Source organism: Oryza brachyantha, chromosome 3 (assembly GCF_000231095.2).
Source record: "Oryza brachyantha chromosome 3, ObraRS2, whole genome shotgun sequence".
Classification (NCBI taxonomy): domain Eukaryota; kingdom Viridiplantae; phylum Streptophyta; class Magnoliopsida; order Poales; family Poaceae; genus Oryza; species Oryza brachyantha.
The window spans coordinates 11,284,050-11,405,945 of record NC_023165.2 but is presented as its reverse complement, the minus strand read 5'-3'; the positions used below and the strand labels follow the sequence as shown (position 1 = coordinate 11,405,945).

The following is a 121,896-nucleotide window of genomic DNA, read 5'->3' as shown; positions in this document are numbered from 1 at the left end:
TTTGCGTTGTGCATGCCCATAGATAAGAGCAAGTATAACATATGAGTCAATATTAGCTATAAGGTTATATTAGAGCTAATATATTCCATAGTTTAGCTACTTTAATATTTTTCTAGTATTACTTTCTCTCACACATGTATTTAATACATTTATTTTAGAACATGGGTAGAGCGCGTGAGAGCCCACACCCTTCTTTTTTATTGTATCTCTCATCTACCTAGGCTTATATTCTAAGTGATGAACCATACTTTTTTTTTTCTAGATTTGTGCTCTTCACGCACTGCAGATTTGGAGTATTATTTGTTTGCTACTTAGCTCTATATGTATGTGCCGTTTCAAATTTTGGTACAGATAAACTTTGAGAAAGAGCTGATACCACTTACTCTTTATAGGACATTTTTTTTAAATATTTTAATAAATAATTTTATTATAAAATCTCTAAGATAAATATTTTCACAATCTAAATCTTTTGCTCATGCCACCCCGTCCGACGTGACAAGACACCACTGTCTGAGGAGTTGGTATGTCAACGCTTCCTACCACGTCAGTGGAGGCGACGCCACAAGCCTACCCCGTTATCCAGCTTGACGTGTTAGACTTTATGCCATGCCAAGAAGGATGTGTGGTTAAAAATGTTTAAATGTTAAAAATTTACCTAGTAGGTTTAGTAATAAAAATATATTTTTTAAAATATTTAAAAATAAAAAGATCCTTTAGGACAGCCACATTTAATAGAGTAGGGGGACCGATTAGTTCTTATATTATAGGCATGTTTAGTTCTAAAAAGTTTTTCTAAAAACATCACATCGAATCTTTGGACACGTACATAGAGCATTAAACTTAGATGAAAAAAAACTAATTGCTCAGTTATGGGAGAAATCGTGAGACGAATCTTTTGAGCCTAATTAGACCATGATTAGTCATAAGTGTTACATTAACCAATATGTGCTAATAACGAATTAATTAGGCTCAAAAGATCCATCTCGCAGTTTCTTGGTGGAATATGTAATTTGCTTTTTCATTTGTGTCCGAAAACCGCTTCCAATATCTGATCAAACCTCTGACGTCACATTTATTCTAAAAATTTTTGGAATCTAAACGCACCGTATATTTCAATATCCGTGCTACTTGACTACTACTGCCTTTGGAGTGAAAGAAGAGCCTTGGTCGCTATGTTCTTCGTATTATGGCTGATGAACTGACCCTTTATCAAATCTAGAAATCCTTTTTACTTTGTTAGGAATTATTTTAGGCGAATAATGTTCTATAATAAACCTTTTTTTTCATTCATATAAGCCGATGCTTCTATGTTTGATATTCATGCTTTCAGCTATACGGGCTGCAACATATAAGTTCAGTTTTGCAATATAATAAACTAAATTAGCTCCTTTTAAAAGGCATTGAATTTTGCTAGTCATCTTTTGATACATGCTATTAATTTCCCTGTTAGAGCTAAGTACAATGGCAACATGCAAGCTAACTATAAATTTATATAGAGAAGAGAAAATTAAAAATAAAGAGGTCGGCTCTCACGCATGAACTAGCTCTATACATATTTCAAGATAGATATATTAAATATATAGTAAGAGAAAGATATAGGAGAAAAATATTGGAGTCATTTTTAGCTAACCTATCGAAAATGTTAGCTCTGATATTAATTTAGAGCTAGCAGTTAGCTCTACTGTTAGTTAATTCTATTTTGCAAAATTCAGTGGTCACTTTCATTTCACAGTTTTTAAGTGTGACACATCAATGTTCTAGTTTTATTCTGTGAAATGAAAGAGTATCTCTTAGTGGTCTCTTTTATTTCACGGTTTTATAGACTTGATAAACCATTAAATTCTTATATGAGAGTAATTGTTGCATGGGAGAAAAATAGGAATGGGACCTAGATGAAGGAACGTTTTGGCCTCAATGGACTTTCATTCGGCTTTTATTTACTTGGAAACAATGCCATAGGCCTTTCACTAGGATGAAAGGAGGGTTCTATTCTCTTTTTTAATTAAATTCTTGCCATGTCATCATAAAATCTGATGTGAGACTTAATTAATATCAAATGAAAGGAAACTTGACAATGGCATGATAATAACGTAAATGTGAGATCTGTGACTGTCTGTTGGAATGGGGATCTTCAAAACTTAACATTTACTAATATGTATAAACGATGTAGAAATGATGCGGCACTTCTAACTAACCACTTATAGGGTACAAAAAAGCTATCATGAATGCACTTCTAACTAACCACTTATAGGGTACAAAAAAGCTATCATCAATGTCTGATCATCCTTGGATTTGAGTCAAAACGTTGTGTACAACCGTGTAATCAGGAGCGGATCCAATATGAAGGCTTCAGCCCACCCTACACACTAAACCCCCTCATGGAAAATAGGGGAGAGAGGAGAGGAAAAAGAAGACCGAGGGAGGCCTAAAAAAGAAAAGCTAATCATCCTGTCTAGCTTTAGATTCTGATCCGCCACTGCGTGTAATTTATATTTTAGATGTTTGTCTGGTATCATTTGCTCTGGATCGAGTACTCTCTTCCATATTCCAATATACTCATTTAAATGATAAGTGTTTTTTTCGAGCAGTGTTATCCCGCGTGGCATTTGAGACCTCTCAACGCTTGCCTGGAGCGTTACATCAGTAATTTGCATTACACCACTAGCTAAACCTCATCATTAATTTGCATTACATCAGTGCACCACCAACTAAATCTTATCATTGATGTGCACAAGTGAACTCGATTGCGTTCTTCCTTTTTTAATTTAGCTTTAAATAGCTGAAATGTCTGTGCTTTACGAAGGATAAAAACATATTACGTTATTCCTAGAATAAATAGAAAAATATTTTTTATGAAATATGTGACCATTTTTTATATAGAAAATATCTATATCAATTTTATTTTATATGGTTATCCATCTAGATTTGATTGGTTTTTAATATTACAAAGTTAAGATGGTAAATTGTAAAAATACAATAGAAGTAGATAGATGTTTTTATAGTAGTAAAGATAATATGGGCAAAAATACCCCTCCGTACCACAACAGCGTTGGGAAAAGGTACTGGCTTTTACTCGCTCGCTCGAAAAAAAATCAATTCTCTGTTTTCCGTATACAAGGTTTGACAGTCCGTCTTATTTTAAAATAATTTTAGAAAATTAGAAAAAAATAGTCACACGTAAAATACTATTTATAATTTATTATCTAATAAAAATAAAAATATTAATCGTAAAAAAATTTAAATAAAATGAAGAGTCAAAAATTATAGAGAAAAAAATAAAAAATTGGTTTATTTTAGGATAGACGGAGTAGAATTTGGGGTACAAAAGTTGGGTCCAAGTTGCTAAAGCATCCCAAATTCCCAATGCATGAACTGTCGCTGTCCGTACGAAAGTTAACACTTACTAGATTTGATACGTAACCTTAGCGATGAAGTTCTAGCTAATTACTGTTTGTTTTTTTTTAAAAAAATATTCACACGGTTGGTTAAAATCAGGTAAAGCGTTGTTGCATGATCAATACCACAACCATTTTTCGGATTGGCACAATTGCATCAATACATTGCATTTTTTTTATTATACTGTCGGAAACTAGTTTATGAAAACCGAGTTTTGGGCTTGCTATTATACGGAGTTGACTGAAAGTCGTTATTTTTTTTTGTGTCAATTTTTGCTCGGTTTTCTGCGAACCAACAGGAACTGGCCATGTTTAAATATCTAAATGAAGCATTAAACATAGATGAACCAAAAAACTAATTGTACACTTATAGAAAAAATCGTGAGATGAATTTTTTAATACTAATTACTCCATGATTAGCCATAAGTGCTACAATAACCAATATGTACTAATGACGGCTTAATTAGGCTCAAAAGATTCGTCTCGCAGTTTCCAGGCGAGCTGTGAAATTCGTTTTTTTATTCGTGTCCGAAAGCTCCTTCTGACATCTGATCCAATGTTCGATTTGACATGTGCCCCAAAACTTTTTGGCATCTAAACACTACCTTAAGGAGTTAGGACTGTTTAGTTCTCAATTTTTTTTTTCAAAAACATCACATCGAATCTTTGGACATCTAAATAAAACATTAAACATAGATAAGCCAAAAAACTAATTGCACAGTTACGTGAGAAATCGTGAGATGAATTTTTTAAAACTAATTAGTACATGATTAGCCATAAGTGCTACATTAACCAATATATGCTAATGACGGCATAATTAGACTCAAAAGATTCGTCTCGCGGTTTCTAGGCGAGCTGTGAAGTTCGTTTTTTCATTCGTATCCACAAAACCCTATATATCCGATCAAATATTCGATGTGACATTTCTGACAAAAAAAATTTGCCATCTAAACACCATCTTACTCGCATGAACTCACCCTACTAGTGTGGATAATATGTTCGTGGTCTTGATTTTCTCAAACAAAGGTAACAGGAGCGTGGCAGCCTGGCAGGTCACATTTGTTCGTGGAATACTCTCTTCGGTCCCGTGTTTTTTTTTCTTCTGCCTATAGGGCCCGTTTAGCGAATCTTTAGACATTTAATTTAAATAGAACTTTAAAGATAGATGAAATCAAAAACTAATTGCGTAGTTAAGGGGAAATCATGTAATGGATCTTTTTAGCATAATTAATTCATTATTAATCATAAGTGCTACACTAACCCACACGTGCTAATAACGGATTAATTTAGACTTAAAAGATTTGTCTTGCGGTTTCCGAGCGAGCTATGAAATTCGTCTTTTCATTCGCGTCCGAAAACCTCTTCCGACATCCGGTCAAACGTCTAACGTGACACCCAAAAATTTTTCTTTCACGAATGCCAATATTTAATTTTGCAACATTATATTTAGAGTTAATCTTGATGTTTCTTTACTTTTCAGTCTTGGCTTTTAAATCACCAAGAATACACATAAAAAACATTTTACTTATAAATTATTTTTTGTTTATAAATATGTTGCTTAGTATTTTCCAAAAAAAAAACCAAACAATCACCCCAAATTTATTTGAAGTTACCATATGCTTTAATTTTATCTAAATTCAGTTATAAACTAATATATGTTATATATATATTTCAAAGTTATTAGTATAATAGAGGTAATAACCAACAGGAATAACAAATGGTCCCTTTATTTTTTTTGACATCATTGACTTTTAGATCACATTTGACCATTTATCTTTTTCAAAAAATTTATCCAAATATATAAAATTATAAATTATACTTAAAGTTTCTATAATAATAAATTAAATTATTAAAAATAATCAATAATTATATAATTTTAAAATAAAAAGAATGGTTAAACGTGAACCTAAACTTCAACGGCAGCCTATAAAATAATTTGAAGGGAGTGCTACCGTACGAGATCGACTGATGAAACTATGAGAGCCGAGTGCGATGCAACGAAATTTTAGTTTAAGGTATTGCCCTTGTATTTTTTTAACGGTTTAAAGCTGGTAATGCTTAGTACCGAAACTAGCGAAACGATCTTTAAATTAATTTCCCTTAAATTAACTATAAAATTTAAACATATATAGCTTACATATCGTGTCTGTATGAGCTGGCAATGACTGTGCAGCGGCAACCTTTCCAGGAAGATAGCAACACCAATATATACTTTTACTTGGCTCGCTACCTCAGGGGTGTTTATTTCTAGTGACTAAACTTTAGCCTCTAGTCATATCATATGTTTAGATATTTATTATAAATAATAAACATAGACTGTTAATAAAACCCATCCATAATCTTAGACTAATTCACGGGACGAATCTAATGAGCCTAATTAATCCATGATTAGGCTATGTGATGCTACCGTAAAAATTTGCTAATTATGGATTAATTAGGCTCAAAAAATTCGTCTCGCGGATTAGCTCTTATTTATGAGATTAGTTTTTTAATAGTCTATATTTAATACTTTAAATTAATGTCCAAACATCCGACGTGACATGTGGCTAAAAAGTTAGCACCATCTAAACAACCCTAGCCCTAAGCTATAGCCAGCTCAGCATCCAAGTAAGGCATAAAACGGAAAAAATGAAGCATGGAGATCCAAATAACGCATACGGAGAAAAGAAAGCAACACCGATAATAATAATTCTAAAATTCAAATACGGCTTATACATGTTGGAATTTTCTCAATGAAAATTCAGAAAATTTCCAATTTATGTGTTCCTGAATTAATTGGAAAAGAGATGGATGAATGGGGCCTACCTGTCATGGAGGTAAAACCAGCTAGATGGGTGGATGTACAGGGAGAGGTGGAGGCGTGCAGCCGAGTGCATTAGGGACCCTTCTTATTTGGTGCACCGAACAGAAACCCGATTAGCTGAATCTAATCTCCTTCCTAATCACACAAGAGCTGATTTGCAATCCTGCCATCGGAAGAGTGTTCGCCTGGCCAGTCACTGTGCTGCTCCTCCTAGGCCTCCAGTTCGTTGTCTCGGCTTGCCACGAACAGCGAATAGTGGTGTCGTATCTCCGGGACTATACGCTTGGGATCCCGTGGCTAGGCGGGGCGTAATTGTTCTCTGGGACAACGACTTTGTCGTGCTTCACCACGTTTCTCAACGGTTTCGAGTACCGTTGATTTGTGAGAAAATCGATCCCTCTCTCTACATTACATTAATTTTGTAACTTGCTAATTGCTGGTAGTAAATTTAATTATTGCTAGCCATTAGCTTGCTGTTTGTAGAGTAAATTGAGTGCCAAAGCTTAACGTGTTTGACGTGGTCATGTCAAATTACGTTGCATCTTTTGTGATTATGCTGGTGGCATATATTTCCATATGGGAGTATTTAATTCATGTTTCTTGCTTTCCGTTTAGTTTGGGAACTAATCTCATGCTCAAAATAAGTTTTTTTTAGCACTGTGCGTTCAACAATCCAGAGAACAATTATGGCTTATTTTGATGTTTGACGGCAACGAGTGTATGCATAATCGTTTTAATCCTGACAAAACCACCAAATTTAAGAAAAGAAATAAGGGCATACCTGAGGCGAATGTCCTGTTTCTCTTCGTTACATATTTGTTGTGACCAGTCCTGTTTCTCTTCGTTACAAACTGCGAGAGGTAGCACCGTGTTAATGGGAAACGGTTCTATAGCAGCTGTTCGTGGTATGGGAAAGGTGGAATTGAAGCTCACTTCGGGCAAAATTCTCACTTTAACAAATACATTGTTCGTCCCTACCATTCAGAAGAATTTGATTAGTGGTTCTCTGTTGTGTCGTGAGGGATACAAATTGGTGTTTGAGTCCAATAAATTTGTGATGACCAAATTTGGATCGTTTATTGGAAAAGGCTATTTTAAGTGGAGGGATGTTCCGCTTATCTGTTTTGGATTGTGACAGTTTTAGCACATTTGCATACTCTGTATCAAATGGCTGCATGTCACATGTATGGCACTCTCGATTGTGCCATGTGAATTTTAATAGCATATCTCGGATGAGTCGTATGAGTTTAATTCCCAGTGTGAGTTATGAGAAAGGCAAGAAGTGTGAAGTGTGTGTGCAAGCAAAGCTTTGTTTAGTTATATAATATGCTACGATTGATCATCCTTGTCTAATTAGCCTACGGTAGTACTCTAATTTTTGTTTTAATGGATAAAAAACCACTAGGAAAAAAACTTCTCGAATTTATCAAAAAATTTGAAATTTCAAAATGTATAACATCCAAATTTTGGTCAAAGATATTATAATTTGATACTTTGGATTTTGATCCAAATTTTGGAAGTTTTGAATTAGGAGTATTTCGGTCATTATAACAAAAATGTAGAGTACTAATGGATGCTAATTGGATGATGATGATAAATTATAGAAATTAAACAAAAATCAATGGCTTTATATAGAACTGAACAAAGTTAGCGACAAATCGTAATGTTGGGCCAAAGTACGTGACACATAATAGATTTTTCTCTAAGACATTAGGAGAAAAGAAATAGCATTGAAAATTTTCCTCATATTTCCTTTTCTAAATAACCTAACGCTAACTTTTTAAAAACCTTTTTCATACAAAAAATTTATACATATTTTCCAAAGACGTAAACTATTTCACACTCACACAAACAAGCCTTTTTATTGCGATTTTATTAGAAAATAAAGAAAAAAAACCATGCCGAACCGACGAACCCTACCATAAAGGAAGTCATGCTTTACCCAGGCTGTGCCAAAATGCCAGTTTTACCTATGCTCTTCTAGTCTTTCAAACGTGAATTAACATTTTCCTTTAAAAAGAGTGAAGAACTATATTACTCCGTCCGTTTCAAAATAACTTTATTTTTATAAATTTTTTCTCCATAGGTACTTTATTGCACTGAAGTTTAAAAGGCAGAGGACAAATCCATCTAAGTTTGAAAAAGTAGGAGGGCACATTTATTGGAGTATAACAAAGTGAATAGTATTTTAATTTTTTGATGGTATATTGATATATGTGAGATGAAGGAAGATAATTTTTTTTCAGATAAATGTAGCAAGTGCAATTACAATATAGTGATTTTGATGATATTTATATAATTAAATAAGCTACTATATAGAATAAAAATATGATGTAATAAATGAGTAAACGAAGAAAAATAATGATACCTCACCGAGAAAGATAATGAACATGGTTTCTGCACTGCTTCAAAACTTAAATGAAAGAGAGGTACAATTAAATTTAAATATAAATAAATAATTTATACATTAAAAGAGTACTATTTACAGCTGCTAGCGTCATACTTCTTTCGTAAAAAAAATATTTTTACACAGCCTCACGTACCTCACATATAGTATCTATAGAAAGCTATAAAGACTAAAATGCCCTTTACTTCCTCGGACCCCACTACATTTCCCCTCACGGCCTTACCTTTTCAAATCACAATACATTTATCCCATATTTTACTAAACTTGTGATCAAAGTATTGAGTTTTTACAAGGCAAAGAACAATAGTACTGTGAAACGGATACGGGTTGTTTAGCCCCAGGTCACATCAGATGTTTGGACACTAATTTAAAGTATTAAACATAGACTAATAAAAAACTAATTTTTTATAAATGAGAATTTTTAAGCCTAATTAATCCATAATTAAAGAATATTTACTGTAGCATGACATATGCTAATTATGGATTATTTAGACTTAATAGATTTGTCTCAAAAATTAGTCCATAATTATGGACGGATTCTATTAATAATCTAAGTTTATTATTTATAATAAGCCGCAGCAACAGTTGATCTGCACCATCAAACACATGCAGCACATCCAAAGCTCCAAAATCACAAACACAGCACGGGCAACTGACAGGCACAGGCACAGCTAGTAGGAGTAGAGCGAGAGCGTCGGAGAGAGTCAAAGCCGCCTCCTCCTCCTCCACGGGCACCCAGCCAGCCCAGCCAGCTCGGTCCCCCACCTCACTCCCTCCCCCTCGCTTTACTCCACTCCACTCCACACTCGCCTCCGCCCCATGCGCCGCCGGTGACCACATGGGCTGCGTCCACGGCCGCCCCTCCGCGGTCTCCGCCCCCACCCCGGACCACCCCCGCCACCTGCAGCCGCAGGCCGTCGTCGCGGAGGAGGCGGCCGATCGGCCGTGCGCCCCTGCCGCCGCGGCGGAGAAGGCGGGGGAGCCTGCGGCGGCTGTGGCGGCGGCGGAGAAGGAGAAGGAGAAGGAGAAGAGGGAGGAGAGGAAGCAGGCGAGGCGGGAGAGGCGCGCGCGGTCGGGGCCGGGCGTCGGGGGAGGGTTCGTGAACAGGGCGCGCGGGGAGCAGGCGGCGGCCGGCTGGCCCGCGTGGCTCTCCGCCGTCGTCGGCGAGGCCATCGACGGGTGGACCCCGCGCCGCGCCGACTCCTTCGAGAAGATCGACAAGGTACGCCCTCGCGCCCCCGCTCGGCCCGCCGCCATTGTTGGGAAGGGTAACTGAGGGAAGGGGGGGCTCCGGCGTGTGTGTGTGTGGGCAGATCGGGCAGGGGACGTACAGCAACGTGTACAAGGCGCGGGACACGGTGACGGGCAAGATCGTGGCGCTCAAGAAGGTGCGCTTCGACAACCTCGAGCCCGAGAGCGTCCGCTTCATGGCCCGCGAGATCCTCATCCTCCGCCGCCTCGACCACCCCAACGTCGTCAAGCTCGAGGGCCTCGTCACCTCGCGCATGTCCTGCAGCCTCTACCTCGTCTTCGAGTACATGGAGCACGACCTCGCGGGCCTCGCCGCCAGCCCCGACATCAAGTTCACCGAGCCACAGGTCTCCCAAGATCCCCCACCCCCCCTTCCCGCTTTTCCACCTTTGCAAATGCAGCCTCATGTTCTGGTAGCGCAATGTGCGATGAAATTCGCCAATTCAGGGTCTAATTGACATGCTCGCATGCAGGTTAAGTGCTATATGCGTCAGTTGCTGTCCGGGCTGGAGCATTGCCACAATAATGGAGTGCTGCATCGCGACATCAAGGGGTCGAACCTGCTGTTGGATAACAATGGCATGCTGAAGATTGCAGATTTCGGTCTGGCTTCGTTATTTGATCCTAACAAGAATCAGCCGATGACGAGCAGGGTGGTGACACTATGGTATCGCCCGCCCGAGCTGCTTTTGGGTTCGACGGATTATGGAGTGGGGGTGGACCTGTGGAGCGCAGGGTGTATTCTGGCCGAGTTATTGGCCGGGAGGCCTATTATGCCTGGACGTACTGAGGTTAGCAATAGCATGCTGACTTGCCTGATTATCAGTTTGAAATGCCTTGAAACTGCATTAAATTTCCTCGGAGGTCTTGGAGTGTTAAACTAATTTCAATTTATTTAAACATAGATGTTGGTAAAATCAGTAACTTTTCATGTGGAAACTGGAAAATTTGCTCTACCACAAAAATCTAACATGATGTGTAGTGCCACGGATTAGAGTATTTATACACTTATTTTGTGTACTTTTTTTCTTTGTACTCGAGATGATTCTGCTGCCACTGGATGTAATATGGCCTGTTCCACTGTTCATGCACGCAATGTAGTTTGTTCCAGCCAATCCAATGAAAGCCATCTGTTTTTATGTTCCCATGCTTCTTTAAATTAATAATCCTCTGTCTCTTGTAGGTGGAACAGCTGCATAAAATTTTTAAGCTGTGTGGCTCCCCCACAGAAGAATATTGGAAAAAGTCCAAGCTGCCTCATGCAACGATATTTAAGCCTCAGCAACCATACAAAAGGCGAATATCAGAGACATACAAAGATTTTCCACAGTCAGCACTCCGATTGATTGAAACACTCCTTGCTATTGATCCAGCTGATCGTTTAACAGCGACTTCTGCATTGAGAAGTGATGTAAGTTGGCTTTGGTTTCTCACAAAACCGTCTTGAAGTTCTGAAATCTGCGTTTACCTCACAGTCATGGGCAAGCACAATATTCTCTTTTACAAAATCTTAGGCTCAGGCTATCGATATCTGCATGATAATAGCTTAGTTGTTTCCAGGGTTTCAGAATATGGTGCTTTGGCTGGAGTTTGCTTCTGGGTAGCTATCACTGTATATTTAGTCAGTTTCCAATGATGTACTTGCAAGCATAGTATAACCGCTGTGCATTTCCTGCATCCTATTGCATATTCAAAGAAGTATGACGTGAGTAATTCTTTTGTGCAACATAACACTCTATGATGCTTGTCATCTCATCTGGATCATGGTATCTTATTTAGAGGTTGCTGCAATTTAGGCCTTGTATTTGCTTAAAAAATGATTTTCAATTTTTAAAGAGCATGGAAACATCTTTCTACCAGATATTATCAATCTAGGCTAGCACTTTGTAATATGCAATAGCTACAAATATAACTACCCGCCATATAATATACAGTAGATTTATTATTGCATATGACCAGATATTCACATATATAATTGCATATCTCCAGATATTATTTGTTATCATTTATCAATATATGGGAGTATGTGTAGCATTCTATAACCTCAAGTCGGAATTTTGAATTTCAATTGTGTTGCATACATTTGGTTTGAATGACATAGCTCACTGGATAATGTGTAAGGTAGACCTTTTTTTGTCATTTATGTTGACATTATGTAGCATACCTTTACACTTTTAATAAATAATTGCCTATCACAATCTATGCAGTTCTTTACAACTGAACCTTATGCATGTGAACCATCGAGTCTCCCAGAATATCCTCCAAGCAAAGAAATGGATGCAAAACGAAGAGATGAAGAAGCCAGACGGTTTGTCACCTTGATACCCATTAGTTCTATTATTTGTTCATGATGTGCTTTAGTCCTTGGCTGTCTTGTGTGCTCTAGACACTCTGCAGTTGTGGTACTTTCTTTTTTAATTAGAATTTGAGAAATCACATCTTTAAATATATGACCTGTTGCTTTAAATGTGGCAAATTACTTTGCTGGGGAGCTCGGTTGAATACTTCACTACTTAATACTTGCTTGGGTTTAATACCCATAGTATGGAAAATCATGGCTGTTTGGTTGGCTACCACAACTTGTCTAAGCTTGCCACAACTCAAGTTAGCCAAATTTGACCAACTTAGGTGTGTGTTTAGTTTGTGTCACATTTTCCACACTTGTGTCAATATTCCCTCTTCAATATATAGGGTCCACAAGTCAATGACATAACAAAGTGTGACAAAACTTCTCATGTTAGCCAAATGGCGAATGCCCACATAACCTATTATATGTTGATGTGTTCTCTATTCATGCTCTTGTGTGAGTTGAGCGTGTGCAGAAATATTGGATTGCTGGCTGACCTATTCATGTCATGATCAACAGTTTGAGAGCTGCTGGCGGTAGGACTAATGATGGAGCTAAGAAGACGAAGACACGTGATCGACCTAGGGCAGTTCCAGCTCCAGAGGCAAATGCTGAACTTCAAACAAATATCGATGTACGTGAAAAAAAATTGCTTCCTTACTGATTCCAATAGTTTTTTAGTTTTTGTTTCTTTGAGCTGTTTTGCTTAAAGTATAAAGAGGCCACCTATCTAAATTTACGGCTGAGGTGGTGAAACCACTTGCTTGGTCTCATCTCCTTCCCACACTTAATCACCCTGTTTTACTTCCTTGTTGCAACGATACTGATATCATTTTCACCATCATTTCATTTGGTTTATAGTGGCCCAAAATGTAGCCAACACTTTCCTAATGTAAATTGTGCAGTGTCTCTAATTTGTCGCATTTGTTCATATCTTACAGAAAAGAAGATTAATAACTCATGCAAATGCGAAAAGCAAGAGTGAAAAGTTTCCTCCTCCGCATCAGGATGGTGCAGTCTCTTTGGTTTCAAATCACATGGACCCACTATACGAACCCCAAGATCCGTCTTCGTTTAGCACTGTTTTTACTCAAGAGAAAAGCTCTGTTCCCACTTGGTCAGGTCCTTTGGTTGATCTCTCTGCAGTTGGGAAACAAAAGTGGAAGCACAAGTTTGGTCGCTCATCAAAACAACCAGCCACTGCCCGTGCTCGGTAAAGCACTTAAGAGTGATATTTATAGACAAAGGGTCTTCAATTATGGAGGAAAAATACTCTTCAGCAACTACCGTGCGCTGTTTCGCAAATGAGGCATGCGATGATAAATTGATTTCTTCTTGACTTATTGTCATTGGATTATTTTTCGAACATCGGTTGTATAGGCTGTGGAGGGAGCTCAGGTAGTTTACCTGTGTACATTAGGTTCTGTTTTTCAATTCTTATAGCCCCGTGCATTTGGTGTTAGATTCATTTGGGTGGAAGCTTTAGAGATCTCTAGCATTGAAGGACATCCCCTTCCATTGTAACACCTTTCTTCAATTGGTACCTGTGTAATCATTCATCGATCCAAAGCAAATCTTGTGTTTTGACTGATCTGTTGCATGGTTTACCTGAATTTTCCAGTTTTACTCCAGCAAGTATGGTTCACCTCCAATGCTTAATCATTCCAGCATTTATGGAAAGTTTATTGTTATTATTATTATTATTATTATTATTATTATTATTATTATTATTATTATTATTATTATTATTATTATTATTATTATTGCTGCTGCTGCTAGGAATCATTCTTCTTATTTCTCATGGACCTGTACATAGTTTTTCTTTGAGAGGGTAGTTTGATCTATATTACATTTTTATGCGAGGTAAGAGTGTTCCTAAGATCTTATCTAAATTTTTTCATCCATAATACCATTTAGATGACCATTTAAAATAGATTATCTTATTCATATTAGTTATCACTCTAACAAATATCATTCATATATATTTTATTATTATTTTACAACCATATCCTTATGTTATTATTGTTTCTTGGTTCTGTGATTGGATATTGAGATATGTGGGGGGAAAAGAGAACATGTATATTTAAAGTTTTTCTTTTTAATGTGGATGATACTATTTTTTAATGATGGGATAAATGACTTATTGGAAACATTCCCCCCCTCACATTATCTATTTTCAGGATGAGCGATAGGATAGATAATTTGCTAGGGGTTTGCTTTAAGTTAAACAATTGAACTTGAACTGTTCGTTGATGGATAATATGTCTACTATTTAGAAGTGGAGTCGTATGTCTTTTCCTTACGTCATGCAAAAACCACTGCTTTTAGGAAAAAAAAAACTAGAAAAAAACCAAGTCATTTCTTTAAAAAAATGTTTCTTTTATTTATGAACATGTATTGCAGCCATCATCAATTACATGAGCCTGTTGCAATGCACGTGTATATTATACTACCAGTACGGTATAACATACATGATCATTTTAAAAAACAAAATAAAAACAAAAATAAAAAGATGCAAAAGTAGACCGAGGCGTATAATGGGCCGGGCCTGAGTCCATCTGATCTTTCCTGGGCCCAAATTCATACGAGCAGATAGGTCCAGGCCCATGCTACAACCAGATCAAAGCCCAGCCTCCTTCCCCCAATACCAACGAAAAAAAAGGGAAAACCCCAGCAAGGCCGAGCGCCGCGCCGGAATCCGCTCCGCTCCACTCCGCTCCGCCGCACCACGCCCTACGGGTCCAAACCGACGAAACCCTCCTTCTCCGGCGGCGATGGCCGGCGTCGGCGCCAGCTCCAGCGGCAGCGGCGGCGGCGGCGGCGGCGGCGGCGACGTGGAGATGGGCGGGTGGTCGGAGCTCCTCCACTCCTCCTCCAAGCTCCTCGAACAGGCCGCCCCCACCCCGCACTTTCCTCCCCTCCAGGTTCGGCGCCCGCTTCTTCTACCTGTTTCTCCCCCTCCCCCGCGCTCTCCTGGCTCATCCGCCTGACGGGGTTCCGTGCTTGTCCCTCCCCCGCGCGCGCAGAGGAACCTGGACCAGCTGGAGGTGCTCTCCACCAAGCTCAAGGCCAAGACGGTGCGCGCCGAGGCGCCCGTGCAGTCGCTCTCCGCCACAAGGTCGGTCCCCTTAGCCCCCTCCATTGGTGCCAGAGTGAGGCTCACCCGCCGGTCCCCGCGCGGTGTTCCGCGTTCACCGAGGTGGGCGGCGCTTGTGGAGGTTTTACGGGGACTTAGGGTTTTGGGCTTTTGCTTTCTGCAGGTTGCTGGCTCGCGAGGGGATAAATGCGGAGCAGCTCGCCCGGGACCTCAAATCCTTCGAACTCAAGGTGATAGTCAGCGAGGGATTAATGCATCTGTGACTACTCCATTTCAGAGAGTGATGTGACTAATCTCATGTGCTCGCCATCAGATCGAGCAGTTTGTCTGGTTTGAGAATTATACATTTTACAATACCACAGATTAAAACCTAGGATATCAGTTATCACAAATAGATGAAATGGAATTCATTTGGTTCTTTGAACCTAATAAAATTCTGTCATAAACATTGACTTGTTTTACTCCTTGCACCAAATTTTTGGAGAAGAGAATAGTTTGAAATGAAGAAGTGAAGATGATAATTTGGTGTTGTCTATTACCAATTCATCATGTCTTCTCAACATGGAAAAACACTTATTGTAATTTAACTTACTAGTAAATAGTTTCAGATCTATGACCGAGCTGAAATGCGTAAGTTAGTTTCAGTTAGCTCACTTTGGTGAAATAGCTAGCTATGAAGTATGTTGAAACAAGAAAAAACTCTACAGTTTGAGGCGCAACAAGATCTGATTGATCCTATATTTTGATTTCTATCTCTGCGAACTAGTGTGCAAGTCACCTTCAACTGTAGAAGAAACTTAGTAACTTACAGTTATCTACTCGAGTAAGAAACTGATAGCTCATGTTTCATATGCTTTGGTTATGCAATGTTCTCTTTGGGTATTTAAATGCAGAAAATTTTAGTACCCCATGTTCACTAACCATTATAGTAGGAATCAGTCCTTTCCAATCAGGTAATGCTACTAATTTTTGCGGGGATCAGCCGAAAATCCAATGGGAAATCATTACCCAACTAACAGAGGATGAGTTTCCACACTTTACCTTATATATCCATCATAAGCCTTACTGTTCAGCATGCACACAGCATGCTTTGTCCTTTCAAACTTATAATTCATTATCACACCTTAATAAATTTCCGCTCTGTTGCTCTATGTGCATCTGCAGCTTATTATTCTATATTTTCAGTTTTTTACTCTAGATTGCTTGAATATATATCGTAGTGACTAAATCTGAGGTTTTGTAGACCACATTTGAGGATGTTTTTCCATCCGAAGCAACTACTGTCGAGGAGTATCTGCAGCAGGTGAATACTTCATATATCGTTCTTCATGCATTCTCCCAATTTCATTTAATGTATCCTGAAATGTGTCAGCGGTTTTCAGCTTCATGAAATGGCAATTGTCTCGTCCATCCAAGAAGCACAAAAGGACAACTTAAGGAGTTTTAACAATTATATGATGCAAGTTCTCGAGGTTGGTAGCCTTTTCCTTGTACCAACTTCAATTATATATCTGATCTGGTTTAATATGCACAAGCCTGTGCAAAATGCCTTTTATCATCTTGCTATATGTTAAAGTAGCCTGTCAAATTTCTGTACTACCTAGGGTTTTGTATCAGTTATTCACCTATATGTATTATTGCATTGCACCATAGAAAACAAAATCATTCGTCGGTGTTGTGAACTTCTGATTTGATTTAATGTTAAACACCACAGTTATTCCATTCATGTTACTAAGATTTCTACATTCAGCGCTATATTTTTTGTGTACTACTATTAACTACTCAGTGTCGAATGCTTCAAAATACTCTATGGTTTAGTTTTAAACTTGTATAACATGTATGTTGCAGGACGATTGGCAGAAGGAGAAGAGAGACTTCTTGCAGAGTCTAAGCCGACTCTCTACATTGCCAAAAAGAAACACAAATCTCATGGCCACTGGGCTTTCCCGTCCCTCTTTGATGCCATCCTCAGCTTCCAGTCCGCAAGCTTCGTCTGGTCTGCCATCTAAGGAAGTCATGCCCATACCTAACAAGACCATAATCGAAAATAAATCTTCAGTTTATGCTGCAGTTGTGAGAGATCTTAATGATGCTAGAGGGCGCAGCCTACCTTTTGGTGTAAGTGTTAAACTCATATATCATAATCCAGCATGTTACTTAGTCCCTCTGTGGGCATTGTAGATTATATTTTCTTTCTATCCATAGTTCTATGCTCCAAATAATTTAATTTGAGAAATAGATTTGTGTAGCCTCAATGCATTATCATTGGAGCATAGGCAAATTCTATTGATGTATCATTGTAGTTCTGTTGATGCTCATTAAAGTTATCTTTTGGTTAGCCTGCAACAGCTTTCAGGACTGCTTATGAGTCTTTGTCCGTTGATGCTATTGGGACAAAATCTGTGACCATGCATAAAGTGTGGCATTTAATTCAGGTAATAATTTTTTTATTTGGTAACGCTGGTGCTATCATCTGTTGGCCCTTTTACATTCCATGTATATGATGTCTCCTTGTTTCTCTTATTACCTTATAATTTGTTACAATTTGTTTCTTGTTTTTCTAATCCAGGCATTAGTTGGTGAAGGGTCAACTCATCGAAACATTTCAACAAAAATGTCACTAGTGATTGGTGGTAGACGACACCTTGAATGGGGTCATGAAAAATACATACTTGAGACCATCAATAGCCATCCAGCTCTAGTGAGTACTTCCGCATAACTTTTAGTTACTGACATTTCTTTTGAAGTTCCTGAAATTATGAAAATAGAATAACATGTGAAATTCTGACAATAATTTTGGTGTTGACCTAGCAATGCTCTTCCTTCGCTATTTCTCAGTGGTTGTTTGAGAGTTACTTCATTTCCTGTCTTCTTATGATAGGCCTATCTGCTTATGGGTATTCGGTATTCCACTCTTTTTTGTCATGTCACCTTGGTTCAATTTGACTTATCATATTTTCAAATATTGATTTTATTTCTTGAGTTTCATGAATGTGAATTGGGATCTGATATGTGCTTTCTACTGTTGCACATATTTATTGAAGACAATATTTATTGTTGTTGTTAGTGAGGAACTCAAGAATAACTCATTGTTGTTCGATTTTATTATTACATGGCTGTGATCTTCTATTAGTCTTTTAGCAAATGGTGTTTCCTACTCTCACTATAGCATGTGGATTATCCTTTATGAAACCTACTCCTGCAAATGCATCTCCTTGTATCAACAGATCATCAATTAATTAAGCTGTGCATCTTTATGATTGTAGGCTGCTCTTGGTGGATCTGTCGGCAATCTTCAGAAGATTCGGGCATTCCTTCGGGTATGTTTTAAATTTAATGCTGCTCCCTTCTTGCTGTTGCTGTGCAGCAATTCTTTTCCTAGAAAAAAAATGCTTTGGTGCAATCTGGGAGGTTCTATATGTGCTTCAATGCATCTTATGAACTGGCAGGTACGATTACGGGATCATGGTGTGCTGGACTTCGATGCAACCGATCTGCGGAGACAGCCACCTGTGGACACAACATGGCAGCAGGTTCCCCTTTTAGTTCTGAGCATGTAACAGAAAATTGTAGTTGACGCCAGTTTGATCTGTCTAGTAATGGCATATTAAAATTCGTAAAAGACAGTTGGTTATATTTAAATAAAACCGTGCTAAAAAATAAAGCAAGTGCAGTGATCAAGGAATACTGGAGCAAGTCATTTAAATATTTTATGGGTGCATCGAGTTGGATGTAGTGCAACACTGGGACCATGAGTGTTATTTGTCCAATCTAGATTAGGCTTGTCATGATATCATTTGTATGCTAGGTCAATAACTGACTTATTCTATCACCTACTTAATTCAAGTGTAAGCTCTAGTTCAACAGAAGCCATATCTGATCCATAAAAAAATTTCTTTTGTGGTTACATGGGCATTATTCTGATTTACCAATAAAAATTTCTGAATTGCACAGTTATGGAATAGTTTTTCTCTTTGATTTTCATATTACTTTTGAAGGATCAGTGCAAAAAATGAAGTATTATTGTTTGACCTTTTTAGATTTATTTCTGCTTGAGAACTGGATATTATGATGAAGCAAGACAAGTTGCCCAATCATCTCGTGCTGCATTCAACTTTGCTCCACTGGTAAACTATCTATGTGTTGTAAATCATGACTGATTCTTGTTTTTGATACCATTCATACAAATAATATTGTTCTTTGGCAGCTTGTAGAATGGATTGCTACCAATGGTGCTGTATCCCCAGAGACTGCTCTGACAGCCTCTGAAGAGTGTGAGAAAATGCTCAGAATGGGGGATCGACCTGGGCGCCCTGGTTATGATAGGAAGAAGTTGCTCCTATATGCTATGATCTGTGGCTGTCGACGTCAAATTGACAGATTGCTTAAAGATCTGCCAACACTTTTCAATACTATAGAGGATTTCTTGTGGTTCAAGTTGTCAGCTCTGCGGGAGTACACCGGTGCATCTTCTTCTAATGTTTTGAATGAAGGCTTGGTTCCTTATACTCTGGAGGACCTACAAAGTTACTTAAACAAGTTCGAACCATCATATTATACAAAGAATGGAAAAGACCCCTTGGTCTATCCTTATGTTCTGTTGTTAAGCATTCAATTGCTTCCAGCAATTCTTTATTTATCTAAAGAAGTTGGAGAGGAAGGGTACCATGTTGATGCTGTGCATATTTCAATAGCTTTATCTGATCACGGTGTTCTCCCAGATGGTGTTGGGTCAGGCCAGAAGATGGGTATCATGGATGCTTGTGCAGAAGCTGCAAGCATAATACGTCAGTATGGTTCTATTTACCTGCGTAATGGCAACCTTGATTTGGCCTTGGAGTATTATGCACAGGCTGCTGCTGCAATGGGTGGAGGAGAGGTATCATGGATAGGTCAAGGGAATGCTGATCAGCAGCGGCAGCGAAATCTAATGTTGAAGCAACTGCTGACAGAGATATTACTAAGGGATGGTGGCATTCAACTTTTGCTTGGTCCAAGTGGAATGGGGGAAGAAGGAGAACTAAAGAAGTATATGATGGATTGGAGAAGCAGGCAGCAATTCTTACTTGAAGCTGCCCATCAGTGTCACGAGGCAGGCCTCTATGACAAAGTAAGTAAAGTAGAGAATTTTTCTTGTGATAATAGTACTTGAGTGCCACATGTAGGACACAGACGCTTCATAAATTCTGATATATGTGCATGTTTCTGAAACTGTTGACTATAAGTTTTCAAACCATTGATTACAAACTACATTGTACAGCGGTAGATATTTCTTATATAAATTTGAAGATGACCATATTGAATTTTGGTCTTGCTATCTTTGTTGAGTTATTCTATATCCATCTAATATCACTTCTTTGCATGAACTCAGTCAGTGGAAATACATAAAAGAGTCGGAGCTTTTGCGATGGCACTTCAGACAATAAATAAGTGCCTGTCAGATGCTATATGTGCCATGGCACGTAGTATGTTAGATGGTGAAAGTCGTGCAGCTGCTCTAATTCATTCTGGTAACGAAATTTTGGAGACTGCCAGATATTCGGAAGCCAGGTTATTATCCTCTATATTCTGCTTTTACACAAGTTGATCATTGATCCTTTATGCTTAAAGCTGTGATTTGATTGATTTCTTGAAACTTTGTAGTGTTCAAGACAAAGACCTCATATCTGAGCAACAAACTTTACTGAGACAGCTTGAAGCTATTCTCCATATTTATAGGCTTGCTCGAGCTGGACAGACCGTAGATGCTTTGAGGGAAACCATCAAACTCCCATTTCTTCATTTGGATCCTCAGGCTCCAAATGTGACGGTTGATGTATTCAGAAACTTGTCACCCCATGTTCAAGTTTGTGTGCCAGATCTGTTGAAGATTGCTCTAAACTGTATGGATAATGTTAGAGATACTGATGGGACCTTACGTGCTGTCAAGTCAAAGGTATTCAACCTGTTTCTTGCATTTATTGTAGAATTATCACTACAAGCATGTTGGCACTTCATAATGACAGAATACAATGCTTAACTACCTTAGAATTAGATATATAAACTATAAATAATTCGAATCACCTGTTTAGCAACACATCCACCTACCTTAACTAGCAGGCTATATTATTTGCACACAGAAAGTTATCCTGGTGCCTGGTTGCACTTGTCAGCCTTATGCTGACATATATCTTCAGCTGTTATAGTTGTATAGACTGCTGTCCTGGCTGTAAGGCATGCAAGGTAGCCTGTGACTTAAGTACTGAAAAAGTCTTCTGTTAAGTTGGTATACAATTTGCAATTTGGTATACAATGTCCAAACTTGGTACACAATTTGGTCATGACATGTCATGACTCATTGAACTTCTAAATGATAACTAGTGGCTATATACACATCCTTTTGGAGACATCATTGGCAAATGACAAATTTGACAAGCTCCCCTTAAGTTACCACATTTTAAACATGCATAACTTAAACTTCTTTTAGTTACCATTATTTGGGTATTCTGCCTCGCTATAAACGTAAATGCAATCCTTCTGCATTTTTTCATGCCATATTTTTAATGATGGGCAGATCGCAAACCTTGTGGCAAGCAACATGAGTAGGAATTGGCCACAGGATTTGTATCAGAAGGTGGCGCAGTGCATATGATATGATGGGGTCGGTGTTTGATCTTGCCGAAATGTTTTCTACTTGTGCTGGTGATGTGCTGGTCCGAACTGGAATGCTTCAGACTTTGGCAGATGCAAATGTTTTCCCATACAATTATGTCGGCCAGAAGAGCTTTATATATGCCATGTCTGTCGGCTCATCTGATGTGTAATGCTTGTGAAATGTTCAACTTAAAAATGCCCCACCAGCAATTTGTATTAATCCATGGTTGTAGAGCAGCATTTTGAATACCCAATGTTGCTTAGTTCGAGAGGCTATGGCGGCTCTATTATGTACTGTCATCGGAATCACTTAACCTGAATCCCATTTACTATATCCGATCTAACAGCATCAGTATTCAAGTTTTGCAAGGTCTTCCTCCTTTTCATATTACAAGTCATTTTGGGTTTATTCAGAATCAAAACTTTCAAGCGTGATTAAGTTTATAGAAAATTGTCGTAGCATTTTTAACCCAAAATAAATATACTATAAAGCCCATTTAATTGTGGATTTAATGGAACTAAGTTGGTTAAATTTAAAGATATTGGACTTAAAACAAATCTAAAATGACTCGAATATGAAGCAGACTGCGAATTATCCTAAATGGATAAGTCTGAGCATGCTACAATCGTTTGATATATATTTTTTTAAAAAAACATGCAGGAAGAACATCTTCGACTGTGACAGTTTCTACACATGGCTGGCTAACCTGTCATGGACCCAGAAAAAAGATTGGGAGAGTCATCATGGCAGCGAGTGATTGAATGCATGAATGCATCCTGCTACTACATCCTTAAGCAACTCATCTTATCCTCGTGAATACTTTAATCATCCCCCATCCTCTTTGGCTTCCTAGATGTGACCCCATGAGATGAGATGGCACATCAGCTCCAGTAGTGGAAGAAGAAGAAAAATTCAGGGATGGTGCCAGGGTCGACCAGCCGTCCGTCTACCTAGAGTACTTTTGTTTTGATTGATTTATTAGTAACAATCCAGACTCTCGGCCTAATGGCCATTTTGTTTAGCAGATAACCACGACGGTTTGTTTGTCTGGTTAGCAGCAGGTCCACTCTTTCGGTGAAGTTCCGTGGCACCGCACAATCGCACAAACTACTGCGAGTAACTCTTTTCTAAAAGAGACGACCGGATGCAAATTTTTCATCAAACACCACCACACCGGCAGCATTTATGCCTTTGCAACTCTCTCCTATCCTACAATAGTAAAAACAAAACCAAGGGATCTTTGTTTCCGCTTAACTTTTTTTTACCCGTCACATTAAATGTTTAGAAAAAAATATTAAATATAGACTATTAATAAAACTCATCCCATACTCTGGACTATTTCGCGAGACGAATCTATTGAGCCTAATTAGTCCATAATTAGCGAATGTGATGCTACAGTAAATATTTGCTAATTATGGATTAATTAGGCTTAAAAATTTGTCTAATGAAATAGCCTTCATTTATGCAATTAGTTTTGTTATCAGTACATATTTAATATTTCTAATTAACGTCTAAACATCTGATATGACAAGAAACTATGAAAAGTCTCTGAATCCAAACAGCCACTAAAGGTACTGTCTAGGGAAAACTATGTCCTATAGATTTTAAAAAACATATGAATATCTAGGCCTCTTCGACTTAAAGGATTTTTTATAAATTCATTTAAGTAAATTAAAAAATTTTATGTGAAAATTTTGTGTTCTGAAGAGGTCCTCGTGAGCATATAAATAAGTTAAAACTTCCTAAACAGAGTTTAATTCTGTAGCTACTGAATTGGAGACTCTTTGGGAACTAGAGCCCCCTGGCTTGTGATCATATAAATTTTGGCAACTGTGAGTCTGTGACCCGATCTACAAACCTTCGGTTCCCAAATCCCAAATAGTCTCAACTCAGTTGTCAAAATCTCTCTGTAGAGTTTGAAAGAAACAAATTTACTCTTGAGCTAGGGTAGAGAAGTGTGGATGCATGCCAAACCCTTGCAGCGTGTTGGCCGTCGGATCTGCCACTTCCCATGGGGTTGATGAGTGGTTCTCAGAGTTGAACTGCAGGAGGAAGCAAGGAATCGTCATCTTGATCACAGTTGGTGGTGATCGGGAGCGGGCGGCATGTCACTTTGATCTACCTGCACGCCACCTCCTCAACCCAACCCAACCCAAACCCAACCTTGATGGTTTATATTTATAGTATATTTCTTGAAAGCTCAGAAAGAAAATGCAAAGGCCATTGCGTCTTGATAGGCTAAAGAACACCCCAAAAGAGCTCTGAATTCCCCAAGCTGATGTGCAGAAACGTGACGATGAGAAGTTGTAAACAAACCGGTCGCATTTAAGACTTCTCGTTAGCAACCTGAGTTCGTATCATCTTCCACAATGATGATATCATTACAGATCTAAATATATAAGCTTACAGTACAGTGAGACTCTTGTATCAGTGGCAACAAATAACACCGAGGACAAACAAGAACAAACGTAGAGACAGAGAGGTTGTGTACTCCAAATAGGAGCAGCACAGCATTTGCAGAGTGCAGACTGCAGCTTTCCTTTTACGGTACAGTTACTTGCTGTGGGTGGCTCTGACGCACGACGGCGACCCAATCCCCAACTGCCATTTTCTTGCCATTCTCGGCAACTCGGTAGCTCAGCTCGCTTCACTATAAAAGTTCTCTCTCCTCCCCTTGGCGCCGCGCCGCAACACTGCAGCGCGACCGAGCGGGAGCGAGGAAAGGAGGCTCGTCGGATCTCGCCGCGGGCCGGCCGCCGATGGAGCTCGACGACGCGGCTGCTCGCCACGGATTCGGCAAGATGGGGTTCGGGTAATTCACTCTGCTCCTGCTCCTGCTCCTGCTCCTGCTCCTTGTTCTGTTGCTGTTCTTGGACAAGAAAAAAAAGTTTTTTTTTCCCTTTTGGGTTCTACTACTGAGGAGAGAGCTCCATGGCGCGCGTGTTCAGATGCAAGCACTACCGGAGGAGGTGCAGGATCCGGGCGCCCTGCTGCAACGACGTCTTCCACTGCCGCCATTGCCACAACGAGTCCACGGTTCGTGCACACGCAGCTTCACCAATCCTGATTCTTCTTCGTTTTTTCTTTTCTTGTTCTGATGCGCTCCCTTGTTCTTCCTGGATCAGAAAGACGGCCACGAGCTCGATCGCCACGCGGTTGAATCGGTCCATGCTCCAACATCGATTCTATCTTGGCCTTTTTTTCCTTCTTGATCTGAAAAAAAGAAAATCTTATCTTGGGTCTTTGCTCTGCATCAGGTCATCTGTCTCGTCTGCGACACCGAGCAGCCGGTTAGTGCGACCGCCATTGCCTCCATTTCTGCTTCTTTGGAGGTCAGGTTTTGTTTCTGATTGCAGAGCCGGCCGAGCTGATTTTTTTTTTTATGGTGACCAGGTTGCGCAGGTTTGCTGCAACTGCGGCGTCTGCATGGGGGAGTACTTCTGCAGGGAGTGCAAATTCCTCGACGACGATGTGAGATGCAGATGCTGCTTGCTTGATTGCTGGATTTGGTGGTTTGGTTTGGTTGCTGATGAGATGCTGGTGGAGTTCTGCAGGTTGACAGGGAGCACTTCCATTGCAAAGATTGCGGCATCTGCAGGTACTGTATGTTTTAGCTGTCCATCTTGAATTCATTTAAATTTTAGAAGTAATCAAATGGTTTGATATAGTGTTAATAAATTGTGGTTACATATCTCGAAATTTTTTAAAAATATCTGTTGTGACTGTTTGTACTATGTACTGTATTTTAAAGAAGTAATGTACTAGGAAAACCTGAGACAACTTCCTTTTCAAATTTGCTGAGCTGACTCAAATTGTGATGCGTTTCGGTAGAGTTGGAGGGCAGGAGAACTTCTTCCATTGCGAAAAATGTGGTGAGTATGCTCTTACTCTCGGTACTGAAATTACCATTTTCAAGGATGATAAAAAAGCTCAATCCGGCAATCCCAAATTACCATTTTTTACTAAGTGAAATGGTTTAGTCTGATTCTTTCGATTCCATTTTTGTCGGTTGAAACAACAGGATCGTGCTACTCGGTTAGCCTGCGGGATAAGCATTGCTGCATCGAGAACTCGATGAAGAACAACTGCCCCATCTGTTACGAGGTGTGCCTTCTGTCAGAGCTGACCGTGGAGCTGCCTTCTGTGTAGTGCCCATTCAAGAAGCGCAGCCACTTACTTATGTGCAAACCTGTCGTTATCCCAATGCAGTATCTGTTCGATTCTCTAAGGGAGACGTCTGTCCTCAGATGTGGGCACACGATGCACTTGCAATGCTTCCATGAGATGTTGAAGCACGACAAGTAATTGCCCATGCTGTTGATCTGTTTTCATACCGTTGTTTTCTTTCTTTCTTTCTTTCTTTTGTTGTGTGCTAGATCAGTCATCTCTTTCGTGTGATCTTGTTCTTCTTGGATGCTGATACCCCTTGTAGGTTCTCTTGTCCTATATGTTCGATGCCTATCTTTGACATGGACAAGTTCTTGAGGGCTTTGGATGCCGAGGTATGTATTGTATTAATTTTTCTTGGTGAGCTTCCTTAACACTCCACTGCAAGTTACGATTATAGTTTATCTTCAGAATTTAATAAAACCTGTTCTAGTTTCAGAAATGGTAAATAGAAAATGAACACAAACAACGATAGAAATGATATGCAAAGATGAAAATAAACCAGACGAGGGCTCATCATCTGAATTACACATTAGAAATGTTTCTGACCTGTAGTAGTTTCACCAACATTCATTTTTCTTCTTCTGAATTCTATCGTAATAAGCTTATTTTGTTAACCTCTGCAGATTGAGGCAAATATGCTGCACATAGATTACATGGGAAAGGTAAGCTGCCTGCCACCAGCCGTGCATCCTGTATGATATTATAATACAATGCCATGGTGGCGCTAACGCCATTGGCGTCGTCTGTTGGTGGCGTAGGGATGGATCGTGTGCAACGACTGCAGGGACACGACGCAGGTGTACTCGAGGGTGGCAGGCCACAAGTGCTGCCATTGCCAGTCTCGCAACACCTGCAGGGTGGCTGCCCCGGTGCTCCCTGCTTAATTGTTTTTTTTTTTTTAGTTTAGCTGCAGATACTTACTGTCACTACAGCAGCAGCATACTCATGTACTCCCTCCGTCCAAAAAAAAAAAAAAATCAAAATCTGTGGATTAGTATGAATATCTTGTCGTCTATAGAAATTAGTTTTTTTTTTCTGGACGGAGAGTATACTACTATTCTGTAGTGGCTGGCTCTTATTATTACTAGCCAAGTGTATTTCAGTCCAACATGAACTGCAGGGATGAAATCTTTGTACGCGAATGACACGTTTTATCTTCCATGTAACAGCAAGCTGAAATATTTTATTGGTATGCAAATAAACGTTTGTCCATTCTGAACAAGGGTTAGGGATGGGCCCAATTTTATCGGTATGCAGATAAAGCATAGCCCCCAAACACTAAAACCTGTCAATTTTGTTCTTTTTCTGGGCCGCGAAAAAACGATGCCTTTGTTGAGGTTGAGGTCACATTTGGCTGTGAAACATCTGAAGACGATGGACTTGAGGAGTGGGCTTAGCCCGCGACTACTTAACTTGCAACCTTAGTTTAAATATTTTCTTTATTTAATTCTGTAAAGCTATGGTTGCTTTTACCAAACAAATCTAAAAAAAATATAAATATAAAATGGTATATCATAGAACTACGGACCTAACGTTGAGCTTATAGAGAAACTGCTTTTGTATCTTAGTGACGTTATCTTAGATTTATCTATAGATCAATGCATATTATATATATATATATATATATATATATATATATATATTCCTAAATTTATTATTGAGATATATTTCCTTCAATTTTTTGTTTGGCGTTAGTTAATTTAACTGTAAGATATATGCTGGTGCTAGAATATGTTGCATAACCAAGAAATTAGAGACCAGAATACCTAACATTCATATTTTCACCAGCTAACTTCTCTTTCAGCCCCCTCACTTATTATGTTTATAAGTCAAAATTTAAAATTTTAACTTTAAATTGAAATAAATTTTAGGTTCTTTTTATCCTAGTTTATTTTTTAACTTTAACTTATAGATTGCTAAGAATATACATATATATATATATATATAATATAATTTATAAATTATATTTTATTTGAAAATACGTCACCCCTCCTTTGTCAAAACCTTTAGACATCTCGTCTGGAGCTCGAGCTCTGATGAGATCACCATGGCGTGAAAGCGACAGTCAGTCAGTCAGCCCGGGCCCTCCTCATTAAGGCGGCCACACTGATCATCACATCACAGCTGCAAATTTCTCCTGCCTTCCCCCGATTTCTCTCTTCCTGCAATCCTCCTCCCAGTTTCGTTCGCTCCATTTTCTTTCTTTTCTCACTCGCTCTAATTTCACCAATTCAGTAGCGGAGGTGCGCGCGCGGCGCGGGCATATGGAGAGGCGGAGGTGGTGGTGGTCGTCGTCGTCGTCGGCGGCGGCGGCGATGCTCTTGGTGCTCATCATCCCCGCCGCGGCATCCCGCCCACCGCATGGATCCGTAGCAGCAGCAGCAGCAAAAGGTAATTAATTAATCTCGTCTCCGGTTCAGGCTGATCTACTGATCTACTCACTTGCCGCTCGACTGATGGACTGGGTTCTCTTCATCGCTTTAGTCCCATTTTATGAGAGACGATGATTGAGGCGAATTTTTATATTTTGATTTGTAATGTGCTGATTCTAAACTTACAACAATCTTTTCGTTTCTGTTTAGACTTATAAACCAAAGTTTAAATTTTAGCTTTAAATTTAAAATTGATTTTAAAGTTTTTATTCACCAAATTCTATCTTTTAGCCCCAACTTTTATATCGTAAAGAATACATATATAAAATTTTATTTACAGATTATTTATTGTTTGTAAATATACCAAAAAAACCTGTACTCCCTTTGTCCAACTAGAGTGTTTGGAGTTTTTTTTTTCTCAGAGAGATTAAGGTTGGCGAATGAAAAGTTGTGATCGATAGAGATTAATAAAGTGGGAAAGTTAATTAATGGATGGTTGAGACGAGTAGATAGATGGAGATGTTCACGTGTGGTTGGATAAAATTTAAAGCCTTGATATCCTCATGCTTTTGGACTGAGGAAGCAGTAGATTAGTTATGTTTTTCAGCGGTTCATGGTTAATTACATCGATCCTTTTTCCATACTGAAGCAGTCATAGTCTTTGCGCTACTTGTCTTTCGTGAACATATCAAATCGCAACTAGCCTACTACCGCGTGGTTATTTCCGGAAGACAGTAATGCTGGCTATTGTTTCTACAAGATACTAATTTATAATGTTGACTATTGTTTCTACGATTACACACAAATAATACTGATGTTGACTATGCCACTTGTAGGAGAAGAGAGAAATTGGGTGTTTTTTACGGTAACATTGATCTACCCATAAGGGCAAATATAAATTGTGTACCAGAGATGTCTAAAGTCCAAAATGCCTCTAGTATCGCCCTCATCTTTCTAAGCCAAATTTTAATTTTCAATATTATAGCTGGAGTTGATTTGAGGGTTTTTATTGTAGTTTATTTTTTAGCATTTTGCTTTTATATCGCTGAGGACACATATATAACAGTTTTATTTACAAATATTTTTTTTGCAAAATTTGGTTTTTCAGGAAAAGAAAAATCAAACAATGACCCCCGTTGTTTCATAACATTGTATACTACACAATACGGAGTACACTGTACATAGTACTGTTTACAAGTAAAATGGATAATTTGCACGTATGAGTTGAACCTTGAAATGCCATCGTATATATCTCAGTTCTATCATCTAATGGCCTGAACAAGAATGACAATTTGTGGCCAGTTTTTAAATAATTATTTCATCTATTGTAAGGCAAATGTTCAGTTTTTTCTACAGTAATGTCCTTATATTTTTCATAAATTTCTTGATCTGCTGACATGTTAGCATTCTTTATATATATATATTTTTCCAGAACCTTTTAAAGGGCACAAATGTTTTTTTTATAAAAAAGTTGTAGCTTCAAAATAGCAAGAATATTGCTTTCATCACCCAGGCTACCAAGGGAATACACAAAAATGTACCACTAATGTTTACTCGTGTTCTAATTCTTGTCTGATAGCATTTATTGGTAATGAGTATGATGTATAATTGAGCTTGCACATATCACAAACCCAATTCTTTTTAGATAAAGTTATCAGCATGCCTATAAGACAGATGTTCCAATCTTCACAGAATCCAGTGCTCAGAACAGTGAGCAGAGCTTTGGTTTTAACCTTACACTTGCCAAAACTATTGTGGAGTATGCTTCAGCTGTAAGTTATCATCACCTTATCCTTCCTCACTATGCCATACATAGTGCCCATTGGATCGATTTTTTCTCCATATTTTTGGTACAGTTCATGCATACATTGTATCTTGCACTTAATAGAGCCATTCATATAGCTATTTCCATTACCAGCTTATTCTTTTTCTCTCGAAACGAAGTTACCCTCTATTATTTCCCCATTGTACAGGTTTATATGACAGATCTAACAGAGCTCTATACGTGGACCTGCTCGAAATGCAATGACTTAATCCAAGTAAGATATTTTGATATCCAAGAGTTCAGTGCCTTAACTGTTTCAGTTTGATCACCATTTAAATTTAATTTGATGTGGGCGCTTATTTTTCGAAACAGGGCTTTGAGATGAGATGTTTAATCGTGGATGTACAGAACTGCTTGCAGGTCTATCTAGATGCTAATACTGTTCTACGATATAATTCCGAGCACTAATCTCATCAATATTCCATTAAAATAATAAACTAAACTACATGGCATTGAACAATGTCACAGGCATTTGTTGGTGTCGATCATAGTCTCAATTCTATCATTGTTTCAATCAGGGGAACTCAAGAGAACAGGTTCTGAAATAACTGCACACACCTTTAATTACTGATTATGCTTAGTGGCTTGACGTTCTATATTTACGGGCTAAAGTTTTTCTGCTCAGTGTACAGAATTGGATTAAAGACATGCTATGGAAGCAAGTTGATCTCAACAACCCAGACATGCCCAATGCAAAGGTTTTTGCCGCTGACATTGTTGACACAACTGTACTTTTTCTGAAAAATAGGACACACCTTGTTTATTTCGTTTTTCATCTGATGAGATTTTTACTCTGGTTAAAGGTCCACACTGGATTTTACTCTTCTTACAATAATACAATTTTACGTCCAGCCATCGGAAACGCCGTTCGCAAGGCGAGGAAGTTATATGGAGATATTAGGATAATAGTTACAGGGCATTCCATGGGAGGAGCCCTTGCTTCTTTCTGTGCACTTGATCTTGCGGTAAGTGCCATTAAGATTTAACAAATACTCCAAGAATTTAGACGCAGTGATACCTTCATATATGTCAAGATTATCTTAGAATCATCAGTAAAGGAAATCCGGATAAATTCCACGACAATTATAACGAACAGCCCAATAGAAGTACAAACTGTAATAATTCAGAAAATCTGCATGTAATGTAATGTAATGTAATTTTCACTAACTTTGCATGTTTGTGATGCTTCTTAGATAATCCTCTTTTCAGCATGATGTTATAACAAGATGCCTTGTTTCAACACTAAATATTCTTTCACCGATGCATCATTACTCTCTGAAATGCTTTCTACATTTACAGATTACCCATGGAGGCAACAACGTTTACCTGATGACTTTTGGGCAGCCGCGTGTTGGCAATGCCGCATTTGCGTCCTACTTCGCCAAATATGTGCCCAATGCAATTCGAGTGACACATGAGCATGACATTGTGCCGCATTTGCCCCCATATTTTTTCATCTTTCCAGATCAAACATACCATCACTTCCCAAGAGAGGTATGCTAGCTCCTGCATAACACAGAAAACTTGCTACTATTAAACCGTGCCCAACTGCCCATACACTCACAACGTTTGTTCTTATTTATTCACATTGGACTAAACTGCATCATAAGTACTTTTCTGCAAAAAAAAAAAACTCTTTTTTCCAATCTTAGCATTATGAAATGCTCTAAACTACTTGTGGTTGTATAAAACTGAATTTGACTGCAATGGTTTTCTGGCTACTAGAAAGCAGCAATAAGACCACCCTCTTATATATATCGCCATCCAAACAATGTTCGTATGTGGATTTGCGTATGATCCATATATAATATATTTAATGAAATTTCAGGTCTGGGAACATGAAGTTGATGGCAACACGATCTATCAAGTCTGCGACGGCAGCGGCGAAGATCCAAACTGCTCCAGGTGATCTGACGATGGACAAACGGTTCATCCTCACCTAATCTGTTGCCCCATTTTCAGTTGTTTCAGTGTGTCTTGTGCCTAGCTGCATGCTGGCATCAGATCCTAAAAAAAAAAACATCTTCCGGTCATCTCGTACCTGTTGCATGTATATCTCCAGGAGCGTGTTTGTGTTGTTCTGGAGCGCGTCGGATCATCTGACCTACCTGGGCGTCGACATGGAGGCCGACGACTGGAGCAACTGCAGGATCGTCCTTGGCCGGAGCGTCGAGACGCTCTTCCTGCAGGCGGCGAGCCTGGCCAGCGTCGATGTCGTCGTTGCGGATCACGGTGTGCAGGTTGATTGGAGCTAGCAGAAAATCTTTCGGGAAACATCGATCTTGGAAGCATCATAAATTCCTCCACGTTGGTCAAGAACCTATGGGAGGAAATGGACACCGCTATGGAGGACTCTAGGGGCTATCGATTAGGGGTATTCATATCACCGGTCTATTTGTATACGATAAGGGTGTACACAGATAACAATTTTATCATTTTTGAGAAGATACAGTAGGTAAGTTTCTATGTAAAATTTGGTATCTTTTGATACCTTCGATTTTAGAAAGTACCAAATTTTAAATAAAAAACAGTGGTACCTCATAGTATCTCCTCAGGGATAGAAAAATACAGTTCAACTTAGATAATTCCACGTGTAGTTAAAACGTGTATAAAAAAGTCACAAATAAGGTTAATACCACATGTAGTTCAACTTGGATAATCCCTTTTATCTTCTGCACACCATCTCTCGTTTAATCTCGTTTGCCACCATCTTTATTTATTACCAATACAAAACATCAATGAGTTCAATTCGGTTTTAGTTCATAATTATTTTTTATTTGTAGCTGTACTCAAGTATCAAAATCCCATTTTAAATTAACAAAGATATAGTCATATAGAAGCCACGTTTTAATTTTACAGTTTCCTAAGCAAGGCTAAGCATTTATACGTATATAACCGAACTTGAATATCTAACAAATAGTAATGCCCAACATTACTGCATGCACATGAAGTACCACCTTTTATTTTACCGGAGTGCAGCGCGTAAAATTATGAAGCAAACAAAACATTGGTTTCATTCAATCTGGAGTTAAAACAATTAATGGGTGCTCACTGAAGCTCGAAATTCTGATGGCGCAACGACCATGAAGATGGAAATGACGCACGCACGCCGTCGGTCTCCTCGGGTTGTTGGCGAGCTATGCAAGCGTGTTCCACGGTATGAGTAGAGTGCTAGGGAGTATACCCGAACGAAGGGTTGAAGGGATTTACACAGGGGAAAACCTGAGTGACTCGAACCAGGAATAAAAACGGATTCGATAAGAGTAAACAAACATAATCCGTACATAATACTATAATTATATAATTCACCATACACCAAAGATATCGGATGACATGTCAATTTTTTTAACAAAAATAACTCAATTTGATAGTTAACTAATCAAATATATAAGTAAAGAAGATAACTACATAGTACCTTCATCCCAAAATAAAGTCTTTTTAGCAATTCTATTTTATCCCAAAATAAGTTTTGAGTAATTATTAAATTAAAGTTTGCGAAAGTAAAAAAAAATAAATGCATTGAGAATAGATAAAGTAGGGGCCGGATAATTATATTAGGATTTGATAAAGTCAAGGGTATTTTAGTCTTTTAGCTTTTTATATTGGTAGCTGTATGATGAAGTAAAAATGAAGTTATTTTATGACAGAAGAAGTATATACGTATATTGTACACAACACAACAAACATGAAGGCCGTCGAGGACCGAGCGCCGACGGGCTCTAGCCACTTGACAAGCATGGAGTGATTGGGCTATGGTCACCGCATGTTGATATCGTGTATTCGCTTGATCAATCAGACGCGAGACAAGAGGGAGTTAGAGCGTCGACGTCATTACTCGTTTGTTGTGTCCTAAGCTGCCTACATGTCGTTAGGCCTGGGCGTTCGGTCTTCGGTTCGGTCTCGGTCTTCGGTCTTCAGAGAAAATTCGATCAATGAGAAATCGGGCCCGATCAGTCTTAAAAAAAACGTAAGAGCGAGAAATTCAATCTCAGTCTTGTTCGGTCTCAGTCTTGGTCCTGACCGAAGTGCTCGAAATTTCAGTGAAGTTCAAAAATCATAGGAAATTTGGGCAGCACCTCCCTAGTTTTTGGGACATATTTTCACAGTGAAAATGACACATTTTATAAGATAAAGAAATATCATGCACTACAAATAAGAGGAACTAAGTATAGATTGCATAAGTGCATAGTTCCACATTTCACAACACAATTCATAGTTCAGTCGCGGTCTCGCGGGGCGCACACTATTAGTTTGGTTTGTTTGGGTATTTCGGTTACCCGAGCCCTATACCCGAAGACCGGACCGAATTTATCGGTCTTTCACCTCCTCCACCAAAGACCGGGACCGAATTTCTCGGTCTCGATCTCGGTCTATTCGGTTCGGTCTCCCAGTCTTGGTCTTTTTGTGCCCAAGCCTATCTGTTGTGAGATGCGCTTGTGTGAGATGACTGTTTATTTTCCAAGCTATGTTTCTAGGCTAAACCCTAACTTTGTATGGGGTTAGGGGGCGATAGGAGCTCTAGTTGGGCCGATCGCCCAAACCTACCCAATGGGTAGTTCCGCCTATGGCAGGGCAACACGATGACTAAGTGACCAATGAGAATGATGATAATGACATTCTTGCAACCTAGGCCTTCGAGATGAGACTCCTTAAAATGACTAGCTCCTACTAGAGAGGCCACAAGGTTGGCAGCCTAGCGACACGGTCTGACGATGGACCACGTACGAGTGGTGACCACAACTGTTTCGACCTGCATGGCATCAACTGTGCAATAGCTTGAGTTGGGCAAAATCCCTATACAGTTATCTGTCATGCAGACATACCACACAGGGGCTTTTGTCTAGACATTTTATGTAGCAAGGTTAGTGATAAATTCATAGGAATTAAACATTTTATGCGGGATTAACTCTTGTCGTCACTAATTGGTAACATTGCTAACTAGGGTAACTAATTCAGTTGTATTATTTCTAGTTTTCTTTGTAGTTGAAGAATTTATCTGGAATGCTTAACTTCTTTATAAAATTGTGACAAAATTCAGAGATGTGTGATATCATTAAGTTCAACTGTGGTTTTTTTATGGAATTTTATGTTAAGCCAAACGTAGAGATTTTATTTGTGAACCATTTTAAGTACATGTATGTATGTACCTATTATGGGCATCACAGTTTCACAAAAATGAAATGAGGGATGAAATGATTCAACTTAAGGAGAGTATTCCATTGATTCCCAATTTCATTACATCATTTTGTACATTGCACATTTGGATCTGTTACATAATCCAAGGCAAATTTACTTTCTCTATTAAGAAATATAAGACATGTTAATTAGTTTTTTAAATGACCTCCATGTAAATTTTGACAATTAATTTTCTTTTATAAAGTATCACTAATAACTGCTAAAAAAATTAACAAAATCTCTGTTCTTCTTTTACTTGATATTTTTAGACAAGACCAAAGTCTACAATTGATGTCATTATTCAGGTTGATGATGCATCGTTCTGTAAGCACAGTAGCATCTTATCTTCTTGTGCCCATCTTGACCACTCATCTTCGTGTATCAACAAGCTTTCAAGTTGTCATCCTAGCAACACGTGAAAGGAGAGGTCACTTTAAATGAGAACCTCAGATGCTACATTTTTGTCCTAATATATTCAAACTATATTCTTTGTTTATATTTTTTGTGATGTCAAGAAACATAGTAATGCTAGTGGCTAATGTGTGCCCTGGACATGGGCATGAAAAGGTGGTGTCGCTTTATGACCTGGTCTCCTCTAAAGCTGATAAGCATCACCAGTGCACATTGTATCGCTTTCCACTTTTGTTTTTCATGTTTGGATCCATGGTTAGTATGCTCAAGTGTCCACATTGGCAACAGTTGTGTGTACCTCATGTCTTTAATTAGGATGAGAGTGAAGCAAACTTGAGACCAAAGGTTTCAAAATCAGGGATTCTCAACTAAGCAGGTGGATTGTGGCCGTGTTCGGTAGAAGCATGGGCAAGTTAACTTACCCGACACGAAAAACGTAGTAATAAATTAGTACATGATTAATTAATTAATTAATTATTAAAAAATATAAAATAGATTAATATGATTTTTAAAACAACTTTCCTATAAAAGATTTTTGTAAAAAATACACCGTTTAGCAGTTCGGAAAATGTGCGTGCGGAAAACGAGGACGTTAAGTTAACCTGGAGAGGTGAACGAACGCGGCCTACGTAGAAGAGCTAGAATATTCTATATCTTTCTTTCTTAGCGATGTATAGAGAATATTGTCATTTTTGACACAATGTCTTTTAGGTCACCGGCTAGTTTTCCTATTATAAAAGAAATTGTAAGGCGTAAGGTAGTATCAGCATTTTCCAGTTTTTAGGATTATGTTACTATCAGAAAATGGCTTCATTGTTCCCATGTGAAAAATAGAGGGGAGGGGAAGAAGAGGGGGGGGGGGGGAGAGGGCTAAAGGTGAAAGAAGTATCCTAGATCCGTCATTGCTTGTAGGATCGGGTGTAGTAAAAGGGACCTATAGTTATTCCCTTTTTTTTAGTAGTGGCTGTCCCAACCGACACTAATTACTTAGATAAGTAAAAAAATCAAGCTGGTTTGTCAAGTACAAAACCAAACAATTAAGTAATTAGTGAAGCAACCAAGTAAAGTGAGCACAAAAAATCACTCAATCAATACGGTATTCTACCCAACAGATCAAATCAAACAAAGAACATAAGTGAATAAATCTTTTTACAATGGAACCATCAGAAAGTGGATCAAGAAATCCAACAAAATGATAGAAAAAAATGAAAAAAATGACAAAATCTGGCACCAGAGCTCGCCTGCACGTGTGGATCTGGATATTGACAAGAGAGACTCGTACACATAATAGTACGGATTTCAAGGGGATGACTGAGCCATTTCGTTATAAATTGTTCCCCGTAGATACCACAAATAGCAAAGTGAAATACTTTAGTTTATACTCACCGCAACTAATTATGTCAACTACTACCTCTGTTTCATAATATAAGATGTTTGATTTTTTTTAAACGTTTAACCATTGTCTTATTTAAAAACTTAGTACAAGTATAAAAAATAATAAGTCATGCTTAAAGTTCTTTCGATAATAAAGTAACTCACAAGAAAAATAAATGATATTTCTATAATTTTTTGAATAAGACAAATGATCAAATATTGCAAGAAAAAAGTCAAATCGAAGTACATATATAAGTTATGCAGTTATGCATGTTTTAATATGAGTAAGTTGTGCATGTTTTAATATGAGAAACTCATTACTGAACCTCTCGATTTGCCTTTACATATGTACTATGTATTGTCATCCTGCAGGTGCACGTAAATAGTAGCGTGTGTTAGTGTTTGGATTGTGTACAATTAATATATTATGTGGATCATAAGGAATAATTAACGTTATAATTGTGTTTCGAAATCATTCATGTGCAAGTGTGCACTAGTATTTGTTGTTTTAACCTAATTACTCCACTATATATGTTGATCCACGTATGTCGAGAACTATATCTATATTCATTGTAAGAAGATAGTGGTGGCAGTGAATTCGCTATTGCCCCTAAGTACATTATGATTTTTGCAAATTACTCCTTAAACTTTTGAATATTTAAAATAATTAAATCTAAATGGACAACCATGTAAATATTCACTAGTGAAAAAAAGATGGGCAACACATTTCATGAAAACAAATACCCGTCATTTTTTTATTTAACGCTATTGACTTTTGGATGTGAGCTTGACCATTCATCTTAGTAAAAAATTATATAATTATTAAATATTTTGTTATGATTTAATTTATTACCAATACAACTTTAGGAATGACTTATAATTTTGCATATTTATTTTTTTTTAAAAAAGATGAATAGTCAAACATAGATAAAAAGTCAATGATGTTAAATAAAAAAATAAAAAGAGTATATTTTTATTTTACAAAATATTATTATTTATTTTCTTTTGTTCACAGCAAAGTACGAGCATTTAGCTAATATGGACTAAATGTTTAACCTGTTTTCATGTGAGTAGAAACTAGCAATTAATACAATATCTATTCTTTTATACTACTTGATGTTTTAGGCATCATCATGATCTTCGATTCCATTATTAAAAGTATTCTGGTTGACGAAGGACAACATCTTCATGTGTTCATCCTAATCCTGATCTTTGTGTGTATGGACAAGATTTCTCTGGTACTCCTATCAAATGAAGATACCCTGGAGCCACATGTTGCCATAACCGCTTTGAATTGTCAACCTAGCTTAGATGATGCTTTGCCAATGTGATGTTGCTGGCATACTGCATCTAGACTCTCGGGGGGTGTGGTTGTTCGGTTTTTTTTTTGGAAAAAAGCCAAATGACATATTTACAAACAAAAAATAATTTATGAATAAAGATGGATGGTGTCAATACTAAACTAAATAAACATTGCTATATTATGCAAAAGAATTAATAACTAAATTCATTACTGATTCATCACATTATCTGCGGTGTTCCGGGGTACTACTAAACTGAGTAAATAAAAAACAAAGTGTGTAATTTATAAGAGAACTTCTTAATTACCCAATGTGGTTCTATTTGAATTTGATGTTGCATCTGGTCCAAAACTATATCATGCATCACACCCCCTTCAGAATGCATCCTTCCTACTGCTTCATGATCAAACCCTAGTAATATGAGGATGAGAAGACAAGTGATGTTGATTCAGTCACTTCTCTATATGCAAATGAATGATTTGAGACCTATGTAACTAATTAATTAATCAACCCCATAAATAATCTGAAGGGTCGACTAAGCCATGTCTCTGCATGAATAGGAAACATCAAGCGTAACTAACAATTCAACGTACCACATAAATAAACCAAAAGGATCTTACCATACATGCTTTCAGCCACCTAGGCATCATGGAATCTTCTCTCGTGTTCAAAACTTCAACCATCACTGTCTATTAATTAGTTGATCATGCCTCCTGGATGGCATTCAAGCCCTAGAAAATGAAGATTTATGGACAACAGCAAAGATGGTCCCACTTTCTCCTGCTGTCCGAATAAAGCATTGATCGGTGCTTCTTCCATCCATGAAGATATTGACATTAGATGTAATTATCACTGAATTACATATGCAATTACACCGATGCCATCGATTACAATAATTTAAAATTATGTACCATGCCCCTATCTTGATCAATGGCCAACGTCACACCACTTCTCAATATCTATGTGTACCTCGCAAACACCATAAAATCCTGAAAAGCAAATGGAGAGTCCTGCCCACCAAGAAAAAAAAATGAATAAAAGAATATAAGAATATAAGAAAAGAGGGCTCTGGTGCCTATATAAACCTCTCCATGGTGGCCATATGCAGTGCACGCATGAGTTTCCATGGTTGAATAGTAGTCAGCCACAGCTAAAAGAGAAACAGCTCTAGATAAATCACACACATATACATGGCTTCAGGAAGTGGTACAACTCCAAAGACGGCATCTGGGTTTCACCCTACAGTGTGGGGTGACTTCTTTATCAACTATGAACCACAATGCTTGCAGGCATGCACTCTATATTCCCTTACTGCAAATTAAATGGGCTACTGCAAATTTAACTAACCCAAATAGTTTGATACCTAGTTATTCCCTTTCTTCTCATCTTTCTCGCTTTTACAATTACAGAGAATACACATTGTCACACCACCAAACAGACGCAGAGGACTGCATCTATTTTTATTTATTTTACTGGCGGTTTTTGACATGTAGTCCTTCTTAACCAGTTGAGTATTTGGTATTCTAATTAACTAATACTAGTGAAAATACCACGCGTGTCGCAGTGGGAAATTTAAAGTACTTAAACTAACACTAGACATATCATATTTCTATTAATTCATGCGCATATATATCTCCTGTTCAAACATGCATGTATATTCAACCTCCTTTGTATGTACTGATTTCAACCTAACATGCATATGTTGGCAGCGGCCAGAGAAATGGACAAGAGACAGATGCAATGAATTAAGAGCAGAGGTAACTCAGCTGTTCGATGCTTTTGAGGGTGTGGCGGAAAAACTGAATCTAATCGACACACTCCAGCGCCTTGGGATAAACCATCTCTTTGAGGAACAGATAGCCACCACCCTGAAAGCCATTCACAGTGCTGAATTTGACAGCCCTAGCCTTCATGACGTTGCCCTCCGGTTTCGCCTGCTGAGGCAGCAAGGGTTCTGGGTTTCATCAGGTATATATATATACATGAGAAATGCTTTGCCAACTTAATTAGGCTCTATTTTCTGAAAGTTATGCTAACATAATTCCTAATCTGGTGGAAAACCTTGGAACCCTAATTATTCAATTTAAAAAAATCTAAAACAAATACTTAAAATCTTCAAAAATGAAAAAAAAATGCATGCAAGATTTTGATATGAGGAATCTATTGAGTCATATGAATAGAAATTTAGAGGTGATTTGATATATTTTTGGACCCTGACTCACCAAAGCTAGACTCATGTAGAGTGACAATTAATGCAATCGCCTGTGAATCTGCAGATGTTTTCAACAAGTTCAAAAAAATAGATGGGAGCTTTGTCGTTGATGACAGAACAAATGACCCAAAAGGCCTTTTAAGCTTATACAACGCGGCTAACGTTCTACCCACAATGAGGAAATCCTGGAGGAAGCTATCCTATTTTCAAGGCATCAGCTGGAGCTAATGAAAAGTAGCCTCATGTCCCCAATATTAGCTAAACAAGTTTCACGTGCTCTCCAGATACCATTACCCAGAACCTTGAATAGATTTGAGGCCATATCTTACATGTTAGAGTATGACGATGTACACAAGCAAACATACAACCCCTCCATACTGGAGCTTGCCAAGCTGGACTTCAACCTTCTCCAGCATATTCACCAAAAGGAGCTCAAGGTCATTACTCAGTAAGTTTTCTGAGCATGCTGTAATTATATACTGGTAACAAATAGCTGATCAGATCTAAATATTGGAGGTTTTCTGAGCATGCTGACATGCTCTAAAAATGTCACTACTACATATACTAGACTCAATATATATTTATGAGCTCTAATGCGAATGGAACTTAATGTATATGTAGATAATGAGTAGAGTTTTCTAATCTCACTTATAGTTACATAAACATATATATCATTTCTTTATTTCAGGTGGTGGGAGGATCTTTCAAAAGACACAAGACTAGACTATATAAGAGATCGCATTGTTGAGTGTTACTTTTGGGCGTACTCTATATATTTTGAGCAAGAGTACACATGTGCACGGATGATCCTTACCAAGTTTTTCATGCTAATATCATTATTAGATGACACTTACGACACACATGCCACCTTGGAGGAATGTCGAAAGCTTAATGCGGCTATACAAAGGTTAATTTTGATTAACTTCCATCTAGAGAAAATATGGATATGAAGAATGAGGCTCATTGGTGCAACGACAAACTAATTAATTTGTGTGAAAATTGATCATGCAGCTGGGATAAGAGCGATGTTTCTGTCCTACCAGATTATCTGAAGAAATTCTTCCTGGAGGTGATGAGCAACTTCGCAGAGTTTGAGAATGAACTGGAACCACATATCAAGTATCGCAATGCTTACAATAGGAAAGTGGTATGATACTTTTTGGATATTTACACCTGTTCTTATTATTGATTTTCTAAATTAAATAATATGTTACTCCCCTAACATTCTGCCAATATTATATTCATTATGTAAAGATCTTGCTATAGTCAATTAACTAAGTAAACATCTTCCATGGCATTAATTTATATACCACCTCTATTTCATAATGTAAGGCATTCTAATCATTGCCCGGATTTATATATATATATAAACAAAATATATTAATTAATAGATGAATCTATATACAACCAAACAGACCTAGAATACGAAACAAAGGGACTATATCCTAAAGTATCTTTTTCTTCAAACATAACTTAAATTTTACTACATGTAGGGAAGGCCCAAAAAATTGGCAACGATCTAGTTCAATTGGATGGTCCAACTTATATAAATCTGTTTAAACATCATAAATATACCATATCAAATATATAATAAAAGTTTAAAATTAATCCAACATTCACTATCATGTATTTTTACTGGAGTATTCTTTTTCTCTTCGTAAGATCTTTTTTTCTTTTTTCACATACATATATACCTTAGATTAGAAATTTTTTGTGGTCAGAGGCCCACCGTGACCATCCCTAGAGCTGCCCCTGGTAGTTCGTTTTAGCTCAATTTTGTAAGTAGGAAGAACATGTTTACATTTCGTGACTAATTTATAACCAAAATCCTAGTTTTCCTGTTAATTATTTTGAATATTAAACTAGTTATTTCAGTGAAACATGTTGGAACATGTGGCCTGGTATTTTGACTGTTATAATTTTTAAAACCATACATGCTTCAGGAGTTCAGAGTGCATGCTTATATATTACTCCCTTCGGTCACAAACACATGTGCCTCAAGTTTCTATTATTTTGGAGACTGACAGGGTCTTGCAAATGCTATACAACTAATTTCTATTATTTGTAACCTATTTAAGATGTGATATTGCAAGCAAATTTCAAGGAAAATAGCCCTTCAAATCCACACACATGAGACCGATCAATCAATCTTAATGAATCATGTACAATTCGCAATGATATGCAGGCACACGCAAATTTGCAGTCCTTAATGAATCAGTCTGAGATGACTGGTACCTTCCTCCTAGAATCAGAAATCACTAGGTGGATCGAAACCAGAGAAGACACTGTCTCACATGGTTTGCTAGTCTGATCGACGTCCGGCCAGCGCCTCCGCCGTTGAAAAGTATATCCACCATTAAGAAGGCCACCATCCTCCTCTCTCTCCCTCAAAAATAAATAAATAAATAAATAAAGTCTACCATCCACGATAAAATTATATCTACCAAGGTATGTTTGTGAATTCTTCAGGTGGAAACAAAAGAAAAGGGCAATCTATTATAAACTTAATTTTATAACAAAGAAACATAGCACAAATACATGCGCTCATATACATGCACGTAAACACTCGTCCCTACGGATGCATTCATGCATACTTGTACATCGCACGGGCGGAGCTACAGGGTATATTCCATAACCGGTATATATCGGTATATATACATATTTCTAGAAAAAAATCACCTAAATATGAATACATATTACCTAGTGTATATAAATTGAATCATGTTGTTAATTTTACGATTACCACTGATTTGCTAAAATAAATTTTTCGATTTATATACGATAATTTTGGACAGACATATGTCACATATTCTTAGCTAAAATCTTAGATTCAACACTTATGAGCACCTCGCTCCAGTTTGATACCCCGTATATCAATCTACAGTTAATTCTTTTTTTTCCTCTTGTGCAGTTTCAATTGCTATCCGGGTATTACCTTCAAGAGGCAGAATGGTTCCATCATAACTACATCCCAAGTTTCAATGAGCAAATAAGTGTGTCTGTGATGTCTGCAGGTATTCAAGCACTAAGTGTTTGTATACTTGTTGGCATGGGTGATATAGTAACCGACGAGGCACTCGAGTGGGCCATTGGCAACAATGATGCTGTTAGGGCTGGTGGTGAGGTGGCACGTTTCACTGCATTTAAGGTATGAGCCCGCGCGAGCTCTGTAATTATGTGATTGTTTGGCAAAAAAAATAATATGAATAAAAATTATATATATATACTTAGCGATCTAAAAGCCAATGCTAGAAAATAAACTTTGGTAAAGTCTTAAAATCAACTCCAAATTTAAGATTGAAAATTAAATTTTGGCTTATAAGCATAAGCGGAAGCGATTGAATGCAACTTTACCATTGGCATGTTGATATGTATACACATGGCTAAATTAATGGTTAGTTTTTTCTCTGTAGAACGGAAGGAACAAATTGGATGTAGCCAGCTCCATGGAGTGCTACATGAATGAGTACAATGTTACCAGTGAGGTTGCTCTGGCTAAGATAAGTTCTTTGGTTGAAGATGCATGGAAAACTATAAATCAAGCACATATAGATCGTCAAGAACTGTTGCCATTTGTACATCGAATCACCAACCTATCAAGGAGCATGGCTATTTTGTTTCTTGACAAACGAGACGCATATACATACAGTAAGGATTTTAAGGGGACGATGGAGAAGCATTTCGTCAAACCAATTCCCCTATAACTACCACATATAGCAGCTAGAATTATTTTAATTTTGAATTGACCGACTAAGATATTGTCATCACATATGGTTTGATTTGAGACTCATTTATTGAACCTCTCAACTTGCCTTTACGTATGCACTATATATTGTCATCACATAGGTGCATGTACGTACTACCGCGTAACTGTTTGGATTGAATACAACATATTAATATATTATAAGGAATAATGATTGTTATATGATCGTGCGTTTCAAAACCATTCATCATGTGTGCACTGGGATTGATTTTCTGTTAACCAAATTAGTCCCCCACATATGTTGACCCATGTATGTTGACTGTTGAGAACTATACTTAGACTAAACATTTTAGCTTGTTTTCTGGTGAATCGAAACTAGCAAGACCATTAAATCTTAACTCTCAATTTAAAAAATTAGTTAATTTATTAAACATGATTAATAATTAGCTATGAATAATCTATAATTTTTTGGGTTAGTATATGGGAAGGCATACCACCAATAAATCACTAAACACGTCTACGTTCTTTATGAGAAGTATGTCTCCAGATTCTTAAGGAGACTTGGGCAAATCTATTCTTCGAGCATCCACGGTTTGAAACGTCTTCTTAATTTTATCAAAATCAAAATTTCTAAAAACTTCATTCTCAATGTAGCATATTAAGTTAATGAGTTATTGTTTATCCCATTGTATGAGTCGTTTTTTTTTTATTATAACCTAGTCGAGAAGAGTCTTTCACTATATATATGTTATTGTCACTTATAAAAGCATTGCTAAATAAATGAAATGGCGTATCAACAGAAAAGAACTACATATAAATTTGTGTTTCAATCAATTTTAATGTCAAACTAATAAAATATTTGAAATTATCATTAAGAAGGGGTCTGTGTAGACATGGGGCGAAGCTAGGCCGACCGACCCACCCTGCCCAATGGGTGGGTCCGCCCCTAAATCAGACGATTAAAGAATCAATCGTCAACATCATGTCAGGTAACAATGATTTTAACATTAAAATTTAAAACAAAGTGAACAAAATACATACAACCATGTTCCAAAACCAAAAAATTAGATGACAATTCCATACAGCTGGACTAGGACAGAGTATAGGCACGCAGGGTTCTTTTTACCCGTGGGTTAGTACCTATTGGTGGCTAAAGAACAAACCAATATATACAAACCTACCTAATGGGTAATGATAGTTACCCATTAATAGATATATAGTCTAGTGGCAGGCGCAGGATTTAAACATTGGGTATTCGAAATATAAGGGTGTAAAAAAAATTTATACCAAAATCACAATAATTGGCTTGGATAACATCGAACACTAAGTGATTGTACGATATATATCATATATAACACAAAATGTCAAATTGAGCCTAAAGTCATCTTTCATTGAATTGATAACGTAACGTTGTTCAACATATAGTAATTGAAAGCACGTGAAACATGCAGAGGATGAAAAAGATAAACTGAGTAGAATTCTTACAATTTAGAGGACAACTTTCCGATGCTCCATGTTTTGAAAATAAGTTATGATGTCCTTATAAAGAAGAATTCCCTTTCAATGAATGTAGCCAAACGATCATTATGATGTCCTCTTCCTTTTCATTTTGATACCTAAAGTGAAAATAAAACGATCAAACAATCAATCATACTTCGATTATTGTAACTTTATAAGTTAAGAAATTGACAATGCACAAAATTAATAGTTCATATAATCATACTTTTACAACAAAATGAAGTCAATTGAAACATTCGGCCTCGGTCAAGCAGCTCGTTGAAGTTCACAGCCTAACGCCTGCAGCCCGCTAAAGCAGCTCGCTCAGTCGCTGGCCAGTGGGTCGCAAGCTAGGCCATCGTGACACCGTCGCATCTATCTCGATCTCTCATGCACTTCTGCACTGCGCTGCACGGGATATATCATATATACATGTGGCTGAAGAAGCTTTTTTTTTTTTTTGCAGTATCGATCCTGATTTGGTCAAGAGTTTGTGCTAATTACCGTGCTTGACTGTGTATTGAAGTCGGTACTCCGGACTCGGGCGGCCCGTCGCCGCCTGCCGCCCGGCGGCTCCTCGGCACCCGCCTCCTCGGACCATGGCCGCTCGGAGCCTCGGACGGACGCACGACGCGCCGGCGCCGGTGCCCCGCTCCAGCGCTCCTCGCTTCCCTCGGGCGGTCGGGCCTCGGCGGGCGGCGGCTCCCGAGCTCCGCGCTCCGCCGGCCGCTGGCTTTCCATGGTCCAGGCCCGTCGCCCTCGCCCACGCAAGCGCCGGCCACCGCCGCCAACCAGCCTCCACGCTACCTCACTCACATTAGGGATTTAGGGCTAGTAATTGTTGGGACGTGGAACGTGGGCTCTAGTGGGACATGGGCCAAAATAAGAAAAATGGCCCACTAAACCTTTTATTTTTGCTTGTTTAGGCTGTACTAGCGTTTTTCTTCTATTTTATTGAATACACATGTATATACATGGTATGTACATAGGTATGTATGTATTTTTTTTGCTAAAAATCTTGGGTATATATATACCCAACTTTCATTATGTGCATCACAACTTTTAGAACTATTCATGGTTATTGTTGAAAACTGATTATTGACCATATATATATACACACACAGAGTAAGTTGGTAGCCATGAGTTGTGATTTAGAGAGCAAATCTGGTTTGATACATTACACTATTATATCTAACGGTCATGCCAATTGGATATATTACGGAGGTTAATAAGTGTTACCTTTGTAAGGATGATATTACTAGATTTATTATTAAACAAACTATCATAATATGTAGCTCTTTTTAAAAATAATTTATTTTTATAAATATTATTGATCAAAGTAGCACCTTGAATACCGTATCAAGATCCAAAGGTAGCTATATTTTGACACTGATGGTCTAGAGGGTGATCTTGAGACCAAAAAAAAATCTCAGCTTAAACCCATATATAAATATGACAAATAGCTCATGTGAAGAGGAAAATATTCTTTATTAACATATGCAAGATGTACTTTTGATCAAATTTATACTTCTATTATGGTTGTATGTTCTATTTGTGATATTTAAAAATATTATGTAAGTTGGACCATCCATATTGAAATTCCTAGATACGCCGCTGTATTTTGAGACGGTGAGAGTACTTAAAAAATATTATGATTCCTTGTAGATGTGTTCAACAAGTTTAAAGGCCCAGATGGACAATTCAACACTGAAGTAGTAGATGATCCTAGGGGCTTGCTAAGCTTGTACAATGCATCTCACCTATTAATTCATGGTGAAGTGGAACTGGAGGATGCGATATTGTTCTCAAGGCATCAACTGGAAACAATGGCAAGTGATCTCAAGTCGCCATTATCTCAACAAGTAAAACGTGCCCTTAAAATACCGTTACCATGGACCTTGAAGAGGATAGAAGCACTTAATTATATAGCAGAATACAATCAAGAGCAAGCATACAATCCCTCCATCCTTGAGCTTGCAAGGCTGGATTTTAACCTCCTGCAACTTCACTTGAGGGAGCTCAAGGATTTTTCTCGGTATATTTTCCCAGTACTTTATGTTTTATGCCACAATCCTCTTCTATACCTAGGGTGTTGATTTGTAGGCTTCCACAATATATTTCACATATGACTACAAATCTCATTGTTTCGGTTTTCCGATATATGCATATATGTGCATGTAACGGAAAATCCACGATATTATTCTAACAATAGACCTGCAGATTTTAAAAAATACTTCAAACTTTCAAAAATAAATTCCACAATATTATCCTGATTTCTGAGTGTGGCTTCGCTTATAGTAAGATTTATATGCATGTAATTGAAAATTAATCCGTTGTTTATCTGTATGTTTATACCTATATGTACAACCGAGAACTTATTAGTATCATGAGGAAATTAATCACAAGAAATTAATTCATTAATTGCACAAAGCATACATGTTATGATTTAAGATACAGCTTAAGCAAATATGTCCTACAATATTTTCAGGTGGGGAAATACTCTATACAGTATAGTGGGACTTACCTACTCTCGAGATCGTATAGTTGAATGCTACTTTTGGTCCTATACAGTTTACTATGAGCAGAAATATGCAGAAGCACGAATCATCCTTGCCAAGATATTCGTCCTAACATCCTTACTAGATGACACTTATGATATGCATGCTACGTTGGAAGAGGGACAAAAGCTCGATGAAGCGTACAGAGGTGGGAAAAAAATTCCTGCTTACTCTTTCCTTTTCCAAGGGAATAATAAAGCATGCTCATTTTTGTTCTTCTAGACACAAATTTTAATGATATTTTCGTTCCCAAAAGGCTAGCTACTTTTGAAGCTCTACAATTCTGGACATCTCATGTTTTTATGTTAGAAAGTGTACATAAAATTAAACCTTGTAAGGGTTGGGCTAAAATTTTTTCATAGCCTAGCTAGAGAGCTGAACTAACATGTGTTTGGGCTATCCATATTGCATTTTTTTTATTTTATTATAAATTTTTAATTGTACATGGGATTAAGAAACCAAGGCTATATCTAAGCCCTAGTTGCTATGTAAAAATATTAATATTTAACATGTGAAAATATCATTGGTGGATTTTTCATGAAAAATACTGTAATTCATATTTGAAGTATTTGTGTCAAAATACATTTACAGAAAAATGGTTCATACGTATATTGAAGATTGTATTGATATTGAAAAGCTAAGTGAAAAGGAATGGAGAGAGTAACTTTTTTTTAGTTGGCATTAGAATATGAGTAAACTGCTTGTACGAACCGATCCTATATATATTGATATTATAATACATGGTAGCATAATTCATCTTGCCGATGATTAGCTTGTAAGCAAACTAATTAAAAATGTTTGTGCAGATGGGATGAGAATGCAATTTCTCTTTTGCCAGAGTATTTGAAGAATTACTATGCCAAGCTAATAAGTACCTTCAAAGATATTGAGGCTGAACTGAAATCAGATGAGAAGTACTACGTTACAAATTATGCTCTAAAAGCGGTACAATACTACTCAATTCCTTTTTTATTCTTCTATGACTTATATTGTATGTATTTGCAAAAATATTTAATTATAACAAATGATCAAATTTAATGGTCAGAGTCAATTGTATCAAATATTTATAACAAAAATGAGTATTTAGATTTGAAGGCGCGGAAGAAAAAAGTTGAATGCTAATTAGTCCAATATGATATCAAGTATATGGATGAGGTCGATAGAAGTGTGGAATGTCTACTGTACCATGCATGCAAGGAGTACAACATAATGTCAAAATAATTGGAGCTAAAAACCAACAAACTTGAATATTAAACATTCAGCTTGGATAGAGTTGTCGTATTTTCATAGTCATTCATCAAGATTTTTTTTCTCTTGTCACCTATAGTATCAAAGGTTATGCAAGCATTACCTCCAGGAAGCTGTCTGGTTTCATCACAATTACATACCAAGCTTTCAAGATCATTTGGATGTGTCCATCATCTCCTCAGGCGCTCCGATGCTGTCTCGTGTCACTTGTTGGTACCGGTGATTTAGTAACCAAGGAAGCACTGGAATGGGCCACCGGTTGCACTGATGCTGTCAAGGCTTGCGGTGAAATTACACGCTTCCTTGATGACTTAGCCGCATTCAAGGTATTTATTTATACTGCTCCATCTTCTCTCTGTTTCGTAAAAGATATTTTAGTTATGCTTAGATTTATCTATTAAACAATGTATATTATTTATATATATATATATATATATATATATATCTAGATTTATTGGCATCAGTATGAATCTAAGTAACGTTAGAAAATTTTATATTGTGAAATGGAGGTATAGTACTAATTCTGGATGAGCACTGGTGAAATGTTATGCTACACACAGGAAATGTCACATTCCTTTTTATTTTACATGGGAAATATTTCATGTCAGTATGCTAAAGAACGATTTGCAGCATGGGATCAGATATGATAGTAACTATACTACCTTTTTGTTTTGGTCACAGAATGGGAAAAGCAAAATGGACATTTCCAGCTGCGTTGAGTGCCATATGGTGGAGCACAGTGTCACAGGTGAGGTAGCTACGGCTGCGATAGGTAATCTGGTCGAAGACGCATGGAAAACGATCAATCAATCACGCTTCGAGCATCCCTCGCTGGTACCAGCTGTGAACCGAGTCGCCAACCTGGCGATGAGCATGGTGTTCTTGTTCCAGGACAGCAACGACGCATACACCTTCAGCGAGCTCAACAAAAAGACCATCCAGCAGCAGTTCCTCGAGCCCATCCCCATCTAGATGTATACAACTACAACTGTGTGACTCTGTCTACGTGCAGAGAAGTGCTAATAGTAAATACGATGCCTGGATCTTGTCATCTCATCGGCGAAAGTATTATCATCACCACTTTGTTACGAGTGATTGGTAATTATGTACAGACATATATGGTAGTTAATAAGGTGCTTGTGTCCTCACAAAAAAAAAAGGGAGGTGTTTGCGCTTGTACTAGTTTGCTATATTGTTTTGTTATCGTGCTGTGCATGGGGAGCTTGTATTAGTGATTCGAAAAGCTGCGCTTGTTGAGGCAGCACAAAAACCAGCTCCGTGTTCATCTCTGACTTGCAGTTTCATTTCATTGAATAATTCCAATGTTTCATCTAACTGTTCGACAGGGAGCTTGGGCTGAACGGCAAAGAAAAATTATTTGGAGCTGCTGGCCTGTTTGCAGTCTCCAAATGAGCTCATGTGGTATCTCTAATATACTACTAGCTCCCGGTTATTCGGAGCACATCGTCAAGAAAAAAAAAAGTTACTCAGAGAATGTATGGTGCATAGTATTACTTACTCTTATGTACTTGGTTTGTTTCTTCGGTTCCATTTATTCAATCCATGGGGTGGAAGCGGAAGATGGCACCTGGTATAGTTCTGAATAAGGCGTCACGTGGTAAGATGGATATCCATCTTTTGTAGAAAAATGATCAGCTCTATCTTTAAGCGCAAAGTAGAACCTTGAAGCCAACAGAATCTTGCAATTCTGATTATAATTGAGTGTCAGTTGTACAAAAGTAAAAAAAAACATGACAGCATCAAAATTTACAAATCCAATGCAATGGAGACGGACCTTGTCGGGAGAGGCAAATCAATGAATCATGTCATGTAGATGTTACCAGGTTCTCCCATCAGGCATTCAACAGTTGATAGCGGGATAGCACATCACAGATCGCTTTAACAGATAAGATGATGTCATCATCTTTACAGTTGCAGGTCATGTGAGGTCAGATGTTTATACTTTTGATCCATATTTGATGATCTCGCCGCCTCTGTCAAACCCTTGCTAACAACCAACTTTAGAATCTCAACACCCTCTTGTATGGCTGAATCAATCTAGGTTAAACAAAAGATGCAACCATAAGACTGCTGGACACAGCACAATTTTTCAGGGTCTTTACATACATAATAATAAAAATTGGGACAGCAAAGTGATCAAGTTAAATATGGTGTTTCCATAAATATGATGTCACCATAATGATCCCATGACAAAATATTGCCAAGAGTGCATAGCACAGAGATTTGTCATAAAAAGTCGTCCAAGTAACTTTGCTCCAGTGGTTCAATTTCTAGGACATGGTGGCATTACCTAAAATAATAAAGATTTTAGAGATCTCAAGGGCAGTGAGCTTCACGAGATTGGCTTGGCACATCACATGGAAGCTCACCACAAGGTTGAGCCAATCCGCTAAGCATAAATGTGTTGCAAGCCTATAAGTCATCTCTCATTTGCATATAGCACCACAGAAATTTATTAACTGAAGTAGATTAGCTCTACGTGTGCCTCACATGAAGAGTATATTACAGCTAGGGTTCTGGTCATAATGAATCTAGCCCAGCAAATGAGCATAATCATCCAATGTGTATTACTGAAGTAAATTCAACGATTACAGTAAAAAACTATTAAAAAAAAGGAATGACAAGAGAACTACAAGTACTACCCAAATAGATAATTACCCGTTCTCGACCAGTTCTATTGAACTTCTGGAGAACAAAAGCTTTGGGATCCATTTGGCCAGGTGGCCGTCCAATTCCTGAATAAGTTAAAAGTATGAGTATTTATCCACATTAAGGGGGAAAAACTGAATGCGACAGATGTCAAAACCTACCAATCCTTAGTCGACCAAATTCTCGGTTCTTACGAAAATGGTAAATCAAGCTCTTCACCCTGATAAGCTAGAACGGTAAATATTTCAGGTCAATGTCAAAAGGAAGACTTGTCTACAGACATAAAAAAAAAAGTTCAAGTGGCTAATGGTCTATATCCACATCAAATAACAAATAAACAAAACACGCAAAGAAAGGGAGCATGCTATCACAGTGATTAAAGTGTGCTAAGTCTGGATGACCTTTCAAGAACCATGGCTATCTCAGGCTATATAAAACAGGAAGCAAAAAAAAGTTCATATGAGAAAATGGAAATGTCATGCAGAAATATCCCCATAAGCGAAAAAAGGTAATTAAGTGAAGAAATTGGAAGAGAAGATTCTGCTTTCTCTTCTTAGTGAAGGTGATCAGCATCTTGCTTATCAGGCCACCTTTTTCATTGACAAATTGATTTCGACATAAGTAGATAACACTTCACTAAAAGGTATGGTTATAAAAATAAACAGACCCATTGTGACGCCCATATCCTCCTTTAGGTTGTAAACGAAGAACTCCACAGGGCAGATCCATGTCATCAAATGCCTGAAACTCACATCAGAGAAGTCAGATTGGCGCCATGTGACTTAGTACTAGGAAAGATTAGATACAAAATACTCACTCCATCCCAAATATAAGAATTTGCACGACTCAAATTTTATACCACAATATAAGCATTTTTGTGCTGATTCCCATGATTGCAATCATTCCAATGATTTCATAGCCAATCAGATGCTTAGAAAGGGAATATAATCAATTCAAAATTCAAAACTTGGCCACTAAAGTGACTAAAAAATATTTCTTTAACATCTCCTTAGTCTATGCTAAACAACATAAAAATGCTTATATTTTGAAACAGAAGTAGTAAATACTTACCACAAGGACACGATTAAGTGGTAGTTTATAATAGGCGGCAAGTGGCCCAACCTGCAATAGGCCAATGAAGGTTTGTCACTCATAGTCACCAGATCACGCTCAGTGTGGTATAAACAATTTTTCATGCCAGTCAAAGGAATATCTACAGGTGAATTACACGCAACCTGTCTCAGAAATAATAGAGAGAGAACTAACCGAAACAGATATGGCTATGTATTATTGTTACATATTGAGATTTCGAAGTCAAGTCAAATCAAACCAACCAAAGTATCTAATTACTGATAGGATTTTGGTTGCACCAACTGAAATAAAGCTGCAGATATAATTAATTTTAAGGGAAAATGGCTCTTTGCAAATCATTCCGATCCATTTAGTACCATGAGAAACTCTCATGCATTCCATTGTTTACCACTTCATCAGCATTCACATATGTAATCATTTCTAGGTTGTTAGCAGATATTAAGGTTAAGAAGAAAATATCCTAGTACCCCTTAATAAATGAGGAATAGATGAGGGTGGAAGGATAGATAGAGAAAAAATGAGAAGAATTTTGAATGGGAAGTGATTGATGAGACTAGTGCTGTGAATAGTGCTAGAAATGCTTAAGATTCAAATCCCTGAAATTCTTACTGTCGAAGGGTAAACTCCTCAAGCAGGAAGCCGTGGGGCGCCCTTTTGGGTTCGAACCAGGGGTGCGAGTGAGAGTGTGAGGATTGAGGGAAATGAGAGAAACGAAGGGCATCAGGCCCCTCGGGAGCGATGCTGACAAACTCGAATTATACAGGTTTGGGCCGCTGAGAAGCGTAATACCCTACTCCTTTGTGCGCGGTTGCTTGGGGCGCAAGGAATCATAGATGGCTTGGCTAGCAGCAAGGTTTCATGGGCACCTATTGGTTGTCTACCCAAGAAACTTCCCCCTCTTCCCTAGGCAAGGGCCTCCTTTTATACTGCAAGGGGCTACGACAGGTGCCAAGACCCGTCCTCTAAGGAAAGGAAAAACATTCTTTTACGCGTAATTAATGCCTATGAAATGTTTCAACGTGCAGAACGGTGCACGCCTTGCCGCAGCATGGGCCGCATCATGTTGAGACATGTGCGGAAAGACCCGCATCACTCTTCAATAAATGTCGAAGACTTTCAGCTGGTTGGTCCCACAGTGCAGCGGCGAGAGAGAGAACGACCCATCAAAGATGGAGCGTCGGTTCAGTCTTGAGAGAGGGGCAAAAGGGCCACCCATTAATGGTCGACGAGACGGGGCTGACCTGGGTCACGCCTCCTGCTAGGGGTAGGCGCATGTACGCACAACTCTGACTCAAATCTCGTCTGCCATCACATCCGTCGTCTCTAGCGCAGATGACTTACCGCGCCTTAAGCACGCCACATTCAATGTGGCGGCAGGGCATGTACGCGTGACGCTTCCCACGCCACGTGCCCCCTCGTGAACGGATCGAAGGGACAGGGGTCGGGCGGCCCGACCCCTAGTGCGGAAAGGTGGCTGCCTCTCTGGTCTCAGGCCCGACCCCTCTCAGGGCACGCCAAGTGGCCCAAGGGAGGCTTCCTTCCCTCAACATGGCATACCCCTGCCGACATTACATTTTGGAATGAAGGGAGTATATATTTCATATTTTCTCAAAATCAAGATAATAAGAAACGTCAGGATTGCCCCAATGACGGCATACTCAGCCTAACCCCTTGCAGTCACAAATTCATTCTCCAGTCTGAGTGTGGATGGCAAACTCTGCCGACTAATAGCATCAGTGCCACTAATAAATAAACCTAATCCTTCTCAACCATCAGCAACTTTAAAAAAGCATCCCAGATCGATGTCTTCAACACGAGACATTCCAGCACTGAAGAAGGCATTGATGTTCCCATTGAAGCGATCACACTACAACCTCTTCTGCATCACTACCATGCTCAGCTTACATAATTTGAACGGCCCCTAAACCATTCTGGGTAGCAAACAGCTAGTGTCCATTCTCCAGATTGGATGAGAGGATTCAGCCATTTAGGTGCAGCTCATCAAATACATGTAGGATGTGAAAGGGGTGAACAAGTGAGCTGGTGACAGGAGAATTTGTGACTTCTGTTGAGTTCGATGGAACAGATTTCAGTGGCAATACTAGCATCTCATGAATCTGGTAAACTCAATACAGGGGCTGACAAAAGAGCACAACAAGATATGCTCGTCAAAGAGAACATGGACTATCATTTGAAGACCAGGACAGGGGTATTGCAACCATTCTTGGAGGGGAAATAAAACTGTAGAAACCCAAGGAGTGCCAATCAACCATGGGCCAGAGACAATTTAGTCTTACAAGTTCAGGGATGACAATTAAACCACAACAAGAGTTAAGCAGTGCCAAGTAGACATTCCATGATAATAGGGAAGAGTAGAAATCAGATACTAAACACATGGAAAGACTTCTAAAAGTGGAGCTTACAGATTCACCACTGAGATTCATATATGTTTGAGGCTTAGCTAGCAAAACAGGCACACCTTCAATCATTCCTGCATCAATGGAAAGCCAGCACTTGACTTTAAACTGGGAGAACAGAGTACGCAACTATGCATAACTCAAAAGGTCAAAAGACCATTCTATACGGGAGCATATTTATGGAATCAAACCTTCCCCAAATAGTGCCTTGAAGTGATGCCTAGTCAGAGATATACCCTGAGACTGTGCAAACATGTCTATCATATCAAACCCAACCTGCAGCCAAAACGAGTGTTACAGAATTCTGAGAATAAATTACGTAACAATCAAATGCCAAAGAAAAGAATGAGATGCAAAGCTTACATTGTGTCTGGTGCATTGATACTTCTCACCAGGGTTACCGAGACCAACAAAGAGCCATGGCTGTATTGCGGAGCATGACGAGGCAAATGAAGTTGATGAGGTCTGAGAGGTTGAAATATGACGCTTAGATATGTAAGGGGCAAGTCTTGTCCAAAGCTTTCCTCGCATGGCTTACTCGATGGTAGCAATTCCAAACATCCACTGAACAGATGCAGAATTCTGCAGCAAAAGAAAAAAAACTAGATTATTCTTCTGGATACACAACTGAACGATAGACAAGAAGTATATAGAGTATTCCGTCCGTTTCACATTATAAAATTTTTGGGTCTTACCTAGATTCATACGTGTCCTAATGAATCTAGACACATACAAAACATATACATTAATACATGCATAAGTCTAGACAAACCTAAAAAGTCTTATAATATGGAACGGAGAGAGTAATAAAAATGACTGGGGCAATACGACTCGCTCGTTCAACACCAACCCATCGTATCGTATGCTGCTTCGGCATTTTGTCGAGCAGCCCTAAGGCACACTACAAGGAAAATCCCATTCGACGCCAGACGCCCTGATGCTTGTAATCCCACAAGCTCAAAGCTACCCGCGACACAAGAGGGTCGAGAGATGCTGCACATGAGCGGAGAACCACCTACCGCGGAGTGAGCGGCGACGAGAGAAGACACGGCAAGTCCGGCGCGCGGCGAGGTGGGGGTGGGGGGGGGGGACGCGGTAGGTCCGGTCCCGTCCGAAGGGACGCAACGCTGAACGCGGCGGCGCGGTGTGGTGCGGTGACCCGACTAGCCGTCGCCCACCCTGCGCGGTTTCTTGCTCCGTCACCAGGTTGGGGAGGAGGCGGTCCTCGAGAGCGAGATGTGTGGAGGAGCGGCAGAGATCGCGCGGAGTGGCAGGGCGGCGCGATGTCGTCGGAGTTCTTGGGAGAAAGGCGGACGGCGGGGGAGGGGCGGCGCTATGTCGTCCGAAGGGGGGCTCGGCGAGGCGGCAGGCGGCGGCGCCGCTCGGACGGATCGCCCAGGTGAGGAGATGGCTTCGGGTTTGGGCCGAAATGTTTGATATTTTGGGCCTTGAGCTATTTGGTCCATCTCGTTCGGCCTCAAATCCGGCCTGCCAAACGACGAGGCAGGCCAGCCCACTAAGGACGTCATGTGGACTGGGCTGTAACCTGCGAGCTAGAGTGTGAGCCTACCACGTCAAACAGAGCAGGGCTAACGACAAAAATGGGAGTAGGACTACAACTTTCTCTATCTAATTTTTTTTTGAACTATTAAAAGATGTGTTTTAATAAAAACTATAAAAAAAGGTGTTTTAAAGTTCATATCAACTTATTTTTTAAGTTTATTTTAATTAATAGTCACTCTATGTTATATACAATAAATAAACATAGGGTTAGGATGAAATGGAAAAAAAAAAAGAACGAATGCTTGACTAATCGAAGCTTATCTCCGTTATAGCATGGATCCTGAGTTATAACTGTTATGACTTCACTAATGAGATCATACTATATGAGGCGTGTTAGAATTGATCTTCAGCCTTTTAGCCCAACGGCTAAAGGGGCCTTGATCGCGTCCTGATCAGGGGCGTCCAGCCCAATAGGCTGGTAGGCCCCTGTCACACTGCGCCATATAAAAGGGGTGGAGGATGGCATGGCACAACAACACACGAAGTTCGTCGCCGCCGCACTCCACCCCACAAACCCTAACCCTAACCGATCGACGGGGGCGCAGCCAGTGACGAGATCGCCACCGCCACGCCACTGCCTCGCCTGGACTACACCGATCGTCACCGCGACCTCGTCGGAAGCTGCCCCGACCACCTTCATCGCCGCCGGCCTAAAGCCGAACACCGATGAAGATGACGGGATCATCTTCTTCCTCCGCGAGCGGCTCTACCGGTCGGTAACACCGAACCCTAATCCATGTTTACTACTCCTGCAATCCATTTCATCCATACAATAGAATACCCCGATCAATGCTAGACCTAGGTGATCCCAAATAAAATGCTAACAATGGTATCAGAGCCAGGTTGGGTTGTAGATTGGTTCGGGGATTGAAAAATCCATAGAGAAATCGCAAAGGGATTCGATCCCAAAAGAAAAACAGAAAAAGAAAAACAAAGAAAAGAGATGGATAGGAGGGGCGAAGCCCTAACCTCCATCGTTCACCGCCAGTCGTCGTCGATGTCGCGCGGGAAGTCTCCTCCATGGCCACCGTCGGGTGTCGTCGCCATCGCGCGAGGCTTGCCGTCCGAGAAGGGGGAAAAGGGCTTGTGCCACGCCGAGCTCCGGTCGGGAGCCGCCGTGAGGCTGCTCGACGGCGGCGCATTCACCCGTAGGCGAGCGCGCGCGCCGGCGAGGGGGCCCGCGGTGGCGCCGCCTTCACCATCGTCGTCGGTCTCTGGACATGGTCGAGACAGGAAAGAGACGATGGGGAAGAAGGAGAAGGGAAAAGAGGGCCGGCCACTGGCGAGCACCGGCCACAACGCGGCGGCGCCGGCGCCGCTCGGCGTGGCCGCGGCCGAAAGAGGAGCTGGAATGAGCTAGGGTTAGGGTTTTGGATCTGGCGGCGACTGAGGGGCGGTTTTGATATGCCGACCTCTTCGCCCGGCCGTCCGATCGAAACCCTAGCAGATCATACGGCCGGCGTCATCCGAACCGAGATTTGGCCCATGAGGGCACCGCACGGCTGGCGGCTTTCCCGGCCCAGGCCCAGATTGCGGCATGGGTAGGGGGGAACACTCACCCGCGAGAGAAAAGGCCGACGGGTCGATCGGTTTCGACCGGGAAAAGTCCATTTTTGGTCCCTCGGACCGTTTTAAAAGGAAATAAGTCTATTTTATGCCCCGGTTTATAGTATATCTCAAATTAAAAGTTATTGAATTGTTTCTATGAATTTTTCTAAGCAATTTGAACCAACATAAGAATTGTTTAGAGAATATTTAAATGTTTCTTCCGCTGCAAATAGATTAAATTATTGAAATTTGATGTTTCTAAAATTAAATTTCGAACCAACGTGACAAATTTAATTTTAGTGACATTAAATGTGCTATGATATTGGATTTTTGACAAAGGTTTTAATCGCAATATCACAGTTATGGTCCTTTGTGTTATGTCTATTTTTACCCAACGGTAATTTTAGGCCTAGTGCATAATAATGTTATGGTTAAATTTTATCGTTGATTTTGTTTTCACCATACATGATTGTTACTGATGGCTACTCCTTGATGGGTTGTATCAAAGATATTATGACCCTGAAAGGAGATGACTACCTTGAATGGAAAAGAAAACTTGACCTTGCTTTTATCTTGGGAGAGGTGGACTGAGTAGTGACTACCCCATGTCTTATAAAGCCTGCTGCACTAGTCAGAGGCGCAGATGAGTCAGATGCTGACTGGCAAAAGAGAGAGAGGGACTATACTCCCCTAGTCATGTCATATGACAAAACACAAAAGTGGGCCTTAGCCAACAAGAAATTTTGGCTGTGGTAAAGAATACGATTGAGTCCACAATATTGGGCTCAATCCCAGAGTGTGAGACTGTCGCAACCAGTTTATTGGTCTCTCAAAGACTGATGCGACGCAGTTGATCAAACAGCTCACTTAGCAAAAGTACCATGGATGTGGTATAAGAGACCACATCCTAAGGATGAGTAGCATGGCTTCCAAGCTGAAGCCAATGGTTTTGGATAGATATTATTGCCATTTTGGAGATGACAAATGTAAGCTATGGTGTAATAATGAACGTATTAGCCTTGCTGTTTGCAAGATGAGTTTTATTTGTTATCTCTATCTGAAAGTGTGAATGTTGTGTCCTCGTCGAAACAGAAAATAAGAAAAGACATCGTCGACAACAAAAAATAAGAAAAGACAGAGAACTCCCAATGTCTCATCGAAATTATGGAACTGTCATTTATGACATATTTCGAGGGGAGAATTGAGAGACTAGTTAAGAATGAGATTCTTCCTCCATTGGAGTTCTCAGACTTAGAACAATGCATAGATTGCATTAAAGGCAAATTTGTAAAGAGCATCAAAAATGGTACAACTCGTTCCACGGGAAACTTAGAGATCATTCATACAGATATTTGTGGTTCATTTCCTGTGAAAAGCGTGGATGGCTATGACTCATTCATAACATTCACAGATGATTACTCCAGCTATAGTTATATTTATCTAATTAAAGAAAGATCAGAAGCTTTGGATAAACTTAAGATCTTGCTGAAGTTGAAAATCAGCATGACAAAAAGATTAAAGTAGTAAGGTCTGACCGTGGGGGGGAGTACTATGGTCGACACACGCCATATGGGCAAGTCCCTGGACCTTTTGCAAGATTCTTATTAGAAAATGGAATAGTAGCCCAGTATTCTACACCGGGCGAATCTCAACAGAATGGAGTAGCTGAAAGGCGTAACCGTACCCTTATAGATATGGTGCGCAGTATGATGAGTTACTCCACTCTACCATTGGGGTTATGGATGGAGGCGTTAAAAACCGCCATTCATATTCTCAATAGAGTTCCAAGCAAATCGGTGCCCAAAACACCGTATGAGCTGTGGACAGGAAGAGTACCCTCGCTAGCTCACCTCCGTGTGTGGGGGAGTCCTGCAGAGGCTAAAGTATTTAACCCAACTATTGGGAAATTGGATCCCAAAACAGTGAGCTGCCATTTTATTGGCTATCCTGATTGATCAAAGGGTTATCGTTTCTACTGTCCCGAAAATTATATAAAGTTTGTAGAAACGAGACACGCCGTCTTCTTGGAAGAAGGGATGATTAGGGGAAGCTCGGTAGTTCGAGAGTTTGATCTTGAGGAGAGGCGGGTGTCAGAACCCGCTGTCGACTCAAGAATCTTTCTTCTCTCTACCTGCTGATGTCGGGCCAATACCGTCAATTCCGTTTGACATTGTGGTACCAACTCCTGTTGTGACCCCTCCTGTGGCAACAATGAATGAACGTGGGGATCCTATCATACAAGATCCAACAGAAACTAATGTCACGCAAGAGGAGGAGATTCAATAGCTTCAAACAGATAATGTGCCTGAACAGGAGGCCCCTAGAAGGTCTGAAAGAGTCAGAAGATCGGCTATCCGTGATGACTACAAGGTTTATAATATAGAAGAGTCTCATATGCAGGAAGATCCCACCTCATATGAAGAGGCCATGAGAAGCGTCCGTTCATCTGAATGGTTGGAAGCCATGAAAGATGAAATGAAATCAATGAAATTAAATGATGTCTGGGATTTAGAACAAATTCCTAAAGTAGCCAAAACAGTAGGCTATAAATGGGTCTACAAAACCAAATATAACTCTAGAGGGAATATAGAAAAGTTTAAGGCGCGACTTGTGGCAAAAGGTTTCACGCAAAGAGAAGGAATTGATTACAACGAGACATTTTCTCTAGTCTCTTGTAAAGATTTCTTCAAAATTATAATGGCATTGGTGGCACATTATGATTTGGAATTACATCAAATAGATGTAAAAAAACGGCATTCCTAAATGGTGATTTGGAGGAAAAGGTTTATATGGCGCAACCGAAAGGTTTTGTCATAAAAGGAAGTAAAAATATGGGATGCCGATTGAAGAGATCGATTTATGGTCTAAAGCAAACTTCGAGACAATGGTACTTGAAGTGATGGGACAATAAAGAAGTTTGGTTTCCAAGAGAACATTGAGGATAATTGTATTTATTCAAAGTTTAAGAATGGAAGATTTATTTTCCTAATTCTGTATGTAGATGACATTTTACTAGCTAGTAATGATGTCAGTCTACTGCAGGAAACAAATAAATTCTTGTCATCAAATTTTGACATGAAAGACCTTGGTGAGGCTTCGTATGTTTTGGGCATAGAGATTCACCGAGATAGAAGAAAGTACGTATTAGAACTTTCCCAAAAGACATATATAGAAAAAGTGTTGGAGAAATTCAACATGTCCAACTGTAGTTCTTCACCTGCTCCTATAGTAAAAGGCGAAAAATATGGGGCGTCACAGTGCCCTAGAAATCAATATGAGCTTAATGAAATGAAAACATAGCCTTATGCGTCAGCTGTAGGAAGCCTACAGTACGCACAAGTGTGCACACGACCTGACTTGGCATTTGTTACCGGGTTACTTGGCAGATTTTAGAGTAATCCAGGCCCAGAGCACTGGAAATTGGTAAAGAAAGTCTTGCATTATTTGCAAGGAACAAAAGGCCTCATGATGTCTTACAAAAGATCAGAATCGCTCCAGGTAGTGGGGTACTCTGATTCTGACTTTGCAACAGACAACACAAAGTCAACGTCGGGATACGTGTTTACTCTTGCGGGAGGAGCTATTTCATGGAAAAGCTCAAAACAGACGATCACCGCAGGGTTTACAATGTATGCCGAGTTTATAGCATGCTATGAGGCAACAGGGCAGGTGAACTGGCTTAAAAAAATTCATACCCGGTTTAAAGGTGATTGACAGTATTGAGAAACCAATAAAGTTATACTGCGACAATAAACCCGCAGTAATGTATGCTCACAACAATCAGTCAAGTGGTGCTGCCAAACACATTGACATAAAATACTATGTTGTGAAAGACAAAGTCCGGGATCAAACAATCAGTCTCGAGCACATTAGAACAGATAAGATGCTCGTGGATCCACTCACGAAAGGCCTACCACCCAACATGTTCAAAGAACATTTAGCCAGCATGGGTTTATGGGAAGCCTTATGATTCCTGGACTATATGGCCCAAAAGTAAAGTATCTGTTTCTGAATAGAGATGTGCATAGTGGCTGTGGAATCCATCGGTGATTAACTGAGACGATGAAATATGCTCCATATGCAGACATGTGATGAAATAGAAAAAGCCTAAAAGAAATAGTGAGATCAAGGGGGAGAATGTTAGAATTGATCTCCAGCCTTTTAGCCCAACGGCTAAAGGGGCCTTGATCGCGCCCTGATCAGGGGCATCCAGCCCAATAGGCTGGTGGGCCCCTGTCACACTGCGCCATATAAAAGAGGGTGGACCGGTGGAGGCTGGCATGGCACAGCAACACACGAAGTTCATCGCCGCCGCACTCCACCCCACAAACCCTAACCGTAACCAATCGAGGGGGCGTAGCCAGTGACGGGATCGTCACCGCCGCGCCACTGCCTCGCCTGGACTACACCGACCGTCACCGCGACCTCGTCGGAAGCTGCCCCGACCACCTTCATCGCCGCCGGCCTAAAGCCGAACACCGATGAAGATGACGGGATCATCTTCTTCCTCCGCGAGCGGCTCTACCGGTCGGTAACACCAAACCCTAATCCATGTTTACTACTCCTACAATCCATTTCATCCATACAATAGAATACCCCGATCAATGCTAGACCTAGGTGATCCCAAATAGAATGCTAACAAGGCGGTGTGCCATGCATTTTCGACCATAGCGGGCGTGACTTGAGAGAAAATATTATGGGATAGCTGGGAGCTAGCACACGACTGGGTACCACTTAATTCACTCGGATTTGAATCATGGTGCTCCATAAATTAATAGTACGCTCAGACGAGCATGCTTCTAATACGGTTTTTAAGCGTGTGTTGGAAAGCACTTGTATATATGCATAAGACAAATAGTCAAACATTTATAAGAAAAAGTCAACGGCGTCAAGCATTTAGGGACGGAGATAGTACAACACAATGAACAATATGTGAACAAATCACACATGGTCAGAGCCTATTCGCCTTCACCGTATATTGGATTTTATAGAAAAATTAACAGTAGTCGATTCAGTTTTCATTAAAACTGCATAAATGAAAAGACAGGATCTATGAAAACAACCCTCATATCAAACATAGCCGCCAACGGTACCCGCCACCGTCCTCCCCACCATGCTACTGGCCACCAGAGCTCACCACTCGAAAATAGTGCAGCAAGTTAGGACGATAATGATAGGGAGACGGGTCATTTTTTGGCAAGACTGATCTTACTCGGAGAGATAGGTAGCGGATAGGCTTCGGTGGGTCATCTTCTTTATACCATACCAGTTGAATATCCTTCCTCTTGGTAGAGCTCCTCCCCTCCTCTACAGGGAGCTCCATGGGTACAATATAGCGATACCAGGCATTAGGGGAAGGCTTGGGATGTTGAGGTAGCGTTGCCCTGATTGGCACTCTACTTGGTCAGATCCAACCAGAAGGTGGATAGCGGGGTAAAGGAGGCTTGAGACTACACAAGAGAGTTGTGGTAGCGCAGAGGGCACTAGCAATGTGTAGGTTGTCTCTTGATATTGGTTAGACACCCTCTCTCATGGTAAAGCTCTCACTTCCTCTATGAGAAGTCTAGGCAGGACAGAGGTGATGTTCGGTCAGCAGGGAAGACATTGCCTAGCTCTGGCTCTCCTTGCACGGATCAGGTGAGGATGCCTATGGACAGTAGGTGGAGGAGGCCCGAGTCAACGTACAGGGATGTGACAACATGATGCAATGGTAGTCTCGTCAATGGCAAGTTTGGAAGTTGGCCAATGGAGTGTTGTTGGTCCAATGTGGTTGAGGCCACACACGGTCAATGTTTAGATGTTAATATCTGAGATGGTGCATGATGGACCACGAGCAGAGTTACGGGAAGTTATAGATGAACGTCTAGCTAGGTGTGTCAGTGGGTCCGCGATAGCTACGTCTTTAGGCATATGCATCGTAACCCCTCCTAGGGCATTATCGGATACCTACATGCTCCCTCTTATAGCAGACATCTTTGGGTGAAAATCATATCTAGTTTTTGGATGGACGATGATAGTGCTGTGGACTTCGTAACCTCCATGGAGGCATCATTTTAAGGTCTTCACTTTGTTGTGCCATTGTTTGCTCGAGAACGATTGGTCATGCAACACGACAACCAGTTTGGTACTAAGTTGCTTCGTCGGTGGCATGCGTTGGTATGGTTGGTGCGTGGGTTTTGAGCATGCCCTTTGGTGTATAACCAACCTCATCAACCTTTCATCATACGTATTTACTTATTACAATATTTTTTTCCTTGATCTCAATATCGTTTGGATCATCTCCTTCCATTAAGACCATGAGAGTTCTTGTAGTGCTCCCTAAAATTTTATGTCAAAAATCAATAAAAATAGGCTGGGGTTAAAGTTCTATCTAGTTTACTTGGATCCATGTAATATCGTTTACGGGATCCGCCCCATCGATCAAAACTCCAAACACTTTGTGCTGGCCAAAAGTTGCATCATTACTCATGTATGCACAACACAGCCGGGCGCGCGGCGGCGGCGATTATTAGCTCGATCGGAGGAGATAAAAATTAGCCCAAAGAAAGCGCGCGCCTCCCTCGCGCAGACCACGTTCTCCCCCAACTCGCCGAACCGCCATGCCTGCCTCCCCTTTTTGCTCCCGCAAGCAAGCAACGCAAAGCTTAAAACCAGCCAAGCCAGCAGCTCGCGCGGCCGGCTGCGCCCCTTTCCGCCGGCACCGCACTGCGCGCGTACGTTGCCAGCAGTACAGATCACCAGCGATATTTTTTGTCTGGGCAGCAGCTGCACGTACAGATCGATCGGCCTCTCTCATCTCATGATCAGACTAAACTAACTGGATGGCATTATGTTGTTGCAGCATATACATGAGGGTTCTCAGTATCGATTTTATAAAAATATATAGGGGAATCTCGGATATATCGGCGATATGCAGATACAGTTTGATCAAAATTTGTAAAATAGCTTAATTTCTTCAGGAAATCACATAGACCATTAGTGTAAAAAAATAAACATATAAGCTATAATCGACATGATATCACAATTTTTTAGCATACGCAGTATATTTCATGAATAAAATCAAAGCATTATATAATTTGCTTAATTCAAAAGGAGGCCGAAATTTTTTGCGGATACATCATTTTATCGGGCCCCGTCGATAAATATTGAAATATCAGATATATCGACCAATATATCGGCGATACAGAAAACCCTAATGTGATATGCATGTAGCTAGGCTTGATCACGAACTGTAATAAGGGTCAAGGGTTAGCTAAAAGCTAGGGTGATGACTGCTGATGGTAGAGTCGGATGAGAAGCAAAGATAGATGATGATGATGAGAACGAACGCCGGCCTTTCTTTCGGCCGGCCATGAGGACGATCGACGACACCACTTGCCACCCTGTGGCCTACGTACGTACGCTAGGTAACCGCGCGCCTAATGATTCCAATCGCCAGCGTCCCGATTCCTAGCCATGAGCAGTGGGGAGACGCAGGGTTTTCTCCGTTATCTCGCGCGCGCCATCGTTCCCTAAGCCTAACCAATGCTGCGCCATGTGTTGGTCCTCGGCTGAACGAGTGATGAAAGATTATCTGAATTTTATGTTAGCTATTTTATTATATAAGTGATGAAATTAAGTACTATTGAGTTAAAAAAAACTATTTTAGAAATGTAAGATGATCAACCTAAGTAAAAGAAGTTTTATAAAAAATATATCGTTTAATAGTTCAGAAAAGTACGTGTAAAAGCCAGGAAATAATGAAAAAAAAATGATCGCAGCCCTCATGGTCCACCTCTGGCTTTGTTCCTTTTAGATGAATAATTTCAATCCGAAGGAGTAGGGAAGACGAAAATTATGAAGGCAGGCACGTATTAATCTAATGAAAATTTTCAAGAGCTTTGAGGAGAATGTAAAATTTTATTTATTTATTCTCTACGACAAAAGAAAGCTACATGTAGGAAAGGACTTTATTACTGCAAACCGAATGACACTTCATTAATCCTTAAGAGTCTAAATGTTTGTTTTGCCCTCAAACCAAACAAGCACTCAAACCTTTCTAAATTATGCTGGGTACGTAGCAAACTACACACATTCTTACATTGCTATCCTACGACACTTTGATATTTTCGAAAGCTTTTGCTCTTAATTAAAAACTGAACCAGAAATTTGGTAACCTTTTAAGAAAACACACGTAATGCCATCAGAATTTGGTAGCGCCAAATTGTGCCAAAGTTTGCCACTGAGAAACGTTTTTGGTAGGGTTCAAAAGTGCTCTCCTGTTAATAGGTCATCATTTGGCTTGTTCAGGAAAAAACTCTCAGATGGCATATTTGTAAACCAAAAATAATTTCTAAATATTATATATATATATATATATATATGTATTCTTAGTGGTCTAAAAACATTGGCTAAAAATAAACTATAATAAAAAGTCCTTAAAATCTCTAAGTTTAAGGATAAAAATTTAAGTTTTAACTTACGGACATAAACATATATAATCGAAAGAGCATGTTTCTCATTTTTGAGTAGATACTATGAGGTACCACCGTTTTCTATGTATATAGAAAAATAATGATACCTATCAAGGATGATAAAATTGCTCTAATCGAAAATATAAGACTGCATGTTGGTGCAGCTCCGTCTTCTGATCTTCTCCCAATCTATACAAGCATGCAGTCCGACAGTCCAGCATTTGGGGGACTCGAACGTTGTCTCTGCCTGAAGAAGGATAATGCCATCAGCTCCATCGACCCGTCATGTCGCCGCGCCTCCTGATCGGACGACTCGCATGTGAAGATAATTTGCGACCATCATGTGTCTCAAACTAAAAATTAGATAGGTTTCCTTTCTTTTTTTTTTCCTTGAGAGACAGAGAGAGAGAGATATGTAGTAATTGCTGTTCAGAAAGCGTTAACAATGTGCCGCTCAATCATTGAAAAGCCTACGAATGTGATCAAGCATCAAAGTGATTGTAGCCTCTCTTCAGAGAACGAGGGAGATCGATCATCTTGGATTTCATCACTCCCAAGCGAAGGAGACTGGCCTAATTATGCTGCTTACTTTTTGATGATGATACATAGACACACACACACATGTACTATTTGCCCCTAACTATACATTAGTAAGCTTAATAGTGAAGAAACACAGTCGACTCCAGCAGCCAAAGCTCCAGTGTCGGCTCTGTCATTTTGCCAAACAACAACAAGATTCTTCTGCACTTTGCCACCCTTCTTATGATTTCATCTCTGACTCTGCAGGCAAAATGCTTTACACTCACACACTCAAATCTACTAGCCAATATAGCCATTAATTAGGCTGGTTAATTATTAGTTTATTAAACTAAACTGGTTGGTGGTGAGAACCTACTGCACAGATTGGCAATTTAGGTGCATGGCCCACAGGCAGAGAAGGAGCTAATGCATGCTGATGCTGGCATGTTGAGCTTTCCAGGCAATTTGGGTGTCAAAGAAATACCTACCCCTTTAGTTTAACTAAGCCTTGCCTTTGCCTTTGCCTTTGCCTTTGCTTCTCTTTTGCCTTAAGCCCACCCTTTTGATCCCCCTTTTTGCTTATAAAAAACCCAGGGCTTAGTCATGCACCATCATGGGATTTCAACTTTCTTGTTAAACGCCAATGCTGGTCCACGGGAATCCAGCGAGTAATTGCATGCAACAACTAAGATATCAATCTTTGTTTTTGTGACAATCAAACATAAATATAAGATATATATACTATACTAGTCTCTCATCACAAAAGAAACTAAGTACCATTCAAGTATTAAATCCCATTGTTTATCTTCACTTTGTAGTAGGACACTCCCAATGTGGAATCAAGATATGTTCAGTTTTTTTTTTAACGTATACAACTAGAGATTACAATTTACAAAGCTATCCAAGCAAAAGAATATATAGCACATCAAGATTTTGCCTCAACATTTCTCACTCGTATGTATGTACTTAAGTGCATTGTGCAAACTGCCCCTGCTGATAATTAAGCCATTGCTTTGAAGTATGAATTCCACATGGTAATTAAGATATACTATAAAACATTGTGAAACCATATCTTATATACAGAGTCAGTGCCACAAATGATTTGCACCTCACATGGCACCAATTCAAACATCAGGGGCAGCTTTTAGACCAAACTTAAGAATATATATAGCAGAAAGCCATTGCTCGTGCAAATTTTTATTCCAGAAACTTTTGTTCGCTCTGGGGATCCCCACACACACTTAAAATTTTGGGAGATAATCCAGAAGAGAGGCCAGAGGTATGATGAGATATCAGACCAAAACTGCAAAGATTCAACCATACCAGAGGGTGACAACTTGAGCATCACACGTCAATGTCACTTGAGGTTAATTAGAAAGAATGAGTTTTGCAGTCAGTTTATTTACAGAACCTGATCATCAATTGATCAATGTTAATTCCACCGATGGAAATGTAGAGTGTAACACTGTAATAAATTGAAAGAAAACACTGGACAAACCAAGAAGAGAATTGGTGTCGAATAATTAGGAAGGAAGTGTGAGCATGTTATACCATACTCCCGTTGTCATTGTACTAGCAAGTGCATGACTAAAACTAGAAATTTAGGCTCAATGTAGGGACAATTTAATTCGTGAAAAAATTCTGAGTTCCAAAGAAAGTCTCGTTAGAAGAGAAAAGGATGGTATGCGTGTAATCTATGGGCAAAAGCCGTTCTATCATTCTTCGTAGCTGTTTGGATCCAGGGACTTTTTTATAGTTATTTGTCACATCAAATGTTTAGACGTTAATTAGGAGTATTAAATATAGACTAATAATAAAACTAATTTTATAAATAAAGACTATTTCACTAGACAAATTTTTTAAGCCTAATTACTCCATGATTAGCAAATGTTTACTGTAGCATCACATTCGGTAATCATGTACTAATTAGGCTCAATAGATTCGTCTCGCAAAATAGTACAAAGTATAAGATGGGTTTTATTAATAGTCCAAAAATTCGATGGGATAGAAACTTTAGTCCTATGAGATTCACACAGGGTCTACCTGTTACTGTTAGCAATAGCCGCCGAGTCCGTCGATGACATATGGGTCTCACGGGCTACCATGTCTAGACAGAATGACGTCATGACGGCACTTGACAAATATCATCCCATCCTTTCCTTTGTTACTATTAGCAATAGCCATCGAGACATCTGTGTCCCACAGGCTGTCACGTTAGGACGGAATGTCGTTGTGACAACACTCGACAAATACAATCCCATCTTTTCCCTCGTGCGTATGGTAATAAGCAAAAAATTTAAATTTATAATTTTAAATTTAGAGTTAATTATGAGGTTTTTTTATTAAAATTTATTTTTTAGCTTTGGCTTTTAGTTTGCTAAGAATACATATATAAAATTTTTATTTATAAATTATTTTTCTTTTAGAAATATGTGGAAGCCAAAATTTAGGCGACGGTATTTGGCAGCACTCCTATGTTCTGTCACTAGCTATTTATGGGAACCGTGAACCAGATATTGGGCATATGGCTAACTAATCTTGTTCACAACAAATTGTCACGAACTGGCATGATTGCAGCTAACTATTTTTCGCCATGCATCATAAGAGTGGTCATGACGGCTCCAATTGTTTCCCTTCTCGAAATAAAAGCAAAACGGCTTATTTACAGAATAAAAGATAATCCGTAGATAAAGCTTTTACGTATGTGTCTATAGTGATTTAAAAATAAATGCCGTAAAATAAACCTCTATAAAAACCATAAAATCAGCTTAAAATCAAAAATTTTAAATTAAATTTAACTTATAAGCAATTGCAAAAGTGACGGAAGCCATTGAGAGACCAGAAGCAACCGCAAAGAGGAAAAAAGGCTACATGATGCTCACTGCCCCCCTACTCCTTTTTTTTTTAGATTGTAACTCATTGGCTCATTGCCCTTTTTTTCAGATTGTAACTCATTGCCCATCGCCCATCCTAGCCAAAAATGACTTTGCAGCAGCTTGTGCCATATCTCATCATCACCCATCAGTCTGCTGCCATCCGTGATCCGGACCATCATCTGGTGTTGTTAATTCCCTACGAGCAAGTTTAATAATATAGTCAATTAAGTCAATTTATACAGTACCTACCTATAAAATATATATTGTCATGTCTCACATGTCATACACACATTGTGTCTTAGAGTTTATGCTGCAGCTGGCTACAAGTCTATAGCTCACTGCTTTTCTCTCTACTCTCTTATCTATTTAAAATGGGACATTTAACTTGTTATCACTCTTAGAAATAGACGATAACAGATTTATCACTCGCTGTCTATGAGACATGGACCCTCATGTATCTAAATATATGGGTTCAGTGACAAATTTATTATGACTAAATATAAGAGTGGCAAAAAAATTAATTATTTTCCTTAAAATATATTTATAGCCGGCTTACAGTGCTTTGCAGCAGTTTTGTTTTTTTGTTTTTTTGGTAGCAACAAGTTCTGAAATGCAGGAGTATTCAGATACTCTCTCACACAGAGAGAGCTTCAATGCATGCATGGTAGGATGGTGGCTTTATGCACACACTCCCACACCGCACACTCGCCACTTAGCCTGACTAGATCTTAATTAAGATTTTAAGAGCGTTCCTCTTCACTCTTCCACCTCTCTCTTTCTCTTCCTACAAGTTCTTCACACCATCCAATTGCAAAAGCACAGGAGCTAAGCTTAGAACAGAAGCTGCAGGTTGCAGCTTGTTCCTCCATTGTGAATTTGCGAAGAGAGAGAGAGATTTGAGAGAGATGGGCGTGGCGACGGTGACCGAGCTGAGGCAGAGTATCTCCGGGAAGAGGGCGTTCCGGCCGAGCCTCACCACCCGGCACGCCAACGAATGGTATTCGTGTCGCCATTGCTGATGAGATGTTTGCATGGTTTTTTGTGGTTATGGATCGTCGTCTTGCAGGCCGCCGACGGACGTCTCCAGCGACCTCACCGTCGAGGTCGGCACGTCCAGCTTCGCGCTGCACAAGGTGAGAGCTATGGTTCTTTCTTTCCTGATCTGCTCGACGACGGAGCAGGGGATGTTGGGCTAATGGCGGTGGATAGCTGATCGCGCAGTTCCCGCTGGTGTCCCGGAGCGGCAAGATCCGGCGGGCGGTGGCGGAGGCGAAGGACGGCAGGCTGGCGCGGCTCAGCCTCCACGGCACGCCCGGGGGAGCGGTGGCGTTCGAGCTGGCGGCCAAGTTCTGCTACGGCGTCGGCGTCGACGTCACGGTCGGCAACGTCGCCATGCTCCGGTGCGCCGCGCACTACCTGCAGATGACGGAGGACTTCTCCGACAAGAACCTCGAGCTCCGCGCCGAGGCGTTCCTCCGCGACGCCGTGCTCCCCAGCATCGCCAGCTCCGTCGCCGTGCTCCGCAGCTGCGAGGCGCTGCTCCCGGCGGCCGAGGACGTCAACCTCGTCCCCCGCCTTATCGCCGCCATCGCCAACAACGTGTGCAAGGAGCAGCTCACCTCGGGGCTGTCCAAGCTGGACCAGCTAAAGCCTCCGCCGGCGGTGTCCGCCGGCGTCGACCTCGACTCGCCGGGGGACTGGTGGGGCAAGTCGGTCGCCGGCCTCGGCCTCGACTTCTTCCAGCGGCTGCTCTCCGCCGTCAAGTCCAAGGGGCTCAAGCAGGAGACCGTCACCCGCATCCTCATCAACTACGCCCAGAACTCGCTGCACGGGCTCATGGCGAGGGACATCCAGGCCGCCGCCAAATGCGGCGGCGACACAGACGCCATCAAGAAGCAGCGCGCCGTCGTGGAGACCATCGTCGGGCTGCTCCCGGCGCAGTCCAAGAAGAGCCCCGTGCCGATGGCCTTCCTGTCGGGGCTCCTCAAGACGGCGATGGCGGTGTCGGCGTCGAGCATCTGCAGGGCCGACCTGGAGAAGCGGATCGGGATGCAGCTGGACCAGGCGATCCTGGAGGACATCCTCGTCGCGGCCGGGCCAGGCGCCGCAGCGGCGGCGGCGGCGGGGGCCGGGCAGCAGCACACGCTGTACGACACGGACGTGGTGGCGAGGATCTTCGCGGTGTTCCTCAACCTCGACGACGACAGCAACGAGGAGGACGTCGGCGGCGCGTTCGACTACGACAGCCCGAGGTCGCCGAAGCAGAGCCTCCTGGTGAAAGCGTCCAAGCTGCTCGACAGCTACCTCGCCGAGATCGCGCTCGACTCCAACCTCCTCCCCTCCAAGTTCATCTCCCTCGCCGAGCTCCTCCCCGACCACGCCCGCCTCGTCACCGACGGCCTCTACCGCGCCGTCGACATCTTCCTCAAGGTGTAACATCTTCTTCTTCTTCTTCTTCTTCTCCGACGACGAACTGACTGCATGCATGATCGATCGGTGGAGAGCAGGTGCACCCGAACATCAAGGAGGCGGAGAGGTACAGGATGTGCAAGGCGATCGACTGCCAGCGGCTGACGCCGGACGCGTGCAGCCACGCGGCGCAGAACGAGCGGCTGCCGGTGCAGATGGCGGTGCAGGTGCTCTACTTCGAGCAGCTCCGCCTGCGGAGCGCGATCCAATCCTCCGCCGGCGGCGGCGGCGGGAGCAGCAGCGTCGGCGGGAGCCACGACGCGGCGCTCTTCTTCGGGTGCGCGGCCGCCGCCGCTGCCGCCACGGCTGGGTCGCACTGCGGCGGGATGCGGTCGGGGAGCGGGGTCGGGAGCGGCGCCATGTCGCCGCGCGACAACTACGCGTCGGTGCGGCGGGAGAACCGGGAGCTGAAGCTGGAGGTGGCGCGGATGCGGATGCGGCTGACGGACCTGGAGAAGGACCACGTGAGCATGAAGCGCGAGCTGGTCCGCGTCAGCCCGGCGAACCGCCTCCTCCGGAGCTTCGCCCGCAGCCTCGGCCGCCTCAACGCGCTCTTCCGCATGCGCCCCGCCGCCGAGCCTGGCCTGCACCAGCTCGGCGCCAAGGCCACCGCCGACGCCAAGGTCCTCTTCCAGCGCCGCCGCCGCCACTCCATCTCCTGAGACCGCCCTCTCCTACCTCTCCGGTGTGCATACGACACGACGACGACCACCTCGGTTTATTGGAATACGTTTTTTTGTTTGTTTTTATGATTTTTTTGTGGGATTTTTGCATGGGATGACACGACATTGACGACGCACAGGCAGCATGGCTGTTGTTGTATGGATTATGGACGGATGATTTCGATAGGTGTACAAATTAATGTGCAGATGTGAATCGTGCTAAGTTGCTAAGATGGCAGATTTGTTCCACTTTTCTGAAGAGTGACAAGACTTCTCGCACAGAATTTGTTCAGAAAGAGAAGTCCAAACATGCAAAGAAATTGCTCAAAGAGCGAAGCCTAAAAAGATACGAAATAAAATAGAAATTGTTCAAACAGCAATGTCCAAACACGCAGGGTCATCTTTTTGTTCTTTTAGAAAACCAAACGAACAACATATTAGCAAACAAAAAATAATTTATAAATAAAGATTATATATATATGTTTTTAGTGATTTAAAAGTAAATGCTGAAAAATAAACTCAATGAAAAGCTTCAAAATCAACTCTAAATTTAAGGTCAAAAATTTAAATTTTAGCTTATAAGCATTAGCGGGAACGAAAATATGTGGCTGGCAAAATTGTTAACGTGCAAAGTCTAAAAAAATCGAAAATATAGTCACACTAAGAAACTATTCAAATAGCAAAGTATAAAAGCATTTTAAAAGAAATTTTCAGTGAAATTATTCAAATAAAAAGTCTAAAATACAATTTTTCTGGGAAATTATTCAAAGGGCAAAGTCTGAAAAAATTAAAAGGAATTTTCCAGGGAAATATTAAATAATAAAGTCTAAGAAAAGATTGTTTGAGTAATTATTGAAAGAAAAAATCTTTTGAAATACAAAAAGAGTTTTTTTCCCAAATGGCAAAGTAAATAATAATAATAATTGAAGGGAAATTATTCAAATAACAAAGTCTAGAAAAGAAAATTTGCAGAGAAATTATTCAAAGAAAGAAATATATTTTCAAAAATATAAATGATTTTCGCTAGAGGAAGGGCTTAAACCTTCGACCTTGTGGTTAACAGCCACACGCTCTAACCATCTGAGCTACTCCAGCTGGTTTGTAGAGCAAGACATACTATTTATTTAGTACTGTACGTCCCAATTGCATGACTCTTCTTGGATCGTTCTGGGCCAACTTTTGAATAGAAAGTCCACCAGCCTCCAAGGACTAGGACAGAGGCTGCAGCAGGTTTCTATGCAACTCAGAGCAAAGAAATTTTCAACTTTGAGTTTTAATTTTGTCCGTCAATCACGAAATCGGGATAGAGCATACTTTTAATTTAATATGTTGACTCGGTCTTTTATGTGAGGTGGCGGGTAGAACCTATACATAACGTTCTTTTAGGTGAGATGACGAGTAGGATTCACACATAAATCTCTTAAGAAAAAATTAAAATAGTAGTATAGCCTACTCCCTTCATCCTTCCCCTCTAGTGGCATACTATGGGAAGCGGCGGTTAGTGAGGCCACACGAGGTCAAGCTTGTACACACATGACAAGAAGGGAGGTGACAATGATGGTTGTTAGTGAGCTACCTGTCATGAACAAGCTCAAATCAACCACTGCCAACAGTGAGTCCCTTGTCATGAACAAGCTCAAGTTAACTACTGTCGATGGTTTAGATCTGGCCAGAGCCATACGTGGGAGATGGAAATGAGAGATAATGATAGAGATAGAGAGGAGAGGAAGAGGCTGGCAATGGGTGACGAGCGACAACGATGGAGGAGAAGAAGCAGGGATGGAGGGATGAGCCAATGAAGATGACGGCCATAAAAGGCGGCGGCTCATCGGCATGGGGAACAACATGCCTCCTAGGGTTCTTCTCTCCCTCCTCGTCAATTGTCTCCTTGTCTACTATCCACTGCTTACGCTGTCACGTGAAAAGGGAGGCGGTTGTCGAGCTCAATGAGCTTAAGAGACAATCAACCGTCATCACTCTCATCTGAAAGCATAAGTAGCACCAGCCTTCTTATGTGAAGATGGAAAGGACGCTAGTGATAGACATTGGCAGTGTCCCTAGCAACATTGCGTGCGATGGGGGGTTAGTGGAGGCAAGAGGAAGGATAGGAGAGAGGGATAGATTGGAAGGGTGGGCCCTGTTAGCATGTGTGTCTAGCTACATTTTTATCTAACTGACATATTTATTTTTGTTTTATTTTTTATTTTTCTTGTGGTACCATATAAACACAACGTGAATAATAGGTAGGACGAATACTAAGTCAAACAGATAATGTAAGTGTCACTTCAGACAAAACTGCTCTCAATGCCATCAAGGGACTCGATTTGCACTGATATTAGAAGTTACGGGATACTCTATCTAATTTTACGGTTGAGGGACGCAAATGAAACTCAATACATAGCTCAGGGGTCCTAAGTGGACTTTTCACCAAAACAAAGGCTGACACACGGGACAGCGTAACCATTTTAGCCCAAACTGTAATTTCTTCTTCAATTGGCCACGTAGCACTCTGCAGTGGCAGCCCAACATGTGCTTTACAAATTACGAGGCATGTTTTTGTTTTAAATTTTTGGGGAGGGGGGAGGGTAACGAAGAGGCACACTCATAAATGTTTCGATGTTTAGTATAAAATTTTGTCAAGATTTTAAAACACTAAAGTCAATGGTTTTTAAATAATGTTTAATTTAAATAACTGAAAAAACAGGACCGGATACAGACTACACTGTTCCAGCCAAGGTTAGACGAGACGAGTTTTGGCAAAACCTGCGATTAATTTTCTTATATGAAGAACATAACAGTGTAGTTTTGGTATGATCAATATATATAAGAGTAATGTCCATTTTTCGCCCTTAGACATTCAACAAATTTCATTTTTACCATGAACTATAAAATTGGCTATTTTTGGTACTGAACTTTTGAAAACCAGACATGTTTGACTCTGAGAATGGTTTTAATTGTGTTTTTTTGCCACCTTAGTAACCATCATGATTGCTAATACTCTATGACATTAGCTCCACATTTCACATTGTCTTTTTTTTTCCCAATCACTACCAAAATACCCGTGAGGTAGAACACATGAAGACATTTTAATTCTGCAATCTAATATTATTCCAATGGACATAATGGACTCGTGGCGACATCCACTTCTTTGGGAGTACCTTTTGAAGGTCATACTCACCGTGGCGGTGGAAGCCATTAGGGTCATCTTTATGGGCGGTAAAAAGGAAAAGCAAAATGCTATATTTACAAATATAAATAGTTTACGTATAAAAATTTTATATACGTGTTTATGGCAATCTAAATACGAAAGCTTAGGTCAAAAAAACTCAAAATCAACTACAAATTTAAGGTTAAAAATTTAAATTTTGGGTTAAAACTCATCTTTTCGTTTAAGTTTATGTTTATAAGTCAAAATATAAATTTTTAACCTTAAATTTAGAGTTTATTTTAAGGCTTTCACTATAATAATTTATTTTTCAATCTTGGCTTTATATTATTGGAAACACATATATATATATATATATATATATAATTTATTTACAATTATTTCTCATTTATAAATATGCCTTGATTTTTTTTGAAAAAAAAGGTCAATGGAGGGCCCAATCAACGAAAATGGAACAAGTAGTCTCTCTGTTTTTTTAATATGATGCTATTGAATTTTATATTTATGTTTGACCGTTCGTCTTATTTAAAATTTATCTAAATATACAAAATTATAAGTTATACTTAAAGTTCATATGATAATAAATCAAATTATAAAAAATAATTAATAATTATATACTTTTTATGAATAATACAAATAGTCAAACATATACCTATAAGTCAACTCATATAGAGAGTATTGTGCTAGCGCTGAAACCGGAAGGTACTAGAATAGTGCGAGCAACTGTAACTCTCTGTAAGAGCATCCCAACAGTTCATATATCTAATCCTCTATCATAAAAATAGATAATGAAAGGTAAAGATTAAGCTCCAACAGAATATTCATTTCATTCTCTATTTTTAGATGTCATCCTATTTAGAGAGAAAAATTCTATATTTCTTCAAAGAAATATGGAGGATGTTATATATGGATGATCTGCTGGGTACAAAGAAATATAGATGATGAAACCGTTTTAGATGATCATTCAAATAAAAATATGGATGACTAAATTTATATGATCTGTTGGGAATGCTCCGAGTAAATTTACATGTATCCATCGTGCATGAATGGTCCAGGCCAATACGAAAGCATGTTGTTGAGAGACCTGAAAGGTGAAGCTAGCTAGCTCCTCATCATTGCATTAGTGGTAGGAAACTAGATCGACCGGACGACCATCGCACTTAACGCAGTCAACACAGCGCGCGCGCGCACACAAACAAAAAAAAATCCCGAACGATCAGCATCACAGAAAAGGTTAAAGAAAACCGAAGAGGAAAAAGTAATTAAGAAAGCAAACAAAAGGATCAACGATTTGATCCATCCCCTGCGTGTACTACGTACGATGGAATTAACGAAATAATTCACCTGCTAATGCAAATGCATTGCATGAATCATTCCCAATGGGATTTTCTAACTTTCCATTAAAAAGTTAGAGATGAACAGTACTGTGATTTTATATGTATTTTCAGCCGTTTGATCCGCAACCACCGTCTAATTGATCGCTATAGTACCCATAAACAGTACATATAATGCGTTTTTATGACTTTTCTTAAGTGAGAGAATCCAGATTGAAATCATTGTAGCTTTCGGTAGGTAGGTATGTCACCTCGCAGCCGCAGCAACACGGAGCAGCTTATCTAGTTCTAGCTAAGTACGTAGCACGCCCACAAAGCCTAAGCTAGCTAGCTAGCTGTAGCGTTACGTCGACCGGCCGGCCGGGCATGTACATTGTTGAGTCGAAAGCATTATTGCCATCTCAAACCTTCTAATGCTGGGAGAGATATGTGCTTTGAAACGTAAGTGCAATATTTGATCTAATTAGGATGAAACGGGATCCCCTCTAGTAGCATGGTGCTACTGCAGGGGCTATAGTACAGTGCATTTGGTACACCCCTCAATCGTTGGTTTAAAACGGATGACCGAAATTTATTGCTACAGTAGTAAACAATGGTTTGTGTTACTGTTGCTGTAGTATTTTATACATTGTTCATGTTATTGACTTACTGTTCTTCTCACATAAATAGTGTTTTACTGCAGAGGATCCGGACCCAATTAGGATGTCTAGGTGGATATATATAGGGTGGGTCGGTAGGACTGTAAAACAAAAGGTCCGAAGCTCATAGAGGCAAAGCCAGCTAAAAATATCGTCGAGGTCATCGCTATTGCATAGCATAGGAAAACATATATAGAAATAGTGTTTTAGTAGAAATTTTTGAAATTTCGTCGGGTCGTTTGACCCCAACAAAGAAGTTGACTCTGTGCCTGGAGGCTTAAAGTAGCTTGAGCTTGGTTCGTCTTAGGCTTTGCTTTTAAGCTTAGATATAATGTGTTTCTCCAAGAGTTTGCTTATAACAAATCCCTTAAAGTAAGGATATATACCAATAAATTTTACATATAATCAACGGTTCACTTCACTTCTGTCGTATCAATATTGCCGTCATAAATGTATGCCCTATGTTAACATCGGTGTTCTCTAACATTGTGTTTGCTCTTGAGAGAATGAAGGAAAACTACCCTCGTCTCCCATAAGCACGCTTTCCAAACTGCTAAACAACGTGTTTTTATATAATTTTCTTTCTATAAGTCACTTTCAAAAACCATATTAATCTATTTTTACATTCACTATAGCTAATACCTTAGATAAGCTATTCCATCCATTCCACACTATAAGATATTTTAGCATTGCTTAGATTCATTTGTGTGCCAATGAATCTAGACACATATACAAAACACACACATATATATATTGATACATGGATAAATCTAGGCAAATATAAAAAGTCTTATAATATGGAATAGAAGGAGTACATGCAAAATGAGACTGTTTATTGCAGCAAGATTAATTAATTTAGTGCTAGACAAATGACAAATAAATAATTTCTGTATAACTTTTAAAACAATTTTAAGTAGTGGTTTAGAAAATATCGGTATCAAAACCCAAGGCTGAAAAAAGGGCCTAAAACATTTATGGATTACGAGAATATTACAGAGTGAAAGAGTACAGGAAGGTATGGGAGTTGCAGAACATTCCAGAATTCTCATTTTGTAGCTAGGCCCCCTCTATGTGCTTTTAACTTCCTTAGCTCGGTCGTTTATATGCACGTACGCACTTATGAAAGGCATCAACACGTATGCTTCTAAATTATTAATGTTTAGCGAGACTATATATATAGCGTATCTAGCCTTTCTGAGATTAAAGGCTAGTTTAAATCACTAATTTAATTTTTTTATAAGAACACGCACGTCTTCTATGATCACCTCCGAAGAAGACTGGCCGGTAAATCTAGAGAAACCCCGAAGTCGTCACGGGCGTCTTGTTATCAAGGGGCACGTCGTCTACTACTGAAAGCACAAGCCGTCAGAATCCTAGAAGATTCGCTCCAACGAGGAGTGAACCCAGAACATCAGATGCTACTCAGACCTTATATAACCACTAGGCTACAGACCAGTTCGCAATCACTAATTTAATTTAATCAAACACTATACCGTGCTCGATCGAGATGCGACGTGTCAAGGCCTGGAAACCATATGCATTCTCGTAGCACGCATACTGCATGCCATGCACACATGCATACACACACATATATATGCAGACTAATCTATTAATAAGATGAGTCGGTGCTTTCTTCTTCTTTTTTTCCTTATTCATTAACTTGATGATCGATCATCGAACTAGTTATATATGTGCCTAAGAGATGCTCTGCATTGGCTAATGTTTCATATATGCATAAGCATGTGTGTGACTTCCATCTTAAGGAAGAAAAAATACAATGTGGCCTTGCACGATTGATCTATCTGTTAGGTTTTGCATGCTAATCTATGTTTCTTTTTGGACAAAAATGATTTCTTTGTTGGAGACGTTGTTTTGAAGTGTGCGTCATATGGTTGTGTTAGTCCCAGCTGGTTTTTGCAGAGTTTGTTCTCATCAGAAAAGACATGATATACCATATTTATGTTATCTTATAATTTGTTTTCACTTCTCTTTTGTTTGTCTAAGCGATGTATCCGTGATACATAGATACAGAAACGGGGGTGATTGCATTATTTAATAAAATGTATTATATTACTGAAAACAATTAATTAGTGGTACTCAGCGAATTTTTGGTTTATTTCAAAATGCCATGATTATCTTAGGTATACCTTCTCACTAATTCACCGGGAATCATTAGGAGATAAAATGCACACACTAGCCAATTTCCGAATCATGCCTAAGGCCTTGTTCGGATTAATCCCAAACAGGGAGGGATTGGAGGAAACTAAAAAGGAATAATTCCACACTATAATAGATGTGGAATAAATCATCTCCAAATTCCCTTCAATCCCCTATGCAACGGATAATCGAATAATGCATAAAAAGAGCTAGCTATATTTCATTTTGGATAGAGTACATGTACGTGTTATTATAAGATGAATACTAGATATGAATATTACCAAACATTTTCCTAGGCTAGTGATTTAATTGAGCTAGCACCTCGTCTCTAATCTTACAGTAATCCCATCATTAATAAATGTTGGTAGGATGGTAAGCCGTGCGTAGATTAATCGATCCACAAATTGTTGCAAAGTAACACGCCGCTAGCTCGAACATGCACTACGAGGATATCGATCGATTAATATAAATATAGTTGCACTTTGCGGTTGTTTAGTTATTTTCCATGGAAAAAGGTCGCTTCTTCAGTCGTTAACTAGGAGAACCACGCACCCAAGATATATATATATTTTTTGAGGCAATCCAATATACTCCCTCCGTCCCTAAATATTTGATGCCGTTAACTTTTTATTACATGTTTGACTATTTATCTTATTTAATTCTTTTAGCAAATATGTAAAACTATATATGTGCATAAAAGTATATTTAACAATAAATGAAATGATATAAAAATAATTAATAATTATGTAAATATTTTGAATAAGACGAATAGTTAAATGTGTATAAAAAAGTCAACGGCATCAACATTTAGGGACGGAGGTAGTATATATATAGTTACCCGGTTCAAATCTCAGCTGATCAGTTAGGAGGAAAGGTCGACGTTACTAATCACAACGAAACTGCTGACTAGCTTCAAGCTGTAGCTTGATGTATTGCACTGCATGCACCGGATATAATTAAGTTACTCCATTCGTTTTAGAATTAGAAATTTTATGGTGCTTAAGAAGTATACAAATGTATCAAATATAAAATTTTAGCGTGTAGTATCTACAGATGCCAAGTTTTTATAATAGAAAATATGTTATATCAAGATACCTTTTTAAGGGAGGCTAAAAAAGTTCTTTCAAAATATAATTATTCCTAGATTATTTAGAAAATATTAATGCTAAGAAGAAAATGTTTTAGTGTCCCTCAATAAATATTGGATGAATAAAGTAGCTAGATAGGGTAAGTGGGGGCGCCAAGGTGTGAATAAATATAAATGAGATTAAAGTGGTCGAATAAACTATTAGAACAACATATGATTCTTTACGAACCATGTATGTACAATGGGATATCAAGCAGAGTTGAGAAATTTATAACGAATTGCTAATCTGGAATTAATCGATCAAATCTACATCAGATATGTTGGCACATAGAAAACAATTAATCAGATGTGTTATATAACTAAGGACATGCAAAGAGCTAGTTAACGCTAGCTGACACGTCTTATATAGCCACAATATAGATTTTTCATGGATGTGGGGAGAGAGAGAGAGGGGTCGATAGGAACATCAATTGTTAGGACAAGAAATGATGCAACCTCATCAAGAAAAGGAGGACAATTTCCTTTAATTTGCACTTGAGAGCTGCCTTGCGCAGCTGCGCCCATATGTTCTTATCATCCTATGAGCTTCTATCGCTACGGGATCCCAAGTAGATCATTGTTAACTTGCCTACTAGTACATTAATTAATTACCCTCTCGTTTGTCGACCAAATCTGTTGGCTAGATGATAAGGCCATCCTCAATGTAAATTTTATGGATATGATTATCTAGAGTGACATATCATCTAAAAGTTTAAAACTAGAATAAAACACTCATCTATCTTTCAATGTATGGTTTTATCTATTGTTGTTTCCTAGGTTACATGCAAGACATAAATGGTCTAGGTAACAATGCGTAGAATGTTTCATCTTTATGAAACTCATTTCATCTCTTTTCATTAATACTTTGCCACATCATCAAAAATATCTTCATGACACCTTATTTATTACCCATGAAACTCTCATTGAGAATGACCTAAATAAGAACGATAGGAGATTCCTGTCTTCCTGAGCGATGGATGAATGACACTTATAACACCCATGTGTAATTAAATGCACTTAATATTAGTGCCAATATTATATACCATGGTTGTAAATATACGCAACGCAATCACCTCTATCCTTTTGCTTCTGCTTATTCTTATAAACCAAAATTTACAATTTTAGCCTTAAATTTAGAGTTGATTTTGGATTTTTTTATCACAGTTTATTTTTCAGCCTTGTGTTTTAGATCGTTAAAAATACATATAAAAGTTTTATTCATAAATTATTTTTTCTTTGTAAATATGTTATTTGGTTTTTCATAAAAACCAAGCAATCACCCAGTATGATCAGATCCGATCTTTTTTTTTAGATCCTAGTAAGTGAAATGACAGCTTTGGTTCGTTGTTAAACATATCATATATCATATCAGAAGATTAATTACCTGATCGATCAGCCTGGACGTACTATAAGCACGCATGACGTTATGGTAGATGATAACCTGATCAGCATCTAGTGCTCAGCCTACTAAGCAAGCAATTAATGTGTGACTGTATTATTTAAGCTGCCGATCGAGCAACCTGCAGATTGGCCCTCATCTCTGTCTCCCCCTGGCCCCAATCGCCTCCTGGCGTGCCATCTGGTGCATCATCATGCGTGTGCATGGCCAGAAAGCAAAATGTCTGAGCGACCAGCTAGGTTTCCACTAGTAGAGATGCTTAACTATATTAATACACAAAAATAAAAAAAACACAATTAGCAGTAGAGATAATTAAGGAGAGGAGATCAAGGAGTTATAGGCTAACCATTTACCTTTGTCGATTTTTAAAATACCGTTTGTTTCATATTGCAAAACTTTTTATCCTGGTTTTCATTAATTCATACACTAGTCTATGTATATGTATTATATCTATTAGCATCTATATGAATTTAACTAAAAATTAGAAAGTCTTGTACTTCCTCCATTCCAAAATATAAGGCACAACCATTTTATTTCTGTGTTCTAAAATATAAGGCGTGTATTAATTGCATTGCTACATGCATAGGTAAAACAATAAACTAAAGCAAAAAATAAATAGCATGCATTGGTGGTTTGTAGTAAGTAAATGTATGACTAAATGTTTTTTGGTCTTTGTATATAAGGTGGTTGTGTCTTATATTTTAGAACGTCGTGAGTATTATAGAAGGGAGAAAATGTAATGATTTTTACGCATAACATCCTAGCGGTGGTATCGTAATTGAAACGTCAAGAACAAAACCATTACTTAAAACATCACAATAACGCCAGTGAAGTGATTTTTCAGGATTTATATAGTATCACTTTAATTCGAGTCCCATAGGAATAAAAAATCATGTATTTTGTGAAAATGTCACGACTATGGGATGATTGTTTGGGTTTTTTAGGAAAAAAGTAAAACGGCATATTTATAAATAAAAAATTTATGAGTAAAATTTTAATATATATGTTATTAGAGAACTAAAAATATTAAAACACAAAAAATTAAGGTTAAAAATTTAAATTTTCGCTTACAAGTATAAGTAGAAGCGAAAAATAATAGTGCTATTTTAAGAAAAGTAAGGTGGAGGCAACAAAAGTAAGGAAGGAGTTACTAATAATTTGGCGAGCGTATGGATGGGCTACGGTTCTCATGCACAACCCATATACCACCACTTCTATCATGCATGGCCACAAATATCCATCACTTAGAAGTTTTAGATAATTCTAGTATTGATGGTATATTTAATTCGTTCCCTAGATTTTTTTCATGTAGCTCACTTTATAAGAAAATTAATATTTTTTATTATCCTGTCTATTTTGCCTTAAATATTTGACGGCTTTTCAAGGGGCACGTATATAGTTACCCAACCAGTACATCCTAATCTCACTAAAATAAATGTGTTTATTAGTCAACTCACTCTATTGTTACGTAAGCAAGTACGGTGAAATGGAGCGGAGAGAGGAAGAAAAGTTTCTATGCATACTGATGGATTAGAGTTGACTCTTAATAAATGCAATTTGATTATATGAGATGAATAAAAAGAAAAAAAGTAATAAAAAATTACTTTTGATGCGTTGACCAAAAGACATACACTCTGCCTTTATACATGCTCTGAATCTCTAAGTGATATATATTAATTAAGATAGTATGTTTGGCTCTTTTTTACATGCCCTAAGCATCTCATACGTGTAAGATAAGCAAGTTGATTTGGATTCTAGTGAATGAAGTATTAACTGTACCTACGACTTGGCCATATATATACTTTAGTGCTTTCAGTCCGTAACATTTACCTTAATTTCAATCTAATTATTTTGCTCGTGCAACATGTGACAATTAGCACAAATAGTCAAAAACCAGGACAAATTAAAGTTAATTTCAAATTGAGGGGCCAGCCCTTTCTTAATTAATCTGAAATCATGCGTGCTTGTTCATCATCACCAGGTAGCTTGTTAATTTGTCACTGATCACCAATTCCTCGTGGGTTTTGTATGAATGAGCGCGCCATTGTAAGATGGACAACACTATAATTAACTAATTAACTTCCCGCCGTTTAATAAAATCATGATTAATTTTGCACAAGAAAGTTCCGCCAAAATTTAATAGACATTTTTATTAAAAAAATCTGGCAGCAAATATATAGCAATTCCGATGAATTAATTAATTAATTAGCCGTCGTTTAGTAAAAACCGCAACAAATTTCGACTGAGAAAAGGTGGCGGCACGGCACCTCAGTCAGGCCCAGGCACGTCGATGGACGGCGGAGATCGCTCCGCGTAGGTACGGCACCCGCCCACGTGGACGGCGCAGATCGATCCCTCGATCGCTTCCTGCCTAACCGCGCGTTAATTGGTGCGTGCGAATGCTTTTGCGAGCTTAGCTTTTTTGACGCGCGCGCGCGCGTACGCGGGGCGGGGAGACACACAACTGAAAGGGCTACATAGCTAAAGCTCAATTAGAATTTAGCCGTAAACATTTATATGATTTAAATCTTTCATGATATTATAAATATTTGTATTATTATTTACGACACTACTTGTTTCAGCCACTTTTTTCATTAATATTTCTTTTTATCCGTCCCTATCATTTTGTTTCGTTAATTTCTCATTCGTTACTAATACCATTATTTTTTTTCTCAACTTGAATTTAAGATAATAATGACGTAAAAACATTTATGTTTTGGTAGCCCACTTAATTTCACCGCGCGTCAAAAGCTAACCACTTTGCGGGTACGGATTTTTACAGCGCGTACGTCTCGGGTAGAAAGGACACTGGGATTAATTAGCCGAGTATTTTTTTTTTTACCTTCGTGGTTGCAGCACCCTTGTCCCTCTAGCTATAGCCTTATATATTAACGGTTTCTTAATTAGCCCATTTTATCGCCAATGGGAACTAGCTAGTACAAAGTAAGATATCAGAATAATCATCCACAAGCATGCATGCAGAAGTGCCGAACTCACTTTATAAACTTTTGGTCGCGTTAGTGTTAATTAAAAGAGAAATCAGAAGGCACTTTTGATAGCCGAAGTTTCCATCGATCGGGCCACGAAAATGCGTGTTGATATATATAGAGAGAATTCGCATTGATTCAAACTTTGGTCGATAATCGTCTCTATCATAATGTATTTGAGAAACAAAGGAAAAGTAGATATATATGTATTTGCTATAGTAGTTTAATTAATTTTTAAGCATATATATGTATCTATGTAGTGTTCATATATCCAAATGAAATATGTACTAGAGCTTCAAAAGTGACACAAACGCACGTATATTTATGATTGGAGCTACCTTCGAGGAACAGGCAACTAGTCCTCCCGGCACCGATCAATCCTGATGGTTTAATGCCATTCCTAACGGTAAAAGATCGTGAGGAAAACTCTGTTTTCAGTTTATGGACTCGTGAATTTCCAAACATCACATTATTTTTGGTGGATTTTTTTTCATATGTATATGCTAGCACTCCTTGTTGAAGCTTAATTACATAGTTACATATATACTATACTAAGAGAAGTATAAATATAAGGCTGCTAAAAGTTGAATATATATCTCGATCAATGTCAAAGACCAACCATAGAAATTAAAAGAGGTTGAAGCACTTGATCATACTTGTTCATCTAGCATGTTTCAGCAACATTTCCTCCCAAGGCTAAAAATGTTACCAAGATGACTTTGATCAACAGGTTTTGATAGCTTGATTGATTACTATATATCTATAGAAACATAAATAAGAGTAAGGCTGCGTTCCATCCTAACTCAAGGGGATAACCCTCTATCGTTTTCCCGTGGGCACATCTCCCAAGTTGTTAAATGGGTTGTTATATATATACACACACGCGTATCATATTAATCTATTTTTAATTTTAGAATAGCTAATGTTTAATTAATTATTCACTAATGAATGAGTTTCTCATTTTACATGATCATCTTTATCTTTTTTTTTTCTTCGCTCACCTTCAAACACACCCTAAGACAATGAAATTCCATAACTCTAGAGTTATGTGTCAACTATATAATTAATAATTCACTAATGTTCATTTTACGTGACCATCTTTATCTTTTTATTCAATCACCTTCAAACATACCCTAATTAAGATGATCAAAATCCATAACTCTAGAGTTATATGTGAACAATATAATTAAATATATTTTAATTAAATGAACTTTAAGGTGTAGATTTCCGCAATTTGTGCAGGAATTTTGGATAGTTGGAGCTTGTTAGTTGCAGTAAATTACGGCTAATGGTATTTTCAGCTATTGTTTGGAACATATTAGCTGTATACTAGTTCAATATCTGAGGATCAATTAAGCGCATTAATGTGGGGACTAAGTAATAGGGACGCAAATGAGCTGATATGTGAGCCCACGTATAGATATTTTTATAGGTCACATAAAAATAACCTATACGTGAGTCCGTGGGTTATCTCGCTTGTATCAATAGTAGGAACATCCATACATTTCATGCATGCCACATATACTTTGATCCCAGCTCTCATATATATATATATATATATATATATATATCATCTCATCATTATCCCAGAACTGAAAACATTTGCAAACTGTATAAAGATATGTGTGTATATAATAAATTCAACCTATGTTAAAGTTGTCAACAAGAGGGTATGGCTCTCCATATATATTATCACCGTGATTCCATTATGGGACCTAATTCCATCGACACATGTGCAGGTGAATTTCCATGTGTCAGTCGAAAGTGCCCTCCCCAGTGCGACATGTCATGGACGGATGACCGACACATAGGCCAGTCAAAGGCAATGAACAGGAGAGGGAGATTAGGTCGATCGAGATCGATGCAAGTGATAGTGAGTGCGCCTGGCGACACACGTATGCATGCACTGGAACGAAGAAGCAGGTCGGCAAAGTGCAACAAGCAATTAAGGCCCTGATTAGATCTTAAAAATTTTCTCAAAAAATCACATCGAATCTTTGACATCTAAATAAAGTATTAAATATAGATAAAATGAAAAACTAATTACACAGTTATGTGAGAATTTGTGAGACGAATCTTTTGAGCTTAATTAGTCCATGATTAGTCATAAGTGCTACGATAACCCACATACGTTAATGACAGATTAGTTAGGATCAAAAGATTTGTCTCGCGTTTCTAGGCAAGCCAGATATTTGTTTTTTCATCCGTCTCCGAAAACTCCCATCAATATCCGGTCAAACGTCTGATCTGACGTCCAAAAATTTTTATTTCCTGAACTAAACACCCCTAACATATATGGAACTATCTCTAGCTAGCTAATTGATCTTCAGTTGATTGATCCGGCATTTAATCGATCGAGCTACTAATGATATACAATGTGTGGCTGCTTTCCTTTTGGCCCTATAAATACCAGGGCTGGGCTGGCCTGCAGGAAGAGCAACCTGTGTCAGGTGCAGTGGCAGCAAAACATAGCTAGCTCTCTCAGCAAATTAAGCTAGAGGGATCCATCCATCTCCTTGATATGCTCTCTTGAATTAACACTGCTGATTATATATTCAGGCAGCAGCAGCAGTAGTCTTCAATTGTAGAGCAGGAGGGGAGACGATCGATCGTCCTGATCAAACTGTAATTAAGCTAGCATCATCATCATCCTAGCTCCAGGATGGTTCAGCCATTGGTCTTTGCTGTGGGGATCGTAGGTACGTAGTAGCACATACAGTACACACAATTAATTAGAAATTAATTAATCTAGCTAGCACGCACGAGTATATATGCATGCATGCATTCTACGTATATATATATATACACAGCTCGAGCTAACTTAGTTTCTACCTGGTCTGGTAAATATATGTTTTGCAGGCAACATCTTGTCGTTCCTGGTCATCCTTGCGCCAGTGTGAGTAGCTAGCTAGACACTGACTGAATGCATCTGCTGCATGCATGATCGATGCTTAATTATTCTTGGGCATGTGAATGATCGATGAAGAAATACATATATGTCATGGATTTGCATGCAGGCCGACGTTCTACAGGGTGTACAGGAAGAAGTCGACGGAGTCGTTCCGGTCGGCGCCGTACGCGGCGGCGCTGCTGAGCGCGACGCTGTGGCTCTACTACGCGCTGCTCACCTCCGACCTCCTCCTCCTCTCCATCAACTCCCTCGGCTGCCTCGTCGAGTCCCTCTACCTCACCATCTTCCTCCTCTACGCCCCCAAGAAATCCATGGTATGCGTGCGTGACTGACTAGCTACTTAATTAATTAGCAAGTGATCGACGACATCAATGGCGGCGTACGTTGCTCGATCGATCGAGCGAGCTGCTTCTGAATATATATGTGATGCGCGCGTGTGTGCGTAGGTGTTCACTGTGAAGCTGGTGTGCGCCATGAACCTGGGCCTCTTCGGCGCCATGGTCGCCGTCCTGCAGCTCTGCGTCAAGGGCGAGCGGCGCGTCACCCTCGCCGGCGGCATCGGCGCCTCCTTCGCCCTCGCCGTCTTCGTCGCCCCTCTCACCATCATCGTAATATAATTAAAGAGCACATTAATTCATCTACAGTTCTAGCTCGATCAGCTAAATTAATTGATTGATTAATTAACTGAATTTGCAGAGGCAAGTGATGAGGACCAAGAGCGTGGAGTTCATGCCCTTCTGGCTCTCCTTCTTCCTCACCCTCAGCGCCGTCGTCTGGTTCCTCTACGGCCTCCTCATCAAAGATTTCTTCGTCGCGGTATAGCTAGCTATCAGCTCGATCTCTTAATTTCTTCTTTATCACTTCTTACTCCTTGTCTCGTTTTTTCTAAACTTCTTTAGATAAATAGCAAGTAGCTGACTAGGAAAATAGTTTTTAGCACACGGATGTATGTACACCGGTGTGCTTGCATGCTATCTAAATGGTCAAAAAAATATACGAAAAAATTTCACAAGATAGATTAATATGAGTTATATCACTCCACAAACATGAAAGTTTAACTCCGCAAACATGCAAGTTTAAATTTAACTTTTACAAATTATAGCAAAAACAAACAAAGCTGAAACTAAGTATACGCATATTCATTATTGTTTTTGTTTTTTTGCTACAACTTGTATACGTTGAATTTAAATTTACGTATTAAACTATCTTGTCAAATTGTTTCATATAATTCATATTAAACTATCTTGTCAAATTATTTTATATTTCTATCACTATTTAGATAATATACAAGCAATAGGTATGCATACATCTGTGTGTTTAAAAACTGCTTTCGGCCAGACCATCTTAAGCAACTGTTTATTATAATTGGTAATAGATATACACACACGCATGCACTTTTATTAGGTCATCAAATGCTATAGGGATCTAGTGCGTGTCGCTTGTGTCATGGTCCAAGGGCCAGGTGTTTTCTGCCGAGAGCCCAGCACCAAAGCCACAACCACTGTTCATCACTTGTATAAGCTTATCTTTCGCCAAAGCAACGCATACGTACTTGCAAGCCTAAAAAGCCCTAATTAAACAACGTGCACGTAGTGATCACGCGGTTATACTAAACCAGGAGATTTTTGTTGTAGCAATGCTGCATCGCTGTAATATGCTGTAGTAATTAACTAAAGCAACAAATTAATTATTTTCTCTGGTTTTTTATTTGACGGCGTTGATTTTTAATTTACGTTTAAGCATTTATCTTATTAAAACTTTATCTAAATATATAAAATTAGAAGTCAGGCTTAAAGTGTATTAATGAGTAATAAATTCAATGATAAAAATAATTAATAATTATGTGGATTTTTTGAACGAGACAAATTAATAGTGTCCAAAAGTTAATAGCGTCGAATTAAAAAAACAGATTAAGTAGCAGTAGTAATATACTACTCATGTCTGTGAATATTGATATATGTTGCTGCATATATATGCATGCGTGCAGACACCGAACGTGCTGGGTTTGTTGTTCGGGGTGGCGCAGATGGTGCTCTACGTCGTGTACAAGAACCCCAGGAAAAACGCCGCCGTGTCGGAGGAGGCCGCCGCCGGCCAGGCCCAGCAGGTGGAGCTCAAGGACCAGCAGCATCTGCAGCTACAGCTCCAGGCGTCGCCGGCGGTGGCGCCCCTCGACACCCACGCCGACTTGGAGGCCGCCGCCGCCGCCGCCGACCTGCTGCAGGCCGGGAGGCCGGTGCCGGCCGGCGTCGCCGTCGACATACCGCCGCCGCCACCGCCGCCCGTGGAGGTGGCGTGAGACGAACGAGAGGGCCGGTGACGAAGCTAATAAGCTGCACGCACTGCACGGTAGTACGCGTGATGACCACCACTGACCAATTAAGCGTGACCAAACTCTCTCGTTGCAGCTCGATCGATCGACCGATCATGCATCCGGCTGTATAATTAGCTAATTAATTACCATCTGCATGCTTAATCAAGTCACTGTTATATGTGGCTCTTGTATGTATCTTTCGGCGTTAATTTTTTTCTTCTGAGTTTGTAGGATTAGATGTTGCCAGTGGGCTATTAATTATTACATGTTTATTACATCATCTATCTGCTTATATATCTGCTGGTCGATAGATGTCGTGCATGTATGATTCGAGCGGAGACGCGTGTACTGCATCTGCATGCAAGTACGTGGCATTCAGTTTGTAGTACTCTCTTTACTCTCCGATCAATAAAGATTAAAGCCCATGTACTCAATTGTTTTGGTCTCCTCGGTCCTAAGAGCAAGTATAACAGTAGGTCAGCTAAACACTTATGTGTAGAAAAGGGAGAGGAGTAGTGGTCGGCTATAGTCTTATAGTCAGCTTGGACACAAGAACCAAAAAATTATGTAAGATATACATGTGAGTCCTACTTAATAATAAAGAGTTAACTATGTATAAGTGGCTAAAAAAAATTTACCAGAAGCCTTATAGCCAGCTTCTTGGGTAAATTATTAGCCTTGCTCTAATATTGCTACGGATAACTACCGCTGTCTGACTAATGAAGTTTGGTACGTGTGCTTAGTTTTGCTTGGAGATTAGATTAATTACAGTTTAGTAAATTGTTGCTTTGATCTGCCATGTGATGGTCAGTTGGCATGAAGGTTAGCTGGAGCAGATGAAAGGCAGCGTTGGTGATGTCCCGATTAACAATTAATTTTTGGGCAATCATACATCCTTGATAAGGATATCTGTAAGCCAGTAATAGATCAAAACTAATACGGAGTAATTCAGAAAGGGGATCAACATTAGTTATTCAAAATACAGAAGAAAGAGAGAGTACTGCAGGTTTAGTATGACTAATTCTTTAGAATCGATGACACAAGAACAGAGAGAATGCAGGATCTTCAGAAAACATGTTTTTTAGAAAATGGAAAAAAGTTAGCAGATGTACAGTAGAACAACTTCTTTAGAAAAGATGACAAAAAAAGAACAGTGAGCATGCAGGATAAAAAACACAAAAAGAAAGAGAGAATGAAGGTTAATAAAAAGTTTGAAAAAAGGAGTTAGCAGATCTACATAGGGACCAATTCTTCAGAAAACAGGTTCTATTCTAAAACCTTCAGAGAAAAATGTTTTTTTTTATAAAAGGAGTTCCTATGTATAAATGGAGTGATTTTTTAAATATCACATAAATGTAACTATAATATAATTAAAATTTAACTATCGTATAGTTAATACAACTAACATGCAAGTTGCATGTAAATAAAAAAAAATTCTCCACTAGTTATATTGGAATTACATGCTAGTTATATCAAATTATATAATGTACATTGTAAACATACTATAATTATAGTTATATTTGTAACATTTATGTGATTTTAAGAAAAAGTCACTCGGACAATTTATATCACAATCTTTAAAAAATGGAAAAAAGTAGTTAGCAGATCTGCAGCAGTAATAATTCTTTAGAAAATATGACAAAAAAGCAAAGGGAATGCATGATCTTCTAAGAAAACCTTTTACAAAGCGGAAAATGAGTTAGCAGATCTACAGTAGGACTAATTCATCACAAAAGATGAGAAAAAAACATGAGAGAATGTAGGATTGTAGGATCTTCGGGAAAAAAAGACATAAAAAGGAAAAATATTTTGTTATTTATCAATAGTATGAAAACATTTAATTTTAATCCAACACCCTACAAAATCGATTGATGTATTTAGTTTTTTAATTATTGACTAATATGCGGCCCAAAGAAAGAATAGAGACAGGGAGAAGGAAAAATAAACAGAGAATGCAAAACAGAAAAAAAATGCATTTCCAAGGGGAAAAAAATTCGGAAGCCCAACTGAAATTATCAGAGCCAGGTTTCGATCCTGGGACCTGTGGGTTATGGGCCCACCACGCTTCCGCTGCGCCACTCTGATTTGCTGTTATCTATGCTGGTTCTTCTCTCTAAATACTTTACGGCCCAGCCCATCAAGAAGGCCCACGGAGGCAGGCTGCGAAGGCCGGCCCGCGCGTACAGGGCCCACCCACGTGACGCCGCCCCCACGCCACCCACATGCAAACGCAACACACAAGACACAACGCAAGCTGAGACACGGTCGGCGTGACCCGCCCCCCCCGCCCGCCCGCCCGCTGTCCGAACTCCGGACCAAACCGACCCGCCGGCCGAGAGGAGGACCGACCGGTCACGGCTCCCCCGCGCCGCCACCCAACCAAACCGCAACGCGCTCACACACAACACGAGCTGAGTAGTCGCTGAGATAGAGAGAGAGGGAAAAAAAAAAAGTAAGGTGGTTGAGAAAATTTTTTTTTGGGAGAATTGTTACGTCAAATATTTGACTGGATATTAGAAGGGGTTTTCGGATACGAATGAAAAAACGAATTTCATGGTTAGCCTAGAAACCGCGAGACGAATCTTTTGAGCCTAATTAATCTATCATTAGCATATATTGGTTAAGGTAGCATTTATGGCTAATTATGGGCTAATTAGGCTCAAAAAATTCATCTTAAGATTTCTTTCATAACTATGTAATTAATTTTTTATTTAAGTGTCAAAAATTCGATGCGATATGATGTTTTTATAAAAAAATTTAGGAAATAACAAGGCCTAAATGGAGGGGGCCGCGCGGTAAAAAGTAGCGCGGCGAGGGCGGAGGAGCGTGGGGGGAGGCTTCGCGTCGACGGGACGGGAGGGAGAAGAGGGGGGAGGAGGAGCGGGAATCGCGTGATCCGCCGAAACCCTAGGTGGTGTGGGGTGGAGGGGCTGCGATTTGGAGGAGAGTGGTGGCGGCGGATGCTGTCGGTGCGGGGGCGGCAGGAGGGGTTCCGCGGTGGCTCCGGCGCCGGCGCGATGGACCACGACGTCGAGCTGGAGGAGGGGGAGGCCTGCCCCGACGACGACGGCACGGTCGGGTGCGTCGACCCCGACGTCGAGCTCTCCTACATCGTGAGCGCCCTCGCCCTCGTCCTTTCCTCCCCCGTCTCGCGTGGCCTCGCGGAATGTGCGCGCTTGCTCCGCGCATCCGATGCTGATTTCGAGGATTGACGTGAGAGTTCAGCGCGGGAGGACGGCTTGATCGGTCCGGTTTGCGAGGAGATACTTGGCAGCCTCGCACGATTTTTATCAGTTCGTTATTAATCGGTAGGCGGGCTGCTAGTTTCGTAGGGTGAGGAGTGATTGCATTCATTGTTCCGTTTCATCTTTTTGGAGGATGGATTCTTGTCATTTAGGTGATTCATTGATGCGCGTGGGTAATGAGCAATAGCCAATCTAGTTCAAGATTCTTTCAGTTCGCTTATGAGGAATGGGCAATTTAGTACAAGCTTCTTCCATGCACTATCCTCATAAGGCAATGCTTGCTCGCCTGATTAATTTGGTTACAGTTATGAGTTCATTACTATTCATTCAACAAACTAAACAGCCCATTAAGAAACGTTAAATTGTAATAATTCCCTTTTCATTAAATGCGTAAGAATTTGTGATCCATTACAGGGGGCATTTTTTTCTTGTTTATTGACTCCACCTGATATCCAAAGTTCTGATTTGTGGTCACAGTTGGACACCTTAACCAAGAGAAACTTCTGTCAAAGTCACGCGCAAAGTCTTGAGTTTGCTAGGTGATTGCTGCAGTTATTCCCTTCATAGATCAGTTACACTTCTATTCACAAGTACATGTTATAGAATGCGTGCAGTGAAATCTTGAAAACTTAAACCACTGATTCGCGGATAAACTAAGATTTGAAATGTAAAAATGTTAGTAATAGGTTTCTTCTGAAAAGTTCTTTCATATTGTCATATCTTCATTATTTTTTTTATTGTTAGAAAAAGCTATGATAAAATGTGTATTGGAGATTGTGTCGATGTCCTAGATGACAAGTAACAATGAATCGAGAGAGAATTTATTTGAGGAAACCCAGAACACTCTGTGTTTGCTTGTGTGCGTGTGATATGATGTCCATTTCTGTGATCAAATCATTTTATTTCTGATCTTCATTAATTTATTTCCATGTTTTCTTTTTTCGTTTCAGGATGAAAAGCTTCAGCATGTTCTTGGACATTTTCAGAAAGACTTTGAAGGAGGAGTATCCGCAGAGAACCTAGGTAAAGGGCTAGTAGTCCGCTGTACTCGTTACTTTATTCACTGCATTTCAGAGTCATATTAAGTACTAATCACTTTTTGACAGGGTCAAAATTTGGTGGATATGGTTCATTTTTGCCCACATACCAGCGGTCACCCCCACCTTTGCCTCAAAGTAGAAGCCCACCCAAGGTGGCAAACATTGGCATCTCAAGATCACCTTACCGACAATCTACTGAGGTGCTTTATTAGTTTTTCTTGTAGCTGTAACCAGTGTATATTCTGGTGTATGTTCATGTGTCATGATTACAAATGCAGAGCATGGATCAATATCCTTCAACTGTTGCAATGGAATCTATCTCCCGAAATAATGGATCCACTGCACCTCCTTCTGGTGATTTATGTAAAAAGGAAATCTGCTCAAGCACAAACGGCGAGAAGGACTCTGTAGCCTGTTCTGATTCCTTGGACAGCTCATTTAATGGTAGTGACCAGAAGACACTCAAAGTTCGGCTCAAAGTTAGTTCCACTAATACTTTGACAAGAAAGAATGCAGCTATCTACAGTGGCCTAGGCCTTGATATTTCTTCATCTTCATCCATGGAAGGAAGTCCTGATGGTATTGAGGCTCAATCTCCAGAGTTTAGTAACATGCCATATGAATCTCCTCGGACAATCCTCCAGGTATGGATGTTTTATGATCACTGACTAAACATGTCTAGTCATTAAGCATAGTCAAACAAGTGGATATAACTGCTTACATTTTTTTATCTGCATGATCAATAAGATCATGACATACTTTTCAGTTCCTGGAGGGTTCTTGCTGTCACCTCTGCATGGAAACATTTTGAAATTGACGAATAAGGTCACCCCGTTGGTAAACAAATGGGAAACTAATATGGACTTACAAAATGTACCTAGAGCAGTTGATGGGCATTCAGAGCATTCTCTTTCATCAGGACATGTTAAAGGCCATGTGGCTAAGAAAATGAAGCATGATGGCAAGAAAAAGAAGTCCATAGATACAAAGACTAGAAAAGATACAAATAGTACTAGTGCAATAGCTGGCAAGGAGGCTAATGTAGAAATACCTTCCAGCGATGTGATTTTATCAGACACACATAATATACCTGGTTCGTCTGGTGTCCCGACTACAGAGTTAAAAGGTGTGAGTCAATTTACAGAAAAATCAATTAAAGATGCTCGCTCGAAACAACAAATAGTCTGCAATGACCTGGGAACAGTTAAAAGTGGAGCAGTCAAAATAGAGGCAACAAAGCATGGAGAAGAAAACAGTAGTTTTGACAGTTCAGGAAATGGTTCTGTACTACCAAGGGGTAAAGTAAACCTTGCAGCAAGCAAAGTGGACAGGACTTCAGAAGACTTGAATATAACTAGTCACAGAGATTCTCCATATGATAGGAAGAAAGAAAGCAAAGTGAAACCTATGAGAACATTTGAGCCTGCCATGGTTGATTTTGAAGGCAATGACGACAAGGACTGGGATGCTGGGCCATCAGGTCCATCAGATAATTTGAAGATAATTCCTGGTAACAAAACCTTTGCCAGTGACAGAACTGCGGATGGTAACTCCAGATCTGAGGTCAAACGATTGCAGAAGGATCACAAAGCTAATTCTCCAGCACCATCTAATCTCATAGAGGATGGCATTTGTACTCATTCTTCTGTAGCACTTAATGATGGGAAAATTGATTCTCATTCCAAATCTAATCATTTTGAAAATAAATCCAAAGCAAGATCTCATAAAGATCTTAGTGAAACTCTGCCTAAGAGATATATGGGAAACAAGGAAGAAGCTTCATTGGATAACATAAGTGTTCAGGGTCGACAGAAAGAGAAGATGATGGACAGTGATAATGAGAAGGAATTTCATATAGCTGGGCCAGCAAAAAAGGAGATCCCTTCCACTGTAAAGCATGGCATATTTCCAGGTTCAGAGGAACAACAGTTGCATCTGCCGTCAAATGGTGGGATAATACCCTCAAATGCAGCTTCTCTTCCTGCACCTGTTGTGATAGAGGATAAGTGGGTATGCTGTGACTTGTGCCATAAATGGCGTCTCCTTCCCTATGGGACAAACACTTCCATGCTTCCAGAAAAGTGGAAATGCAGCATGCTTGACTGGCTGTAAGTACTAGTTCAGTTTTATTATAAATGCATTTATCCATAATGTTATGCCTCACCATACGTGCATGCTTCAATTGGCACTTAACATACGCTGAATTGTCCTCAGTTCATGTTTAATAGTCATACTTAAATTAATAATCTTAGTTATGTATGATCTGGAATTTTTCTGTCCGTTTTAACACCATTTCTGATTAGAAAGGTAATTTTACTAATTTCGGATAAATTTAAGCTCAAAGTCTTGTTAAATGGCCCATAAGCTGTGAAAATTCAACATTGAGGTGGCACTGCAAATTCAGGAGTCATGCAGTTTTCTTTCTATGAGTGTTTCTGACATTTGGAGGAAAAAATTGCATTACTGAAAAATATAATCCAAATTTGTATTTGCAGACCTGGGATGAACAGGTGTGACATTAGTGAGGATGAAACAACAAATGCTCTAAATGCACTCTATGTCACTCAAATCCCTGCCACTGGTATTTCTTCAGGTGGCCCTCACACTGGGCATGCAGGTGCAGCAGCATCTAGCACCTACAATATAATTGGACAACTTGGACAGAATAGGAAAAGGAAGAATGCTCTGAAAGATGAAAACTGTCTAGTTGAGAATTCTTACCTTCCTGCCCCAGCATCAGTGACTATCATGAGCAATCAACGAGCTCCTGCAAAAAATAAGGAAGTTGTTGATAGTGAACGTTATCCCAATGACAGTGATTTTGTAAGAAGACATGAGCTGGGGCCAGTGAGCAAATCAGCTGACCATTTTGCTGAAAAGCAGAAGTCTAAGCACAAGAGTCGCAGTAGCCACTTTGATGGAGGTTCTGCTCTTCTTCATACTTATTGCCTGTGTTTTTCTGTTCTGTATTATCTTCTGATACTTTTCAGTAAATGTTGTGCTGTGCTATTTGCATTTTGTCCTGACATATGGTTCCTATTTAAATGCAGATCTTACGGAAAAATCGAAGAAGCATTCAAAATCTAAAAACAGAAGAGGAAATGATCGAGAGGAGCACAAAACATCCAAGAAAACAAAAAAGGATGATCGACATTACTTTGACAAAGATTGGGAAAATCAATACGATTTAGCTGGCAACGAAGTTCATGGTGAAACCAAGGCTTTTGCTGCAAAAGTGAAAACGTTAAAGGACTCTTGTGAACGAGGTGAGTTTTCTTTACAGCAGGAAAAAGCTTCAAGGTATGATATTTTGGAAAAACCCAAGAGAAATAATGACAATGATGTAGGCTTTCATGAGAAGATGAAAGAACCACATGCAGATACAGAAACATTAGATTTGTCTGGCAAAAAGAAGATAGTGAAGGAATGGGAAGATAGCCGGCTCAGTTCAATGGACCACACAAGCAAAGGGGCCGAGAATGAGAATTTGGAGAGAATGTCAAAAATAAAGAAGTTTGAAGCTAGGCCTGGAGAAGTTCGGGATGCAAATGCATTATTGTCTTCTGCTGGGGGGCGTCTTAATAATGAGCTAGTTGCTGACAACAAATTTGTTACTTGTAAAGAAAGTCCATCAGAACCATGGGAAAATCAACCTCCCAGACAGGTTTTGAACTTGACGGAACCCACTAGGAGGGATGTTGCCTGTCATAAGTCTTCTACCGTTGCAACTTCAAGCTCTTCAAAGGTCTCAAGCTCTCGGAGAAACAAAAATTCTCAAGAAACAAAGGGCTCTCCAGTTGAATCAGTATCTTCATCACCGGTGAAAAATCTAACCATCGATAAGATTTCTAAGGCCAGGGACACTGGAAAAGATGGAGCATTGAATGCTGATTCAAGCGTCATGCGTACCCCAGTGAAATATCCAAGCAACGAAGTTGGTTTCTTACATACTGGGAAGCAAGCTAAGAATACTGAGAGCAAAGCTACAGGTGATGCCATTTTGCGTGATTATTTGCAAGGGTGTTCTGATGGTAATAACAAGAGAGACCTGTCAACCCAAGCTCAAATTTCTGATTTCATTCATTTGGAAAAGTCTATGGATAGCAGTAGGCCAAAGGCATCAGGGAGAATGGACCTTGCTGCAAATAACTCTGGTGTGGGGAGCGGAGATAATCAATTGTATCCTGGTGATAAGAAGATCTTGGATACACATAGCCCTACACTGCAACCTGATCAGCGGGCTCTTTTTAACCAAAGGGCCACAGCTGATTCCACTGGACATAAAAGTAAGAACAGTACTCTTTCTCGCCAAGGTAGAAATGGATCCAGTAACTTGATTTCAGATGGAAATAAGCAGATTGAGATGTCATCCAGAAAAGAGAAATCACGTCCTAGAATTGATAATCAAGACATGCAAAAGCCTATTGGTCAAGATATTCATTCTCATCGGAAAGAAGGCAAATTAGAGGTTCACACCTCTAGAGCAAAATCAGATGCTTCAAAAAACAGCACACAATCAAGGCCCAATGTTGAGAATGGAGTGCAGCATGGAACTATGGGGCAAGCAGTTTCAAATCCTTCAGATTCTACAAGTCCAATTAGGAGGGATGGTAATATGGTTGCCTTTGCGCTCAAGGAAGCTCGGGATCTAAAACACAAGGCTAATCATTTGAAGGTTGGTGACACCAATTGTGTTAAATGTTTCTCAGGCAGCTTAATTGTGTTGTCAATTTTGCTTGAAGTATGTAACGACAATCTGCCCTGCAGGATAAAGGACTTGAACTTGAAAGTATGGGCCTATACTTTGAGGCAGCTTTGAAGTTTCTGCATGTTGCATCTCTTTTGGAAACTCCTAATCTGGACAATTCAAGATCAGGTGATGCTGCTCAGTCAATGAAGATGTATTCAGAAACTGCAAAACTCTGCAGGTGAGCTACCTGTGATTTCTGTTGAATAAGTTTATATAGTTTTGTTTCATCAAGTGGTTTTGTCTTCCTTTTGTGGTTGTGACATGAGTACAAAAGGTTACAGTCTTTTTTGGGTTTAACCCGTAACTATGCTGCCTTAGCATCCCTCTTAAACTGGCCATGTAACAGTTAATATCTCACAATCTTTTTTATAGTATGGTTTTCCGCTGCAAACTTGAAATCCATTATTGCATGCCTGCATTATTACTTTGTTAAGACACATCAAAATTTACTCTGGGATGGAAACAATCTGTTCTTTTTTTTAAAGGAGAGAATTCTGGCTATTTAATTGAACTACACTGAATGATGATGAATTGGGCGATTGCATCTAGTCACGTAGTGATTATTCCCATCCATATTAAATTAAACAGTGTCTTGTTAATGTATTAGCAGTTGAGTTTTGGGATTAGAGAGAGCATGTCTAACTTCGATACTCTGTGAAGCAAGCTTTTTAAGTCCAATATACTAAAATGTTTTTTTATTTGACTGTTCAGCTTTTGCGCTCATGCTTATGAACGATGCAAGAAAATGGCTTCTGCCGCTTTAGCATATAAATGTGTAGAAGTGGCTTACCTCAAAGCAGCATACTACAAGCACCCTAGTGCAAACAAAGATCGACAAGAACTGCAGTCAGTTTTACAGACAGGTCCTGGTAATTTATGTCTTCCTTTTTTTTTGGCTCTAGCCTGTAAACCGGAATTTCAATTTTTAAAGTCTTGTTGGTTCCTGCTGGGTTTCTTGGAAACTTGGGGACTGCTTCTACTATCCTTTGTTCGCTCTGTGTCAATCTCATGTTGGAAAATTTTCGAACATTACCGATTTATTTTAGGATGAGCAATTTGGTCCCTGAGTTACTTGCTTAGCTAATCAAAAGGACCAATTTGGACCTGTAACTTCCGTAACTGGTTCAGAGCTATCATGCGGATGCTTACTAGGATTTTTATTTCAGTTGCTTTACAATAAATGGTAAGCTTTCAATGAAAGTTGGTGGGGGGGGGGGGGGAGCAAAGTGGTTACCAGTTCTACTGTTTTAAGTACATAAAGCATGGTAGAACTGTGAAAGTCCAGCTACAAGACTTACCTATCATCTCTATGCAACTCATATTTGTTTAACCACAAATGGTTTACTAGATAAACCAAATTATACAAAAATGTAGTCATGGCGCTAGTAATTGATTGATTGGCCTAGAGAGTGCTACATCTAGACATAGACCCATTACCAGGGTTCACCAAACCGTTTGATCTAAGCCCAGCGGCAGCACGGTTACTACCTTGTGGTAACCGTGAAAACCTCGATGAATTCCTGCGATTTTGATCTATGCCCAGCGGTAGCACAGTGACTACCGTGCGTAACCGCGAAAACCTCGATGAATTCCCACGGTTTTGTTGCAGTTTACCACGAAAATCATCGCTTGTTGATTTCATGGAAAAAAAATGAAAATTCGCGGTAGGGACTGTTTTGTCCTGGTTTTCACCGCAGTAACCGTGCGGTTTAAAGTGAGAATCAATGCTTGATGAACCACAAAAAAAAATTAATTTGCACCAATTTTATCTAAATGAAACCGACGGTTACTGCTACCGCACCCAGCAGTAAGCCTGGTTACCATGACGGTAACCGGCAGTTTCATGAACCCTGGCCATTACCCAATATCTAACTTGGTTTTATATGATTCTTGGCAAAACCATTTTTGCTGATATTTTTATCTGGTCACTGTAATCTCTAATCAAGTTATGCTTGGTGCATTCTTCAATCTATTTTTTTTTCATGTTGTAACATGTTTTTACCAATTTTGTTATGTTCTACACCTTTATTGCACTGCTACTAGCTATTACTAATTCTCTGACTTCATACTATACTCTATGAAACTTCTATTTTTATTGAGTATTTTGTGGCAGTTTATGGAATTTTATGTGTATATTGGCTCTTAATTGTTTCTTTATATAGGTGAATCTCCATCGTCGTCTGCTTCAGATATTGATAATTTAAATAGCCATGGGTTGTCTAAGGTTCCTTCAACCAAGGATGGAAATTCACCCCAAGTGGCCGGCAACCATTTGCCACTAGCTGTTCGTAACCAAGCACACTTATTGAGGCTACTTGCCTATGTAAGTACCTTATTGCTCATGTCCCAATTAGCTGTTACTTTCAATCAAGCTACTCACATTTATTTTGGTGAAATCTTTTAGTTTTTAGGTGTCATTTCCTTCATCTGTCCCTTCATGAAAACATGTTTGTAGAATGTAGATTAGGATATGTCAGCTGTCCTGCTGTTAACTACTTCATTCCAAAATATAAGCATTTCTAGGTTGTTTAGCAAATATTAAGGTTCAGCCAAAAGATGCACAAATTAAGTCACCTCAGTGGTCTATTTCTTGAATTTTGAATGGTTTAGATTCCCTTTCCAAGCTTCTAATTGGTGGGAAATCATTAATGTGATGAAAATCATGGGAATTAGCACAGGAATGCTTATGTTGTGGTACATAATTTGAATCCCCCACATGCTTATATTTTGGATCGGAGGAAGTATTTCCTAGTCTGGTGTGTCACATGAAGTCCAACAAGCAGAACCAATTTCAATGTAATGTATAATCTATTTTGGGGGCTTGTATAATCTATACCCATCAAATTGGAGATGAATCAGTAGGAGTTCGACACAGTAATATTTTCTAAAGTTCAATTAGTATGGGCAGTAGTGGTAATATAATGTGCTTTGGAATCTAATTAGTGAGGGATATCTTTATTAGTTGGTTTAGTTCCAGCAAGACTTCTGTGTAACTAAAAAAAAATCAACTAATTCTTTAATAAACAACTTATAAATAATTAGTGCTTTTGAAAAGCCAATGCATTGCCAAACAGGGCCTAAAATAATGTTATTGTGAATTATTTGGTTAAGGTTAAAGCAGGCAGTTCTCATATAGACAATTTGGAGCTATATTATCTACGACAAAAAAGTAGCAAAACCATGTATATCATAAATACAATGGCATCCATGTTGATGACAGTAGTCGTTTTGTCCATAGCAATGTAAGTGATAATTTTGTCAAATTTCTATGAAAAATATTTTTCGTGCGATGATAGTTGGGTTAGATGTACATAAAGTGAATATGCAGCTTAAAAGACTATTAATATTTGTACCCAAACATTGCTAAACCCTGTTTTGGACACCAAGTCGTGCTTGTCAAATACGCTTCCACTTTGGGCCACACGAAGCTGATAGCATGGAACCGAAACCATCAAATATTTATTTACCATCATCAATAATTGGCTCTGATTGTTATTAATGAGTAAGGATAATGGAAATTCAGTGCTCTCCCATCGAGTAATGATACTTGGAACCTAACTTCAGTTTGTTTTTGTTGATCTTTAGACAAATGATATCAATTGTGCATTCGATGCAACTCGGAAATCACAGGTTGCTATTGCTTCTGCTGTTGGTAGTCTGCAAAGGGAAAAAGTTGTGGATGATGGTCTTGCTTCAGTAAGAACAGTTTTAGATTTTAACTTCAACAATGTCAATGAACTACTGAGACTTGTCCGGCTTTCTATGGAGTCGATCAGTAGCTGATACTTTCAGAAATCAGAATTGCAGGAAATGACACCCCGTGATTAGCTATTGTTGGAATGCCTGGCTGCAGTTACGTCAGTATACTTATACAGCACAAAAGATATGGGTCCTACTAAGTCTGCTGTGAGCTCAGTAGGAACTGGGACTGCCTTTCCTGGTTTATGTACATTTGGAGGCATCCAGCGCTTTTTCATACAATTTGGAGTATCTACTTTGGATTGATCTTGTATGTTTTGGAGGCATTCAGTGTTTTTTTTACAGTTTGGAGCATTTTCTTTGGATTTATCTGTTCATTTTGGAAGCATCAGCTGCTGCTTTATACAATTTAGAGCATCTGCCTTGGCAGTTGGTACGCAGTTACTGTGTGAACGGATCCAGCTGAGGTAGAACAGATTCTCATGTGTGATGGTTTGAACTCTGGCAACTATTCTACTGTAGGTAGACAAAGGTGTTGTAATTGGGAACATATGGGATAGCAAGCACTCCCTCGCCATGTTTCTGTAGATCATATGAATCTTTGACTGGGGCTTACTTGTACTAACTTCGAAGCAGTACTGCAGCACTTTTTTTATTGATGTGCGGGGCACAGATGATGTGCCAGCACTCAAACAATTTTCAAATGGGTAAGTTTCACTTGCGAGTATAAAAGGCTAAATGATTAGCACTTCCCCTCGTCTTTCCATGACATCTGGTATAATCTTGTGCAGGGGGAGGAGAGGGAAATTGGCAGTAATAACCAAGATAAATGTTCTGCGTCTCATGTAGCCTTGTGGGCGAGACCTCAAGCAGGTATTTGTATATTCTTAAGTACTACTTACAATACCATTATCTGTTCCTGTTCTGCTGTAAGCAAATCATACATTTTCATTTCATTGCAACATTCTAATTGCCCTGAAAACTATAGTAAGCCAATCCATTATTTGGAAGCTAACTATTTTCCCTGTTTGGAGATGCTGCCTAAAATTCCATTTATTTGTGAGCTACAAATTTCTACATACAAATTAATAGAAAACGAATGGTATATATGCTCATTAATTGGTGGGAAGCTTCCCTCAAGTACAGTTATCTTACAGTTTAAGATTAACTTGCCTAGTTGCCCCCATCAAATTGTTTCGGGATAAAAATTCTCGAACAAGCTGTAGCCAACCTGGTGATTGTGTGCCTTTTACATAGAAAAAGCCAAACAACATATTTACAAAGAAAAAATAATTTATGAAAATTTTTTTATATTTGTATTCTTGGCTATCTAAAGGCCAAGGCTGGAAAATAAACTTCGGTGACAAAATCTCAAAATCAACTCCAAATTTATGGTTGAAAAATTCAATTTTTTGGCTTATAAGTATAAGTAGAAGCAAAATGGAGAGGTGATACCTGATTAATTTGCCCTGCTTATCATCATTACCACGAAGTGAAAACCCTATTGGCCAGACTGGAAAATGGTGATAGTCCACGTTAACTAATGATAAATTGCCCCCACATTTACGGAGTTTCCGAGTTGATAAAATGCACTAAAATTATAACTTTTGTACCTTTACCAAAAGATCTACTGAATATGGATTGTATTTTTCCAGGTTAGCAAATGGAACAGTTTGGAAGCATGGTGGACAATGAATTCTACTAACCCTGTAAATCTCATGTATAGTAGATTAGCCTGACACCAAAGAGATTGTTTCCATGTGTTCCTGTGCAACACAAGTCACAAACCTGTAGATATTATTTATTTGCAATTCTCGTCAGCTCCTAAATACTGTTCATGATATGTCAGGACTAGGGTGAGCATTTGCAGCGTAAATATTATACATGCATTTTATGCACTAATGATGTGCCTGATCAAATTTGTAAAATTCTTGCCCTAAATATTCCTTTTGTTGTTCTTTGTTACGCACTATAGGCGAGTTCAGCAGCCAAAAAAAAGTTTCGCCTGCTTTTCAAACCAAGTGTTGAATCTTTCATCCACATGAATCACCTTGTTGTCACTTAGGGCAAGTCTATTTAGCGAACGTTCGTGTGGAGGCTTAACGCACGAACATCATATTTAACTAACATGTATGAACTTTACAGTATATATATTTTAAATGTACAAACTTTAAATATATAAACTTTGTACATATAATATTTTAATATAGATATATAAATATGTAGATTTATAATTAAAAACGGAATTCTACGTTGAATTGGAGACGAACGTGTACAAACTTTTTGTATAAATTTTTTTTAAAAAAAAGATGTTATGCTGGAAAGGGAAACAACGAGCCTTCACGTGAAACTGAGGCATGTGAATGTTCGCTAATAACCCTTCTAGATAAACAAGTACAATATTAAGTATACTCGGTTTTAGCTAACTTCTCAATCTACTTGCTGCTATGTTGTTTCATTTGTGGCACATAAGCTTTTGTTGTATTATTGTACTCTTTATTATCATCTTTGTAGCATGTTGATCAGCTCTAAGTATTGAACCAACGTCCACAACTTCAAAAAGGCTACATGGGTGGGCATCAAACAACCGTGTTGTTGTTGTTTATGTTTTCGATGAAAACAGATCTAAAACTGTAAAATTTTGAGGTTTCAAAGCCGGAACAAAAGTAGATTCTGAGTGATTTTTTGGCTTTCAAAAATTTTAATATGATATATCAAATTTTGATTGAAATTTGATGCAAATGTCATACTGCCCCTGCCTAATCACCACCAAGCAAGCCATTAGAACCCTATGCAGCCAGAAGGTCAACAACGACGAGGCATTATCTAAGGATCGTGTTGACGGAGTTGATGACGACAGAGATGACTACAAGACCGACAATGACAAGGTATTATCTAAGGGCTGAGTTGACGGACTCGATGACAATGGGGACGATTGTGGTGTCTCCCTAACCAAATTTGAGCGGGCGCAGGAGTGGACACCCCTCACCAAAACGACATCGATGTGATGACTTGGTGGACCCAACGTAGCAACATACGACGATGACAGCGTGGTGCATAGATCTAGGGTACATGGCGATCGAGCATGAACCAATCTAGGCACTAGTAGTAGTATGAACCTCTAGATAGAGACCGGCCAACAAAGAGGTGTAAGTGTAGCTGACATTGGCTAGATGATGGTAGGGCTATAGGGTCATGATGATATGAGCTAGAAGAATCCAAGTTGCAGCCCCCCTTAAGGATGTTGTTGAGGATCCCTTTAGCAAGAGGTTCTTTAGGTAAACCATGTCTAAGGTCTAAGCAGTAGGCCATGATGATAGTATTGATTCTCATACGAAGCCATTGCATGATTTGTTGAGTGCATCCCAAGTTATTGGTAAGGCTCGTCCCATGAACTACAGTGCTAAACAAGATAAATGAGTATAATACCAAAGGAAAGCATCAAGAGACCATCCCGACATAACTCTAAGCACTTTAAGATCATTTTCTTGACCTACCCTAATTAGGAGATAAATAGCTACATAATATTCTAGTTGCACTCAGTTAGCCACGACAGTGACGACGATATGGATCTGTTCTTGCTATGTCTTTAAGTAAAAATTAGGTTTCCTACGCAAGTCTTTAAAAGATATGTTGGCTAGCTAGGGTTTGTTTTTCATGATGCCAAGATTTCAATTTGTTGGTGGCTTCTTTTGTGCGATCCTCAACAAAGATCTTGGAAGTCTTATATGTTGTGTTGCCAGTGACTCAATTGGTGACACCGGTTTTAAAGCCTATCTTTTATAATTAAGTCTAAGCGAAACAGTTTATAACAATTAAAAAATAATATAGACAACTTTTATATGTGTTCTTAACGATATAAGTGCAAAGACTCTTAAAATCAACTCTAAATTTAAATTTAGCTTATAAATATAAGCTTAAGAAAAAGATGATAGTGTTTGGGTCACTAATTTGTTTGGTTACGCCAGTTTGAGAATCTACGATATACTGAAGATGGTCACTGCTGCTAGATAATATACTTTTACGCGTCTCCTGTTGTGTTCCAAATTTTGTAGTCCCTTTGCTCATCTGCTCACATCTCTTCTTCTTGTGTTCCAAATTTTGGAGTCACTTTGTTCTTTGTTGGTAGCTAACATGTCTATTTCTTGAAACGAGAGGGTTACAACAATCTCATTTATTTAATATGATATGCCCTGCTTCAAAAAAGAAAGGACTACTTGAGCTTCTGGACAGGTTTTATTCTGACGTGCTTGTTTTGCCAGGACACGTCTGGCACGCTTTATTGCCCAGACACTGTTCCGGTAAGGTAAACAAGGGTTCTTTGTACGAAGTCCAAGATTTCTGTTAACAGCAGAGGTGTTTTTGGCAGATCCAGGGCAGGTAAAACCAGTTTGACTCCGGCATGCACGCCAGTTCCATTGTTAGTATTTGCCCCATAGATGCTAATACCCAACATGAGAACTGCCTCATATCAGCTTATCAATAAAGACGGCCGTGTCCTGACACGGAGAATGAGCTGGGAAAACAAAGCTATAGCAGTTACTCAACCATGGTCCAGAAAATACTACCATTGCAATTCGAATAAAGCTAACTGAGTAACTGATAATTTAATCACCTAACATCGTTACAATGCTTTCTACCAAGGGTGTTCCTGGGGCCAGAGGCACGAGAAAATCGATTTCCTGAGTACATTACGCAGAGTATTTTTCGGCATGTCCAGTTAGTGAAGATGAAAATTTGTAGCGTATGATACAAGGTAAACTACAACTCACTGGAAGGGTCAAAAATCAAAGGTGAGACCCTTCACTAGTTGGTCTGCACAAACCGGAGAAAGCAGCTTTCCGGATAAGAGGGTGAATATCCCCAACAAAAACCTCTTGATCCAACATCGACATATGAGACCAGATCTGCAAAACATGCGCATATCCCGTTAGTGGAATCTATGGAGGCCATGGAAAAGAAAACTAAAAATGTACTGCAGAACAAATCAGTCATTTACTAAGACCATGAGTGACATTATTTGTAATAGAACAATTTCAATATGAAGCCATTAGCCTTCTCAAGGCTTCCTGAACTGTATTTATCTTTTGTTTTCTCTTGCCAAACACTACACCTCTCACAAATAAATGAATCTTCTTTCTCAAAACAGTATAAATGTAGGGTAACAGAATCATCTGAGCTATTTTCTTGTGAACAGTATAGACCACTCAAATTTGGAATCAAAGGGAGTATACAGAAATTGTTGGTTTACAGACTCATAGTACAGTGAGATAGTATACCTACACTGGAGAGATCCAATTTGGTCTAACATTTCATAAAAATGGAATTAAAGCATGATAACTGGGTAAACATTTACGCTTTGTGAACTCAGAAAAAAGCTAATAAGAGCAATGCTCCAACAGCAGTACTAACCTCAGTAGCATACTGACGAGAAAATGACTTGAGATAGCCCAATGTGCAAAGACACCATTGCTCAAGCTCTCCAACATTATGACCGACTTTTGTGTTTTGACCATTCAGCTGACTGTTAAAGCATAGAAACAAGTTAGCACCCCAGTTTTCTGATAATGACAGCCAAGCCCATGATAATGGCAACAAACTATGTATACCGGACAGTAAATATGCGTTCCTGGCATTAAACTTCAAGAATTCAGGTTAATACGGCAATTAGATACCAATCAGCTGATACTAATCCATCCAAGAACCTGTCTGTCTTGAGTCTTGACTGATATCTACCAATCTCTATTGAATCTTTAGTTTTTAACTTTTAACACAAAATCCTAGTCCACTAGAGTTCATGCAAGCTTTCCGCAAATAGCTTAGTTGAGAATGAACCACTCATGAACAGTAAGCTAGCATGTTATAAAATAGTAATCCATCTTGTAAAAGCATTAATTCTTGTAATAGCGTTGAAAACAAAATTAAAAAAAAAACTGACCTATCATTATCTGCTCCATTTTCATTGTCTATGTCCATAGTTGCTTCAGGGGCACTGGCTGCAGAGTTTACATTTGGATCTCCGGCACGTAAATTAGGAACCTCTCCATCAGCAGAAATAGGTGGCAAACGTTCTGTTAACACATCAACAAAGCTCTTGAACAGTAACCTAAGCAATTCCTGCAAAACCATTTGGCAAGATTTGTGGGTAACCAGTCAAAAGGATTCTCAACTCTATGGTAGCGGAGCAAAGTACCAAGCAACAGTACAAAATTAAGGTGATAACCAATAGATACCTTGCTTTCTTCAAGTCCCCGAACAAGGAGGGCATCCTTTGCTTCTAAAGATTCTTCAGTGGTTACTTCCTCCTCTTTCATAGTGTCAGCACGCGTCTGAAGTCGTTTTAGTCTTCCTGGTTTTTCAACCGGCACTGGTTGGCCATCTACAATCTCAATAATAGATTTAGCCTCCTCCAGCTCTCTGTTGGCCTTTTCACTGGCCTCTTTAGCAGCTTGAAGACCTTTCCTGAGTGTCTGAATTTCTTTTCGGAGGTCATAAATCCGATTGTATGTTTTACTAACAGCATTTCTAAGAATCTGTATAAGAGAATGTAGATCAGAAAGGTTCAAAGTAAAATATGAAGAGCTAGTTATAATGCAGAAAATTAATGGAGGGTTGCCTTGACTTCTAGATCACTCGAGTATTTCCCTAAACATGTATGTAAAGAGCACCGAAAGCAGAAAGCTCCTACAGTGTGCCATCATTTTCACAAGCAGTACAGGTTTGTTTTAAATGTACATGGCTAAAATTGCAGAATAGGTTTGGTTATTCAATATGAGGATAAAGAATGCACCTCCCATGGACGATCTGAAACATGAAACTGATCAACATTAGCAGGAGAAAAAACCCATTTGACTATAGCCAGATTGGAAATTAGGCGATAAACCATCATCCTATCAATAGTTATCGCAATCATCTGGGTACTGTTCTTCCAATAAGCACTGACTTCATCCATCAACAATAACTGCATTTCCTCATTTGGGCACAGCTTTGATATTATTTGATTATATCTCTCCAAAACAGTGATAAGATGGGTGAAACTTTTTGAGCCGATGTCCAGAAGTGTCTGGCTAACAACATCAAGTGCAAATTTGGCACCATTTGCAGGAATTATTTGTTCTTCTACCCATAAAATAATATCACGTACTGTCTTCTTTCCTCTAACCATGCCAACAAGTTCCTTGGACAATCTGTGGCCATCAGTGCTTTCTTTGCCTTCATCACTATGATATCTGAAGTTAGGCCCAGCTTTTGGGGGTAACAATTCTTCCAATTCAGCGGCGTCCTCTATGCTCTGGAAAAATAAGAGACAAGATCCAATTCAAATGACTGTTGGCCCATTGGTAGAAACAGTGAGCAAGAAGCATGGAATATGCTTCCTTGCGCATCACTAACCTGCTTGATTTTGTCAAAGTAGGACAAACGAATTTCCCTTTCTAATACTTCTTGGACAAAAACACGCTGTGGAGCCCATTTTGGAAGGTCCTTGACATAAGCCCATTCCTGCCAAGGCCAAATGAATTGGAAATTTGACCTGTGAAAGCAGAACAATATCAATCACAATTTGACATCAATAAGACTGGAAGTTTGTCTTGAGGGTGATATCTCAAGGAATGATCACAAGAAAAACTCCCAAGAAAAGAGATGTATAGCAGGTAGGTCAAATAGTAAACAACAGAACAATAAACTTACAAATGATGTGAAAACCATAGGATAAGTCGGGTGCGGCACTCCATATCCATGTTACTAATTCTTTCAAAAAGAGCATGCACTGCTCCTACCACAACTGAAGGAAATGCACCTGGCAATGCCTGGAAAAGTTATTAGACAAGTAACTCAGTGTATCATCCCAAAAAATATTAAAAGTGCCAGAAGAAAATTTATACGGGATGTCACATATGGACTTTAGTTATAGCTATCGCACAAGGGCATCCACAACAACAATAATGTGATCAATTCGTGTTATGCTTGTGCATTAAAAGCTGCCCGATTGCTAGGCAGTTCATGAAAGATCAGTACAGGTCAAATTAGCTTTGCAACAGTACAGAGAACTGATTCATTTCTGATAACCTCAGCTCACCAGGCGCTTATATCACGCCAATATGCTGCATTTTTCAGATTTAAGAGCACCAGACATTTTTGTATCAACAGCTGTTCTTGAACTGACAGTTCAGAGATGTACAGCCCAATGCTATTAACATTTTTCACAGAAACGGGCTGTTTACCAAAATGAAAGAATAAACTCTACATAAAAATTAAAAAGCATAAGCCACTAAGTGTGAGAACATGATGAGTAGATAGAACTTAATGATACTCTTTTTCAAATACAAACAATAAAATCAAGTATGATAAAGATAAAGATGAACATGTACAGATGCAAGGGGCCCTATTGGCGCACACTTGAGCTTTGGGAAAGGGGGGATATTCTAAAATGATCTCGGCAATATATTGATATCACACAGTATCACAGAAACAACAAACAACATTAGCTAACAAGATCAAAAGCATGAAAAAGGTACCTTGCAAAGGTCGATAATAACCAAAGTATAGTAAATTGGCCTGAAAGGGGGATTCGGCAATAACAGTAGCTGCAAAATATCAATATAATACACAATTAAATCCACATAAAAACATTGTATTTGTAGTTTAGGCACACACACACAAAGACATGCACAGACACAGACACACTGTCACAGAATATAGCACAGCATGCATATATACTGGAGTAGATGGTATCCTAGTAACGTGCATATATTGATTATGAGACAGTTTGCATAGAGTGAACTATAACAAATACCAGGTTTTTGGGGTTTTAAAACCAAAATAATGTCACACTGAAGCTTGTAAGAATGTGTTGCCTGACGAATTGTTTTGCATAGTAAAGTTCTCTATACAAAACACTACTGAACAAACTAAAATCAGTAAAACCAAACATCAAACCCTGAAGATTAAGAAGTACCTGTGAAAATATGGTCTCAGCCATCAGGTATTCATAACGGAAAGGCACAGGTAAGCTGACCAGATAAAATGCACATTCTTTGCGGCTGTCTTTCAAAGAAAAACATAACAAAGATAGAATCAGTAGGCAATCTGACTGTTTATAAAACTGTAAGCAAACATTAAATCCTGTCAAAATGATTATTGCATTCGAAGTGCTCATCTCTTCTTTTATCAAGAAAGCTCTCACAAGAATGCTCAATAAATAAACACATAGTACGTTACCAGCACCAAAAGGAGAAAGAAAAGGAAATTCCAAAATGTAAAGCATAGGGCCTCCACAGCTTCGAAGAGTAAGTCTTATTAGATAAAATCGAGTAGAACTCCTCACAAGCTAAATCTGAGCAAAGACATAGCAATAGACAATGGGACAAAAGTGAGGGGGCTAAATACGACCAGTTTTTGTTTCTAAGAGAAACAAGGCACCCTAGCAATAGAATCTGGTAGCATGTGTTTATCATAAAGACTGACAAGCGAATCTTGTGACTAGATGACCAGTTATGCCTTCCATGAATATATTAGCAAAGCATGTGTGATATCCTCCAGTCTCAACTACTGTAAGTAATATAATGGTATTGATAATCTTGGAACAATTGAAATACTGACCATCCATTGAAGAAAAGTAGCACGTCCAATATGCATTCTTCAACAACAAAACGATCTACAGGTTGCATGTTCTGCAGCAAAAACTAGATGGTTAGACATGAAGTACATGGAATACAGTTGTCATACAGACAGATACAGTAGATAAGTTACAAAAGTACATATGGGAAATGAATCAGACCAAGAAATGGTGGAAATAATAGGAAATTTATTGTTGCTGTTGCTGTTACATATGGGAAATGAATCAAACCAAGAAATGGTGGAAATAATATGAAATTTATTATTGTTGTTGTAACTGCATGCTAAACAGTGTCCATTCATGCAAAGACAACACAATTTATTTCTGTACAAATAATAAGGTGTAGAACTACAAATATGATTGTCAAGTGCATTACAACCTTGACAGTCTCCTGGGAAAAGAATGCAACTTGGCCAACTTACAAAAATGTTATGAGTTATGTAATCCCACTTCTCAAGAATATGACATGTTCGAGATCACCATGGGTGTTCAACATTCAACTTACCGCTACTTGTTATACAAAAGTGTAACTGTTCATTAAATCATTATATAATGTAAATATTTTCAATGGCAAGTATAGTAATACCATTTTCACATGACTACATATTACGAGGGCCTGTTCAATTATTCTTAATGGGCGAACAGATAGATGGACACACTCCCCAAGCTCCTAAACAGTAAGATTTTTGCAAAAGCTTTCTATACATAAATTGCTTAGAATACTTTTTTGAAACAACTTCTCAACTTTGTAATAGTTAATTCATTTGTCTGTACCCTCGAATATTATCACAAAATCAGATAATCCATCAAACATTCAGCCCTTTCAAACTACTATTTTTTACCACAAATCAATAAGGGAGGTCCATAAGGTGTGATTATACTAAAGAAATGAGTATACATGACAAGAGATGTCTGACTGGGTGATTGCTTATGTCTGACAAAGGAAACAGCTGCAAGGTAGAATTGATAGTAATATTCAACTCATTAACAGTACTAAATAATTTCAGTTCCATTTTCCCACTTAAAATCAGGTATTAAGGGAACATATTGGTCAAAAGGTTAAATGTTCAAATATTATTTGCTTCTAACCACAGTATATGTCTCTCTGAAATAAAATTTAATTTTAGATTGTAACTGAGAATTGTACTAGCAACAGGTAATGGCATCCTACTGGGATAGCATGAAGAATAGCAACAAAACTGGCAACAAACTGAGCAAACTCCAAGTGAAATATTGCCATGTGTTATTTAAAGAATATATAAGCAGTGAGTTTGTAATGTATAACCAAGTGGTACAAAATGAAAACATGACAACAAAAGACACAAAAAATGCACTTCATGAACGAAAGAAAATGTACAAATTACCTCGGCTTTATTTGTTGGAAATATGTGAAGCCTACGAAGCCTTTGAGGGTACTTCAGATCAGCTTCATGTTTCTCTTGACCTTTTACTATTTCAGAGGATGATTGTGAGATAGTAGGTGGGGGGCAACTAATTGGGGAGAAACGGTGAGAGACACCAGCTACCAGCTGGGCTTCAAATGATAAGTGAGGTTTTGGAACTGCCAGACATAAAATAGAATGCAGAAACAAATAAGACACAAGCATGTTAAGATTTTGGGATACCAGCCTTATTTAACATAAGAAAGAGGTGTTCTGAATATAAATATAGGGTTTTTGGAACATATTATGATACAGTCAGGTATTGCTGTCGCAATATCAAATGCAATTGCAACTTAAGGTCAACAACGTTTGTTCAGTAATAAACCATATGGACTGATATATATTGCATACCACTCTTAACCTTCCACCCGTTGCGAGAAAGAACTTGAATACGCTCCCATAAATCTTCAATGAAATCCTGCAAGGATTAACTTTATAACACTGATCTAGATATCACAAGTGGAGTCTGAATTGACAAGGAGAAACCGAATCAGTTCACCTTTTTGTTGGGAGAGTTGCCTTCATCTGTTTCAAAGACTGAGAAAGCAATATCATCAAAATGCCTTCTGATGCTTATATAAGACTGTATACCAACCAGAACTCTCTCAAATTCATCTGGAACTTGCTGCATGTTAGAGTGTATTATACCACTGAATTATCTGCAGAATTTTCTAGTATACAAATTCAGAATAGCTTCAAAGAATCCCATGGTAAAAGAACAATTGAACAAAGGGTACTCCTAAAGTGGAACTGCATTGCACTTTCTAGTTTGTCGTGTTCAAACAAATTATTGTTGTTTCAGCTTTCCATCTAGCAGCTCAACCAAGTATATACTACAACTGTCCCACAAAGACCTCATTTTTGGCTCTCTCATTTGTCCCACAAAGATTTCATTTTTGGAGCAATTGTTGCATTGGAGTTTGGTAAAGTGAGGGCCAAATGCATTGGAATTTGAAAAGGTTGGGGACATATGCATCAGGGTTTAAAAAAGTAAAGGGCATTCTAGTCTTTGTAACTTTGTATTGGTATGTGTGGAATAGGCTAAGAATGAAGTCTTTCTGGGACAGAGTAAGTAGGAAATAACACTAAGAAAAATGATGAAACAGTCATGTACATGAAATAGTATCGCATGCACAACTAATTTAGATACAGTGACAGACATGTTGAGCTGCACATATGTTCACATAAGCAGTAAAGAAGGGCAGTTCAAGTTACCTCAAACAATTCTGAGCCACCCCATGGAAGGGAAGCCAAAATACAATACACATAGAAATCAGCACATGGTTGCCACGAAGGATTTCCAGTTTCCTCATCTAATATTGTTGCGGCAGATGATAATAGTGTCTCAAATGTTTCGATAATAGAATTTGGCAGGACAACTTTGCTGCACATCTACAAGGCAACCACAAAAATATAGTTATGAAAAAAGAGAAAAGAAAAAAAAATACTATATGCTGTACCACGAACAGCTCAATCATATCCATATAGGTGCAATTAAAGAAAACATTTATGTCAGGCAATATGAAGAATTGAAGAATGTAGAAAGAAGTCACTCCACTCTTTTGGAAAAGAGACTTAAAGCATTCAGAGTTTATAAGTTATCAGCTCAGTCTTAGGTAGCAAGTGGAGATTCAGAACAAAAGGCATGGTTCAAGAAGGCAGTAGATGCTAGAGGGTACATGGCTAGCTGTCGCCTAGGTTCAACATGACTAGTGAATTCCAAGCAATTAGGTAGTAATAGAATATAATTTAGATAACAGTAAAATATTAGCACAAGAGCCCCCATGGATAGTCAACCGCACTTGGTAGCATGTGCTCAGTTTCTGGTTTTAGAGGTGAAGGTAGGACATATGAAGCATAAGTGTGTAACATACATGCCCCCCCCCCCCCCCCCCCCGGGACGATGTTCACAAGATTGTTTCTAGTCTTCCTGATTTATGCTTTATGCCCGATATCATTTTGCACAAAATTAAACAAGTTAATTGTGCCATGCATGCAATTGCACTGTTGTGTCATTCATTAAGTGCTCAAGTTACCAAGGCTGAAAGATGACAACTAATTGCCTATAGCATACTTGGTGGATCGAACATACACTATGATAGTGTGTCAGACACATTTCAGGCATCACCAATTGGATTATAGATTATAGAAAAGCAGCAAGCAATGATGCACTTACCAGGCCACAGAGAAATCGCAGCAATATCCTGATTCTATCACGATTTTCATTATGCAAGGCATCCTGTAATTAATACATCACTTAAAGCTAAGATAAACTATAAAAAGGGCAAGGGCAAGCCATAATGTAATTTGGACTTAGTATGAAGTGCCCAAAGGAAAACATTGACCTAATATTGCTGGAACATAAAAAACAAAGGGGTGTACCAGTAAATTGGCATGCGTGGTATTGACAATATCCTTGGCAAAATCTTCATTTTCCAAGTTTATCAAACCTATCTGAAATTAAAAGCAAAAAAGAGCCATCTTAAGGAGATAGTTTAGAGCTTAAATTAAATAGGAAAAACTAAGTAGTCAAGTCTTGTTCTTACACCAATATTGTGTAAAAGTAAACTAAGAACAAGACATTAATAATGTTTCGAACGAAACTGACAATGGAAGTTCCATAGAGGATACATAGTGAACAAACAGTCAAACACACATAAGCAGCAAAACAATGAGCATATCCATCAATGATAGCTGATGCAAAAAATAATAATCTTTATTTGAAAGAACAGTATATGGTCAGCTCAAGAAATTACAAGATCATGCACAGCACAATTGAAGCAAAGCATATGCCAACTTTGCATTCCTCTTTTACAGTACTTTCCTCAATCATGTTAATCAGCACTCACAATTATGCAGTGTGACTGTGGTTTGCAACCACCTTTAAGTGTTGATCTAATTTTGCAAGGCTATCTCTCCGAAAATAAACAACTTCAAGGCTTCATCAATTCAAAAGGGCACAAGAGTCCAAGATTTTTTTTAGAGCTACACTAGTACTGATAGAGTTTATTGTGCATTCATCTTCTGGGGGTAATAAAGGAATAAAAGGACACGGTGGCGTGTCAAAATTATATTGGAACAAAAAAATAAAATGCTCATAATTAGTAATAACCAAGAGACAAGGCCATAAACTATCATGTAGGTTTATAAGGTTCAAGTAGGTGCGCACCAATACTCCAAAGAAAGGGATCTTGTGAGGCAATTGGTCTGCACACTGAAGGAAAAACTGCTCAAAAAGGTATGTCCAATTAGTATCATATTGATTCAACCATAAGATGCAGAATATAAGATATATTCTCTCCATTGATTTCTTTATTTTCTTCACTGCAGAAAAGCTGACAGCAACATTAAACCTCTTGGCTTTATAATTCTTTAAAAATACGAAAACTGTCTTAGCCAATGGACAATAGTTTTTATTCTAAAAGGGGATACTGACTACAGTGAAAAACTGAAAATGACAATTATAGACAGTGATATTTCTTCATAGAAGTGAGAAGAGCTTGCTACAAATAAAAGACCACATTAATCGTGGATTTAGACAATATGTGAAGAAGCATATGATAAAATACTGAGCACTGACCTCAAAAATGGCATCTTTGGAATGTTCATATTCTCGACAAAGGACACCATAACAAGTTTCCTACAAAAAAAATGCTTGGTCAAAACAAGTCTAAAAGGTCCTAAAATAAAGAGTAAATCCACAAAGCTGCAGCTTTCTTGTCATAATTATCACTTTGCCACAAGTTTAGATAGATGCTTCTCAAAATTTGAAACAATAGTGAATTATTTTATCACAAAACTACAACTTTATCCCTTATTGTGTGTTTGACATGTGGGCCCAACTTGTAACGGTACAAGTATTACTATATTACATGTGAGTCTGACAAGTGGGCCCAACCTGTTAAGACAAACGAACTTTGAAGTTTTGTGATAAAACAATTCGCTGTTTGTGAAGATTTCTGAAATGCACGGCTAAAGTTGCAGCAAAGCAATAGTTTTGACAAGAAGGTTGCAGTTTTCTGAAATTTACTACTACCTCCGTTTCATATTGTAAGACTTTCTAGCCTTGTCTAAATTCATCAAATTGATGAATGTATATAATTTATATATATGTCTAGATTCATTAGCATCTATATGAATCTAGGCAAGGCTAGAAAGTCTTATATTGTGAAACAGGGGGAGTATAAAATAAAATATTAGATTTTATACTAATTAGAAAGAGTTGATAGTGGTGATGCTGTGCTCTACGCTAATCTTCGGAGGATGTATGAATGTAGGCAAGGCCTATTTAGTTGACTAGAATATTTGTTCATTGGTTTCAATGGTTCTCAAATAAACATGCCATCAACACATAGCATCTAATAGTAACAAGTTCAGAATTGAATCAACACATAACATGAAAAAGCAAGCAAGGAGATTTCCTCACTGGATTCACTGAAACTAGAAGCGGGATAACCATATATGCTTCTCATCGTAAAGATAACACACTTAGAGCACCTCGAGATGGTTCAAACACAACTTTGGTGTCAAAGAATATACATTGCTCTGCATGTAGAGTGTTCAAATGTGTGACGACAAGCGTGCACTACTTTAGCAGGGCTCAATTTTGATCTCCCTACATTGAACTATTTTCACTAAAAGTGTATCCCAATGCAAATGGCAGAAATTATGATGACCAAATTAGCAAAAACACATGTTTTTTTGTCCTTCCCGAGGTCACTCTCCCCGTCTCCATTATCCAGACTAGACCGTCACGGCTCCACACACCCAAACGCCAAGCACCCGAATGAGCGAGCAATTGTCAACAGGTGGTTAGGGTTTTGAGCTGCCCATCTCCAGCACCACCACCACCCCACCCACTCCCACCGAAAGCGCGGGCAACCAACCAAGGCACAACGCCGGACTAAGCATAAACCCACGCACTCACGGAAAAAATAAACCCACACCCTACACAGACAACCTAGGGTCCGCCGGAGACGAGAAGGAAAAAAAAAGGGGTAGCGAGGGGGGGGGGGAGGGGGCTAGCGCTCACGATGTGCTCCTTGTGGTCGGCGGAGCCCGCGTACTCGGGGCACCTGTCGCCGATCCGCAGCAGCAGCGTCCTCCAGCCCGCGCTCATGGCAGCGGAGGCGTCGGCGGCGCGGCGCGGCAAGGGGGAGGGATGGGGAGAGAGTGGCCGGGTTCGAGGGTTTTGGTTTGGGTCGGGTCGGGTGCGGCCGGGGTTTTGATGCGGTGCGGTGCGACCGGCTTGGGTTGGGACATGGCAAGCTCGGAGGACAGAGTTGTACGAGGCCAAGGGGCTTTCTGTCTTTCTTTTTTTTATATATATTTTGAAACTAAGCTTTTTTTTTTTGGGTCGAACTTTTGTATTAAAAGAGTTGATGTATATGCAATTTGTGTGCCTAATAATAAATTGGTTGGCTGCAGCTCTGTTAGTAGGAAATAATTTAATGAAAGATGGTGTCTATGATATACGTGGTGTTAGACTAAGTTTTCGTGATACGTTACAAATATGTTACAAGCTAAACATATTAGGCTAATTTGATTTGGTCTGACATGTAAAATGATGTGCACAATGGAGCCAAGAACGAAACCCCTTCTAACGAATGACTCGAACAGCCTTTCACATAGGAATATTTGGTGAAGTCAAATACTCATGGGCTCAAAGGATGTTTTGTTGGCACTTAAATTTGCTATAGCTATTATGAGATAGGGGAAATTTTGTTCAGCTTATACAATTGGTTTGTACCTCGTTTTTAGCACGATTTTCAATCCACTAAACGGTATATTTTGCATGAAAATTTTTATGTAGAAATTGCTTAGAAAAAACAAAGAATTTTTTCTTCAAGTTTTTAATAATTAATACTTACTTAGTCATATGTTAATCATATTTTTCATTTTAAGTGCAATAATCAACCACTTACAACCGCCGAAAAGAACAGGACCATAGGCTTATCCAAACAATAATCAACCACTAGACATAACCCTTGTTTTAGAACAAAGCCTTAGACTATCCGAATAAA

The 121,896-nt window shown here is 39.2% G+C and overlaps 10 protein-coding genes, 1 long non-coding RNA gene, 2 other non-coding genes and 1 pseudogene across 21 annotated transcripts; 9 read left to right on the top strand and 5 right to left on the bottom strand.

The window, feature by feature from the left end:
- Positions 1 to 9,301: 9,301 nt before the first annotated feature.
- Positions 9,302 to 13,848, top strand: LOC102710855 (probable serine/threonine-protein kinase At1g54610). Its single transcript, XM_015834775.2, has 7 exons — positions 9,302 to 9,827; positions 9,919 to 10,203; positions 10,330 to 10,647; positions 11,040 to 11,267; positions 12,064 to 12,164; positions 12,723 to 12,837; positions 13,145 to 13,848. The coding sequence occupies exons 1-7, from the start codon at positions 9,444 to 9,446 to the stop codon at positions 13,418 to 13,420; spliced, it is 1,707 nt and encodes a 568-aa protein (XP_015690261.2). The 5' UTR covers positions 9,302 to 9,443; the 3' UTR covers positions 13,421 to 13,848.
- Positions 13,849 to 14,876: 1,028 nt separating this feature from the next.
- LOC102722663 (nuclear pore complex protein NUP93A-like) lies at positions 14,877 to 22,228 on the top strand. The gene is made up of 15 exons (XM_006651311.3): positions 14,877 to 15,127; positions 15,230 to 15,321; positions 15,464 to 15,530; positions 16,544 to 16,603; positions 16,683 to 16,772; positions 17,149 to 17,418; positions 17,640 to 17,735; positions 17,870 to 18,001; positions 18,567 to 18,620; positions 18,750 to 18,833; positions 19,341 to 19,427; positions 19,508 to 20,410; positions 20,672 to 20,850; positions 20,944 to 21,235; positions 21,854 to 22,228. Exons 1-15 carry the CDS (start codon positions 14,978 to 14,980, stop codon positions 21,929 to 21,931), a joined length of 2,634 nt encoding a protein of 877 aa, XP_006651374.2. The 5' UTR covers positions 14,877 to 14,977; the 3' UTR covers positions 21,932 to 22,228.
- A 2,044-nt stretch (positions 22,229 to 24,272) lies between these two features.
- LOC102710568 (E3 ubiquitin-protein ligase SRFP1) lies at positions 24,273 to 27,263 on the top strand. Of its 2 annotated transcripts, XM_015835466.2 has the most exons (13): positions 24,273 to 24,746; positions 24,883 to 24,970; positions 25,060 to 25,098; positions 25,192 to 25,224; positions 25,328 to 25,405; positions 25,489 to 25,532; positions 25,766 to 25,806; positions 25,956 to 26,038; positions 26,144 to 26,235; positions 26,367 to 26,436; positions 26,728 to 26,766; positions 26,863 to 26,888; positions 26,961 to 27,263. In XM_015835466.2, exons 1-13 carry the CDS (start codon positions 24,694 to 24,696, stop codon positions 26,986 to 26,988), a joined length of 714 nt encoding a protein of 237 aa, XP_015690952.1. In that variant the 5' UTR covers positions 24,273 to 24,693; the 3' UTR covers positions 26,989 to 27,263. The 2 variants fall into 2 exon arrangements, with proteins under 2 accessions (XP_015690952.1, XP_006650078.1); XM_006650015.2 differs by having other exon boundaries at positions 24,291 to 24,746; positions 26,863 to 27,263.
- Positions 27,264 to 28,168: 905 nt separating this feature from the next.
- LOC102722384 (lipase-like) lies at positions 28,169 to 32,574 on the top strand. Of its 3 annotated transcripts, none has more exons than XM_015835463.2 (10): positions 28,169 to 28,495; positions 30,169 to 30,248; positions 30,450 to 30,515; positions 30,614 to 30,661; positions 30,770 to 30,837; positions 30,927 to 30,999; positions 31,105 to 31,266; positions 31,601 to 31,795; positions 32,130 to 32,206; positions 32,364 to 32,574. In XM_015835463.2, exons 1-10 carry the CDS (start codon positions 28,369 to 28,371, stop codon positions 32,554 to 32,556), a joined length of 1,089 nt encoding a protein of 362 aa, XP_015690949.1. In that variant the 5' UTR covers positions 28,169 to 28,368; the 3' UTR covers positions 32,557 to 32,574. The 3 variants fall into 3 exon arrangements, with proteins under 3 accessions (XP_015690949.1, XP_015690951.1, XP_015690950.1); XM_015835464.2 differs by having other exon boundaries at positions 28,418 to 28,495; positions 30,122 to 30,248; XM_015835465.2 differs by lacking the exon at positions 30,169 to 30,248 and having other exon boundaries at positions 28,416 to 28,495.
- A 6,143-nt stretch (positions 32,575 to 38,717) lies between these two features.
- Positions 38,718 to 46,917, bottom strand: LOC107303934. Of its 3 annotated transcripts, none has more exons than XR_005811444.1 (6): positions 46,479 to 46,917; positions 46,201 to 46,382; positions 45,963 to 46,093; positions 39,648 to 40,516; positions 39,183 to 39,572; positions 38,718 to 38,973 (listed from the first exon to the last, which is right to left on the bottom strand). It is a non-coding gene; the product is annotated as an uncharacterized LOC107303934 (long non-coding RNA). The 3 variants fall into 3 exon arrangements; XR_005811445.1 differs by having other exon boundaries at positions 39,648 to 40,499; XR_005811446.1 differs by having other exon boundaries at positions 39,648 to 40,496.
- Positions 39,731 to 44,726, top strand: LOC102722104 (tau-cadinol synthase-like). Its single transcript, XM_040522544.1, is given in 8 exon segments — positions 39,731 to 39,851; positions 40,272 to 40,530; positions 40,839 to 40,937; positions 40,940 to 41,222; positions 41,463 to 41,681; positions 41,786 to 41,921; positions 43,686 to 43,922; positions 44,188 to 44,726. Coding segments are annotated over 8 exon segments (1,623 nt in total). The 5' UTR covers positions 39,731 to 39,752; the 3' UTR covers positions 44,479 to 44,726.
- Positions 46,918 to 47,113: 196 nt separating the features above from the next.
- Positions 47,114 to 51,306, top strand: LOC102721823 (annotated as a pseudogene).
- On the bottom strand, positions 49,754 to 57,030 carry LOC102710282 (CRS2-like protein, chloroplastic). Its single transcript, XM_015834754.1, has 11 exons — positions 56,979 to 57,030; positions 56,323 to 56,541; positions 56,151 to 56,235; positions 55,966 to 56,033; positions 53,522 to 53,572; positions 53,118 to 53,191; positions 52,612 to 52,670; positions 52,460 to 52,536; positions 51,576 to 51,838; positions 51,300 to 51,488; positions 49,754 to 50,135 (listed from the first exon to the last, which is right to left on the bottom strand). Exons 2-9 carry the CDS (start codon positions 56,488 to 56,490, stop codon positions 51,707 to 51,709), a joined length of 714 nt encoding a protein of 237 aa, XP_015690240.1. The 5' UTR covers positions 56,491 to 56,541; positions 56,979 to 57,030; the 3' UTR covers positions 49,754 to 50,135; positions 51,300 to 51,488; positions 51,576 to 51,706.
- Positions 57,031 to 71,808: 14,778 nt separating this feature from the next.
- LOC102721536 (BTB/POZ domain-containing protein At1g03010) lies at positions 71,809 to 74,233 on the top strand. Its single transcript, XM_040522797.1, has 4 exons — positions 71,809 to 71,915; positions 71,985 to 72,051; positions 72,128 to 73,348; positions 73,426 to 74,233. Exons 1-4 carry the CDS (start codon positions 71,824 to 71,826, stop codon positions 74,047 to 74,049), a joined length of 2,004 nt encoding a protein of 667 aa, XP_040378731.1. The 5' UTR covers positions 71,809 to 71,823; the 3' UTR covers positions 74,050 to 74,233.
- Positions 74,234 to 75,070: 837 nt separating this feature from the next.
- On the bottom strand, positions 75,071 to 75,144 carry TRNAN-GUU. The gene has a single exon. It is a non-coding gene; the product is annotated as a tRNA-Asn (tRNA).
- Positions 75,145 to 89,439: 14,295 nt separating this feature from the next.
- Positions 89,440 to 92,066, top strand: LOC102721258 (bidirectional sugar transporter SWEET12-like). The gene is made up of 6 exons (XM_015834406.2): positions 89,440 to 89,555; positions 89,716 to 89,752; positions 89,874 to 90,081; positions 90,214 to 90,375; positions 90,464 to 90,583; positions 91,755 to 92,066. Exons 1-6 carry the CDS (start codon positions 89,519 to 89,521, stop codon positions 92,064 to 92,066), a joined length of 876 nt encoding a protein of 291 aa, XP_015689892.2. The 5' UTR covers positions 89,440 to 89,518.
- Positions 92,067 to 94,094: 2,028 nt separating this feature from the next.
- Positions 94,095 to 94,166, bottom strand: TRNAM-CAU. Its single transcript has one exon. It is a non-coding gene; the product is annotated as a tRNA-Met (tRNA).
- A 718-nt stretch (positions 94,167 to 94,884) lies between these two features.
- On the top strand, positions 94,885 to 106,825 carry LOC102709821 (cysteine-tryptophan domain-containing zinc finger protein 3-like). Of its 4 annotated transcripts, none has more exons than XM_015835314.2 (14): positions 94,885 to 95,194; positions 96,277 to 96,349; positions 96,433 to 96,566; positions 96,645 to 97,010; positions 97,114 to 98,474; positions 98,862 to 99,289; positions 99,417 to 99,632; positions 99,714 to 101,041; positions 101,134 to 101,294; positions 101,828 to 101,985; positions 103,279 to 103,439; positions 104,702 to 105,522; positions 105,607 to 105,688; positions 106,471 to 106,825. In XM_015835314.2, the coding sequence occupies exons 1-12, from the start codon at positions 95,042 to 95,044 to the stop codon at positions 104,897 to 104,899; spliced, it is 4,737 nt and encodes a 1,578-aa protein (XP_015690800.1). In that variant the 5' UTR covers positions 94,885 to 95,041; the 3' UTR covers positions 104,900 to 105,522; positions 105,607 to 105,688; positions 106,471 to 106,825. The 4 variants fall into 4 exon arrangements, with proteins under 4 accessions (XP_015690800.1, XP_015690799.1, XP_006650076.2 ...); XM_015835313.2 differs by having other exon boundaries at positions 99,417 to 101,041; positions 104,702 to 104,812; positions 104,916 to 105,522; XM_006650013.3 differs by having other exon boundaries at positions 99,417 to 101,041; positions 101,828 to 101,979.
- A 2,655-nt stretch (positions 106,826 to 109,480) lies between these two features.
- On the bottom strand, positions 109,481 to 121,064 carry LOC102709543 (nuclear cap-binding protein subunit 1). The gene is made up of 19 exons (XM_006650011.3): positions 120,906 to 121,064; positions 119,454 to 119,513; positions 119,043 to 119,099; positions 118,256 to 118,327; positions 118,050 to 118,112; positions 117,089 to 117,265; positions 116,373 to 116,498; positions 116,225 to 116,291; positions 115,796 to 115,992; positions 114,416 to 114,486; positions 113,772 to 113,856; positions 113,332 to 113,400; positions 112,505 to 112,623; positions 112,208 to 112,346; positions 111,606 to 112,106; positions 111,049 to 111,348; positions 110,754 to 110,932; positions 110,228 to 110,339; positions 109,481 to 109,722 (listed from the first exon to the last, which is right to left on the bottom strand). Exons 1-19 carry the CDS (start codon positions 120,990 to 120,992, stop codon positions 109,603 to 109,605), a joined length of 2,601 nt encoding a protein of 866 aa, XP_006650074.1. The 5' UTR covers positions 120,993 to 121,064; the 3' UTR covers positions 109,481 to 109,602.
- Between the last annotated feature and the right edge of the window lie 832 nt (positions 121,065 to 121,896).

Excerpts from the sequence above, each read along its gene's own strand:
- LOC102710855 (XM_015834775.2), top strand. The coding sequence starts at position 9,444 with ATGGGCTGCGTCCACGGCCGCCCCTCCGCGGTCTCCGCCCCCACCCCG. Across the intron at positions 9,828-9,918 it reads CCTTCGAGAAGATCGACAAG|ATCGGGCAGGGGACGTACAG; the intron begins GTACGCCCTCGC and ends GTGTGTGGGCAG. Across the intron at positions 12,165-12,722 it reads AGAGATGAAGAAGCCAGACG|TTTGAGAGCTGCTGGCGGTA; the intron begins GTTTGTCACCTT and ends CATGATCAACAG.
- LOC102722663 (XM_006651311.3), top strand. The coding sequence starts at position 14,978 with ATGGCCGGCGTCGGCGCCAGCTCCAGCGGCAGCGGCGGCGGCGGCGGC. Across the intron at positions 18,621-18,749 it reads AGATTCGGGCATTCCTTCGG|GTACGATTACGGGATCATGG; the intron begins GTATGTTTTAAA and ends ATGAACTGGCAG. Across the intron at positions 18,834-19,340 it reads TGGACACAACATGGCAGCAG|ATTTATTTCTGCTTGAGAAC; the intron begins GTTCCCCTTTTA and ends TGACCTTTTTAG.
- LOC102710568 (XM_006650015.2), top strand. The coding sequence starts at position 24,694 with ATGGAGCTCGACGACGCGGCTGCTCGCCACGGATTCGGCAAGATGGGG. Across the intron at positions 25,225-25,327 it reads TCTGCGACACCGAGCAGCCG|GTTGCGCAGGTTTGCTGCAA; the intron begins GTTAGTGCGACC and ends TATGGTGACCAG. Across the intron at positions 25,406-25,488 it reads GCAAATTCCTCGACGACGAT|GTTGACAGGGAGCACTTCCA; the intron begins GTGAGATGCAGA and ends GGAGTTCTGCAG.
- LOC102722384 (XM_015835463.2), top strand. The coding sequence starts at position 28,369 with ATGGAGAGGCGGAGGTGGTGGTGGTCGTCGTCGTCGTCGGCGGCGGCG. Across the intron at positions 30,838-30,926 it reads AGGGGAACTCAAGAGAACAG|TGTACAGAATTGGATTAAAG; the intron begins GTTCTGAAATAA and ends TTTTCTGCTCAG. Across the intron at positions 31,796-32,129 it reads ACCATCACTTCCCAAGAGAG|GTCTGGGAACATGAAGTTGA; the intron begins GTATGCTAGCTC and ends ATGAAATTTCAG.
- LOC102710282 (XM_015834754.1), bottom strand. The coding sequence starts at position 56,490 with ATGCGAGGAAAGCTTTGGACAAGACTTGCCCCTTACATATCTAAGCGT. Across the intron at positions 56,236-56,322 it reads ATCAATGCACCAGACACAAT|GTTGGGTTTGATATGATAGA; the intron begins GTAAGCTTTGCA and ends TTTTGGCTGCAG. Across the intron at positions 53,573-55,965 it reads TGAATCTCAGTGGTGAATCT|GTTGGGCCACTTGCCGCCTA; the intron begins GTAAGCTCCACT and ends GGCCTATTGCAG.
- LOC102721536 (XM_040522797.1), top strand. The coding sequence starts at position 71,824 with ATGGGCGTGGCGACGGTGACCGAGCTGAGGCAGAGTATCTCCGGGAAG. Across the intron at positions 72,052-72,127 it reads CCAGCTTCGCGCTGCACAAG|CTGATCGCGCAGTTCCCGCT; the intron begins GTGAGAGCTATG and ends GGCGGTGGATAG. Across the intron at positions 73,349-73,425 it reads CCGTCGACATCTTCCTCAAG|GTGCACCCGAACATCAAGGA; the intron begins GTGTAACATCTT and ends GGTGGAGAGCAG.
- LOC102721258 (XM_015834406.2), top strand. The coding sequence starts at position 89,519 with ATGGTTCAGCCATTGGTCTTTGCTGTGGGGATCGTAG. Across the intron at positions 89,556-89,715 it reads CTTTGCTGTGGGGATCGTAG|GCAACATCTTGTCGTTCCTG; the intron begins GTACGTAGTAGC and ends TATGTTTTGCAG. Across the intron at positions 90,584-91,754 it reads TCAAAGATTTCTTCGTCGCG|ACACCGAACGTGCTGGGTTT; the intron begins GTATAGCTAGCT and ends GCATGCGTGCAG.
- LOC102709821 (XM_006650012.3), top strand. The coding sequence starts at position 95,042 with ATGCTGTCGGTGCGGGGGCGGCAGGAGGGGTTCCGCGGTGGCTCCGGC. Across the intron at positions 99,290-99,416 it reads CAGTAGCCACTTTGATGGAG|ATCTTACGGAAAAATCGAAG; the intron begins GTTCTGCTCTTC and ends ATTTAAATGCAG. Across the intron at positions 101,042-101,133 it reads ACAAGGCTAATCATTTGAAG|GATAAAGGACTTGAACTTGA; the intron begins GTTGGTGACACC and ends TCTGCCCTGCAG.
- LOC102709543 (XM_006650011.3), bottom strand. The coding sequence starts at position 120,992 with ATGAGCGCGGGCTGGAGGACGCTGCTGCTGCGGATCGGCGACAGGTGC. Across the intron at positions 119,100-119,453 it reads CCAAAGATGCCATTTTTGAG|TTTTTCCTTCAGTGTGCAGA; the intron begins GTCAGTGCTCAG and ends CTTTTTGAGCAG. Across the intron at positions 116,292-116,372 it reads GCAACTCTCCCAACAAAAAG|GATTTCATTGAAGATTTATG; the intron begins GTGAACTGATTC and ends TAATCCTTGCAG.